Below are 144,179 nucleotides of genomic sequence, written 5' to 3' on the forward strand. Positions count from 1 at the left end.
CTAACCTGCACAGCTCTAGTGTGTGTTCCACTCATTGATCGATATACCAACATGTGAAATACTTAACACGACAATGGCTGCATAAACATGTTAAGGACTTTCATACATTTGAGCATCATTGTCCACCTATTGTAGTCTGCCACTGATCTTTCTCCAAGGTTTTGGACATGCATACCATGACTAATCTATATCTAGCTGGACTACATTGCTGCATCTCCACTCCTTTTTTTTTCACCAAATGCATCACTTTCCCTCTGAAGGCATTTGGTATGCTTTCCTTTATTGGTCAGAGTATTGAGTACAGGAGTTGGGAGGTCATGTTGTGGGTGTACAGGACATTGGTTAGGCCACTGTTGGAATATTGCATGCAATTCTGGTCTCCTCATTGGAAGGATGTTGTGAAACTTGAAAGGGTTCAGAAAAGACTTGACCAAGGATGTTGCCAGGGTTGGAGGATCTGAGCTACAGGGAGAAGCTGAACAGGTGGGGGCTGGTTTTTTTTTTCCTCTGGTGTGTCCGAGGCTGAGGAGTGACCTTTTTTAGAGGCTTACAAAATTTTAAGGGGCGTGGATAGGGTAAATAGCTTCCTTTTTTGGGGTGGGTGAGTCCAGAACTAGAGGGAATAGATTTAGGGTGAGGGCAAAGATGAGACATGGGGGGCAACTTTTTTCATGCAGAGGGTGGTGTGAGTGTCACCACCTAGCCCCTATTTCTCAGCTCCCTTTTTCCACCCCCACCCACCCCACCCCACTGAGTTCCTCAGAAGGGTTTAGCCTGAAATGTCAACTCTCCTCCGATGCTGCCTGGCCTGCTGTACCTCTTCCAGCAGCATGCTTTATCAACTCAGAGGATCTGAAGATGCAATTTGGTGGATTTGTAACTAGGGTAATTAGGAGCAAATTACTGCAGATGTTGGAGATCACAGCAGGTCAGACAGCATTTAAGGAGAGAGCGTAAGCTAATGTTTCAAGTCTTAGTGATTCCTCAGCTGTAAGTCATGTCTGCTCTAAATGTTAGCATGTGTTCTTTCCATGGCTACTGCCTGACATGCTGTGGTCCAAAAACTGTTGTACATATCTGATTCTGATAGCAAATTTTTGTTTTTGTTTTTTTGTAAGTTGCTGACCCTGCCAGTGATGCCTACATCAAATGGGCTTTTTTAACATTTTTCTTTCACTCTGACTAAAGGTTGACCAACAGTTAGTCTCTTTGGATGCCTTCCTGTAGGAAAACCTAAATCAAAGACACACAGTTGCCACTCATCTTGAACAAAGTTTATAACACAATTCTGCTTAATCCAGTTATTGATTGATGTGCTAATTGCACCCCAAGTTACCAGTTAAGCAACAAGCTGCTTAATTTAGCATGTTCTGAATTTGTTTGCCAAATGAGGTTTGCTTTGTCTACATGCCTCTGAACTGAGGCTGCCTTCTGTGTACCATCCAACAGCTCCAGCTGATGCATGTTAACAAATGGGATGAATCCTGAATCCAATATCCCACCTTTAAGTCATTTTGAGACCTTCATTAGTATGAGTCTGTGTAGGATTTGAGCCTTTGAGTTAAAAAGTAATTTCCTTTTTATCGGGAAGGGGACCCATTTTCTCATGGGAAACATCTACAATTTGGGCCAGGTACTGGATATTGAAGTGGAAGTGTAGGGCACTGAAATAAGCTAGTTTAGAGGATTGATTATTGTGGTTAGACCACAACTGGAGAGCTGAACATAAAATAGGAATAGGTTAGGTCATACAGCCCCTGTGCTGGCTTTGCCATAGATGCTTATTCAGCCAACTGTAAAACTAGGGACTTGAGGAGAATTTTAAATAAAGTGAGGAGAATGGATCAAAGCTTGAAAGGTTTGGTAAGTCAGTAGGGTAGGACAATGAGGGCCCATACAAGAGTACATTATCATGGGTGACTTTAATCTTTATGCAGATGTGGAAAATCAAAATGGCAGAGGTAGCCATTAGGAAGAATTCATGGGGTGTATTCAGGGCAGGTTCCTAGAAAATTATGCTATGGGTCTAAATAGGTTAGATTCCCTGCAGTGTGGAAACAGGCCCTTCACCCAAGCAAGTCCACACCAACCCTCCAAAGAGTAACCCACTCAAACACATTTCCCTCTGACTAATGTACCTAACACTGGGTAATTTTTAGCATGGCCAGTTCACCTGACCTGCACATCTTTGGACTGGGGGGGAAACCAGAGCACCCAGAGGGGACCCATGTGGACAGAAGGGCAACTATGTGGAGTTTGCACAAAGGTTGGAATCAAACCCAGGTCCCTGGCATTGGGGTAGCAGTGCTAACCACAGCCCAATCCCTATGGGGTGGCAATCTTGGCTCTAGTAATATGCTGTGAAAATAACTTTAAAAGTAAAACACTAGGAAATAGTGGTCATAACATGGTAGAATTTACCATTCAGTTTGAGGGAGAATAGAGTCAGAAGCAACTTTGCTAAATTTAAGCAAGGGTAGTTACACTGGGAAAAGAGTGGAGTTTAATCCTTTCTGTTAATGGACTGTGGCAGACATTGAGGAAAATAGTTCATAGAGTTGCTGTGAACTAAGGAAGGGAATAAACCAACTGATTAACCAACCCTAGTGTCCAGTTGAAAGGAAAATGAATGTGGCAAAGATAGGTGATCAAACAGAATTAGGAAACATTTGAAAATCAAATGAAAATCTGAGGGAGAATGTCAACTTTGAGCTACCAAGTAATGTTTAAAAAGGATAGGAAGAGCTTCTGAAATTACATGAGAAAGAACAGAGACCAAAGTGAACACAGGCCCAATAGGGGGTGAGACTTTATTCATTCATGAGGCATCACTAGGGAAATAATGGAGAACTGGAAGAAAAAAATGAAAACTCCATAAAACCTGGTGTTCTGTCACCAAATCGCACTTTATTCCCATGTATAGTGCTTGACACAGGTTGGCTTCCTCGGAGCAAGCTGAGTGAACAGAACCTCTAGCACTTCTGGGTTTTTAAAATTGCCCCTATGCTACCATCTCAGTGTGTGTGTGTGACAATGAAGGGCACAAGGTGTAGAAATCTTTATTCAATTTCCACCACCAGAAAGAAAGGGAACATCCAAGCAGTGAACACTTCTGGTTGTTTTTCCTTTTTTCTTTCCTTCACTCCACAGATTCCAGTTCTCCAGTGAACAGACCCTCTGACACTCCTGTTCTCTGTTTTGTTTTCTTTGTACCAATGTATGTGTGCAAGTTGAGACACTGTGAAAACGCTTCTGTCAGCTTTGGCTTCCCTGATTGGGGCTGAACCTGGTCCCGTCGGGGAATTCCTATTTTGGCTGACCTTTTAGTAATCACTGCCATCCCCCCACCAACAGTCTGGGAATGTAGGTTTGCTCTTTGCTGCCTTTGCTGGAATCCTTTTGCACTGGGTCTGGTTCCTCAGACTCACCCTGGATTCTGGTGGCATATGCTGGGCCATAGCCCCTGTTTTGTACCCTGTAGTGTGCAGGTTAAATGGGATAGGGTGGGAAGCTGGGTCTGGCTGGTCTGTTCTTTGGAGTATTGATACGGACTGGCCTCTTTCCACACCCTAGGGATTCTAGGCAAAAAAAACTTTTTTGAGGCAATGGGTATTGAGGATAAAAGGGAACTGGCGTACATTTGACGTGACACCTTATCAAATGTTTATTGTGGAAAATATGTACTTATCACATAGGAGATTGGTTGTCTGATAATGAAGCAGAGAAGGTACAAAAGGATGTTTAAAGGTTGGCATTATGCCAGTGAAATGGCATAGAAATCCATGCTGGGACCTCCATTGTGTGCAACTTACACAAAGGGTTGAAGGGTTATGTGCTACAATTGCCAATTTGCTGGTAACACAAAAATAGGAAAGTAAATTTTTGAAGCGGATAGATGGATATGGATAGATTGTACTTCATTTGCCACATCTTTACCCACTCAATATGGGAAAGTGTGAAGTAGTTGACTTTGACAGGAAGAATGGAAACAAAGCATATTATTGAAATGGTGAGAGATTGTAGCACTCTGAGCTAGAGTCAGAGGAATCTTGATATGATTCATGTACGAGGATAAGTTTAGTGCATGCAGTGCAATGAATAATTTGAAAATTTACTAGAATATTTAAAATTTACAGTGAGGGTTTGAATACAAAAATAGGGAAATTATACTTCAGTTATACACTGCACTAGTGAGACCACAGTGGGAGTGCACAGTATTGGTGACTGAAGTAATGATACAAAGACCCTTTATTCACTAGTGCAAAGTATTCTGGCTGTGGCCAGCCAGTTCAGAGTCAGTCCACACCTGAGGGCATTCTGATATCCTGGTTAATCTTTTTTTATCAGTGAATATTTTATTTCCACATACATCAATGCAGTCTATCTCAGGGGCTCCCAGTCTCTTCAGGTTGATGTCCTGGTTTTATCTTCTAAATCTCCTGGTTATATTTTTTCTTCCCCCACCCCACCAACTATCGCCTGCCAGCAGTAGTGCTTATGTTTTCCCAGCACCCATCTCATGTGTGTGCGTGCAGATGTAGGACACCGGACGACGACAACAACAAGTACGTGACTCATCTCGATTTCACCACCGCCAGCAAGAAAGAAACACCAGCGTGGCAGTGACAAGCAGTGCCCTCTCATCAGAGGGCTGTCCTGGTTCTATTGTCAGCCGAGACTTTCCTGACTGGTCCAGGTTGATAACTGCACTCAAAAATCTCATAGTTAATAAGGTCAACTTGGTCCCAATCACTACACTCACTCCATTGAAAGAAAACTCTGCATAGATTAGAGGTAGTTGAATGTAGGTTTACCAGACTAATGCTTAGAATTGCGATGTTGTATTATGAAGATGGGCTGGGCATGCATTGGAGTTTAGCAGTATTGAAATATAAGATCCTAAGGATCCTGACAAGGGTGGATATGGAGAGGATATTTCCTGTTAGATGCAAGTTGACAATTAAAAATCAGAGCACTCCATTATAAAACAGAAAGGATTTACAAGGATGTTTCCAGGGTTTAAGCTACAGGGAGAGGCTGAATAGGCTGGGGCTGTTTTCCCTGGAGTGTCGGAGACGGAGGGGTGACTTTATAGAGATTTATAAAATCATGAGGGGTGCGGATAGGGCAAATAGACAAGGTCTTTTCCCAAGGAGAGGGGAGTCCAAACTCTAAGGCATAGGTTTAGGGTGAGGGGGGAACAATTTAAAAGGGACCTAAGGGGCAACCTTTTCACACACAGGGTGGTGCGGGTATGGAATGAGCTGCCAGAGGAAGTGGTGAAGGCTGGTACAATTATGGCATTCAAAAAGCATCTGGATGGGTATATGAATAGATCGGGTTGAGCGGGGTATGGTCCAAATGCTGGCAAATGAGACTAGATTAGTTTAGGATGTTTGGTCGGCATGGACAAGTTGGACCGGAGAGTCTGTTTCCGTTCTGTACAGCTCTATGACTCAAACTCAGGAGGTCATTGATCTTTGGAATTCTCTTCCTGAGAAGGTAGTGGAAGTGATGTCCTTGAATATTTTAACGATAAGGAGGGATAGATTCTTGCTAAGGATGAAAAGTTATTGGGGAGAAGATGGGAATGTGGATTTGCGGTTACAGTCAGATCACCACTGATTGAATGGAGGAGCAAGACTCGGGGGGGGGGGAGGGAGGAGGAGGAGGAGGGGGAGAGAGGAGGAGGAGGAGGGGGGAGAGAGGAGGAGGAGGGGGGAGAGAGGAGGAGGAGGGGGGAGAGAGGAGGAGGAGGAGGAGGAGGGGGGGGAGAGAGGAGGGGGGGAGAGAGGAGGAGGAGGGAGGGGGGGAGAGAGGAGGAGGAGGAGGGGGGGAGAGAGGAGGAGGAGGAGGGGGGGAGAGAGGAGGAGGAGGAGGGGGGAGAGAGGAGGAGGAGGGGGGAGAGGAGGAGGAGGAGGAGGAGGAGGGGGGGGAGAGAGGAGGAGGGGAGAGAGGAGGAGGAGGAGGGGGGGAGGGAGGAGGAGGAGGAGGGGGGGAGAGAGGAGGAGGAGGAGGAGGGAGAGAGGAGGAGGAGGGGGGGGAGAGAGGAGGAGGAGGAGGAGGGGGGGGAGAGAGGAGGAGGAGGAGGAGGGGGGGGAGAGAGGAGAGGAGGAGGGGGGGAGAGAGGAGGAGGAGGAGGAGGAGGAGGAGGAGGAGGGGGGGGAGAGAGGAGGGGGGGAGAGAGGAGGAGGAGGGGGGGAGAGAGGAGGGGGAGGGGGAGGGGGGGGAGAGAGGAGGAGGAGGGGGAGGGGGAGGGGGGGAGAGAGGAGGATGTGAGGTTAATGGTATACTCCAAATCCAAATCCAAATCCATGTGTTCACTTGCATACTGATATGTCCAAAAGGCCACTTTCTACACTGGCACAAGTTAATATTTTAGTAACTTCATGTTTGCCTCAAATGTGCCATCCTGGTGCATTTCCTTTTCCAAGTTACATTAATCCCTCAAACCTACTTACCTCCCTGAAAGACCATTGATCCTGGCTGCAATGAGATGTGATTAGATTAGAGTTCCCTACACTGTGGTAACATGCCCTTTGGCTCAACATGTCCACACCGACCCTCCGAAGAGTAACCCACTCTCTGACTAATGCACCTAACACTATGGGCAATTCGCCTGACCTGCACTTCTTTAGATTGTTTGAGGAAACCCAAACAGACTCCGGGAGAATGTGCAAACACCACACAGACAATTACCCAAGGCTGGCATTGAACTTGGGTGTGTGAACCTGGCGCTGTGAGGCATCCGTGCTAACCACTGAGCACCATGCCTCCTCCCAGTGTCCTAGGATCCTCTCTGACGTCTCCATTCCCCTAAACTTGCATACACCAATATAATCATACCCATGCTCACTAGCTTTGGGGAATAGCTTGGAACCCAGAATAAAATCATAGAATCCCTACAGTGTGGAAACAGGCCATTCAGCCCATCAAGTTTGCACTAACCCTTCGAGGATCATCCCACCCCCCCTACCCTAGCCCTATAGCCCTGCACTTCGCATGGCCAATCCACCTAATGCACACAACACCGGACACTATGGGGTAATTTAGCATGGCCAACCTGCACATCTTTGGAATGGACAGATTTTACAGTCCTCTGAGTATCCGCTCTTCAATTTATCTTTAGTGCTTGAAATTTTAACAAACATAACTTTGGCCAGCAATTCTGCTGCAGAATGTTCTACACCTGTTCAACCATGTCCTTTCCCTGAAACCAGGGGAGCAGCACACCATGCTAAACTTGTACTTGTCAATCCAACAGAGGGGGAAAAACCTGTTTGAAAGAAAAGACTGCAATACTTGGGGGGAAAGAAAACAAACTAATCATATTGGACCTTCGCTTGCAAGCATACAAGACACGTTGATCCAGTATCTAGTCACCACTTGCCTTTTCTCGGTTCTTGCTGGGAATTTGGTTGCCCCATGTTGCTATGGATTTGCTTTAGATGGCAACTCTTGCCCTCTGATACGTTGTCACTCTCAGCTGTAGTCAGTGCAGGTCAGGAATCCTTTGTCGAGAAACCTCAGGAACAACCCGCTTTCAGATAAAGGGTATTTTGGACTTTTGGGTCCACTACAGTCCTTCCAAATCCACTGGGCCGTTTGGAAACCAATTTAGTTCAGCTTGAACAGACCTTTAGACACTGTGAGTCTGGCTATAGCGTCATGTAGCATGGAAGCAGGCCCTTCGGTCCTGATGAAGGGCTCCTGCCCGAAATGTCGTTTTCCCTGCTCCTCAGATGCTGCCTGACCTGCTGTGCTTTTCCAGCACCATTCTAATCTTGACCCTTCGTTCCAACCCGTCCATGCTGACCAGATCTCTCAAACTAAACTAGTCCTGATGTGGAGGTTTGTTTAATATATCATTTCAGTTGCATGACATTGTAATCATTTGCTATAAATTCTGTGTCTTATGATCTTACCCTCCACAACCACTGGATGAAGGAGCAGCACTCCAAAAGCTAGTGGTTCCAAATAAACCTGTTGGACTCTAACCAGATGTTGTGTGATTTTTAACTAGTCCCATTTGCCTGCTTTCAGCACATACCTCTCTAAACCTTTCCTATTGATGTACCTGTCTTTTATATGTTATAACTGTACCTGCATCTACCACTTTCTCTGGCAGTTCTATTCCACATATGAACCATGCTCAGTGGAGAAAAACTTGGCTTAACTCAAATGGACACAAGAGTGAAGTTGTTTTTCAAATTGCATGGATTAAGTATGTCTACAGGTCTGCTTCTGAAAAGACCTTTGGGTGTTAGGTTTACCAACATGTACTAAAATGGATTTGTCAGTGCGTCACTCTTGAAGTTACACAGTGGGTTCTCACTTGTTTCCTCCTCTGTTACTGCCAGAGCACCACCTAGTTGGGACTTGATATCCAGGAAACTTTCTGTCATGTGTATATTCAGCTGCCTCTCAAGCTCAGACACTCTGAGACTGAGCAACTGAAGGTACCTCCTCAACATGGATTTTGTGATAGATCTCCGTAACAGGGCATGTGAGGTGGAAAGATTGAAAACAAGACTCATTGAAGTCCAATACTGATGAATTCTTCTAATTAATGTTCTCCCAAGTGATTTACTTTGAACAGAATGTGAAGACCAGGTCAATTTAGCACATGGACAAAACATTGACACAAATAGATTCCCTGGGAGGTTTTAGAAGAGGTCAGGATATATATTTGAAAGAGATAGAGCGCTGGAGAATGGGACTAGCTGAGTAGGTCTTTCAGGAGACAGTGCAGACACATTTGGGGCGAATGGCCTCCTCTGCAAATTCTATGATACCATAAAATGCAATGTGAAGAATGTGAGGTGGGATGGATTTACCAGAAGTGGATTTGTCAGAATTATTCATCAATTTGTAGCAAAATGCCCAAGAGCAAAATTAAAACTAAATTCATTTTGTGATAGTTGGCCAGAAATGAAGCATATCTGTGAGGTGAATCGGTCTGCGTTCAGAACTAGTTCTGCCAGATCTGACTAACTTACTCCTCTGTCACTCACACCCTTCACTGAAGTTAGCCAACATTTCAACATAAACCTTTACACGATAGGATTAGACGTGATTTTCGAATGATGTAGGTGTGATGCACCACATAATAATTGAATTTGTAGATTACTATAATTATCTCAGCTTCATCTTAAGCCATTGCATCAAGGTACTAGTAAACTAAAAACATGATATCCCAAATCTGAGCAGAATTGTTCAGCTAGCATAATCATTTGTGTATGCGGTCCACTCTCAGTTTATGAAGGTGGTTTATATTGTACCTTGAACAATTTACAAGGAGTGTTTAGAATGATAAAAATTCAAAAAAGTATCTCACAGAAATGCAATCACGTAAAAGAAAATGACTGAGTCATAGAAAATGTTTAAGAATTGGGCTTTAAGGGGAATCTTAGAAAAGATGAGAATCTTTCAAAGTAGGGTAAGATTTTAAAATGAATTCTAAAGCAGAAGGTGTAGAGGCTTGTGTAATATTACAGCTTAATTCCAGGCCTCACAGACCTACACCTTTTAAGACATGACATTTGACATACATGTTATGTCTGTGTAAAGGGGTCAGTGTAATCTGGAGAAAGTGAGGACTACAGCTGCTGGAGATCAGAGTTGAGAATTGTGGTGCTGGAAAAGCACAGCAGGTCAGGTAGCATCCGAGGAGCAGGAGAGTTGACATAATCCCTTCATCAATGTAGTCAGTTGATTATGTGTCAAGGTGTAGTGTACAATGACATCGATAAGGACAGACCCAGACAATGTGTGTGATGTTTAGCCTTGTAACTAGTTATTATTGTAAATAAACGTCAAGATATCTAACTCAACAGAATCTGACTATCTGTAGGACGTACTGGCACTGGAGTGTGTCCAGCGGAGATTCACACGGATGATCCTGGAATGGTAGGTCTAACATATGAGGAACAGCTGAGGATCCTGGGATTGTATTCATTGGAGTTTAGAAGATTAAGGGGCGATCTAATAGAAACTTACAAGATAATACATGGCTTGGAGAGGGTGGACGCTAGGAAATTGTTTCCGTTAGGCGAGGAGACTAGGACCCGTGGACACAGCCTTAGAATTAGAGGGGGTAAATTCAGAACAGAAATGCGGAGACATTTCTTCAGCCAGAGAGTGGTGGGCCTGTGGAACTCATTGCCTCAGAGTGCAGTGGAGGCCGGGACGCTAAATGTCTTCAAGGCAGAAATTGATAAATTCTTGATGTCACAAGGAATTAAGGGCCACGGGGAGAATGTGGGTAAGTGGAGTTGAAATGCCCATCAGCCATGATTGAATGGTGGAGTGGACTCGATGGGCCAAATGGCCTTACTTCCGCTCCTATGTCTTATGGTCGTATTGTCTTATTATGTCATATGAGCTAATGTATATAGAAAACCATAAATGGCATTGGATGGTAGAGTTCTTGTGGGACTGCAACTAAAATCCACATTGTCTAAACAGAAAAGGGATTCCCCATTAACTTCTTAAACGCTATTGAAATTTGCATGACACTTTAGTTACATTACATCGTGTTCCCAACAGAAGTGTAGTCTTACATTTAAAGTTCCAAACACTTCGTGGATTTAGCATTAACACTCTATCTCACCAAAGTGAATCTCCCAGTGTCCTTTAAGAAAAAGCCCACTTATTCAATCTACTAAAAATATGTGAATGGATTCCCAGGAACAAGGTACCTTCAGATGATTCCTTGTCCTTTTAGTCTCAAGTTTCACACCCATGAACTGCTGGCCTGACCTCAATAGCATTCTCCATGGTTGTTAATGTGAAAATAGCCCTTTATCGTTGTGTCCTTGATGTAGCAGCATCTGTTGTGGGTCTTCTTCACCACATATTTTTGTCTGGTTGACTCTGAGAGTGTGTGGGTCCATGTGAGCCAAGGTCAGCTTCCCTCTCCCTTGTGTTAGTCTGTGAAAACCTCCACTTTACTTTCAATATGTTTTGAGCTGGGCCCCAGTCCTAGTGGTCAAAGCCAGACAGATTTAGAATGAGGTGCTACTTGATTTTACTTTGAATTAAAGGTGACATTTTAAAAATAACCATCTGATAAAGGCTGACCTTCTTAAGGATGTATCAATTGCACAAATTAGTTCAACTCCAGCAAGTTAACTCCAGCAAGATAAACAAGAGACAATGGCATCCGCTACTATTAATCCAGAGACCCTAGTAATGTGCTGGAGAAACTTAGTTCAATTAATGTGGGAGTTGGAGTTTAATGACGATGACCATGTAACTGGTATTGATTGTTGGAAAAGCCCATCTGGTTCATTAATGTCCTTCAAGGAAGGAATCCTTACATGATCTGGCCTACATGTGACTCCAGACCCACAGCAATGTGGTTGACTTTCAACTGCCCTTTGGGCAATTAGGAATGGACAATATATGTTGGCCTAGCCAGAGACCAGTACATCCCTTGATTGAATTTTTAAAAATTGACATCTCAGGCAATCAATGTAGCCGCCTGGAAAAATATCTTTCCTGGATCCATAGGTTCAGAAACAAAGTCCTATTCCAGTCCGCTGGTCTGCTGGTCCTCAATGCTTCGAAGTTTGCTAAGAATTCCCTAGGATTGAGGGCCAAGTTGTATCCATAGCTCCCTGGGCAAAGGTCCAATGTACTAATGTCCATTAGGCTGGGATCAAACATTCCCAGTCTGCTTCCCACTTTCCCTAGCTACGGTAATGAATCCTTCCTAAACATAGCTAAAGAAGGGATATTTAATGGAACCTACCCATTTGATTGTAGTCACTGGTCTCCCAGTGCGTCACATAGGAGGAAGTTATGTTAATCCTGCATTAAGTTCTGTCCATAGAATCCCTACAGTGTAGAAAGAGTCCATTCAGCCCATCGAGTCTGCACCAATCCTCCGAAGACCATCCCACATTGTCATAAAATTAGAAAGCATAAAATAAATTGTTAAAAATAAATTAAATGTAATCAAGACTGAGATAGATTTTTCATCAGTATGTGAGTCAAGATTTATGTTTTCAATTTGAAATAACTTGCTGTCACATTGTATGCTTGATATAGAATGGATATTATATGTAGAACATTAATTAGCTTAGTTGGCTGGACAGCTGGTTTATGATGCAAAGTAATATCAACAGCATAGGTTCAATTCCCATACTGGTGTGGTGGCCCCCAAGTTAAACCAGCAGCAATCATCTTTCTCAATGAGAGAGTGGGACTACAGTGACTTTACCTTGTTGTGAATATTGAGAGTATCACAACTCTGTTGAATAAAATACTGTCTGGAGACAAGTTGAATTTAGTTGTACCGTGAAGACATTTTTTAATACACTTATTCAAATTTCACAAGTGCACTTTGGGAAAACAAATTATTTCTCAGTAGGTTACAGATGTTGAGATCCAAAGCGATCAACATTAAGAAATCGACTGGTTAATGCAATTGCCAGCCTTAGGTCAAACATTTGAGATCAGTCATTTGTGGAAACAAATTAGGGAAACAAATTAGGGAAACAAAGTCACATCAGTGCTAATGTGATATTTGTCTCAAAATTTGAACACTGACCACACCCTTCAAATGGTATTTAATTTAATACAAAGACTTGAAAGAACAGAGTTAAAATCACACAACATCAGGTTTTAGTCCAACAGGTTTATTTGGAAGCACTAACTTTCCGAGCACAGCTCCTTCATCAGGTGGGTGTGGAACTCTACAACCTGGTGTTGGTTGATTTTTAACTTTGTCCGCCCCAGTCCAACATCGGCTCCTCCACATCTTGAAAGAACAGGTAAGTGGTAGTTTTAATATTTTCTGCCCTTGACTTAGATCCAACCATTGCTGACTTTGCTCTTGGATTCAGCAAGTGGCCTATCATCAAAGTGGCGTAAGGGCAATTTTCATTTCTAAGTCATTACGGATCATTCAAAAGAAGTCTAGGCTGCAAGCAAAGCACATACACAGCATGAAGAGATTGAAAACCTGCCAGACAGGAATGACCAGTCTTATTTCCTTCTGCCGGATTACTCACACTTTGGCTCATTCTCACTATCTCAGTGACTGGTCCCACTTTATATCCAAAACAAATGAAATCGGAAATCAGAAATAAAAAGGGGAAGAGATGGAGAAACTCAGCAGGCATGAATGGCATCTGTTTATTGGGTGGCACGGTGACTCAGTGGTTAGCACTGCTGCCTCACAGTGGCAGGAACCTGAGTTCAATTCCCACCTCAGGCGACTGTCTGTGTGGAGTTTGCATATGCTGGGGTCAACATGGGTCCCCGTGTCTGCATGGGTTTCCTGTGGGTACTCTGGTTTCCTTCCACAATCCAAAGACATGCAGGTCAGGTGAATTGGCCATGCTAAATTGCCCATGGTGTTGGATGCATTAGTCAGGGGGTAAGTATAGGGAAGGGGAATGGGTCTGGGTGGGTTGCCCTTCGTAGGGTCGGTGTTGACTCGTTGGGCTGAAAGGCCTATTTCCGCACTGTAGGGGATCTAATCTATTCTGTGAAGAGAGAAACAGAGCTAACGTTAATTTTGAGTCCAATGTAATTCTTCTTCAGAGCCTCTTAAAGTTGGCACCTGAAGACTGAGGCCTTTGACCTTAGTTAGGTGTGGTAGAGGCAGCAGCAAGGCAGTGGTGAGCATAGATGGACATCCTTTCAGCTATATCTTTTCATTTTTTCCTCTAAAACCATTGAAATGGCATTGTATTGTGGTGATAAATGAAAGCTTTTCACTGTATTTCACACTGTAAAATAAACCACATCAAATCTCAGGCCTCACATTTCATAGAATCCCTACACTGCAGATTAGAGGCCATTCAACCCATCGCATCTGCACCAACTCCCCAAACAGCACCCCACTCAGACCCACTGCCCACAACCTATCCCTGCGGGATTTCCCATTGCTAACCCACCCAACCTGGACATCCCTGGACACAACAGACAATTTATCCTGGCCGATCTACCTAAACTGCGCATCTTTGGACTGTGGGAGGAAACCGGAGCACCCGTAGGAAAGCAACGCAGACGCAGAGAGAATGTACAAACTCTATTCAGACAGTTGCCCAAGGCTGGAATCAGAGCTGGGTCCCTGGCACTGTGAGGCAGCAGTGTTTACCCCCGAGCCACCGTGTAGGAGACAGTCCTGTGCTCATTGTCTAGTTAAGGATTAATGAGGCTCCAGAGCAGCCCAGGGAGAGGGATTAGAAGGATAGCAGCCCCAGAGGCTTTTGCACTTTCACCTTAGAAGAGGGATTGCGAGGGCACCTCCACTCTGAGGAGCCCCCCAAATGACTTCACTAATACAATCATCTAAATAAAGCAGCCAACTCTCCACAGGACAGCCTGGAGGGAATTTGTTTATATAAAGTGTGGTTTAGATCTGGAATGCCCTGCCTGAAAGGCAAGGTAAAGTTGGCAAAGTCCCATCCGACCATGGAGACCTTAGAGACGGAACACATGACTGGCTGTGGGGCAACCTGAGGACTCAGGGGAGCAGAGAGGTTGCAAAGGAGAGTCCTTCATGGTAACTGCAGGCAGTGTGTGTGTGTTTGGGGGCCTTACATTGTGGTACAGACCAGTTGTCTAACCAACTAAGCTAGTGTGGCAAATTTCATCAGTGCTTTCGGAAGGGAACTGAACCATTTTTTGGACAGAATTGGTAGACAGGTCTAAGGAGGAAAAGGCAGGGGAAAAGAATGAGGTGATTATTGGTTTTTACAGAGAACCCACAGCCAGGGGCAGGGACAGAAATTATAGGCCTGCCTGCTACTCCTGGCCTGTGCTTCACATCTTCCCTGACCTCAGCATGTGACCCACAGCCTCTAATCTGAATGTGACCCCACTCCTAACGCCAACATGTAACTCCACCCCCTAATCCAGCATATGACCCACAGCCTCTAATCCGGGCATGTGACCCCACCCCCTGACCCCAGCATGTGACCCATACCCCCTGACCCCAGCATGTGACCCACAGCCTCTAATCTGAGCATGTGACCCCACACCTAATGCCAACATGTAACTCCACCTCCTAACCCCAACATATGACCCATAGCCTCTAATCCGAGTTTGACACCCCACCCCTAACCCCAGCATGTGGCCCCACCCCTAACCCCAGCATGTAACCCACCCCCTGATCCCAGCATGTGACCTCATCCCCTAAAGCCAACATGTAGTTCCACCCCCTGACCCCAGCATGTGACCCCACACCTAACCCTAGCATGTGACCCTCACCCCCTGACCCCAGCATGCGACCCACACCCCCAACCCCAACATGTGACCCCATCCCCTAAACCTAGCATGTGACCCTCACCCCCTGACCCCAGCATGTAACTCCACTGTCTGACCCCAGCATGTGACCCCACCCTCTGACCCCAGCATGTGATCCCACCCCTAACCCCAGCATGCGACCCACCCCCCCAACCCCAGCATGTGACTCACAACCCCTAAACCCAGCATGTAACCCCTGACCCCTGCATTTTACTCCACTCCTGACCCCAACATGTGACCCCAATGCCTGACCCCAGCATGTAACTCCACCTCTGGCCCCAGCATGCGACCCTACCCTCTAACCTGAGCACTTTTGTGCTCCCCTTCCCCCACAGCCCATTCCACCTAAGCACAGCGGAACCCCCTCCCCATTAACCCCATGCCCATGCTATCAGGGCCGACGTGCTCCCTGACCTGTGCCCTCTCTGCAACAACATGACCGGGCCAATAGCCTCCCTCTGAGCTGTGACCACCCCAACATAGAGTCATAGAGATGTACAGCATGGAAACAGACCCTTCCGTCCGACTCGTCTATGCCGACCAGATATCCCAACACAACCTAGTCCCACCTGCCAGCACCCGGCCCAAATCCCTCTAAACCCTTCCTATTCATGTACCCATCCAGATGCCTTTTAAATGTTGCAATTGTACTAAGCTCCATCACTTCTTTTGGCAGCTCATCCCATACACGTACCACCCTCTGTGTGAAAAGGTTATCCCTTAGGTCTCTTTTATATCTTTCCCCTCTCACCCTAAACCTATGCCTCTGGACTCCCCCACTCCAGGGAAAAGACTTTGTCTATTTATCCTATCCATGCCCCTCATGATTTTATAAACCTCTATAAGGTCACCCCTCAGCCTCCGACTCTCCAGGGAAAACAGCCCCAGCCTATTCAGCCTCTGCTTATAACTCAAACCTTCCAACCCTGGCAAAATCCTTGCAAATCTTTTCTGAATCCTTTCAAGTTTCACAACATCCTTCAGATAGGAAGGAGACCAGAATTGCATGCAATATTGAAAAATTTGGCATAACCAATGTCCTGTACAGTCGCAGCAACATGACCTCCCAACTCTTATACTCAATGCTCTGTCCAATAAAAGAAAGCATACCAAATGCCTTCTTCACTATCCTAACTACCTGTGACTATTTTCAAGAAACCATGAACCTGCATGTTACCTTTCATTATTCTGAGCTGACCAATACAGTACTGCCGTTAAGTCAAAATCCTGAAACTTCTCTCGCAGCACTGAGGAGCTGCTGAATTGAACAAGTGCCAGCTATACAAGGAGGATCTATCATTAACAGCTCAAAAGCAAGTAGACATTGCCAGTGAATATCAACCATGCTCTATGACTCTATAAACGTCAAGAACAAATAAAATGAGAATAGCAACTGCAAATTCTTCTTGCACAAAAGCACCGCAATTTGAACAATAGTTAACTTTGATGCAGAAGGCAGTTGTGTTGTGCAATAACACTGAATCATAGACCAAAACTAAATAAGAGTCCCACAGAAAATGCCTGAAATATTTAACGTCAAGGAGATGAGAATGATCTCATCCATCCGGACATCACTTTGTTAAAGTTTCAATGTAGCCAATACAGGGCATTCTGTTGACTGAATGGCTAAAGACAGTCTGAGTTTTGAAGAAAGATCACTGGACTGAGAACATTAATCTTGTCTTCTCTCCACAGATGCTGCCACACCTGCTAGAGTTTCTCCAGTAATGCCACTTCTTGTAGCATGTTATTCAAAAGGAATACTTAACCTTCTCCCACGTGTGACAGACAAAAGACAGAGTTGACTCAAAATCTTAATTAAATAAATCCTTCTTTATTTAACTCTTTAAGTACCAAAACTCAATTTAGAACATACATCTGTTGCAATATATACTTCTAACTTCATCTAATATAATTTCAATTTTAACTCATGTCATTTCACCTCACTTTAACTTACTTCAACTTAATTCTCATTTAACTCTAACCCTGTAAGTTTGGTTTGAAACAAATACGATTCCGATTCGAGTGAAGTGACCAACTTTCCCCTCGGTGTAGACCTTGCCTCGTGGTTCCTTGTCTGCTCTGAGGGTAACGTGCTTCTCAAATGTGGTGTCAGAGGCTCACCCCTGAAAATCCTTTGCTCTGCTAACTTCTATCACAAAATGGGATAATTCGTCTAGAACATTCTCTGGCACTCGAACAACAAATTGACCAAAACCTGATCACAATGATCGTTCCTGGCCAATGGGGTTTACCGGTAAACAACTCCCAGATGTTAGTCAGGTAGGCAGAAGTGGGTTACAGTCAGGATTAGAGTGATGCTGGAAAAGACAGCAGCATCCAAGGAGCAAGAAAATCCACATTTCAGGCAAAAGCCCTTCATCACGAATTTGGCCTAATCAAGAGCCGCAACATGACCTCGAAACTCCTATGCTCAATGCTCTGTCCAATAAAGGAAAGCATACCAAATGCCTTCTCCACTATCCTATCTACCTGTGACTATTTTCAAGGAACCACGAACCAGCATGTTACCTTTCATTATCCTGAGCTGGCCAGTACAGTGCTATTCCTTCACTGTCATCGAGTCAAAACCCTGAAACGTCCTCTCATTCCTGATGAAGGGCTTTTGCCCGAAACGTCAAGTTTCCTGCTCCTCGGATGCTGCCTGACCTGCTGTGCTTTTCCAGCACCACTCTAATCTTGGTCTCAAGTCGTTAGTACCAAGTCGTAAACTGCCACATTCCTTACTCCATATAAGGTAATAGGAGTGCCAGGCTGTCTAGCAGACCCCCCCTATGACACCTCCTTTATTTGGTCAACTCATCAAACAGCAGGTCAGAGTTTACATGACAAGTCACAACACAGCCTGGTTACAGATTTAACCAAGGTCAGAGTTTAAACTAGCTTGACCGAACTTCCCAGCATGCTCTATTGTAGCTCTTAACCAGCCTCGTAGCCATTTCTGCTACGCTTCACCTGAGCAAAATCTAAAGACAGTACCTGACTGAGTTAACCACACACACTGATGAATCCAACAGCTAATCATCAGAATTGACATTAACTTAAAATACTGTATGGGGTGGGTGAAGGGCAAAGAGTTAACGATGACATTCGACAGCAGCATGGGACAATAGATTGTATAGGGTGGGCAAAGGGCTGCAATGATACTCAACAAGCTGCATGACTTTGAATAACATTTCTTTACAGGCTGAAGACAGCAGCTGCAGCTTGTTTTTCTGTAGACCATCTGTACTAGCCAGCATCTGTTTGTATCTGTTTGTTACACGTTATAAGAGAGAGAGAGCTTTGTTTCGAGGACAGAACTTAACCTTGGACCTGGATTGCAAACGGTGCCCAGAGCAAACCTAAACCCCCAGATCAACAGTTGATCGAGGGCTCTCCGACAGATAGAACCAAGTCAGGCCTGTTGCTTTTTCTCCTTTCTTTTCCATTTATTACTCATTATTATCATTATCATTCATTATTATTATTTAATAAACATCCATATTTAAGCAAGTTGCTGTTGTTGAGTCTTCTCTTAACTATATTTAACCGAATCCGAAAATAACCTCTTGGATACACCCTGTGATTCAAGACATATACTATGGACCTTTTGGTGAGGAATTCAAAAAGCCTTGAATATTATAAAGTTAAAAATCACCCAACGCCAGGTTATAGTCAAACAGGTTTAATTGGAAGCACTAGATTTCGCAGCGGTGCTCCTTCATCGGGGGTTGCAACTAGTGCTTCCAATTAAACCTGTTGGACTATAACCTGGTGGCATGTGCTTTTTAACTTTGTACACCCCAGTCCAACACCGGCACCTCCAAATTGTGAATGTTATAGTGTATTTCCCAAACGGATCGGCAAAACAACTGGTTGATAGAAAGGTGATTTGGAAAAATTGCTTGCCTGCCATTTTTTAGGAAAATGTCATCTTTTCAAAGTGATCAAGCGATGCAAGGTTGTCAAATTGGAGAATGTTTTGTTCTACCCCTTAGAGAAACAACTGAATACTGTAGAAACTAACTCTGCTGACAGGCTACACTTTCACTGGCACTGGATTGACACATTCTGCCTGAAGCAGAACTAACCTTTTTACTCATTTCACTCAGGTGTATAATAAGATTCTCTGCAACTTCAAAATATAACAAAGACATACAAGCAATCTGAATCGATTAACCAAGTTAAAACCACTTGGGTGTAAAGAAACTTTATGAAAAACAGAAACAAGTCACATAGTCCTGAGGGTTTCAGCAGATATTGTAATAGAGAATAAAGTTCTTTTTGAAGTGTAATAAATTAAACACTGACAAATGCGACAGCTGATATTTGCATTATTGTGGAAGCCATTTTCTGGGCTATAGCTTCCCTCCTGGTTAAGGGACCATTTTGCTGGAGGGCCCCTCATCTAGAAGAATAGGACTCGGCATGTAGTTGTAAGAGGCTGTCTCATGCATAGCTTAGGTCCTCCCTCACTGTGATGTATTGCTGGTGTGTGTAGCCTCATTGCTCAGAGGTGCCTCCTCTTGTCAATTAGCTTCTCTCTCTCTCTCTCTCTCTCTCTATGATATATTGCCAATGTGCATTGTTCTTCTAATTAAGGGCGTCTGTCCTGCATTTATCATGGATCTCTGTAAACAGCATGTGAGGTGATAAATTTCAATCCTGCTTACTTGTAGAATGTGTAGCATCTTTTAGGCCTGACTCTGAGAGCTGACCCCCTGATTTGGTGCCTCCTCGGACTATCCTGACACTTTGTAATTAACGGTCAGCCTGTGTTTCAGCCCATATCTTACTTTCTATATAATCTTGTAGCTTTCTGCTGTACTTCAGACTCCTACCGAGCCACTGTCAGAATGGAGGATCCTCAGCACCACTACTCGTCGTGTACTCCCTTGCTTTGCTCATCCATTCCAAAATGTATAATTTGATGCATGGGTCATGTATATTTCCTGATTAATGGAACAAATGTGAAAATATGAGACACTTTTATGAAGGAAAGGTGTTCTTATGGGTTTTTAATTTTGGAAACATTGACATTTAATCATAAAGACCAGAGTTACAACAACCCACAGCCTTCTTCCTTCACAGTTAAAAATCACACAACACCAGGTTATCGTCCAAAAGGTTTATTTGAAAGCACTAGCTTCAGAGCGCTGCTCCTTCATCAGGTAACTAGTGAGGCAGGGTCCTTCTAGAGAGAAGAGACCCACCCTTGTCAATCTTTTCTGATACATTTTCTAGGATGCACTTTGTGTTCAGAGCACCTCCATAAGGGTGTACCTTTTGCCTCCAGGCAGTATTGCTCCCCTTCAGTCTAGACCAGCAGGAGATTGTGTGCCTGGGGCAGTCAATTCTTGTCCTCCTTTGGGTTGAATTTGCTATGGCAGCTTTAAGAGCAACTTGTGAATTTGCCATTAATCCTGGATTGATCTGTACCTTAATGGCTGAATGAAACAAAATGAATCGGCAGTCCATTTTACATCCAATCAGTCTGTTTTCCATTGATAATCAGACTGAATGTAAAAAGAGTGAACTATGCGCTACAATCCATTCCCAAAGCTCTTGATTTCCAAAGTCCAAACATATGATTATGGACGAGGAAGGCCATTTGGTCCATCCAGAAAGATACTAAAGACCTTTACATTGTGGACAAAGGGGTAACATGGTGGTACAGTGGTTAGCACAGCTGCCTCACAGTCCCAGGGACCTGGGTTTGATTCCAGCCTCGGGAGACTGTAAATGTGGAGTTTGCACATTCTCCCCGTGTCCATGTAGGTTTCCTCCAGGTGCTCCGGTTTCCTCCCACAGTCCAAAGATGTGCAGGTCAGGGTGAATTGACCATGCTAAATTGCCCATACTGTTCAGGGATGTGTAGGTTAGGTGCATTAGTCAGGGGTAAATATAGGGTAGGGAGCATGGGTCTGAGTGGGTTACTCTTTTGAGGGCCAGTATGGACCTGTTGCGCTGAAGGGCCTGTTTCCACACTGTAGGGAATGATTAAGGTGTTAACAGTACCTTTATTAATAACTGCTGACCATAGGCAAAAGGAGCTATATCATAATGAGGTAGATCCAATACAGCTCCAGCAATGTATACCCTCACTATTTATGTTTTAATAAACATTCCTGTATCTGAGTGCAGGTTTCATTGCTGCATTTAATTGATCCATGTGGCACTTTGTTCTCAACCACCTTGAGGCAGACATTACCTCTTCAAAGTGATTTACCCTTATTGTCACAAAGCTGGTCCCTTTTTTTCCAGAAGCTGTTCCTTTTCTCAAGGACACTGCGTCCTTGGGTTTTTTTCTCAGAGGGATCATAAACAGACCGGGCTCCGAAACGGCTGGGCTTGGTACAGAGATGAAAGGCCTTTTTGTTTATATGTAAATAGATGAGTCTTTAGGCCAAAGCTTTTATGTTTTTAAAAGTAACCTGTACAAGTCAAGGGGGCATGGCCAACTCTCTAGCTGAGTAGTTCAGTCCAGAACTAGTTAGAGAGTTCAGCAGTGGACAATGTGAAGAAAGGCTGCTAAACTCTCTCTCCTTCTGCCCTTCTAACTTCGACCTGTAAGCCTCTGTTTCATTTTTACTGTGTTTAAGGGGTTTGCTTATTGGGACTGTTGTGTACATTCGGAACAGCATAATTAAGTCTGGTTTGGATAGACTGAGTTCTTTATTCTGTTCTTTGTGTTTCATTATATAATTTTGTGAATACATTTTTGTATGTTTTAAAACCTGCTAGTCAACCTAGCTAACTTACTCTGGGTAATTTTCACTGTTACACTTACTGAGACAAATTGCAAAGTTATGGTCTGGGCTGCCTGCTTAAGAATATATGAACTGGTCTGGCCTAGTCCATAACATTATCCATTATTGGTTTGAGGAATTCTCCCTTTCCCCTGTTGTATTCAATGCAGTTAAAGCTACTCAACAGAAGGAATGGTAGGGACAGTCTGGGGGACCACAATGAAGGCTGGACTGGCAGCGTTTGCCATAAACAGCTCACAACTTTGCCAGTCAGAGTTAATGGGGCTAAGTTTTCAATTTGCTAAAAGGTGGGAAGAAATATGCCCAGTGTAGAAACCATCACATCATCCTTCCCATTGCTTAGGACCAGGTGGAAAACTGAAAATATAACATTTAGAATGGAGATCCAGGAGTAATGACAATAAAAAGTCCATTTGCACCCATTGAACTCTGGAGCGAAGGCCAAAGGTTGCAATTTACCCATTTCGATTGGCTGAAGGAACTATGATTTTCATTGGCATTTAACACAGTCCACATTAAAATAGGAACCAAACTGAGATTAGTGAAGCTTGCTTAGACAACATCTAGCCAAGACCTAAAGTGGTATCAAACACACAAAGAAATCCACTTACAGTAATAGAGATGTACAGCACAGAAACAGACCCTTTGGTCCAACATGTCCATAAAATCCCAACAGTGTGGAAACAGGGCCTGAGGACCAACAGGTCCACACTGACCCTTTGAAGAGTAACCCACCCAGACTCATTCCCTCCAGACTAATACACCTAACCTACACATCCCTGAACACTATGGTCAATTTAGCACAGCCAATTCACCTAAACTACGCATTTTTGGATTGTGGGAGAAAACTGGAGCACCAAGAGGAAACCCACATAGACACAGGGAGAGTATGAAAACTCCACACAGTCGCCCAAGGTGGGAATTGAACCCTGGTCTGTGGGGGCAACAGTGCTAACCACTGAGCCACCGTGCTGACCAGATATCCTAACCTAATCTAGTTCCATTTGCTAGCACTTGGCCATATTCCTTTCAGAGAAAGTGAGGACTGCAGATGCTGGAGAACAGAATTCCTGATGAAAGGCTTTTGCCTGAAACATCAATCCTCCTGAACCTTGGATGATGCCTGACCTGCTGTGCTTTACCAGCACCACACTCTTGACCCATATCCCTTTAAACCCTTCCTATTCCTATACCCATCCAGATACCTTTTAGATGCTGTAATTGTACCAGCAACCACCACTTCCTCTGGCAGCTCATTCCATACACGCACCACCCTCTGCATGAAAAGGTTGCCCCTTAGGTCCCTTTTACTTGTTGGATGCAGGTAAACAAATAAGTCAAAGGCTCTATCATGAAGGAATTCCTTTCCCTCATGACTATGTGAAATGATTATCCATAAATGTCAGCAGTTTAGATTGTAAGAAATATTTATTTAATAGTAACGCTTACAAAAAAATACATTATGTCAGAAAAATATCTCTCCTTAGTTGTACGTTTGTTTTCAATAAAGCATGTTATAATTAATCTTCTGAATTAAAGGTCTTACATTTAAAAAATGGCACATTTTCATCATGCTTAGCAGTGCTTGGAACAGTATGAATAAGTGAAAGTCACCATATATATTGTCCTTCAGAGCGGCTCCCTTAGCAAATACCTGTTTTTTGTATTGTTTTTTCCATAATTTCGTTCATGTTAATACAGGGATATTAGTAGAAAAAGCAGCAGATGTTGTGACAATTTCAATATTCTCATGTTTTATTGCCAATCACATTACTTTCCACAAACTTCGAAGGGTGGTACACATCCACAAAGGTCTTTTTGTACTGTTGAGATAGTTACCACAGGCTGTGCCCTGATGGAAGCACTGTGTTTAATCAGTAGCTAGGTTTTCGGAGGGTGAGCCTTGCCGACAACAGGATGACAAAGGGTTGCATGTTTGGAAATTTTCAAACAGGATGTCCCACCAAACTTGAGCTACACTCAGCAAAGTTAATTCTAGCTGGCTCCATCCAGTTCAACTTCAAGACTGGTTTCCAACAGTTGTGGCCAGTTCTATTCTGAGCCTGGCAGGGGAGTCGTTCTGTTAAATGCAGGGTTCATGCAACTGAAATCATTAAGGAGTCAAATATCTTTCGGTCACTGACCCGATGTAAATTTTGTCAACTTGTACACCAGAAGATGATGGCTTAATGTGAATTTCGTAACAAGAAACAATTGGTGTTATCCAGAAATCCAAAGAAGCTTAGATGTTCAGGTGAACCCTGAGCACGGTGATTTCAAATGAAGACAGCCTAGAATTCTTTTCATGATCAATACAGAGGCACGTATTAAATTGGAATTACATACCCTGTCTAATCTGAAACATATTTCCATTGATTATATATACATATACACACCCATTTCCCACATCAAAATTAAACATTCTCATCCCTGAATGGCCACTGGTCTTAATAGCTTTACAGTGACTCAAAACAATACATAACAATATGAACAAAAATATTCTTAAATATCAGCACAATCAAATGCACAAAGTAAATACTCATTATAAAACACAACGCAATTTGTGATGCCTTTTGTTACAAACTGACAGCACTGAGAATTGAGTGTGCCTCATATCATTGGCTCACACATACAGGAAACTAGGGCCTTGCAACTGAAATGGAGCATTAGCGATTGGCACAATCGTCTGAGCTTCATTGTTGACCAACTGATGCCCGCGCAAGATGGACAATCCCAGATGGATGCACTGAGCAATCTCAGTCCACGATGTCTTCACAAAAAATGGCTCATGCAAAAATCTCGGCCTTTTTGTAAATAATTCCACGGAGTCTCTGTCCCATCGTTGTGGCTCACTGAAAAATTCAAATGAGTGTTGCGTGGAATAAATGGCCATCTTCACAAGTGGCTAAACAGAGTGCAGGGAGGAATGAGCGTGCTGTTTGGGACTGCTGTAGCCCCGACCACTAAATCCACTTTCTTCACAAACAGCTTGGTTCAAACAACTTCCTCTCTGATGAGGCCATTTCTGGGGCTTTAGCTTTCTTCTGCGCGCCTACTTGGAAAATAAAACAGCAATGCCTGGGGACATTGGGATAACAATAGCAGCTGTGTCATGTGCAAATATACATTTTCAGAGTATTGGGGTTGGTTGGCATTTCAGCTGTCCTTTTATCAGAATTGTGTTGGAGGACACAACGATTACCTGTGACACAGATCCACTCATTTTCAGTGGAACCAGGGATCTTTTTACTCCTAATACTCCCAAAGACTGCAGCTTGGAAATCATCTGCAAGTGAGGGAGAATTCCACCTCTCGTGAAAACCATTTCAGCTTGACGTATGCAGCTACAAGCCTTCTACTGCTGTATTTGTCCCATCAGCATCTTAAACTCTACACCAATGAACCACCCAGCATATTATTCATTGGCCTCCAGTTACAGTGCTAAGCAAAAGGAACTCTTTTTAAATATGACTACAACTTCACCGAGTACGAGTTATCTTTACTTACATTAATAATATAACAACTGAGGTGAATTAAAGCTTCCCAGTACAAAGCCAGGTTTCTCAAAGTCTCGTGGATCCATCAGAAACATTGTTCACACTGACTCCACTTTTGGCCAGAGAAACACAAAGGAAGTCATTATTTGCTAGGAGGGAGGAGCGGGGATGGTGGCTGGAGGGGGGAATCTTCAAAATAAACTCACATTTAACACTTAAAGACTAAACTACCAACACAAAGGGATATTGACTGGACAGACTCTGCCCTTACAGCCTCATTAAGCATACACTTTCCACTGTGGCGAATGTGTCCACTAGTTGCCAGGGAAACCACCCACTTCGAGAAGGCAGCCATTTTAAGAGTAATTCTGAAGCAGCATGACAGCACACGTGTTTGACAGTTCATGTGTGGCATTGATTTTGTGAGATAATCATTGTTATCAACAGCGTTCATATGTGTTCTTCATAATCCATGTCAGTTAACTTCTCTTGACACAAAGTCCATGTTGTATCGCGCCTTGACATCCCATCGTCACTGGAAGTTGTACGATCGACCCTAATGTGAGACAAATGAATCATTGTTACACCTTTCAATCTGTGTGCAGTTCCGGTCACCGCACTCTATTGAAGCATATGATCGCACTGGAGAAGGTGCAGAGGATATTCCTCAGGATGTAACCTGGGATGGAAAGTCTCAGTTATGCCAGGATAGACTGGGTTCATTTTCCCTGGAGCACAGGAGCCTGAGGGTGGATCTGATCGAGGTATACTAAGACAGGCATAGACACAGTAGATCGTGAGAATCCTTTCCCCATGGCGGACATGTGGAAGACCAGAGGGCATATGTTTAAGGCAAGGTGCGAACGGTTTAAAAGAAATTCCTTTTTCACTCAGAAGGTGGCAGAAACGTGGAAGGCACTGCCTGAGAGGGTGGTAAAAGCAGGTACTCTCGCAATCCAGGTCATCATAGGCTATGGACCAAGTGCAGGCAAATGGGATGAGTGCAATTTGCTGCTTGTTGGTCAGCATACACATGGTGGGCTGAAGGGCCTGCTTCTGTACTGTATGACTCTATGTTGAAACCATAAGCTACAGATCGGCTGACAATCTTTTCTACGCAAAGTTAGCAGGATCGATCTCACCAGCTGAGCGAGACCAAGTTAATTCCGAAGGCAAGGAGATGGATTGAGAGATTACTCAGCTGCCCCCATTTGGTCTTAAGCAGGGTGGGGGACTAGTCCCTACAAGCATGCCCTGTATATTAGAATCTTTTAACACAGGAGGCTGTTCAGCCTGTCCTATGCATGCTAGTTTTTAGAAGGTGAAATCCTGCTCTTTCGCTGTTGTTCTGCGATTTTACCTCTCCAAGTATATTATTGAATCTGCTCCCACTACCCATCCAAATGACTTCCACACAGTGAGTTTGCATTTTCTTTCATTCATTGATAAATATTCCCAAAATGCGTGGGTAATCTCTTTGCTACATGGTCCTGACAATTTGGACTGGAATTGAGTCACTTCAATGAATAAGTATTGGAAAGTGTTGATGCTTAAAGCTGAGCCAATAGAAAGCAGCTCCCAAGATGGCTCCCATCTACACAATGGCTAGTAGAAATCTGTAAAGAGAAATTTGCATTCTAGACTTAAGGGAGAACCAGAAGGTTTGGGCTAGAGTTGACACTTACACCAAACATTGGAAGTTTCATATCCAAATCATCAGGGCCTTCCAGTCTGAATGCGTTTGCCACTTTGGAACAAAATCCAGTCTTAACAAACTGCAAGAGACAAGGAAAAGACATGGTCAATTTCGATGCTCAGTATTGCAGAGCCTGCTAAGATAGCTGTGTGTACCTCGAGATCGAGGTCCCAAGCAAATGGTTTTATGGACTTACCAGAACAACGAGGATTGGGATTGCAATGATAGCCAACAGACACATCACAATGATCGCAATAGCAAATCCTGGGAAGGGTCTGCCAGGAGGTGGCTGGTTTACTGTGGTGGTTGAGGCAGAGGTGGTCATGGGTGCAGTGGTGGTGGTAGCACCTGTGAACAGAAAAGAGTTATGTTCAATATACCTGAGTGATTTAACAGATTCCAATCTCTCAGATTAATGTATGTGGGCTTCTAACATCACAAGTAGTATTGTCTGCTTTGCATTTCCACTCAAAAGTCTATTTAAAACAAGTCACCAAGATGCCTCCAAATGAACATGTCTCCCCTTTTAAACAATAACTGATGTATATTCATTGCCGATTCGAGGGATATACTGCACCTGTCATGATCTTCGGCCTGAATAGCAGCCGATAATTGGCTAAGATATAGGAAACAGTGGGGAGGCACAGATGGAAATATCTCAGCGACATTGGCTCCCAATTAAGCAAATAGCTTGAGTTTAGACTTCTCATCCTGGTTTCCAAATCCCTTCAATGCTTCACTGCTTCCTAATGCTGGAATTCTCTCCAGCTTCAGCACCTCTCTGTCTCATTTCCTTCCTTTAGGAAAATAGAAACAGGAGTAGGCCATTCAGCCCATTGATCTATATCACAACCGATCAATTGCTCAATGTCATATTTCCCCTGTATCTCCAAACTTCTGCTCATCATACCACTGCAGGTGACTTAGTATCGTATCTGCTTTATAATGCTCCTCTGAGACACATTCACTTGTTTTTGATTAGATTAGATTCCCTACAGAATGTAAACAGGCCCTTCAGCCCAACAAGTCCTACCCAGACCCATTCCCCTACCCTACAATTGCCCCTGACTAATGCACCTTAACACTATGGGCAATTCAGCATGGTCAATTAACGAAACCTGCACATCTTTGGACTGTGGAAGGAAACTGGAGCACCCGGAGGAAACCCATGCAGACACAGGGAGAATGTGCAAGTTCCCCACAGACAGTCACCTGAGGCTGGAATCGAACCCATGTGGTACCAGTGCTAACCACTGAGCGCTATACAGATACAATTCTTTTTCTGACACATTCCACAGTAGACTTAACACGTTCTAGGCCATTGGCCTGATCCACGTCTCAGGCTGTGTTTGCTTTTCCCAGTTGAGAAAAGAATGAGTGCAAAATTGCATGGACCATGATGAAGCAAACTGGCCCCAGTACCGGTTTGGCCAGTGCGGGTGGCACAGTCTGCCAGATGACTGCCCATGCCATGACAGTACACTTCAACTCAGTGACGGCACGCCTCACACCAAGGAACTGCGAGTATGTACTGGTTGGGTCACAGGTCAAGCACTCATACACATCCCGGGTCTTTCTGCCCCTTTAAGAGCACTGGAGAGGACCCTCCAACCACACAGGATCAATGTCGATTTCACCAGTTTCCTCATCTCCCCTATCCCCACCTCATCCACATCCAACCTTCCAACCTGTCGCCGACCTCTTGAACTGTCCTCCCTGTCCATCTTCCCTTCCACCTAGCCGCTCCACCCTCCGGTCCGACCTATCACCATCACCCCCCATCTTCATCGACTTATCACCTTCCCAGCTACCTCCCCCCAGCCCCACCGCCCCCATTTATCTCTCAGCCTCCCTCCACCACCCCCTCATTCCTGATGAAAAGCTTATGCTGGAAACATCGACTCTTCTGCTCCTCGAATACTGCCTGACCAGCTGTGCTTTTCCAGCACCACACATTTCGATTCTGATCTCCAGCATCTGCAGTCCTCACTTTCTCCCACTAGAGAGGGTAGTCAATCCTTGTTTTCTGATCATAAAGATACTCTATTAAATATCATTTACAAAGAAAAGAAGGTGGCACCTTCATATGTAACCTACCTGTAAGGGAGTTGGTGTCCAAGCTTAAATTAGCACTGCTGAATGTGGCAGTATTATCGACAAGTTGCTGGATAACATCAGACCGCTGAGTTGTATTAATAAGGAATATTGCTTGGCTATTAGCCACAACAGATCCATCGCTGTACAGTTATAAAGAGAAAGAAAGCTGTTAACAATGTAGTTAAATACAGAATGCAACAAGAATAATTAGATTGAAAACACAATTTGCTCCCCTTATCAATTTAAACTGCTTGTTTGACTTTCCCACAGAATCCTTACAGTGTGGAAACAGGCCATTTGGCCCATCAAGACCACACGAACCCTTTGATAAGCATCCCACCCGCCACCTACTGTATCCTTGTCACCCTTACAGCTAAGCCACTGGCTGACATATTCCTGGACAGTATGGGACAATTGCCAATCCACCTAACCTGCACATCTTTGGACTGTGGGAGGAAACCAGAGCACCCGGAAAGAACCCATGCAGTCATGGGGAGAATGTGCAAACTCCAGGCAGTCAGTCAATGGGGGGATTGAACCCAGGTCCCTGGCACTATACAGGAGCAGTACTAACCACTGAGCTACCATTCCACCCCTTAACCAAGAGTGAAAACATGCAAACTTCTTTCATCTGTGCAACGACTAAGAAAAGTAATGCCACACATAGTCTTACTCCAGCCTGGAAAGGCAGATGGATCAATTTCATTGAATGCTCCAAATAATTAGTTCTGGCAGACACAGATAATACCGATAACAAGAAAAGGATCTCACTCTTGTCCAAAATATTCAGCATTTTCTTTCTTTTCAAGAGATGAGTAAGATTGGTCCTTACCTAAATCCGTCAATTATAACTTCAATGAAGTTTGGATTGTTTTGAAAGATACTGTTCATCTACAACACAAAAAGACAAGAATGAGTGTATTTAAAGAGGGCAACGCAGAGGTTTGAAGGACATGAATCCCTCCCTTCAAATCCAAAACAATCTTTCGCCCCACATGGAGAGCTCTGTATGAGGGGAGCGCCATCTAGACAATTTGGCAATAGGAGTCAAGCTTACACAACACTATCTATGTGAATGTCATTGATAGAAAACACACATGGGGCTCACAATGGAACATGTCAAGATGTTGGTGAGGCCACATTTGGTGTACTGAGTGCAGTGTATATCCTACTATAGAAATGACATTATTAAACTAGAAAGAGTGCAGAAAGGATTTACTAGGATGCTACCTGGAGTAGAAGATTAGATTAGATTTTCTACAGTGTGGAAATAGGCCCTTCGGCCTAACAAGTCCACACCACCCCTCTGAAGAGAAACCCACCCAAACCCATTCCCCAACCCTATATTTACCCCTGACTAACGCACCTAACACTGTGAGCAATTTAGTATGGCCAATCCACCTGACCTACACATCTTTGGATTATGAGCAGAAACCAGAGCACCAGGAGGAAACCCACACAGACACAGGGAGAATGTGCAAACTCCACACAGACAGGTGGGAATTGAACCTAGGACCCTGGTGCTGTGAGGCAGCAGTGCTAACCACTGAGCCACTGTGCCACCCATGCTGTTTGAGTTTTAAGGGAAAGTTAGATAGGCTGGGACATTTTAGCCTGGAGCATAGGACACTGAGGGGAGATCTTATGGAAGTCTATAAAATGATGAGAGGCATATGTAAGGTCGATAGCCAACAGCTCTTCCCCATGGTAAGGGAGTCTAAAACTAGAGGGAGTAGGTTTTTATGGGGAGACGGAAGAGATACATGAGGGTCTGGGGGTCCACGGTTTCACACAGAGTGGTTGGTATCTGGAGCAGGCTGCCAGAGATAGTGATGGACGTGAGTACAATTTTGCCATTTAGCAAACATTTGGACGGGTTCATGGATGGGATAGGTACGGAGGGATATAGACCAAGCACAGGCAAATAGGACTAGATTAATTGTGAAAACTGGACGTCATGGACAAGTTGGGCCGAAGGGCCTGCTTCTATGCTGTAGACCTCTACGATACGCTAACTCTTGTGGAGGAGGCCAGAACCGCATCAAGAGGTTAAATACTTAAATACTCCTGCGATTCATGACGTCTACAAAATCTTGAAGGGTATAGAAAGGGTGGTAGAAATAAGCTTTTTCCCAGGTTGAGGGATTCAATAATGAGAGGTCATGCATTCAAGATGAGAGGTGAAAAGTTTAAGAGGGATACATGCCACAGAGGGTGGTAGGTGCCTGGAACACGTTTCCAGCAGAGGTAGTAGAGGCAGGCACGGTATAGTCATTTAAGGTCCGTCTGGCCAGATGCATGGGTAGGTGGGGGAGCAGAGGGATACATATGCTTAGGAATTGGGTGACAGGTTTAGACAGTGGATTTGGATCGGCTCAGGCTTGGAGGGCCGAAGGGCCTGTTCCTGGGCTGGAAATCTTCTTTGTTCTTTGTTCATTCCAACATTATCCTTGAATAAAGGAAAAGGGAACACTTCAATGGTGGATGGTGGGATTCGACTGGCAGAGGGCACCAGGCCTGGCTTTTCTAGTCCTAGGCTTTGACCATCCCCGGCCTGAACTCTTAGTGTATGCCCCTGCTGCTTCAAGCCTTTCACCGAGAGGACCCGCAAAGCGGAGCTCACACAATGGGGAGAGCCAGTTCTCTGTTGGTGCCAGAAATTTGTAATATCACACGTACAGACAATGATAAGAGAGTGCAGTATTGCTCCTGATGACCCACTGCTGAAGTCATGTAGGACCTCCCACCATTTTCTATCTTGTCTAAAACAGCAAGGTGCCTGCTCAGAAAGCCTTAAAAGTTGCTCGTGGTACTGTGGCTCCAATGGGAGTTAGCAACTGGCCCTTAACAGGCCAAGACGCAATTATAATGCTGGTGGGCAAACAACAAATTACATGGGAACAATGTAATACATAAAAATCCTGACTATCTCAACACTGTGCCTGGGTGAGGATTAAATGGAGGCCTGCTTTAGCATTGCATTTGTAAACCAACAAATCTCTTAGAGTCAAAACGTGTGTTGATGGAAAAGCACAGCCAGTCAGGCAGCATCCGAGGGGCAGGAGAGTCGACATTTTGGGCATAAGCTCTTTGTCAGACATACCTGATGAACAGCTTATGCTCGAAACGTTGACTCTCCTGCTCCTCAGATGCTGTGCATTTCCAGCATTGCCCTTTTTGACTCTGACCTCCAGTATCGACATAGAGATTGGCACTTGAACCAGAACTCGATTATATTGTTGGTGCAGTCACCCTTAACATTCTCTGGTTCTGTTTCTTTGTAATAAACTGCCATAATTAATCTCTGCACCAAAGCACAGCTGGAAAAATGACAATATTATTACTGTTCAAATAACACTCAATGTTTGAAAATACATTTCATCTTCGCAGTGTCCTGGTCTGAACTGATAACTTACCACATTTGTCACTGTGGTGCTGAGGTCTTTGAATTCAGCACCTGATCTGTTGTTCAGAGCATCTTCGAAATTTCGATTTGTAAACCGAAGATCCAGCGGGAACGATTGAAAGGAAATCATGTCACCTGACGAAAGAAAGAATACCGTACATCAGTTTGGAGATCACACTTCCAGCTCAACCTCTTCCCAGAGAACAAAAATGGTCTTTAATATTCGCAAAATTGTGAATGCAAACAGGAAAAGCGTTTGGGTGTGTGGAAATCGTCGTGACAGAAGCAAAATGCTCTAGCTTTCACAGTGTCTGCTGGCGAGTTAAATGAGCGGTGGATACCAACCACATTGCAAAAATCCTATTTCCTGTTCTGAAAGTGGAATATAGCCCTGCAACTAACCTACTATGTTCTGAAAATTAAATTATACCTCAGCTTATACAGATGATTAAATTACCTGTGACATATTTTTAGGAAACATGGTGGACAGAGGTGCACAAGAGAATATTCAGAAACATACTCCACAGCACTACCTTAAGGCATGAGGCTGCACCTACCTCGTGACTGTTGACATGTGAGGATTGAATAGTGCTTGTTGACATAGCAATTTACATTGAGAGAGACATTAATAGAGAAATGCAACCATAGACTGGGACAAGACAAAGTGGAGTGTGTAAAGGAAATACATGCGAGATTTAATACGTCCTCACACTGATCTTGTTAAAATCAAAGATTCAATTTTTTTGTGTTAAAAGATTACTTTTAATCATTCTATGATCAAAATGTCCCAAGGTGCTTTGCAGTCATGTCATGTAAAATAGATGGTAGGGTAGGTGAGGTCAAGAAATAGGGTTTATGGGATATTTCAAGGGAGGAAAGAGAGGTAGAGAATGAGGAAATTCCATTAGCCCAGAAAACATTCAATTTTTTTTTCAGGTCTTTTGGTTGTTTTGGTCTCCTTATGTAACAACAGTCTCTAGACTTTAAAAACATTTGCTTTTGCAGATGAAGCAGACTAAGGAGTTTCTGAGTCACATGGTGATGTGCTGGACATCAAGACAAGACACGTTCACACAAACAGGCACTCACCATTTACTTGCACAGTGGATCTGATGATATCTAAACCCGAAATGTTAACATTGTTAATGATCAGGTCTCGCAGGAATGGTCGGTCTTCTAGTTTGGTCGTGTTGATCTGGATGAATGCAGTCACCTGTACCTTTGAGGAAGCGTTGCTGGAATAAAAGCAGAAATGTGATAGGCTGCTTGGTTACTAGGCGGATTCCCGCTCGCTCAGTCATTTTGGTGAGATCCACCCTCTTCAAATCAGCCAGCATCAAGACTGGAATCCTGAGGACCCTGGCACCTGTGAAATGCTTTTTCTACATCTCAGGGAAGCATTTTTATCTCCGTGACATGTAATTAGTGTAGTGCTTTGTTTTTTGCATAGCATATCCATTAGTGTAAAACATGCTTTTGGTTCCGTAGCCTGACTTACAATATGAATAGCTCATATGCACCTTTGCCTAAAATCGATATCTTGGTGCAGGATTTATACTTGCGGCTTATTTGGCAGCAGTTTAAACTTGGAATTCATTGAATCCCTACAGCACAGAAAGAGGCCAATCAGCCCATTGATTCTGCACCCCCACTCCAAACAGCATCCCACCCAGACCCTTACCCTATCCCTATTCCAATGGCTTATCCACCTAGTCTGCACATCCCTGGACACCGTGGAGCAATTTACCATGGCCAGTCCACCAAACCCACACAACGTTACACTGTGCCAGGAAACGCACACAGATATGGGAAGAGCAAGCAAATCTTACACAGGCAGTCACCCAAGGCTGGAATTGAACCCAAGCCCCTGGCACAGTGAGGCTGAATGGGTGCTTTTTCAGTAAAACGTCCTGTGGCATTATTGCTAAGAAATGGAAGGAGGTTCTCGCCAATTGTTTTCGCCAATATATACAACAAATACACGAGCCAGTCATCATCATAGTTTTAATTCTTTTCTTTCCCAATCAAGCTGTTCAGAGATACCGTCACTTTCCCAATGAAGGGCTCATGCCCAAAACATCAATTCTCCTGCACCTCAGATGCTGCCTGACCTGCTGTGCTTTTCCAGCAACGCACTCTCCACAGCGATATCATCACAGTAGGTGGGACTTTGAGCCCAAGGTTTTGGGTCCAAGGTTAGGGAAATTATCACCGTGCCACAAGGCAGCCCAGCCATCATTGCATTTTGATTTTATTCTTTAACCTAGTTTTCTGAACAACCTGCTCAGAGATGTTATTTGCACACCTCTGGAGCAGGGTCTTCAGGTCCAGTCATAGGGACATTACCACCGAACCACAGGAGAGTCCAGTCATCATCATATTGTGGCTTGGCCCCTAATTTGCCGCTTGGCTGATGAAGAGTTTATGTTTGAAGCGGTGATTCTCCTTCTCCTCAGATGCTGCCTGACTGGCTGTGCTTTTCCAGCACCACATTCTCAACTCTGATCTCCAGTGTCTGTAGTCCTCACTTTGATTACATAAGACTCTAGGTCTGCCCAGTGACATGAATGAATTAAACCTGCACTCTACATCCTAACTGAATTAATCAATTCCGAACTTGCCATTGAAACACTGGGATGTCATCAGGGTGGGCGACTTCAAGATATTTCTTACTTCCTTATGACCTTATAATCAATTGGAGTGATTTCCCTTCCTCATTTGGAAGTTCTAAGATTAGTTGTTCAACTTTGACTGGAATTTGTTTATTTAAACACCTTCAGGCGATTTTAATGAGCCTGACGATGTGATTTAGACTCCTATGTTGCTGATGGGCGTTGAATACTGAAGCACAAATATTCACTGCAACTTTAGCCTCTAACAGCTACAAATCACTGACAGATACATCATTGGCAGCCTTCGAAAGCTTGAAATAAAAACAGGATGAAAGTGGACATACCTGAACACAACACGAGAATTAGGCAGCACCTCTGGGGAAAATCCTGAACTGAGAACATTTTCGAGCTGTTTGACAGAAAGAGAAACCCAGTGAGCAAGACTGTATGCTTAATCGCGACTCTTTGAGATTTTCAAATTGTATTCACAACTTGTTGCTACATACCCAGGAGACGACCTCATCTCGCAGGCTTGTAAAGTCACTGGAAGTATTGCTGGTGAGTGAATCAGTGAAAGTCACGTTTTCTATCACAAACGAAATATTCAGAGAAACTGGCTCCAAATTGTTCACAGTGATACCTGAATAAAAAGCAGATAATCGGTATGAAAACACAGTCAGCTGACAGTGTAGATCATGAAACATTACAGTTTCTGTGTTCCAGGCGGAGTCTCTGGGAATTCTGATCGGGAATCTGTAGACAGCAATCTGCAGATTCCAGTTTTCCAGCAATGGATTCTGAAATGCAGGAAGGTTCTAAGACAACGTGACATGTGATTTCTCAATATACAACCTCCAATTTGGAGACCCCCCCCTCTGCTGTGTGCACTTATTAATTCAACCCTTCCACTCCCATCAGCTTCATGACTACCAGTGGGTTGGGATTTGGTTAGGGGATTGGCACAGGCTGGTGAATAAGGTGACTGGGTGATTGGAGCAAATTCTGCTCCAGAGGACACAGTGCAGCAGAGAGAAGGCAACAGAGCTGGTCCCAAAATACAGAATGAGGTTCTGATAAAACAGAGTTGTAACCCAAATGGGGAAGGCGAACAAAGGTGACGATGATTGCAAACTGCCAAACTCATGGAGCCATAATTTTCCTTTGAAATTAGAGAATGGAAAGCAGGAATGCTGAAATTGGGATTGATTTATCCAACAACCCCTGCAGAAAGCCAGGAGCAAAGTGTCAGAGAATAGCAAATCCCTACCAAAGGAGAACACAAAAAGTAGAACAAAGAACAATACAGCACAGGAACAGGCCATTTGGCCCTCCAAGCCAGCGCTGTCATATTTTGCCTTTCCATACCAAAACTGTTTTCACTTACAACATCCATATCCCTCTATTCCCTTCCTATTCATGTACTTATTCCGATTCTTCTTCAGTGCTGCTGTTGTGTCTGTTTCCACCACTTCCTCTGGCACTCACCACCCACTGTGTGAAAGATTTGCCTCGTACATCTCTTTTAAACCTCCCCCATACCTTGCACCTTGAACCTGTACCCCCTAGTTTGGTAGTAAACACTCATGTTTAGTTTGTTGGAAAGATTTTAACACCTTTTTTTCAAGCAATGAGGATTGATTTCATTTTGAAAAGTGAATATTAAACACTTTAATACATGATCAAAACACAGGAAATGTGCTTTTGTAACACTATAGAGCCAGTCATTCTGCCATTCACTACAGGCCAAGATTTACTCACTAGATGAACCTCCTCACACTCTACAACTACAGGCAGTCATTGCTGGTATTGGGATTGGAAAAAGACTCCCCTCAGGACAGAATTAATTACAGAGCATTGAACGACCTTACCCTGCCACCTGGCTGGTCATAGAGTGTGCTAATGACACAAAGTTAGGCAGCATTGCAGACAGTGTGATGAGAGCATGAAATTAGGAAGGGATATTAATAGACTAAGTGGTGGACAAAATCGTGGCAGACACAGTATAATATAAAAGTATGAGTTATCCATTTTGGACTAAAACAGGATAGATCAAGGTACTTTCTAGATGGTCTGATGTTAAAAACAATGGATGCCCAAAGGGACTCAGGGATTCAGGTGCATAGATCTTTAAAATGTTATGAATTGGTGCAGAAAATGATCAATTACTAGAAGACTAGCCTTTACATCTGGAGGACTGGGATACAAGGATGCAGAAGGTATGCTGCAGTTATACAAAAGCCACTTGAAGTACAGTAAGCAGATTTGGTATCACACCCTAGGAAGGATAGATTGGCATTGGACGGAGAACAATGTAGGTTTACAAGAATGATATTTGGACTTCATGGGTTAAGTTATGAGGAGAGATTATACAAATTTTATTTAGACTTTGGAAGGTTGAGCGGTGATCTGATCAAATATTGACAGGAAAACTCAGGGTAGATAATGATAAACTATATCCTCTGATTGGGGATTCCATAACGCAGGGCATTGTGTGAGAGGAAGGACCAGATCATTCAGGAGAGATGCTAAGAAACACCCTCTACACACAAAGAGTGGTAGGGGTTTAGAATTGTCTTCCATAATTGGCAGTGAATGCTGGATCAGTTGTTAATTTTAAATCTGAGATCAACAATTGTTAAGCAAATGTGTTGAGAGATAAGGGCCAAAGGCAGGTGTGTGGAGTTAAGCTACAGATCAGCCAAGATCTCATTGAATGATGGAACAGACTCAAGGGGCTGAATGGCATTTTCGTGTTCCTACCCAGGATTGAGCCGAGCTTCTTAAGTACCATTTGGGCCCAGACCTATATTTCACAACATGCTGCCCACTTTGTGAAATTTAATACTTACTGCCAGAGCGGATGCTTGTGGTAATAATCGTAAGGTTCCCTAACGTTTGGTTGTTCTCCGCTGCATTTGCCAATACTTTCACTGCTTCTGAACTTGATAGTGGTGTGGCATTAGTGTCATATTCCAGTTGACCCACTGATTCAATGGATCCACTCCTGAAATACAATAAATCATATCAATCCTTTTATTAGGTTCAGCAAAATAGCTTTTCAATTTCACATGTCAGATCACTATTTGATTTGTATTGTCGCATACAGAGCTTCTAAACAACAAGCACTTCTGAATAACCAATCTTGATTTATTTTTTTTGTAACAAATTGGCACTTTATTCCCACTGACTCCTAATGTAAGGCACTGAGGTGTGATCCCCCTTTCAGTGCTGCTCAGATAAGTGGCTGAGTGTGCAGATTGATGAATTACAGGATTAAATGTTGATCAAAGTGTTATTAGATTAGATTACTTACAGTGTGGAAACAGGCCCTTCGGCCCAACAAGTCCACACTGACCCGCCGAAGCGGAACCCACCCATACCCCTAACCTAATACTACGGGCAATTTAACATGGCCAATTCACCTGACTCGCACATCTTTTGGACTGTGGGAGGGAAACCGGAACACCCGGAGGAAACCCACGCAGACATGGGGAGAACGTGCAAACTCCACACAGTCAGTCGCCTGAGGTGGGAATTGAACCCGGGTCTCTGGCGCTGTGAGACAGCAGTGCCACCATGCCGCCCACAACTCTTATTTATACTCCCACCTTCTACTTTCAGAATTCAGGTTAGACTGTTGCTTTTTCATTTGAATAACCCTTTGTGACTTCCCCCAGCTGGAGAGGTACCACATCTTTGCAACATCCTTTGTGATAATTCACGAGTGAGTGCTCTATACTCTCAACGGAGTGGGAACTTTTTATTGGTACCGGTACAGCTCATGTTCATTCAGATTGCTGCTGCTGAAATTCTTTGATTCCCTTTTAAACACAGGAGAATGTGATGCCAACACAGACCGGAAGATGCAGACGAAGGCTATTCAGCCCATTGACTTGGCTTATGGCCCATTCAATTTTTTTGTTTTATTCCCTGTGTGCACTGCTAGCTAGGCCAGCATTTATTACTCAGTGTCAACCACAACGCTGTGGATCTGGAGTCACATGTAGGCCAGACCAGGTAAGGACAGCAAAAAGAACAGAAATTGCTGGAAAAGCTCTGCAGGTCTGAAAGCATCTGTGAACAGAAATGAGCGTTATCAAGGGTCCTATCCTCGGAACTGTTCTGAGTTCTCAGGAAGGGTCACTTGACGTAAAATGCTGACTCTCATTTCTATAATTAGCTGCTTCCAGGCCTGCAGAGCTTCTCCAACAATTTCTGTTTTTGTTTCTGATTTACAGAATCCATAGTCTTTTCAGTTTTAATCAGGTAAGGACAGCGTAAAGAAAATTTGTGAACCAGATGGATATCTACGACATTCAGCAGTGGCCACATGGTCACTACTGGGCTGGTGTTTTAATTGATTTAATTAATTCCTCAATATTTTAGACTTGGAAGTGCCGGTGTTATACTAGGGTGGACAAAGTCAAAAATCACTCAACACCAGTTCATAGTCCAACAGGTTTATTTGGAAGCATTGGCTTTCAAATAAACCTGTTGGACGTTAATCTGATAGTGTGTGATTTTTTTAACTCAATATTTTAGGGAATTGTGGATTACTAGTCCAATGACATTATCATGCTTGCCCAGATCGTCTGGGTTAGTCAGCTGATCCTGCCCTTATTAATAAGGGACGTAGAGTACAAAAACCAAGGAAGTGATGTCGAACTTGCATAGAATAGTTGTTCAACTTCAGCTGGAGTATTGTGTCTTGCTGTGGGTGCCATATTATGTGAACAATGTGAGTACATCGCAGACAGTGCAGAAGTGAGTTATTAGCAATGTTCTGGGTAAAAGAAACGCCAGGCACGAGGATCAATTGAAGAAAGTGGAACCGTTTCCCTTGGAGGGAAGATGGCTGAGAGGAGGTCTAATTGTGTTTTCCAAGACCATGAGCGAGTAGTTAGGGGTAAAGCTGTTACCGCTTGTAAAAGGCACATGAATGAGAGGGTCTAGCCTTCACATGATGTGTGATTGAAGCAAGAGCAAAGTGAGAGTATGTTAGAGTAAGGAGTGCACTGTCTGGAGTGTGGGAAAGGCAGGGCCAATTGAGGCATTGGAGCATTTGGGTAGGTAGGGAGATGGGCTAAAGTAAGGAGACCCCACACCAGCCAAAGGCAGTCAGTGCAGACACGATGGCCTGACTGGCCTCCTTCTGAGGCACAATAATTCTCTGATCCTGAGACGCTGCTACACCACCATCTCCCAACATAATATTATAATGAAATTAAGAGTGCAGAAGGCATTTACAAGGATGTTGCCAGGACTCAAGGAAGTGAGTTATCGGGAGAGGTTGGACAAGCTAGGACTTTTTTCTTCAGAGCATAGGAGACTAAGGGGGGACTTCATAGAGATGTAGAAGATCAGGAGAGGCACGGATTGGGTGAATGCACTCAGTCTTTTCCCCAGGATTGGGGAATCAAGGACTAGAGGGCATCAGTTTAAGGTTAGAGGGGAAAGAATGAAGGGAACCTGAGTGGCAATTTTTTTCCACACAGAGGGTGGTATGGAATGAGCTGCCAGCAGAAGTGGTTGAGGCAGGTACATAAAAACAATATTTAAAAAGCATTTGAACAAATACATGGACAGGAAAGGTTTAGAAGGATATGGGCCAAGTGTAGGGCTATGGGGTCAGAGCGGATTGACATTTAGGTTGGCATGACCAGTTTGTGCCAAAGAGCCTGTGTCTGTGTTGGTGGACACTATGATTCTATGATTCTATATCCACTGTCCTGGCAACAGTTTCAAAGTCATGGACTAACTCTGAGAGGTTAGTTTTCTCCAAATTGCATCAGGGGTTGCAAATTAAAAACAAAAGCTATTAACAAGCTCATTACCAAACCGTGACCACTGCCTGATTAGACTGAGCCCACTGCCTACCTGAACCTTAAGACACGGTATCCTCGAAAACCAGTAGGTGCAATCACACGGTATAACACTGTAAGCTTTAAAAGAAAGAAACATTTTAGGATCCAGTTTGAATAATTTTCATAAGTAATCACTGATAACAGAATATTGAATATTTATCACTTCAGTTGTGGTTCAACAAGTAGTGTATTTGAATCACAGAACCCCTACAGTGTGGAAACAGGCCCTTCGGCCCAACAAGTCCACACCGATCCTCCGAAGAGTAATCCACCCAGAACCATTCCCCGACCCTATTATTCTACATTTACCCCTGACTAACGCACCTAACCTACACCTCCCTGAACACTATGGGCAATTTAGCATGGCCAATCCATCTAACCTATAGATCTTTGGACTTCCTGAACTGAAATGCTATTGCTTGAAGTCTCTCTTCAAAGACTTGAGCACAAAATTCTCAGCCATCTTCCCTCCAAGGGAAATGGTTCCAATTTCTTCAATAGATCCTTGTGCCTGGCATTTTTCATACTCGGAACGTTTCTAGTAACTCACTTTTGCACTCTCTGTGACGCACTGACATTGTTTATATAATGTGACACCCACAGCTAGATACAATACTCCAGCTGAGGTTGAACAACTATTCTGTATAAGTTCAACATCATTTCCTTGGTTTTTGTACTCTACGTCTCGATTAATAAAGCCAGGATCACCCGACTAACCCAGAAGATCTGGGCATACATGGTGATGTCATTGGACCAGTAATTCACAATTCCCTAAAATATTGAGGAATTCAATAAAAACCTCAGTTAAAAAGACAAATTCTCAATAGTGACCACGTTATTGGCTGAGGTAGAATGTGAAGAAATTCTCCTCCCCCCCCATCCCTGAGAGTGAAGGCAGTCGCTCAAAAGCTAAAATAAAACACAGGTCAGGACGAACCATCAGCAGATAAAGTGCCAAGTACAGGAGTTGGGATATCATGCTGCGGTTGTACAGAACATTGGTGAGATCTCCTGTGGAGTACTGAGTCCAGTCCTGGTTGCCTTGCTATAGGAAGGAGATTATTAAGCTGGAGAAGGTTCTGAAATCATTAACCAGGATGTTGCCATGAAAAGAGGGTTTGAGTTATAAAAATAGACTGGAAAAGCTGGGACATTTTCATTGTAGCCGTAGGAGGTTGAGGGGTGACCTTATTGAGGTTTATAAAATCACAAGGGACACAGAAAAGATGAATGACAAAGCTCACTTCCCCAGAGTGGGGGGAGTTCAAAACCAGGGAGCACAGTTTTAAGATGAGGGGAGAAAGATTTTAAAAAGACATGAGGGCAATGTTTTACACCGAGACTGGTTTGTGTGTGGAATGAAATGCCAGAGGAAGAGGTGGTTATGGGTATAACTGAGTCCTGAAGCAGGGTTAATACCCACAACATTGACATTTCCACCTCCTGATGCTGCTGGATTTCTTTGTTCTTCCAGCCTCCAGTTTGTCTACACTGGCCATACCAGCATTTATTGCCCATTCCTAGTATTTCCTAGAGATCAGTTGAGGGTCAACACATTGCTGTGGGTCTGGAGTCAAATCAGGTAAGGATGGTTTCCTTTTGTAAAAGGCGCTAATGAACCAGATGGGTTTTTCCCCAACAGTCGTTTTGCAATCATCATATACCCTTAATGCCAGATCTTTATGGAATTCACCATGTTATCTCCCATGGTGGCATTTGAACCCAGTCCCCCAGGACATTAGGAGAAAGTGAGGACTGCTGATGCTGGAAATCAGAGCTAGAAAATGTGTTGCCGGAAAAGCACAGCAGATCAGGCAGCATCCAAGGAGCAGGAGAATCGACGTTTCGGGCATAAGCCCTTCTTCAGGAATGAGAAAGGTGTGCCAAGCAGGCTAAGATAAAAGGTAGGGAGGAGGGACTTGGGGGAGGGGTGTTGGGAATGCGATAGGTGGAAGGAGGTTAAGGTGAGGGTGATAGGCCGGAGAGGGGGTGGGGGCGGAGAGGTCAGGAAGAAGATTGCAGTTCAAGAAGGCGGTGCTGAGTCCAAGGGTTGGGACTGAGGTGAGGTGGGGGGAGGGGAAATGGGGAAGCTGGAGAAATCTGCATTCATCCCTTGTGGTTGGAGGGTTCCTAGGCGGACGATGAGGCGCTCTTCCTCCAGGCATCGTGTTGCCATGGTCTGGCGATGGAGGAGGCCAAGGACCTGCATGTCCTTGGCGGAGTGGGAGGGGGAGTTAAAGTAACATTACCTGGGTCACTGGATTAACAGTCTAGCCATCACCTCTTGTCCTCCATTGTCTGCTTACCCTTGAGCCAAGCTTAAGCAGTGCAACAAAAATTGCTGTTGGGTTACAGTTCCTGACACACTGTGGAGTTAGGGCTCACATTTTATGTCAAAGCCAGGTACCCAAACCAGAATGGAAAATTCTGCCTGTTAACTTTGATTTTCACTTCACAGACGTAGCCCTGCCTAGTATTTCTAGCATTCTCAGATTTTATTTCAGATATCCTGAAGATGCAAAACATATTCCCCTCAGACTTTGATTCACTGAATCATTTGAGTCTGCTGATATTAAATGAGTCATCAAGGAATCATCTACGTAGAAGCAAATTCAGTATTATCAAAATGGCAAGATAAAGGGAAAAAAATTTCCGTTCCATTAACTGCAAAATTATACTGCTGAAATTTTCCATTTAAGGATAGGATCTATGCTAAATCTGCACCAGTGTAGATATACACTTTGTAGATCTTTACAAAACATTTTTAAACACTCAATATTATGTACAAGTAGAGAAGCAGGAAAAAACAAACTTACTTGACGTTCTACACTGTCTCTAAGACTCTGAAACACAGGTGAATTACTATTAGATAATGCTGGTGTAAAAATTCCATTGAGACCCACGGTCACAGGTGTCACAAGAACAGCTGGTATTACATTGGCTGTTGTTGTTGGTGCTGGTGTTACATTGGCTGTTGTCGATGCTTGTGTTGTATTGGCTGTTGTCGATGCTTCTGTTACATTGACTGTTGTCGATGCTTGTGTTGTATTGTCTGTTGTCAATGCTTCTGTTACATTGACTGTTGTCGATGCTTGTGTTGTATTGGTTGTTGTCGATGCTTCTGTTACATTGGCTGTTGTCGATGCTTGTGTTGTATTGGCTGTTGTCGATGCTTCTGTTACATTGACTGCTGCTGTTGATGCTTGTGTTGTATTGGCTGTTGTCAATGCTTCTGTTACATTGACTGTTGTTGTCAATGCTTCTGTTACATTGGCTGTTGTTGATGCTTGTGTTGTATTGGCTGTTGTCAATGCTTCTGTTACATTGACTGCTGCTGTTGATGCTTGTGTTATATTGGCTGTTGTCAATGCTTCTGTTACATTGACTGCTGTTGTTGATGCTTGTGTTGTATTGGCTGTTGTCAATGCTTCTGTTACATTGACTGCTGTTGTTGATGCTTGTGTTGTATTGGCTGTTGTCAATGCTTCTGTTACATTGACTGCTGTTGTTGATGCTTGTGTTGTATTGGCTGTTGTCAATGCTTCTGTTACATTGACTGTTGTTGATGCTTGTGTTGTGTTGGCTGTTGTCAATGCTTCTGTTACATTGACTGCTGTTGTTGATGCTTGTGTTGTATTGGCTGTTGTCAATGCTTCTGTTACATTGACTGCTGCTGTTGATGCTTGTGTTGTATTGGCTGTTGTCGATGCTTCTGTTACATTGACTGCTGCTGTTGATGCTTGTGTTGTATTGGCTGTTGTCAATGCTTCTGTTACATTGACTGTTGTTGTCAATGCTTCTGTTACATTGGCTGTTGTTGATGCTTGTGTTGTATTGGCTGTTGTCAATGCTTCTGTTACATTGACTGCTGCTGTTGATGCTTGTGTTATATTGGCTGTTGTCAATGCTTCTGTTACATTGACTGCTGTTGTTGATGCTTGTGTTGTATTGGCTGTTGTCAATGCTTCTGTTACATTGACTGCTGTTGTTGATGCTTGTGTTGTATTGGCTGTTGTCAATGCTTCTGTTACATTGACTGCTGTTGTTGATGCTTGTGTTGTATTGGCTGTTGTCAATGCTTCTGTTACATTGACTGTTGTTGATGCTTGTGTTGTGTTGGCTGTTGTCAATGCTTCTGTTACATTGACTGCTGTTGTTGATGCTTGTGTTGTATTGGCTGTTGTCAATGCTTCTGTTACATTGACTGCTGCTGTTGATGCTTGTGTTGTATTGGCTGTTGTCGATGCTTCTGTTACATTGACTGCTGCTGTTGATGCTTGTGTTGTATTGGCTGTTGTCAATGCTTCTGTTACATTGACTGCTGTTGTTGATGCTTGTGTTGTATTGGCTGTTGTCAATGCTTCTGTTACATTGACTGTTGTTGTCAATGCTTCTGTTACATTGGCTGTTGTTGATGCTTGTGTTGTATTGGCTGTTGTCAATGCTTCTGTTACATTGACTGCTGTTGTCGATGCTTGTGTTGTATTGGCTGTTGTCAATGCTTCTGTTACATTGACTGCTGCTGTTGATGCTTGTGTTGTATTGGCTGTTGTCGATGTTTCTGTTACATTGACTGCTGTTGTCGATGCTTGTGTTGTATTGGCTGTTGTCGATGCTTCTGTTACATTGACTGCTGCTGTTGATGCTTGTGTTGTATTGGCTGTTGTTGATGCTTCTGTTACATTGACTGTTGTTGATGCTTGTGTTGTATTGGCTGTTGTCGATGCTTCTGTTACATTGGCTGTTGTTGATGCTTGTGTTGTATTGGCTGTTGTCGATGCTTCTGTTACATTGGCTGTTGTTGATGCTTGTGTTACATTGGCTGTTGTTGATGCTTCTGTTACATTGGCTGTTGTTGATGCTTGTGTTGTATTGGCTGTTGTCGATGCTTCTGTTACATTGGCTGTTGTCGATGCTTCTGTTACATTGGCTGTTGTCGATGCTTCTGTTACATTGGCTGTTGTCGATGCTTGTGTTACATTGACTGTTGTCGATGCTTCTGTTACATTGACTGTTGTTGATGCTTGTGTTGTATTGGCTGTTGTCGATGCTTCTGTTACATTGGCTATTGTCGATGCTTGTGTTGTATTGGCTGTTGTCGATGTTTCTGTTACATTGGCTGTTGTTGATGCTTGTGTTGTATTGGCTGTTGTTGATGCTTCTGTTACATTGGCTGTTGTCGATGCTTGTGTTGTATTGGCTGTTGTCGATGCTTGTGTTGCATTGGCCGTTGTTGGAGATTCAGATGTAGTTGACACTGTGCTTCTGCTTGTGGGTGTTGATGTTCTGGTGGTGGTCATTGCTGGGATGGTGGTCGCTAAGAACGGAAAGAGTATTGTTTATGTTCCTGAACAATTTTAATGTATTCCGTTCTCTCTGGTTAATATAGTTGAAATGAGATATCTCAAGAAAAAATGATCAACAGTGCATTTTCCCCAACATTGAATTAAAATATCCTATTACGATATTACAGAATAACTTACATTCTCCTTTTAATGATGTCTGAGACTCACTGTCCATTTGACAGGCATAACATAACTGGCAAAACCTTCAACCTGATCTCATATGATTAAATGAATAAGATAATTATGCCCCTGGGCCATTAAAGTTCACTAAGAAACAATAGAGCATGAGAGGACATGAATTTTTCTTCATCTGAAGTGTGCAACGTCTTTGTGCAGGAACAGTAAAAGATATATTCTATGTCATAACATGCAATATTTTAATAACATTGCAAATATTCTGAATATCCTCCTGCTCCAAACTATTGAGAACATCCGATTTCAAATATTTGTATTTGAATTATGGAATTAAAACTAAAGTCGCAGAATGGTGGAGAAGTTTGAGATTCTAAGGAGAAACCGAGATTGTCACATGGTTAACTGTGCCTAGCACCACTAGCTAAGATACTGTACTCAATATTATTATGATGGAATTAGTTTATGGAGATCCCTCTCTTTGTCTAAAAAACTTAACTCCATTTGGATAAGGTGCTCATAGCTTCTCTCTATCCCTTCAGATAGAAGATCACACAGCATTATTTGGAAGGACTCTGAGGTAGTTCTCAATGGGTCCTAGCCAACATCCACCCTTCAAACAACACTTGAAGTAAATTATTCAACTATTTACCTCCTTGTTTGTGGGAGCTTGATGTGCCTAAATAGGCTGTACATGAACTTCAGGTTGACAGTTATGGCTCATTCGTCTCAAGGGTCTCCAGTTAAACAACGCTTTCGCTTTAGAATTCTTGTACTCATTTTTGATTTTGACCGGGGTTTCACCCCTTACAAGATCTGTAGCCTTTTCCAGTTGCAGAAGACTCTGACATACCTGGGCTCATTTAACTGTGGCCTCCGCACCACCCTTTATCATTACCTGCTGTCCTTTCAGTCACTGTGGAATTCCATTTCTAAACCTCACTGCCTTTTTAGCCCCACTTTCCTCCATTTGGTTCCTCCATTAAAAACTAGATCTTTGATCAGCTTTTTAGCCATCTGCCTTTTGTGATTTAACGTTAACCATTGTTCAACAATCTTCATTTCTATTTCCTTTTAGTACCTTAAAGGGACTATATAAATAGATGCTTTTGGTGTACAAACTACAAAGGGATTGTTTGGCTGGATTTATAACTCTCACAATTTTCCATTGTCAAAAAGGAACAGAAACAAAATTGCACGGGTCGTAATGAAAACTGACCTCTGTACGGGGATTGGGCAGGGAAGGAGGCACAGTCTCCATTTGTTCCATGCAGCACACCTTCACGGTGTTCAAGCAAACCATTCCAAAGTGGTACCATTGGCTCATAGAGTCTTGGAGTTGCACAGCGTGGAAAGAGGCCCTTTGGTCCAACTCATCCATGCTGACCAGACATCCTAAATTAATCTAGTCCCATTAACCAACATTTGGCCCATAATTGTGAACTCTTCCTATTCATATGCCCATCCAGATGCCTTTTAAACATTGTTATTGTACCTCCCCCCGCCACTTCCTCTGACAGCTCGTAACATATTTTTCTCACCCTCTGTGTGAAAAAGTTGCCCCTAAGGTCCCTTTCATATCTTTCCCCTCTCACCCTAAACCTATGCCCTCTAGTTCTGGACTCCCCAACCCCAGGGTAAAGACCTTGTCTATTTATCCTATCCATGCCCCTCATGATTTTATAAACCTCTATAAGGTCACCCCGCAGTCCCCGATGCTCCAGGGAAAACAGCCCCAGCCTATTCAGCTTCTCTCTATAGCTCAAACCCTCCAACCCTGGCAACATGCTTGAAAATCTTTTCTGTTCCCTTTCGAGTTTCACAACATTAATTCCTATAGCAGGGAGATCAGAATTGCATGCAGTATTCCAAAAGTGGCCTAACTAATGTCCTGTACAGCCGCAATATGACATCTTAACTCTTATACTCAACGTTCGGACCAATAAAGGCAAGCATACCAAATGCCTTATTCGCTATCCTGTCTCCCTTCGACTCCACGTTCAAGGACTGTCTTTGTTGCACTCTCTTTGTTCAGCAACACTCCCCAGGACTTTACCACATCAAGATACAACCGAGGGGGTGGGGGTGGGGGGGAGGTCCGTGGGTGACAGATTTATAACCTGTACCCATCAACTTGGCATGTCTGTGGCAGTTTTGAGTTAGTCACTCCTTACTTATTCACCATTAAGATTCACAGTTAAACACTACAAACAAAGAGGAGGTGTTATGGTTATGGATAACATACTTGTGCCCATAAGGAAGTTGATGTCCAAGCTGAAACCATCATTCACGAATGCTTGACTGTTATCAATAATTGTTTGGGTAACAGTTGATTGCTTTGTTGTTTCAAAACTGAATATTGTTGTTACATCTGCTATAGTAGATCCGTTCCTAGATTGTTGTAAAGAGAAACAAAAAATAAAGTTTGGGAAAAGGTTAAATACAGTGGACTCACTGTAGCCTGAAAACACAGATGCATCAAATCCATTGTGTGCACCCACGAACTGGTTCTGGTACTCATAGGTGCTACCAATAATAGGAAAGGGACCTTACCCTTACCGATAATACAGAGATATGTTTAGCATTTTCTTTATTTTCAAGTGATTGGTACTTACCTAAATCCATTGATTACGACCTCAATGAAGTTCGGATTATTTCCAAAGACACTGTTCATCTACAGCACAAGAAGGCAAGAATAAATGTGTTTAAAGGGGGCCATGCAGTGGTCTCTGTGTCAGGTTCTAAGGACATGAATCGCTCCCGACATACCCAAAACAACCTCTCGCTCCAGATGGAGAGCTCTGTATGAGGGGAGTGTCATCTGGGCAACCCGGCAAAAGGAGTCAAGTTGCATGACACTTCCATTGTGCGGGATGGGACCATTCACGATAGCAGATTCGCCGCCAATGACTAGCCACTGCCCTTTGACCACCGAGGATGCTTAGCCACCGCCCATTGGCCACTGAAGATGATTCACCACCGCAAATAAGGTTAAAATGTTAGAGAACAAGCATATCTAAACTATATAAAATTGTCGTTATATTGGTTAAGGTAGTGTTTGCGTTGTTTCAGTAATAACTTATTTTCGTTACAGGAGAGTTTTTTTTAAGCTTGTATTTTTTTTCCATTTACCCTCAAGTCTTCAAAATGGAAAAAGCAATTATTAGTAAATGTGAAAATAAGCAGTTTTACCACGATGGTTTTATATATGTTTTTGATAAACTGTCCAAGAGTGATTCAAGTATTAAGTTTTGGCGATGTGAACATTCTTATTGTGTTCTTATAGTGTTCTTATTAACGAATGTATAGCTGATGTCCCTCAGTCACTCCTAGCATCTTTACCAATGACAAGCAGCATGAAGAAAATAATTTGACGGTAAAGGAATGATAGGAGACTCAGACGATAGAATACAAAAAAATTGTTCTTGAATACGGTGAAAGAGACTGTTGGAATATCTTAGAGGAATAGCGCATAACTATCAAATGAACTAAAATTTCATTGTTTAATATTAATGTGAGACTTTACTGCCATTATAAAGATTTTAAAAATATATTTCCTTTTTCTGGTTAAAGTTTGTAACTCACTTTTATATATAAACTAATAAAATGATACTTATTTTACCTCTTTTTTTTAATCTATATGTCGTATGTAGTTGTATAAATAAAGGGGACTGAGAAGTATGAAAGAGCAGGCGGGAGGGAAAACAATCAGTACATTTATATATGTTTACGGTGGAGAATACTCTCCAGAGGTCAAATGACCCCAGTGGAGAAACACTGGTGGAGAACTGGCGGTGGCTAATCATCGGTGGAGAATCTGCCATGGTGAATCATCACCAACCCCCATTGTGAATGTTACAGATCGAAAATGCACACAGGGCTCACCACGGAACGTGTCAACTCTAGTGGAAGTATTCGGAATCACATCAATAACGTCTCCAAATGGCCATTTAAACACTCCCGTTCCTGTGATCCATTCCAACTTGATCCATGAATGGAGGGACAGGAACACTGAATGGTGGGTGGTGGGCTTCCACTGGGAAAAGGCCATTAGGCCAGGATGTTGTAATCCTGAGGTTTGATCATCCCAGGCTCGAACTCCTAGTGGTTGTCTCTGCTGCTTCAAGCCTTATACCAACAGGACTCATAAAGCTGAGCAAACCCAGTGTGGTGAGCCACCTCTCAGCGGTGGTGACAAGCCAGTGCTCCTGTATTTACAGAGTACAAATGAGTGTTTCAGAGCCTTTGTGCTTGGCAATGACACATTCAGACCAAGTGCACCTCTCGTTAACTTGTGAAGCTGTTTTCTACCCAAGCACTTTCATGGACCAAGAATTGCTTGGAGCTTTCTCAGAAAGGTGTTTGCGCTGAATAAGGCTCTGATAGATCTTGGTAAGTGCCCCTAACAGAATATCACCACCACAATAACGGTAATGCATGGGGACCAACAACAAATGGTGTGTGCTCAGTTTAACATGTTAAAGCTTCTAACTATATCAGCACTCCTTGGTAGAGGGCAAAAGCTTTAGTATTGTGTCTGTAAATCAATCATTCTATTCTCTCCATGCAAATGTGTGTAGGCTATAAGCTGTGGTAATGAAACACTGCAGCTAAGCATGGCTGGAAATCTGAGAATATTATTTTTGCCAGTTTTAGAAAATTCCTTTTATATTTGCACATCATCCAAGTCTGCGTGGAAGACTTACCACATTTGTCACTCTGGAGCTGAGTTCAATGAACTGAGGACTTGATCTATTGTTCAGCTCAATTGTGAAGGTAGTAGTTTCAAATCGTAGTGCCACTGGAATACGGTCGACTTCAAGACCCTGACCTGAGGAAGGAAAGACCATGATAGATCACGTCTAAATGTACATTTACATAGCACATAGAACAGGACAGCACAGGAATGGGCCCTTCGGTCCACATAGTTGTGCTAAATGCGATGCCATATTAAACTAGTCCCTTCTATCTGCCCTTGGTCCCCATCCATTTGTTGCATATTCATGTCCTTATCTAAATGCCCCTATTGTACCTCCATCCACCACCACCCCTGGCAGCATATTCCAGATTCCTACCACTCTCTGCACAGAAAACTTGCCCCTCACATTTCCTTTGAACTTGCCCCCTCTCACCTTAAATGCATGCTCCCTAGGTTTAGACATTTCAACTCTGGAAAAAAGTTTCTGACCGTCAACCCTATCTATGCATCTCATAATGTTATAGATTTCTGTCAGGTCTCCCCTCAGCCTCCGCTCCTCCAGAGGAAAGTAACCTGAGTTTTTCTGAGTTTTCCTGAAGAAGGGGTGATGCCCGAAATGTCGATTCTCCTGTTCCTTGGATGCTGCCTGACCTGCTGCGCTTTTCCAGCAACACATTTTCAGCTCTGATCTCCAACATTTGCAGTCCTCACTTTCTCCTCCTGAGTTTTTCTAACCTCTCCTTATGGCTCATATGCTCTGGGTCGCACGGTGACTCAGTGGTTAGCACTGCTGCCTCACAGTATCAGGGTCCCAAGTTTGATTCCAGCCTCGGGCGAATCTCTGTGTGGAGTTTGCACATTCTCCCCGTGTCTGCTTGGGTTTCCTCCGGGTGCTCCGGTTTCCTCCCACAGTCCAAAGATGTGCAGGTTAGGTGGATTGGCCACGGGAAATTGCCCATAGTGTTAGGTGCATTAGTCAGAGGGAAGTGGGTCTGGGTGGGTTGGTCTTTGGAGGGTCGGTGTGGACTGGTTGGGCTGAAGGGCCTGTTTCCACACTGTAGGGAATCTAATCTCTAATCCAGGCAGCATCCTGGTAAACCTTTTCTGCACCCTCTCCAAAGCCTCCATATAATGTGATGACCAGAACTGCATGCAATATTCTGGGTGTGGCCTAACCAAAGTCTTACAAAGCTACATTTACATCTCAACTTCTTTTCAGACAGCACATTGTCACCTATGTATTTAATTGTGTTCCCAACACAGGCGAGGGGGCCAGCACCACGCGAAGTAGGTGCTTTAAGCTGTGCAGATACACTCATCCATTTTATGTATGTAATGCATGCACTTGGACTGTAGGGATAGCTTAGTTCAGTTGACTGCATGACTGGATTGTGATGCAGTGTGAGACCAACAGCGTTGGTTCTATTCCTGTAGTGACTGAGGTTGCAGACTAGCACATTCCAAGGTCCAGGACTACGTGTTGAGGGACGCGCTGAAGCTTGGGGCAGCTGCCGCCAAGGCACGGTGGGGAAAGACCACTGTGTAACATCTGACTGCCTAAAGAAGAACAGGGGGTCCGTGCAGTCATTTGGGCTCTGCTGACGCCTCAGCTTAAAAATGTAATCGTACAGACCTGTAAATAGGAATGATTACTCTGTTTTGGTATGCAAACAAATGGAATGTTTACATATGTATTGCATGTCCAACTGTACAGACCATTAAAGTATTTTATGAATAAAGGATATTTTTGAAATAAAAAAAAGTCTGAGGTTATTGTGAAGGACTCCCTTTCTCAGCCTTGCTCTTTGCCTGAGGTGTGATGACCCTCTGGTTAAACTCACTGCTGTTTGTCTGTCTTTCTAATGAGAGATCAGCCCCAACATTCTTCAGGGACTAGGGTGATTACACTGGAAGATCTTTGATTAAAATATGGGATGCAAAAAAGATCTGTCAATTTGGGATGTTCATCAAATAAAGCCCACATTTAATCCTTCTCTGCTTCCTCAGAATACAAGTAAACTAATTCTTCCATCACTGCTGCTCCCACATGTATTAAGCACAGCCATTGGGATGTTTGTAAAATTGGGAGATGGGAGAAACTGGGTTTGCCATACTGCTCATATGTTTCCCCATCATCCTGACAAACATTACAACCAAGAGTGAAAATTACGCCAAAATGACTAACCAACACACAGACTGGTCTCTCAGTGAGAGCTCAAGGGGCAAACAGTACTGGGCAATATTCTAACATCTAGTGGTCTTGGAAATTTCCATCCAATGTGAACCTCCCTTCCGTTCTTTCAATATAGGGCGACATTTAAGGCAAATTCGTTTGCCACAGTGTAGCAGTGGGTTTGATTTCTCTGTGTGGAGGCATAAAGGTGAGGTGAATGTGTAAAGTGTCTTATAGTCCATGAGGAATCAATGGCTACATTTTGGCTGCTCCCGTCCATTTTCAGTGCAATCCAGACGCAGCATTGCCACTCGTCATTCACTGTTCCACCAAGTGGAATGCAGCCTGTATTAGATTAGATTCCCGACAGTATGGAAACAGGCCACTTGACCCAACAAGTCCACACTGACCCTCCGACGAGTAACCTACCCCAGACCCACTTCCCTCTGACTAATTCACCTAGCACTATGGGCAATTCAGCATGGCCAGTCCACCTAACCTGCACATCTTTGGATTGTGGGAGGAAACCTGGGAGAACGTGCAAACTCCACACAGTCGCCTGAGGCTGGAATCGAACCCGAGACCCTGGTGCTGTGAGACAGCAATGCTAACCACTGTGCCACCGTGCCACCACGGTAAAAGGCCATGGCATATTGAAATGCAAATATTAATTGACGCTTCAAGGCAGTTCTGCTTGTCCTTAACTTTTCTCAAATATCAAAATACTCATCTTTATTTGCAAAGTTCAACTGTTCAATACAAACAGGAAGAGCATTTGGGTACGTGGAAATCATCCTGACTGATGATTAGGCGTTCACCGTACACACTGTGAAGAGTTAAATGGCTGGTGAATACTAATAATGACGAGGAGGTGCTGGAGCTGGAATGGGGTGTCTGAAGTTAAAAATCAAACAATGCCGGGTTATAGTCCAACAGTTTATTTGAAGGTACTTTCAAATAAACTGAGGAGAAAGTGAGGACGGCAGATGCTAGAGAATCAGAGTCAAGATTAGAGTGGTGCTGGAAAAGCACAGCAGGTCAGGCAGCATCAAAAGAGCAGGAAACAGTTGAAAACAGAGAGGTCAAGGGCGGGTAATAGACCGGCATGGGGTATCCAGGTGGATGGGGTGGGCGAAGGGGTCCTCAGAGGGTGGGTGGGAGTCTTGATGAAAAAAGTAAGCTTGGAGGCGGAGGCGGCGGAAGAAGTGTTTGATGTCACAACGCGTATTGAATTTGTTGATGTGTGGACGATGGGGGATGAAGGTAAGGCCTTTGCTGAGGACTGATCATTCACCCTCAGTGAGGGAGAGGTCTGGGGGGTAGTGAAAACTCGGCAGGGCTGGTGAAGGACTTTTGCCTGAAACGTCGATTTTCCTACTCCTCGGATGCTGCCTACCGGCTGTGTTTTTCCAGTACCACTCTAATCTTGACTCTGCAGAACAATAATGCCTGGACTTCAAGCCAGTTTATCGTCTTTGTAGATGAAGCACATTGAGTCATTTCTTGATGCTAGGCATAAAGACAAGACACGTTCACACAAACAGGCACTCACCGTTTACTTGAACAGTGGATCTGATGATATCAAAACCTGAAATGTTAACATTATTAATGATCAGATCTCTCAGGAATGGTCGGTCTTCTAGTTTCGTCGTGTTGATCTGGACGTGTACAGCCACCTTTACCTTTGAGGAAGCATTGCTGGAAAAAGAACAGAAACATGATAGGCTGCTTGGTTGCTGGGCGGAATCCTGCTCAATAAGTCGCTTGGTCTCCCTTCTCCCACTCACAATGTTTCATTCAGTTAGCGCCTGGATCAGATGTCTGTAAAACATTCATTCAAAGCTGGAATGCCATTGACTGCACAGAATGCTTCAGTCGGACATCGGCTCAGCCCTGTCCTATCAAAGTAGCCACTGATTCATTAGAAAGATGGCTGGTGTCCAGGTTTACTTGACAAAACATAGAACATAGAACATAGAACCTTACAGCACAGTACAGGCCCTTCGGCCCTCGATATTGCACCAACCTGTCATACCAATCTGAAGCCCATCTAACCTACACTATTCCATTTATGTCCATATGCTTGTCCAATGACAAATTAAATGTACTTAAAGTTGGCGAATCTACTACCGTTGCAGGCAAAGCATTCCATACCCTTACTACTCTCTGAGTAAAGAAACTACCTCTGACATCTGTCCTATATCTATTACCCCTCAATTTAAAGCTATGTCCCCTCGTGCTCACCATCACCATACTTGGAAAAAGGCACTCCCTGTCCACCCTATCTAACACTCTGATTATCTTATATGTCACTAACACCAAGGGACGGCAATCAAGGGCTTCAGCTAACATCTGAGACCTGATTTGGGAGGAAATACTAAAGACTACAGTCAGGAAAAGAATCAATTAAGAACTCAACATTAAAGCGGGATGGTTACTGATCTGAAAAATAAATCATGAGAGCTGGACAATTAGCTCAAGCAACTGTGAAGAAAATTAATGAAATGAGGAATGTTTTCTTCATGTAGATGGGCAAATTTTAACCTCCTGGTGACACTGGAAGATGGGAGAAATTGGGTTTGCAGTACTGCTCTTGTGTTTCCCCATTATCCTGACAATCATTACGGCCAAGAGTGAAAATTACGCCAAGACGACTAACCAACACACAGACTGGTCTCTCCGTGACAGCTCAAGGGGCAAACGTTACTGGGCAATATTCTAACGTCTAGTGGTCTTGGAAATTTCCATCCAATGTGAACCTCCCTTCCGTTCTTTCAATACAGGGCGACATTTAAGGCAAATTCGTTTGCCACAGTGCAGCAGTGGGTTCGGTCGCTCTGTGTGGAGGCATGAAGGTGAGGTGAATGTGTAAACTGTCAGATAGTCCATGAGGAATCAATGGGTACAAAGATAGGTGAGTGAAGCACTTCTGGGGGAAAGAACAACCATGACTTCTTATGACCCTGCAATCAACTGGAGTGATTTCCCTTCCTCATTTGAAAGTTCTGAGATCAGTTGTTCAACTTTGACTGGAATTTGTTTATTCAAACACCTTCGGGAGATTGTACTGAGCCTGACGATGTGACTTAGACTCCTATGTTGCTGATGGGCGTTGAATACTGAAGCACAAATATTCACTGCAACTTTAGCCTCTAACAGCTACAAATCACTGACAGATACATCATTGGCAGCCTTCGAAAGCTTGAAATAAAAACAGGATGAAAGTGGACATACCTGAACACAACACGAGAATTAGGCAGCACCTCTGGGGAAAATCCTGAACTGAGAACATTTTCGAGCTGTTTGACAGAAAGAGAAACCCAGTGAGCAAGACTGTATGCTTAATCGCGACTCTTTGAGATTTTCAAATTGTATTCACAACTTGTTGCTACATACCCAGGAGACGACCTCATCTCGCAGGCTTGTAAAGTCACTGGAAGTATTGCTGGTGAGTGAATCAGTGAAAGTCACGTTTTCTATCACAAACGAAATATTCAGAGAAACTGGCTCCAAATTGTTCACAGTGATACCTGAATAAAAAGCAGATAATCGGTATGAAAACACAGTCAGCTGACAGTGTAGATCATGAAACATTACAGTTTCTGTGTTCCAGGCGGAGTCTCTGGGAATTCTGATCGGGAATCTGTAGACAGCAATCTGCAGATTCCAGTTTTCCAGCGACGGATTCTGAAATGCAGGAAGGTTCTAAGACAACGTGACATGTGATTTCTCAATATACAACCTCCAATTTGGAGACCCCCCCCTCTGCTGTGTGCACTTATTAATTCAACCCTTCCACTCCCATCAGCTTCATGACTACCAGTGGGTTGGGATTTGGTTAGGGGATTGGCACAGGCTGGTGAATAAGGTGACTGGGTGATTGGAGCAAATTCTGCTCCAGAGGACACAGTGCAGCAGAGAGAAGGCAACAGAGCTGGTCCCAAAATACAGAATGAGGTTCTGATAAGATGCAGCTGACCCCCGATAGGGAAGGTGAAACAAGGAGGTTAACCGTGCGTAAGAACACCACGCTCTGTGCGTACACAATGTTGCAACTCTGCCTTGACGGTCTGCATTGTCTGCAAACTGCAAGAACCTGCCATGGGTTTCCTGTAATATGAGTCTCATGTCTTCAAATAGTTTTTCTATTTGAGTGAATTAATTCACAGAGTTAACCAATTCCTGCTAAATAACTGATCACTAAACATTAACTTGACAACAACAGAATTAGAAAGCCCAAAGTATCTCTCTTTTCCATTTAAACTACAGGATGCCGCTGTTTGGGATTTATCAAACCATCATTCCTGCAGAATGCCAGGAACTAGATGTCAAAAGAGCTACAAATCCCTACAAGCCACCATTTTGATGACCACTGAAAGAGCATTGATATACACGGAATGTTGTCCAAATAGAACCTCTGCTCCCGGACTACAGGCTGGGATAAAATTAGAAGAGATTTTAACACTGTATTAGCAATTTATTTTGAAAAATAAATATTAGACACTTTAATATATTACCTAAACATTGTGGAAGGCTACTTTGGTAATGCAGGAATTGGCCATTCTACCATACACTAAATGCCAATGTTTACAGGCCAAATGAACCTCCTCACACTCTCCTTTATAACTCCAGGGAAAGCTATTGATTGCATTGGTCGGCATGTTGGAAAATCTCCCGCCAGGAATCTAATCATTACAGCATATGGAAAGACTCCACCCTATTGCCTGACCTGTCGCAGAATTGCAGCTCCACACATTCTGTGTTACATTTGTTGGCATCACTGGCGGGATCAGTATTCTTTGCCCATCCCAAGTAGCCATCTTGAAGATGGTAGGTGACCGCACCCCCCTTCATGAACTGTGGCAGTCTGTGGGCTGTACAGGCATCCACAGCAAAGTTAGAGAGGGAGTGCCATGATTTTGACCTGGCGACACTGAAGGAATGGCGATATACTTCCAAGTCCGGCACTGAACAATTGCAGCGTGCTGCTGTGCAGAGGGACCTGGGTGTCCTTGTGCATGAATCACAAAAAAAATGGTTTGCAGGTACAGCAGCTAATTAATTCAGCAAATTGCGAGAGGGATGGAGTTTAAAAGCAGGGAGGTTATGCTGCAGCTGTACAGGGTGCTGGTGAGGCCACCCCTGGACTACTGTGTACAGTTTTGGTCTCCTGATATGAGAAAGGATCTATTGGCTGGAGGGGATGTAGAAGAGGTTCATTACATTGATTCTGGAGCTTGGCTTATGAGGAAGGATTGAGTAGGCTGGGACTATACTCATTGGAATTTAGAAAAATGAGTAGAAACCATAAAATGATGAAGGGAATAGATGAGATAGAATCAAGGAGTTGTTTCCAATGGTGGGTGAAACTAGAACCAGGGAGCAGGCCTCAAAATAAGGGGGAGCAGATTTTGGACTGAGTAGAGTAGGAACTTCTTCACCCAAAGGGTTGTGAATCTGTGGAGTTCCCTGCCCAGTGAAGGAGTTGAGGCTTCCTCATTGAATTTTTTTTAAGGCAAAGACAGATTTTTGAACAGTAAAGGAATTAAGGGTTATGATGAGCGGGCAGGTCAGTGGAGCTGTGTTTATGGAAAGACAGCCATGATCTTATTGAATGGTGGAACAGGCTCGATGGGCCAGATGGCCTACTCCTGCCCCTAGTTCTTATGCGTGCAGCTTGGAAAGGATCATGCAGATGGCATTGAGCTTCACAAGTTGAGGCAAGACCAACAATATAAAATGTCATACATTTTTCACAACATCTAATACTTACTTTCAGACTGGATGGATTCCTGAATGACTGAAAGGTTCCCTAAATTCGTGCTATTATTCACTTCGTTTGCCAACACTTTTACTGTTTCTGAAGGAGATAGTGGTTGAGTGTCTTCTTCAAAAAGCAAGCTACTGTTTACAGCAATGGATCCCTCACTGAAAAAGGAATAAATTAGACATACCGTGTTAGTAGATTCCTTGACGTCAGTCTGTGATTTCACATTTCGGTGTATGTTAGGGACTGTGTTGTTGTGTGAGAGAGCAGAACGTTAAAAGGCAAGGCCAAGTCAGAATTTGAATGGCCTACCTGTTTTGTATCAATCTTTCAACCAACCCTCTCCTGCAGTATCTCTAATTAAATATGATCCACCTCCTGCATGTTCAATGAGGATAGTGGAAAGGTTGATTAGTAAAATAGGCTAATAAACTGTGCAATTTAAGAGTCGGTTTTTGAATACAGTGGTAATGCACACTGCACATTATGTTACTGCTGCTTGTACTCCCAGCTTCCAATTTTGAGAATTTGCCATTTCAACATTATGTTTCTGGACAATCCTTCATTTAATAGATTCAAGGAGAAATAAAATGTATAACATCACCAGGGTTGCACATTGGCAGTACTACCTCACAGCACACGCCATCCGGGTTCAATTCCAGCCATGAGTGACTGTCTATCTGACGTTTGCATCTTCTCCTTGAACCTGCTCTGGTTTCCTTCCATACTCCAAAGACATGCAGGTTAGGTGGACCAGCCATGCTGTGCAGCCCTGTAGTGTGCAGGCTAGATGGGTTAACTATGGTAAATGTGAGTTTACAAGGACAGGGTGGGATTGCACTTTGGAGAGTTGGAGCTGACTCAATGGACCAAATGGACCATCTGAACTATGTCATGAAAAATCCATGTGAGGATGCATTTTAAAATGAGCAAGTTGCAACGTTGGACATTAACACACTTTCTATTCACGAGATTTGTCTCTGCAGTCACAAGTTGTGTTCATTTGTGGCCAAAGTTTCTTACAGGCCAGCATTCCCCGCTCAATTTTATGTTAGCAGCTGTTCCTAACCGTGTGGCTGCAGGTGAGCTCTCTATTTCTCAAAATCCTGTCATTAGGTTGTTGGTAAATGAACTGAGTTGTTGCAATGAGTTCTGCGATGTCTGGTCAATCACATCTCAAAACTGAAGAGATTCGAGCTTTATCTTGTTTAATTCTGCAGCTTGCTTGAAAGAGTCCCCAGTTCCAGTTACACCATTCTGGTCCCATACTGGTCTCTTTTCCGCATGACAAGCTTCTCCAAATCTTGCTGTTCAATGCTCTCCCGTTAAACCATGCATAACGTTAGTTCCAAGCTCTAACACTGAACTCTATATATGCATACACAGCACGACAAGAAAACTATTCATCAATTAATCATGACCAAGGTTGTTAAATTGAGCCCATTTCCTACCTGAAACTGTTGACCTTTGCTCGAATAAGATTAAGCAGCGTTCTTCGGTATATATTCTCGAGCTTCAAAGGAAAGAAATACATTAGGATCTGGTTGGAATTGTTTTATAATTCATCAGTCAAATTAACTGCTTTAATGGCTGTTTAAATACACTCAACCTTTAGTCGCGAACCAGAGATTTTAAACTCCGGTTTCACTCAGGGGAACGTGAGTGTAAAACATATGACAAATGTTGCGTTGCCGATGGAGGTGCTTTATTTTGGAGGGAATTGTTCAGCTGATCAGATAATCCACACTTTTCAAGTCTTAGGTGAGCAATAAAAGTTGTCGGGAATGCAGGGAGAATTCCCCTTTTCTATAATGAATGTTCAGGTTCATTCCATTAATGTCAATGAGGAGGCCAGATGCAGTTTAACATCTCGCTTGCTAGAGCTTCTGACAGTGCACCACTTCCACAACATTGCATTGAAATGTCACACTGTGGATAATGAAATCAAAAAGTCACAACCAAAAAAAAAAGCAGAGTGTTGGGAGCATCTGTGAAGAAAGCAGTAAAGTAAACCTTTCAAGCCGATAACCCTTTATCGGAGTCTGTTAGGAGAGAAGAGCTAACCTTCTTCAAAGGGACCATTCCTGGAAGAGATGCTGCCATGAATAACACAATGGCCCTAACACAGACTCCAGATACCAAGGAAAAACTAATAACTGAATGGACCACCATTGTATTTTGGCAGAAAGATCTTAGATTTTTTTTTTATCCACTGCCCCTTGCTAACAGCTGACACCCAGGCTTCAGTGAGTCCCACAGCATGTAGTCCTGGAGTTTGGGATGTGCCAGTCTGCAACACTCGGTTGAGGTCAACTCTTATGTTTGTTTCCATTGCTGGATTCCTCCTGTCTCCGGAGGACCCCCAAGCACCTCCATCAGAACAGCAGCATTCGTTCGGGATTTTACATCCTCTCGAAAACGGCAATCGAAACAAGAAGTGCTGGAAAAACTCAGCAGGCCAGGTGATTTTTGGGAAGAGAGACTGATATGGTAGGACATCCACTGGGAAAATTTAAGGACTTTGGACTTGATATCTGGGTGGGAATTGAGGTGGTGCAGCTTGGAAATTCTTCCCTCTGTGTTCTTTCCCCTGTCACTTCCCTCACCCCCAGCTCTCTGGTCATGAACTTGTTAGTTCCAGTTGAAATGAAAAACCAATTAAGGCTATTATTTAGAAGCTGCCTGGACTGCTTCTGAGTGACAAAGCACCAGCTATACAAAAGGGATTGTTTAACATATTGCGAGTTTGCTTATTGAAGCTCAGACACATTGTTGAAGAACTTTGGAAAATCACTTCAGGGCTGTGGTGTGCTCAGCTGCGTACAGGACCCTCAAAGTGAGGCTGAACCAGATGAAACACACATCATTCTCTTCCTAGTGATTGAGACAAAGGGAGCACATGTGGCACAGTGTATAGTGTCCTAATTCTGAGCCTGAAGCTCCAGTTTTGTCACCCAGTCCATGAGTTGATGGCTACAGAAAGAGCATCTATATGAGGGTGGGTCAACCTGACAATCACCCCAGCACACTTCTGGCAGAGTTTAAGAAAGGCGGTGGACAGTTCTCTTGGTCAGGCATACTGGCTGTGAATGGGACCATTTCTAGCTGCATGCTCTGGGTGGCACGGTGGCTCAGTGGTTAGCACTGCAGCCTCACAGCACCAGGATCCTGGGTTCGATTCCCGCCTATCTGTGTGGAGTTTGCACATCCTCCCTGTGTTTGCGTGGGTTTCCTCCGGGTGCTCCGGTTTCCTCCCACAGTCCAAAGATGTGCAGGTTAGGTGGTTTGGCCAGACTAAATTGCCCACAGTGTTAGGTGCGTTAGTCAGGGGTAAATTTAGGGTCAGGGAATGGGCTTGGGTGGGCTTCTCTTCAGAGGGGCGGTGTGGACTTGTTGGGCCCAAGGGCCTGTTTCCACACTGTAGAGAATCGAATCTAAGCCTGGCAATGTGTGCCAGGAGGAATCCAGCAATGGAAACAATGGGGCAACATGGTAACTCAGTGGTTAGCACTGCTGGCTCGATTCCAGCCTCGGGTGAGTGTCTGTGTGGAGTTTGCACATTCTCCCCCTGTCTGCATGGGTTTCCTCTACAATCTAAAGATGTGCAGGTTAGGTAAATTGGTCATGGTGTTCAGGAATGTGAGGGTTAGGTGCACTAGTCAGGGGCAAGTATAGGGTAGGGGAATGGGTCTGGGTGGGTTATGCTTTGGAGGGTCAGTGTGGACTTGTTGGGCCGAAGGGCCTGTTTCCATACTGTGGGGATTCTATTATGCTATGAAACAGATGTAAAAGTTGCCCTCGACTGAGTGTTGCAGACTGGCACATTGCAAGCTCCAGACTATGTGCTGAGGGATGCACTGAACCTTGGGGAAGCTGTTGGCAAGGGGGAATGGGGAAAAGAAACGACATTTAAGATCTTTTTGCCAAAGTACAATAGTGGTCCATTCAGTTATTAGACCCTCTCAGATATACGTAAATATTATCCAAGTTCAAAGACTGGACAGAACTGCTTCAGTAACTGTGTATGCACCTGAAGCTTTTAATGAATAAAGTATATTTATGCAATAATTTTTAAAAAAGGCAGTGCGGTGGCTTTCCTATATCCAGTAGAGACAAAAAATGATGTATGTGAATGAAATGTAAACAGCCACCGCACAAAGTGGGTAAAGCTCCCCTTCCCATCGTGACTGGCAGGAGGTGGCTGCCTTTAATGTCTGATATATGAAACGTGCTGGGACACAGAATTCTCTGCAGCTGAATTGAACCAGCACACTCAGGGACATAGGAGAGTGATAAAATTCTGCAGACACAGGCAGTGGCATAAACATGGCAATACAACAATTTTGTTTGCTATACCTACAAAGGTTTGCAAGCTGAAAATCTCCATTTGAGAAAGGTAAGATACAATATATTAAAACTTTTATGATACTGAGTAGGTGTTAGGGACCATAATTGGAACAGCCAACATAAAAAGAGGTTTTCAAAGAACAAGACTTACCAAAGTTTGTAGACGAACTGCAAGTTTGATGAACTCATCAGAATTAGGATCGCTTAAACCTGGTGTAAACGTTTGAGCTAAACGGAACGACAAAGGAGTCACTGGACCGGTTACTGGTGCCACTGTACTGGTTGGAGGAGTTGTGATTGAAGTAGTTGCTGAGAATGTTGTTTCAGTTGTTGTACCAGTGGTTGTGGTAGTTGGTTCTGGTGTTGTTTCTGCGGTGGTCGTTGGTTCTGGTGTTGTTGTTCCTGCGGTGGTAGTTGGTTCTGGTGTTGTTGTTCCTGCGGTGGTAGTTGGTTCTGGTGTTGTTGTTCCTGCGGTGGTAGTTGGTTCTGGTGTTGTTGTTCCTGCAGTGGTAGACTGTTCTGATGTTGTTGTTCCTGCGGTGGTAGTTGGTTCTGGTGTTGTTGTTCCTGCGGTGGTAGTTGGTTCTGGTGTTGTTGTTCCTGTGGTGGTAGTTGGTTCTGATGCTGTTGTTCCTGCGGTGGTAGTTGGTTCTGGTGTTGTTGTTCCTGTGGTGGTAGTTGGTTCTGGTGTTGTTGTTCCTGCGGTGGTAGTTGGTTCTGGTGTTGTTGTTCCTGCGGTGGTAGTTGGTTCTGGTGTTGTTGTTCCTGCAGTGGTAGACTGTTCTGATGTTGTTGTTCCTGCGGTGGTAGTTGGTTCTGGTGTTGTTGTTCCTGCGGTGGTAGTTGGTTCTGATGTTGTTGTTCCTGCGGTGGTAGTTGGTTCTGGTGTTGTTGTTCCTGCGGTGGTAGTCAGTTCTGATGCTGTTGTTCCTGCGGTGGTAGTTGGTTCTGGTGTTGTTGTTCCTGCGGTGGTAGATGGTTCTGGTGTTGTTGTTCCTGTGGTGGTAGTTGGTTCTGATGCTGTTGTTCCTGCGGTGGTCGATGGTTCTGGTTTTGTTGTTCCTGTGGTGGTAGTTGGTTCTGGTGTTGTTGTTCCTGCAGTGGTAGTTGGTTCTGATGCTGTTGTTCCTGCGGTGGTAGTCGGTTCTGGTGTTGTTGTTCCTGCGGTGGTAGATGGTTCTGGTGTTGTTGTTCCTGCGGTGGTAGTTGGTTCTGGTGTTGTTGTTCCTGCGGTGGTAGTCGGTTCTGATGCTGTTCCTGCGGTGGTAGTTGGTTCTGGTGCTGTTGTTCCTGCGGTGGTAGTTGGTTCTGATGCTGTTGTTCCTGCGGTGGTAGTTGGTTCTGGTGTTGTTGTTCCTGCGGTGGTAGTTAGTTCTGGTGCTGTTGTTCCTGCGGTGGTCGATGGTTCTGATGCTGTTGTTCCTGCGGTGGTAGTTGGTTCTGATGCTGTTGTTGCTGCGGTGGTCGATGGTTCTGGTGTTGTTGTTCCTGCGGTGGTAGTTGGTTCTGATGTTGTTGTTCCTGTGGTGGTAGTTGGTTCTGGTGTTGTTGTTCCTGCAGTGGTCGATGGTTCTGATGTTGTTGTTCCTGCGGTGGTAGTTGGTTCTGATGCTGTTGTTCCTGCGGAGGTCGTTGGTTCTGGTGTTGTTGTTCCTGCGGTGGTAGTTGGTTCTGATGTTGTTGTTCCTGCGGTGGTTGATGGTTCTGGTGTTGTTGTTCCTGCGGTGGTAGTTGGTTCTGGTGTTGTTGTTCCTGTGGTGGTAGTTGGTTCTGGTGTTGTTGTTCCTGTGGTGGTCGTTGGTTCTGGTGTTGTTGTTCCTGCGGTGGTAGATGGTTCTGGTGTTGTTGTTCCTGTGGTGGTAGTTGGTTCTGGTGTTGTTGTTCCTGCGGTGGTAGTTGGTTCTGGTGTTGTTGTTCCTGCGGTGGTAGTTTGTTCTGGTGTTGTTGTTCCTGCGGTGGTAGTTTGTTCTGGTGTTGTTGCTCCTGCGGTGGTAGTTGGTTCTGGTGTTGTTGTTCCTGCGGTGGTAGTTGGTTCTAGTGTGGTTGTTCCTGCGGTGGTAGTTGGTTCTGGTGTTGTTGTTCCTGCGGTGGTAGTCTGTTCTGATGTTGTTGTTCCTGCGGTGGTAGTTTGTTCTGGTGTTGTTGTTCCTGCGGTGGTAGTTTGTTCTGGTGTTGTTGTTCCTGCGGTGGTAGTTGGTTCTAGTGTGGTTGTTCCTGCGGTGGTAGTCTGTTCTGATGTTGTTGTTCCTGCGGTGGTAGTCTGTTCTGATGTTGTTGTTCCTGCAGTGGTAGACTGTTCTGATGCTGTTGTTCCTGCGGTGGTAGTTTGTTCGGGTGTTGTTGTTCCTGCGGTGGTCGATGGTTCTGGTGTTGCTGTTCCTGCGGTGGTAGTTGGTTCTGGTGTTGTTGTTCCTGTGGTGGTAGTTGGTTCTGGTGTTGTTGTTCCTGTGGTGGTCGTTGGTTCTGGTGTTGTTGTTCCTGCGGTGGTAGTTGGTTCTGGTGTTGTTGTTCCTGTGGTGGTAGTTGGTTCTGGTGTTGTTGTTCCTGTGGTGGTAGTTGGTTCTGGTGTTGTTGTTCCTGTGGTGGTAGTTGGTTCTGGTGTTGTTGTTCCTGCGGTGGTAGTTGGTTCTGGTGTTGTTGTTCCTGCGGTGGTAGTTGGTTCTGGTGTTGTTGTTCCTGTGGTGGTAGTTGGTTCTGGTGTTGTTGTTCCTGCGGTGGTAGTTGGTTCTGGTGTTGTTGTTCCTGTGGTGGTAGTTGGTTCTGGTGTTGTTGTTCCTGCGGTGGTAGTTGGTTCTGATGCTGTTGTTCCTGCAGTGGTCGATGGTTCTGGTGTTGTTGTTGCTGCGGTGGTCGATGGTTCTGCTGCTGTTGTTCCTGCGGTGGTAGTTGGTTCTGGTGTTGTTGTTCCTGCAGTGGTCGATGGTTCTGGTGTTGTTGTTGCTGCGGTGGTCGATGGTTCTGCTGCTGTTGTTCCTGCGGTGGTAGTTGGTTCTGGTGTTGTTGTTCCTGCGGTGGTAGTTGGTTCTGATGCTGTTGTTCCTGCAGTGGTCGATGGTTCTGGTGTTGTTGTTCCTGCGGTGGTAGTCGGTTCTGGTGTTGTTGTTGCTGCGGTGGTCGATGGTTCTGATGCTGTTGTTCCTGCGGTGGTAGTTGGTTCTGGTGTTGTTGTTCCTGCGGTGGTAGTCGGTTCTGGTGTTGTTGTTGCTGCGGTGGTCGATGGTTCTGGTGTTGTTGTTCCTGCGGTGGTAGTTGGTTCTGGTGTTGTTGTTCCTGCGGTGGTAGTTGGTTCTGGTGTTGTTGTTCCTGCGGTGGTAGTTGGTTCTGATGCTATTGTTCCTGCGGTGGTAGTTGGTTCTGGTGTTGTTGTTCCTGTGGTGGTAGTTGGTTCTGATGCTGTTGTTCCTGCAGTGGTCGATGGTTCTGGTGTTGTTGTTCCTGTGGTGGTAGTTGGTTCTGATGCTGTTGTTCCTGCGGTGGTCGATGGTTCTGGTGTTGTTGTTCCTGCGGTGGTCGATGGTTCTGGTGTTGTTGTTCCTGCAGTGGTCGATGGTTCTGGTGTTGTTGTTCCTGCAGTGGTCGATGGTTCTGGTGTTGTTGTTCCTGTGGTGGTAGTTGGTTCTGGTGTTGTTGTTCCTGCGGAGGTCGATGGTTCTGGTGTTGTTGTTCCTGCAGTGGTCGATGGTTCTGGTGTTGTTGTTCCTGCAGTGGTCGATGGTTCTGGTGTTGTTGTTCCTGTGGTGGTAGTTGGTTCTGGTGTTGTTGTTCCTGCGGTGGTAGTTGGTTCTGGTGTTGTTGTTCCTGCGGTGGTCGATGGTTCTGGTGTTGTTGTTCCTGCAGTGGTCGATGGTTCTGGTGTTGTTGTTCCTGCAGTGGTCGATGGTTCTGGTGTTGTTGTTCCTGCGGTGGTAGTTGGTTCTGGTGTTGTTGTTCCTGCGGTGGTAGTTGGTTCTGATGCTGTTGTTCCTGCGGTGGTCGATGGTTCTGGTGTTGTTGTTCCTGCGGTGGTCGATGGTTCTGGTGTTGTTGTTCCTGCAGAGGTCGTTGGTTCTGGAGTTGCTGTTCCTGCGGTGGTAGTTGGTTCTGATGTTGTTGTTCCTGCGGAGGTCGTTGGTTCTGGAGTTGCTGTTCCTGCGGTGGTAGTCGGTTCTGATGCTGTTGTTCCTGCGGTGGTAGTTGGTTCTGATGTTGTTGTTCTTGCGGTGGTAGTCACTTCTGATGCTGTTGTTCCTGCGGTGGTTGATGGTTCTGGTGTTGTTGTTCCTGCGGTGGTAGTTGGTTCTGGTGTTGTTGTTCCTGCGGTGGTCGATGGTTCTGGTGTTGTTGTTCCTGCAGTGGTCGATGGTTCTGGTGTTGTTGTTCCTGTGGTGGTAGTTGGTTCTGATGCTGTTGTTCCTGCGGTGGTAGTTGGTTCTGGTGTTGTTGTTCCTGCGGTGGTCGATGGTTCTGGTGTTGTTGTTCCTGCAGTGGTCGATGGTTCTGGTGTTGTTGTTCCTGTGGTGGTAGTTGGTTCTGGTGTTGTTGTTCCTGCGGTGGTAGTCGGTTCTGGTGTTGTTGTTCCTGCGGTGGTAGATGGTTCTGGTGTTGTTGTTCCTGCAGTGGTAGTTGGTTCTGGTGTTGTTGTTCCTGCGGTGGTAGTTGGTTCTGGTGTTGTTGTTCCTGCGGTGGTAGTTGGTTCTGGTGTTGTTGTTCCTGCAGTGGTAGACTGTTCTGATGTTGTTGTTCCTGTGGTGGTAGTTGGTTCTGGTGTTGTTGTTCCTGCAGTGTTAGTTGGTTCTGGTGTTGTTGTTCCTGCGGTGGTAGTTGGTTCTGGTGTTGTTGTTCCTGCGGTGGTAGTCGGTTCTGATGTTGTTGTTCCTGCGGTGGTAGTTGGTTCTGGTGTTGTTGTTCCTGCGGTGGTAGTTGGTTCTGATGCTGTTGTTCTTGCGGTGGTAGTTGGTTCTGGTGTTGTTGTTCCTGCGGTGGTAGTCGGTTCTGGTGTTGTTGTTCCTGCGGTGGTAGTCGGTTCTGATGCTGTTGTTCCTGCGGTGGTAGTCGGTTCTGATGTTGTTGTTCCTGCGGTGGTAGTTGGTTCTGATGCTGTTCCTGCGGTGGTCGATGGTTCTGATGCTGTTGTTCCTGCGGTGGTAGTCGGTTCTGATGTTGTTGTTCCTGCGGTGGTAGTCGGTTCTGATGTTGTTGTTCCTGCGGTAGTAGTTGGTTCTGATGTTGTTGTTCCTGTGGTGGTAGTCGGTTCTGATGCTGTTCCTGCGGTGGTAGTTGGTTCTGGTGTTGTTGTTCCTGCGGTGGTAGTCGGTTCTGATGTTGTTGTTCCTGCGGTGGTTGTTGGTTCTGGTTTTGTTGTTCCTGTGGTGGCAGTTGGTTCTGGTGTTGTTGTTCCTGCGGTGGTCGTTGGTTCTGATGTTGTTGCTCCTGCAGTGGTCGTTGGTTCTGATGTTGTTGAGGCATTTGTAAGAATGGCACCTATTGGAAAACAGTTTTGCACACACTTATTAGTTCTGCCGTGCCTGAGTGTTCTACATATGCTTCCAATATCTGGGCGTGTTTTTATTCTTCCAGTTGACAAAAGGCCCAATGCAGTTGTGCTTTCTCCCCTTACACATCCCCCTTCACCCCCACCACCACCCCAGGCCTGTAGCCAAAGATGTCTGCTGTCAGGTATTTTGTTGACCTTTTGAATGAACTGTTGGGTGGGCCAATATGGACAGATTTCTAAGTTTAGCAACCCACTCCCATGATATGCCTGAGAAGGAAGTCGTTGCCGAAATAAGCTTGAAGGTTTGTGCAAGTCCCGTTGAAGAGAAAGACTTTGGATTTATTATGTGTTGATGTCAACAGGAAAATGTGACCTTCAATTTTGGAACCTCAAACTTTAAAGTGTTTATTCAATGTGGGCAGGTACCAATGGCAAGCGGCTTGGATAATCTTGGTGTTGTTGTTCCTGTGGTGGTAACCCTGAGGGATTGGCAGCTGCTGCTAGATAGCCTTTGTTCATTATAGGGAGGATGTCTATTTCAACCAAAACATGGCCAGATATTTTGATGGAAATCAAGTACAGGGAAATTTTCAAGCATCTTACCTTAGGCATAAGGTGACTTTAAAATATTCTAGCCCAAAATTCCACTGATGCTGCTGGTGAGACTGATATCAAGTTGCGTGGCTTGAAAGCCTTTTGGTTCAGGCCTTAGCTCCTTTAAGCACACAGGCCTGGGGCCTAGTCTGCTTAGGCCCCAAGTCTATGTGTTTCAAAAGCTTAAGGCCTTGACTGCACTTTGGGCTCCAATCAGTGTCGGTTGGCAGCGTGCAGTGGGAATGTCACTGAGGTAGCAATCCAGATCCCCAGGCCAATGCTTTTGGGATATGGGTTCGATTCCCACCCTGACAGATGGTGAACCCTGAACTCTTTAATAAGTTCTGAAATGAAACTCATGGCAACCACTAACAATTGTTGCAAAAATCCACCTGGTTCTCTCATGTCCTTCAGGGCAGGTGATGTGGCTTACATGTGACTTGAGGCTCACAGCAACGTGGCTGACTCTTAACAGCCCTCTGAACAATTCGGGATGAGGCAATAAAAGCTGGCCTCGCCAATGAATGGAACAAAAACCTATATTTTGGTTCTGCTCAGGTGAGCGTGCATTGTTCTGTCAGTCAGGCCTACAGCCAGAAGTTTGGTTTATGTTTCACTGTGAAACCACAGTCCTGAGGAGAAGCTCCAACTCTTCCTTATACCCCTCCTCCTCTTTCTTCCACCTACCTGTGATTCTCAAAGTTGGGCCTCGCCGTCCTTTACGTTGGGGTTCCTGCATTTCCCATGGTCAATCCACCCTAACCTGTCCATCTCTGGACTCTGGGAGCAAGCCTGGGCACCCGGAGGAAACCCTCACAGACAGTCGCCCGAGGCTGGAATTGAACCCAGGTCACTGGTGGCAGTAGCGCTAACCCCTGAGACATTGTGTCATCCCAACTCTTATTTGCATTGAAATCACAGACCACAGAATCTGCTTGTTTTGCATTAGTGATATTTTTAACATGATTCAGATCAGTTTTCTTACTTGTGACAAGCGCCAGGAGGATTGGTGTCAGCAGACCCATCTTCGTGTCCTTGGGCGACACGTGGAAATTCTAAAGTAGAACAAAAACATCACCATTTTAATTTCTGCACACTTGTATCGTCCATTAATTTCACCCTACTGTTACTTACAGAGTAAGGACTCACAGGGAAGGAGTCATCTGGTTTAGAGTTAAGTGGGCCGGGAATCACATGGCAGCCAGACCAGGTATGGAAGGCAGATCTCCTTCCCTAAAGGGAAATCAGTGAAGCAGACACATTTTGGCAAATACAGTTTTGTCACTGAGGCAAGCTTTCGATTTCTGGCTAGAATTCAAATTCCACCAACCTCTGGTGGGATTTGAGCCCAGGCCCCGAAAACATTAACCCGAGCTGAGTGATAGTTGACACTAACTATCCGAGTTACCACGCAGGCCCGTGTCCAGCATCGGAGGACCGGTCCACAGAAGAAATAGAGAAATTTGCCCCTTCCAGCTTTACCTAGAGCTCTTTGAATGTTGGCCTTAAAAAACGATACACCAATCGGAAAAGGTAGCCCAGAACTAAACCATAGCAGTTAACATCAAGAGAATCTGAATTTGTTCTACCATTCTGTAGAAATTGTAGCCACACCTCAATTGGCCTTCGCTCAACATCCCTTGACGCCAGTGAGACATGGAACTGAAGGCGGCATGTAAGTTGGGCATCTTCTATCAACGTTGCCAACAGAAGACCCTAGATGTCACTGGGAGGCATGTCACCCCCAAATGAAGAAGTGCCACATCAGACTGGTCAGAAGCCCTTACATATAGCCCTTGCGGCTATGACTGAGACCGACAGGTCCTCTGCTTTCTGGATATTGCGGGCAGCAATGGAATGGGAACCACTGAATGGGGAAAGGAGAGGGAAACTTGGTGGGGGTACATTTAGATTAGATTCCCTCCAGTGTGGAAACAGGCCCTTCGGCCCAACAAGTCCACACCGACTCTCCAAAGAGCAGCCCCCCCAGACCCATTCCCCTACATTTTCCCCTTCACCTAACACTATGGGCAATTTAGCATAGCCAATTCACCTAACCTGCTCATTTTTGGACTGTGGGAGAAAACTGGAGCACCCGGAGGAAACCCACACAGACACGGGGAGAATGTGCAAATTCCACACAGATAGCTGCCTGAGGTGGGAATTGAACCCAGGTCCCTGGTGCTGTGAGGCAGCAGTGCTGACCACTGAGCCAACACGCCAGGCCTTATGAGTGGAAGACTACTTAGGCTGGAGCGACTGAGATTCCGATGGCCCGGGGATGGTGGTGGAGTCTTACAGTTTATTGTTCCTCTCACCGTGCATGAGTCAAAATCTAAATCTTGACATTCTTAATAAGTAAGAATCTGTCCATCTCACCACTGAATATTACAATTCAATCAGTATCCACAATGTTTTGGAATCTGCCTTTTGGATTTCCATTCCTTGCAGCTTGGAAGAAATTAAGAATTCCTTGAATTCCCAAATTGAAATTTCAGAATATGTCCACTCTGGATTCCTTTGCTGAAGCTTCCTCAAGAGTTCAAACAATTTGATTTCTTTATCAGACTTGCTTTCACCAAACAATTAACCTCCCTGCAGAAGGGGTGATGGTAGGGGTATTGCTTTGCTTGACTTGGAAACAAAGTTTATCGGGGTGGGCTTGTGAGGACAAGTCCCCGAATAACATTGCATGCCTACAGTCAGGCACAGTCCCATGGGGAATCCTTGATTAGAGGTCAGACTGTTCACTGCAGGAAACTAAGGAAAGCTGACAGGGAAACTGTCACTCATCCTGCAAGGTGTCATGCATTCCATCCCAGGACGAGGTTAGGATCAAGTATCTGTTCTTATCAGGACAGGTTGCGAGTCATCAGAGCTAGTGAAGAGATCATCGCTGGATCGTGATTGGACGTTGGAGGATCGTTTGGTTGTGCTGACCTGGTGGATCTTCATGCTGGCTTTGGCCTAACGCCAATTCAGGGACCAGCTAACCTCAGAGCTATGGCCTCGACAGCTGCCCGCCGCCCTGGGCAGGGGGTTCGAAACACAGTCAGGGTGACTGTGTAGAAGATTGAGGATCATACACCACTCGACCGCACCCTGTTTATTAAGAAGGTACTGTTGGGATACTGTGGGTTCGCTGCTGTGGACGTGTACTGCCTGCAGGATTTCCCTGGGGCAGGCTACTTCGATGTGACCTTCAGAAGCGTGAAGCAGTGCGAACAGCTCCTAAAGGTCTTCAAGGAGAAGGAAGGGGAGCCGCTGTTTTCCATCTTGTCAGCGACCCCATTGTGTGTGCTTCCTGCACAGAGGAATCGGGTTGTTACAATCCATATGTACAACCCCTACGTTCCAGCGGCTGATGTCCTGACCTTCCTGGGAAGGTACGTCCAAGTTGAGGGAGAAGCCACTGATGTGATCGACCCCTTTGGGATCTGGACCAGTAAGCGGCAGGTCAGGGTAACTCTGAGGGCCGATGATAGTGGGAACATCCTCCACCCACCCTCGAGCTTCGCAATTGGAGGGAGCAGAGGCTACCTGACATATGCAGGGCAGCCGAAAGTGTGCTGAACCTGTGGGAAGTCGGGACACGTGGCGGTGGATTGCAAAGTGACCATCTACAGGAACTGCAAACAGGAGGGTCACTTGACTAAGGACTGTCAGGAAGCAAAGAGCTGCAACCTGTGCGGAGAGGCGGGCCACATGTATAAGACCTGCCCAAGACAGGGGGCCCCCACTTACGCACAGATGGCGGGAGGTGGCAATGTGAGCCGTGGACCCCCAAAGACCAGTAAGGTCCACCCGGACAGCAGGGAAACAGAGTCTGGTGGCACCCAGAAAGAAGAACAGGCTGGAGTGGAGGAGGCAGCAGCCAGCGGAGAGACACAGCAGCTGATCCTAGCTCTAGCCAGGCAGATGGAAGAAATGGAGGAGGAGGTAATCAAGCAGGCGGAGGAGTGGATACCTGTTAAAAACAGGAAGAGGAAATCTTGCCAGGCTCCCAAAGCCTCCCAGCAAAAGGGTAAAAAACAGCTGCACGAGGGAGGGACGGCCAGCTCTTCAGAGGGGGAAGATGGACGCAAAGAAGGCCATCACCACCAAAAGAAGAGACAGAGCGCCGTCGGTAAAGAGGAGGGCATTTCCTCCCAACCAGGAAACAACGGACCCCCCGAAGTCCACCCTCCACCCAGTGAGAACCAGGAGGTACCCACTGCCCCACAACTACAGGCAACCGAGAGCTGTGATCCTCTGACAGTCCCATTGTCAGACACAGAACTGGACAGTGAGGACCCTTGCCTTGGCTCAATGACACCAGAGCGGGTAAATGACCCCAGTGAGGAGCTGGATAGCTACCTCAGCCCAGCGAAGGTCCAGCAGTTCGTGCTTACCTTGGGGATGTAGACAGCCACCCCAGAGACAGGACAGTCAAATGGACAATGGTAACTCCATAAACCGGGGGTTAAAGAAGTTTCATTTGTTTTCATATAACAGGGGACCCACTCAGTAGGTGGGTTCCGCTGAAGCCACAGCCAAATACCAAGAGACTGGATAGTTAATAAAGGTAACTGTTAATAGGATAACTGTAAATTTGATTAATTCAATCTGTTCTTTGTTATGTTAAGACATGCAATGTATATAACAATGAACAACATGGAAAATTGTACAAGTACCAGAGATTTATTTACATGAATAAAGTATATTTTGAAATAAAAAAAAAGTCATGCATTCCATCGACTCCCTGCAGAAGGATGGCTCCTGTAAATTTCCCCAATAAAAAGGTTTTTGATGCACAGACAGAAATCAACATGTACTGCCAGTATCAAATTCCAGCTGGTATAATTTGTCTCCCATCTGTTTCATGCCTCAGTTTTAGCAACTTTATGCAAAAACGCAAAATTGAACGGGAGGGAGGAAAATTGCCTAGCTCAACTCCTCCAACCCAGAAGATTCTACAAGGTCCAACTTGCCCGATTAGAGTCCTAGAGCTGTACAGCACGAAAACAGACCCTTCGGTCCAACTCGTCCATGCCAACCCAATATCCTAATTTGGTCCCATTTGCCAGCATTTGGCCCATATCACTCCAATCCCTTCCTATTCGGATACCCATCCAGGTGCCTTTTAAATGCTGTAATTGTACCAGCCTCCACCACTTCCTCTGGAAGCTCATTCCATACACGTACCACCCTCCGTGTGAAAACGTTGCCCGTTAGGTCCCTTTTAAATCTTTTCCCTCTCACCCTAAACCTATGCCCTCTAGTTCTGGACTCCCCTACCCCAGGGAAAAGACCTTGGCTATTCACTCTACCCATGCCCCTCATGATTTCACTCCTCAGCCTCTGACGTTCCAGGGAAAACAGCCCCAGCCTATTCAGCCTCTCCCTATAGCTCAAACCCTCTAACCCTAGCAGTGTTCTTGTCAGTCTCTTCTGAACCCTGTCAAGTTTCACCACATCTTTATAGCAGAGAGAGCAGAATTGAACGCAGTATTCCAAAAGTGGCCTAACCAATGTCCTGTACAGCCACAACGTGACCTCCCAACTCCAATAATCAGTGGACTGAATAATAAAGGCAAGCCTATCAAACGCCTTCTTATATTTTATTTGTAAATGTGGCTTTGCAACGCACACACTGAGCTTCATTCCCAGTGACAGTGGGGAAATGGCAAATTGAGGTTGTTAACTGAATCAGAATGACACAGAAATTGATGAATCTTCAATATGGAAAGTCTTTTAAAAACACATTTTCTTTGCGTAAACAATGAATGAGGAACATGTGGCAATTGTTCATTTCATTAGCATAACCCAAAAGTGACACCCTAGATTTCAAAACGAGCATAATCTCAATGTGCTAATTGTTCTGGCTTGTCGAGCAGGTTTTTCACTGTCTATATACGTCGGAGCAAGGCAAACAGAAAATGCTAGAGATTGCAAAATCTGTGGGGAGGAACAGAATGCTGGTTCTGCTTTTAGTTTGGGTTTCCAGTATCTGCAGCAGAAACGGCTCCCACATGAATTCTTCCCTCTTCTTCTCTTTTTGTACCCTCTTTTTGCCAAATGCATTCTATAGGTCAGTAAACAGGCTTCTCTCAGCCTTGTTCTGGATCACACCCTGTGGGAATGAGTGACAGTTTCCCCGTTCCTTAGTCTCCTACAGTGAACAGGCTGACCTCGATTCGAGGCTTCCCTTCGGGAGTCAAACATGTGGTGCTGGAAAAGCACAGTAGGTCAGAGGGCATCCAAGGAGCAGGAAAGTCGATATTTCGGGCATAAGCCCTTCATCTGAAATGCAGGCGTATGCCAGAAATGTTGACGCTCGTGGTCCTCAGATGCTGCCTGACCTGCTGTGCTTTTCCAGCGCCACACTTTTTGACTCTGCCTCTCCAGCATCTGCAGTCCTCACTTGCTCTCAGTCCTTGCTTCCCCATGGGAGTGTAACTGACCCCTGCAGAAACGCAATGCTATTTGGGGGATTGTACACAGCATTCCACTTGAGCTGGTGTTGGCCCATTGTCCCTGTGCTTGGTGACACACCCTTGCTGCCTATGCAGGAATGCTATAGAGTCATAGAGTCGCACAGCATGGAAACAGACCCTTCGGCCCAACTCATCCATGCTGACCAGGTTTCCTAAACTGAAGTAGTCCCATTTGCCTGCGTTTGGCCCATATCTCTCTAAACCTTTTCTATCCGTGTGCCTGTCCAAACTTCTTTTTAATGTTTTACAGGTCGTTCTGCCCCTCACACGTTTCGTCAACGCGAATTTGTTGTAAGGCAATTGATGAATTGAGGACACTGTTTCTAAAGCGGGAACTTCTGAAACATGTTTTGGCCGTAAGGTGATTACATCCCCAACACTTTAAGCGATTTTATAAAGCGTGATTTTCTGTAACATGGGATTGCACACGATCACAACCATTGCATTATAGAAGAACAATCTGTAATTGTACCCACCTCTACCACTTCCTGTGGAGCCTCATTCCATATATACATCACCCTCTGTGTGAAAAAGTTGCCCCTCGTGACTCGTTCCCCTCTCACCTTAAACTTATGCCCTCTAGTTTTGGAGTCCCCTAACCTGGGGAAAACACCTTGGTTATTCACCTTATTTATGCCCCTCGTTTTTTTTATAAACCTCCTTAAAGTCACCCTTCAGTCTCCAATGCTTCAGGGGAAAAAAAAGTCCCAAACTATCCAGCTTCTCCTTATAACTCAAACCCTCCAGTCTTGTCAACATCCTTGTAAATCTTTTTTGGCACCCTTTCCAGTTTTGATAACTTTATGAAACTCTCGTTCTTGCGTCATGGGACTTCCCCTCACTATTTCTGCAGTCTTACAGCTATCCGAGAGAGAGTCGTAGAGTCATACAGCACATAAGAGATCCTTCGGCCCACTGAGTTTGTGCTGATCTATCTACACGAATCCTACATTCCAGTAAATGGCACCAGCCTCTAGTGTTGAGGTCTCTGTACCACTTCAATCCTGGCCTCTTGTTTCCAAACCATCACAGTCCTTCACCTCAATGGCTGTGCACTGGCTGCCTCGACAAGCAGTCTGGAATTCACTCACTACAAACCTCTTTCCCCCATTAGACCATAAGTAATAAGCACGGAATTTGGCCATTAGGCCCATCGAGTCTGCTCTGCCATTCGATCATGGCTGTTACATTTCTCAAGCCCATTCTCCTGCCTTCTCTCTAAAACCCTAGATCCCCTTACTGGTCAAGAATCTATCTATCTCTGTCTTAAAGGCACTCAATGACTTGGCCTCGACAGCCCTCTGCAGCATTGAGTTCCACGGATTCACCACCTTCTGGCGGAAGAAATTCCTCTTCATCTCAGTTCTAAAGGACTCTCCCCTTCACTCTGAGGATGTACCTTTGGGACTTAGTCTCTGTTAGTTGTGGAAACATCATCTTCATGTCCACTCTGTCCAGGCCTCTCAGTATCCTGTAAGCTTTAATGAAACCGCCTCCTCATCCCGAACTCCATCAAGCACATGCCTTTCTCTGTAAAGCACTTTCTGGAATCTACATAGAGTCATAGAGATGTACAGCATGGATCCAGACCCTTCGGTCCAACCCATCCATGCTGACCAGATATGCCAACCCAAACTGGTCCCACCTGCAGCACCCGGCCCATATCCCTCCAAACCCTTCCTATTCATATACCCATCCAAATGCCTTTTAAATGTTGCAATTGTACCAGCCTCCACTACATCCTCTGGCATCTTTGAACACATTTCCTGATGTGGCTCAACAGGGATAGATATAAATAACAAGTTGATCCACTGCACCAGTTTTACTGCCTGCATGAGATTTGCTTGAGCCCACATGAGGTGTATCTGTATGTTAGTAAATGGTGCTGGCAAACTGACACTTCCCCTTATTTACCTGTGACTGTCTCTTCCTATCTGTTTACATTAAGACCAGGGAGTTAACTGATAACTGTCCACCTTCCTTCAACATACCACTGACTGCTGAACCTACTTGGATGCTGCCTGAACTGCTGTGCTCTTCCAGCACCACTAATCCAGAATCTGGTTTCCAGCATCTGCAGTCGTTGTTTTTGCCTTTTTTAAACTTCTGGTAAGGCAGGATACTTCTCCAAAGGCCAAACAGACACATAACAGCGATTTTAACACTAACTAACCCTAACCCATTTTCTGCCAAAAGGAACATCAATGTTTTTTCTCCCTTTAAACTGAATGCTTAGCTTATTTTCAGTATCACCCGAGTCCCCATTCATAGCGTGAGAATGAATGGATTGACAATTTACAAGGAGACGCAGGGTTTCAGGCAGTCCTACTCTCATCATTGATGCAGGCAAAACCAATTCAATCCCACAACAGCAATCTGACCTGGGATCTAAGTGATAAAGAGGGAGTTGGCCTCTTTTAGCCTCAAGGTCATTGGAACATTACTGCTCTGTTAATCTCTCAGTAAAGCTGAGAAAACAGAATTAAGTGAGGTGAGGCATTTTTTTTCTCTGAAATTCATACAGAGAATCTAAACGTTTACTTATGGCAAAATGTCCTCATGTCTGCTGAAATCCTATGATTATTTTGGAAACAGACTATTCAGTGGACTAGGTCTTCATTAATTAAGTAACTCTATTTTGAGTTCAGTGCTACTTACTGCAGTCTGATGTACTTACAAATTCTTTGGTTAGCACACAAAATGAGCCTTTTCATACATCTCAGCACATGTGACGAGAATAAATCAAATGAAATCACCTCCTAGGTGAGCCCACATTCGTTATTATGAGAGTAAACGAAATTCGAAAGCTTACTGCTTTAGAAATTCAAATTATTTTCTCCGAGTGGCAAGCATACACTATAATGCAACACCGAATCCACTCATTTTCAGCTTTACAAAGACACAACCCACCTAACCTCAGATAGCACCTGCTTCCAGGTTTGCATTGAAGCTTTACGCTGGGAATACACAATCAAGCCATTAAATAACCACACCAAGAATACAATGACAAATCAACTGCAGTCCACACAGACACAATACACAGAATTAAATTCTAATAATCAATCATTATTACTGACCATTTATCCTGAGGATAAGTAAAACAATATTTAGTTGACAAAGAACCAGAATTTATTTCAATTTATCCATTGCAAAGAATCTTTCCAGAAGATATCTTTTTCTTTAAAAATATCAATGATGAAATAAACAAAAATGCCTCTTACCTCAATTAGTTTAATCCTTCCCAGCCTTCCAATTCAGGCTAATGAAAACCTACTTATGAAAGTTAGGAGTGAATCCCCACAGCTACCTCTCCAAATGATACCTGTTCCTTTGCAGAGATGGGCTATTATTTGCAGTGGGCTGTCTAACAAACAGGTATATGAGGATTGTCGGTGTCATGTTACAGGTTTCATGACGTTGTCCCTTTTGTCTTTCTCATTTGGATCTTCTAGACAGAGGGCTAAGTAAGACCGATGGAATGCTTGTGAAACTGGTCCCACCACTCCTTGACGTGGACTGACTGCATTTTTTCTGGACTGTTCAATCCCTTTAAAAAAGTCACTTGCCCGGATGCCTCACTCATGTCTCCATCAGAATGTAGGTGGTTTCTCAGGTTCCATTTAGCACAGCCTCTAGAGGATGTATGGATCAGCTAATAACCTTCCAATGGCTTATCTCTCCACTCAAGGCAATTGGAATACTGTCTTTTTCCCCTGATGCTTAGTTTGTTGGCTTATTCCCAATACCATGCGCTTAATCCAACAATTATTAGATTAGATTCCCTACAGTGTGGAAACAGGCCCTTTGGCCCAACCCGTCCACGCCGATCCTCCGAAGAGTAACCCACCCAGACCCATTTCCCTCTGACTAATGCACCTAACACCACGGGCAATTTAGAATTGCCAATTCACCTGACCTGCACATCTTTGGACTCTGGGAGGAAACCAGAGCACCCGGAGGAAACCCACGCAGACACGGGGAGAATGTGCAAACTCCACACAGACAGTCGCCCGAGGCTGGAATCAAACCTGGGTCCCTGGTGCTGTGAGGCAGCAGTGCTAACCGCTGAGCTAACCTGCCACCCATTAAAAGCAACAAGTGTGAGAAACATTCAAGCAAGAGTTGTGGAGAAAGTTGAGCTAACACTTACTTTGACCAAAGAGCTCTCATGACCTGATAACTAGTTCCAGTATCCACACAGGCTACTTGATGCTCTTTCCTGTTAGCACTTCAGATTCACAACATTTTGCCTTTTGTACAAAGTGACTTGTTAAATGCAACAAAGAAAATAGCAGCCACTTTGCTCACTACAAGCTCCCGGTGACAGTGAGGTGACAAGAGCAATATTCAGGACTGTAAGGACTTCAAGAAAGACTGTTCTACTGTGATTGGGTTCTGAGAGAGGACTTGGAAAAGATCGCAAGAGCCTTCTCAAATTGACAAACATGGTCTTGAATTTTAATGACTAGCTATGCAAAGCTCGCAACTTCAAATCTACTACAGGTTGCATGGTTTTCCTCTGGCTGCTCCGGTTTCCTCCAACAGTCCAAAATGGTGCAGGTTAGGTGAATTGGCCATGCTAATAATTGCCCATAATGTTCAAGAATGTGTAGGTTCAGTGCATCAGATGGAGGAAATGTAGAGTAATAGGGTAGGGGAATAGGTCCGGGCAGGATACTCTGAGTGTCAATGTGGACTTGTTGGGCCAAATGGCCTGTTTGCACACTTGTAAGGATTCTAGAGAGCACCATCTCTAAGTAGTTGCGATCTTATATTAATTCCCAATGTTAATGTAGATGCGATAATCCACATATTAATATCAAACCTTTAGCAACGGCTATTCATCTGTTTTAATGATGTTGGTTCAGGTTTAAATATTGGAGGACACTAGCGAGATCTTCCCTTCCTGTACTGGACAGTGCCATGAGGTCTTTTATTACACTTGACAAAACTGATAATGCCTTGGTTTTATCTGAAAGAAGGTGTCTCTGACAGTACAGATCGTTCTGGCATAATGCGTGTTTTGTTAACACAAATTCGCAATAACGCGACTGATGAATTGGGAACACCATTTCTAAAGCGCGAGGTTTTAAAGCATGCATTGCTTATAATGTGATTCCGGACCCATTGGTTGAAATGGTGCTACTATTACATGATGTTCTTATAACACGGGATTGCATGGAACAGATCTACAATGTTACAGCCTGTACTGCATTGGAATGTCAGCCTGGTGTCTGGGCTCAAGTCTGCTGGAATAAGATTTGACCTTAGGTCCTTTGGATTTAGCAGGTACGAGTATATCCATCCAGACACTCTCACATTCTAAGCAGCTATCAAAAATGCCTCGCTGAGTACACAATTCAGACTGAGGATGCTGAGATTTGATGCAAAGGCAGGATATGAATGGGGTCAAAGTGCGAAAACATAAAAACTATCCAGCCGCGGGCGACTGTGTGAAGTTTGCACATTCTCCCTGTGTCTGGGTGGGTTTCCTCTGGGTTTTCCTCCAGCAGTGTAAAGATGTGCAGGTTAGGGTGGATTGACCATGATAAATTGTCCTATTGTGTCCAGGGATGTGCAGGATAGTTGGGTTAGCCATCGGATACGCAAGGATACGGTGTGGAGTAGGTCTAGGTGAAATACTCTTCAGAGGGTTGGTGTGGAGTCAATGGGCAGAATAGCCTGCTTCCACACTGTAGGGATTCTATAAATTTATTAATTAAGGAACAAGCATAGACCATTCACCCTTCCAGCCTGCTTTGAAATTCTATATCATCATCTATCTCAATGCCATATTCCTGCTCTCTTCACATATCGCCTGATACTTCACATAGAGTATAAAGTCATACAGCATAGAAACAGACCCTTCGGTCCATACTGAAAACAATCCCAAACTAAACTAGTCCCACCTGCCTACTCCTGGCCCATATCTCTCTAAATCCATGTACTTATCCAAATTTTAAACGTTGTGGCTGTGCCTGCATCTATCATTACCTCAGGAAGTTCAGTCCGTATGTGACCCAATCTCTTGTGTAAAAGATTTGTCCCCATGTCTTTTTTAAATCTCTCTCCTCTCACCTTAAAAATGCGCTCCTTAATCTTGAAATCCCTCATCCTAGGGAAAAGATACCTACCATTAAATCTATCTATATCCCTCATGATTTTATAAATCTCCACAAGGTCACCTCTGAATCTCCTATAAAGGACATCCCAGCCTATCCAGACAAAAAATTAACTCTTGCTTGAAAATATTCAGTGAATTGGCCTCCATAGCTTTGTGTGGTTCACAGATTTGCTACCCTTTGAATGAAGAAACCTTTCCATATCTCAGTCATAAATGGTTCACCCTGTATCCTGAAACTGAGTTACCTGGTTCAACCACAGAAAATATCTTCCCTGCATCCAGTTTGTTCAGCCTGTTCGAATTTTGCATGCTTCAATCAGATCTTCTTTAAACTCTAGTGAACCAGGGTAATCCTGCCAACCCATGAATCAGAGCCGAAAAGTGTGGCGCTGGAAAAGCACAGCAGGTCAGGCAGCATCCGAGGAGCAGGAGAGTGAACGTTTCAAGCATAAGCCCTTCATTAGGAATGTGGGGGTGGGGAAGGGGGCTGAGAGATAAATAGGAGGAGAAGGGGCTGAGGGGAAGGTAGCTTGGAAGGTGATAGGTAGATGCAGGTGCTGGTGATAGAGTCATAGAGATGTACAGAATGGAAACAGACCCTTTGGTCCAACCTGTCCATGGCGACCAGATATTCCAACCCAATCTAGTCCCACGAGGGGAGGGTGCAGCAGATGGGTGGGCAGGAAGATGGACAGGTAGGTCAGTTCAAGAGGTTCGGGCCCAGTTGGAGGGTTGGATCTGAGATAGATTGGGGGGAGGGGAGATGAGGAAACTGGTGAAATTGACGTTGATGGCATAATGGTTGGAGGGTCCCAAGGCAGAAGATGATGTGTTCTTCCACCAGCTGCTGGGTGGCTATGATTTGGCGGTAGAGGAGGCCCAGGACTTGTATGTCCTTGGTGGAGTGGGAGGGGGTGTTGAAGTGGTCAGCCACAGGGCAGTCGGGTTGTTTAGTGTGTGTCCCAGAGATGTTCTCTGAAACGTTCAGCAAGTTTGAACCTCTATGGCAAATATATCTTTTGTTGGTGGAAAACTACATGCAACACTCCAGATGTGGTCTCACCAAAGCCCTGCAGTAAGATGTCCCGACTTCTGACCTCAAAATTTCTTGCAATGAAAATTATAATTAGACAAGGCATCAGTTGGACTACACTTGGAAGACCGTGAACACTCTTAGTCCCCTTATCTAAGGTCCCTTTTAAATCTTTCCTCTCTTAACTAGAGGGTATAGGTTTAAGATGAGAGGGGAAAGATTAAAAAGGGGTCAACTTTTTCACGCAGAGGATGATGCATGTAGGGAATGAGCTGCCCGAGGAAGTGGTGGAGGCTGGTACAATTACAACATTTAAACGTTATCTGGCTGGGAATCCAAAAGGAAGGGTTAAGGGGGATATGAACCAAATACAGGGTGACTCCTGTACCTGCGGAATCGATTTCCGTGTTTCACTTACTTGTTGTTTACGGCGGCTGGAACATAAGGAACATTCCGGAACTGGGGACCAGGATGCTGCCAGGGAGATACATTTTCCATTGAAATGAATGGGTTTGCTCCTATCCACAGGTTTGGGGTTCCGCAGTAGATCCTGGAACATATCCCCCACCGGTACAGGGGGACTACTGCACTTGCAAGTGAGACTAGATCAATTTAGGATATGCGGTCAGCATGGACAAGACAGACTGAAGGGTCTGTTGCTGTGCTGCACTCCTCTACGATTCTATAACTCGATCTCTGACTTCGCCCAGTTGTTGACTTGTATCTGGTACTGTTGTGGTTGTTAATGCGCCCACCTGTTCAACAAATTTGCAACTCCTTGTTCAGGTAGTGCCTCTGGGAAATGGAACGAGGTATCTGCTGGAGCTCTCTGTTCTCCCAGAGCATAAGACTGTAAGACATAGGAGCTGAAAATGGCCGTTGATCTGACAATCCTCACCTCCACTTCCCTGCCTATTCCCTATAACCCTTGATTTTCTCATGGATTAAAAATATGTGTATCTCAGTCTTAAATGTACATAACAACCTCGATCTACAACCCCCTGCTCGAAAGAATTCCGCCTGCCTCTAAGAAATTCCTCCTCATTTCTATCCTGATTGGGAGAGCCCTGATGCTGAGATTATGTCTTCTGGTCCCTGACTCTCCCACAAGAGGGAAACACCCTGTCATCCCCCTCAGAGTCCGATCCATTTGAAAAAGGTAAACTAAAGCAGTATTTTACATCAAACTCTAAGCGTGAGAGAGTGGTACAAAGATAAGGAAAGGCAAAGTTGCTATGGCCCCACTCTCTCGTTAGACTGATGGTGAGTTTAATTGCAGGTGAGAGTCAAGAAGATGGGACCTTCATGGTAACCTCAGCCAGTGCGGGAATTGAACATGCGTAGCATTACAAACTAAGCTAAGTATATGGATAAAAACAGAGAAAAGATGCATTCTAGACTGACAGCAGGAAGTTGTTTTTCTTGCTAAGTATACCAAAGGAAAAAACCCAAAAAATGATTGGTAATGAAACAAAGAACTTTTGGAAAAGATGAAGCAATAATAACCTTCCTTATCTGTAGTTACCTCATGCTGGACATTTTATTGATCTGAGTATTAGATCGGCAAGCTTTTATAAGAAATACTGAGTGATAGAGGACGTTATTGCATCCTCGTTTTAATCTGCTCCTTCTCTACTGGTCTCCATGCTCTCTCACACCCGGATTTACATGTTAGGATATCCATCAATGTGATTTGTGAGACAAATTTGCATTGCAGTTCACTGAGGGAGTCTGAGTTTCTGTGGCAGTGTGCCTATTCTTACCTGCGTTTTGCAGCTGAGATCTATTGATAGCGAAGTAGAGGCTTCAACCCTTTTTCCATCACATAACTCACTCTCGTTCTTACAGCCTGCAATTGGCACGTTCTGTTGCTTGATACCCATGACAGCTTGCCCACATAATGACTGCGTCTTCCTTAGCCATCGAGGTGGGACTCAAAACCAGAGCTTCACACTCAGAGGCAGAGACATTATCAGCTGAGTGAAAAGATCTCCTCATGCATTGGGTAGAACTGGTCAAAAGCTAACAAAGGGTAGTAGCAATAATCATAAATATTACAACAACGTTTGAGTTGCTAGTAGGCGGAACTGTATTCCAATCTGGTCACAGTTTACATTGTAAATCGAACCTGAATGCCTTGTTTGCTAATCCACTTATTCAGAAACTATTGTTTATTATTATAAGTGCTGTGCTCATCGACAAAGGTATGTCTAACATTTATTCAATAGTTACATGTTCTCAATTGTTCAGTTTACACAAGTCACTGTCAAGCTGGTTTTAAGATATGCCAGCCTCATATCTTACAAATCTATTCCTTAATTAATTATCTTCTTAAGAGAAGTCCACATAGTTGACAGTTGAAGAGTGTGGTGTGGAAAAGCATAGCCAGTCAGGCAGCATCCGAGGAGCAGGAGAATCGACGTTTCAAGCATGGCATTCCTGATGAAGAGCTTATGCTTGAAACATCCAACTGTCCTGCTCCTCTGATACTGCCTGACCTTGCAGTACTCATCCAGCATCCCACTCTTCAACACTGATCACCAGCATCTGCAGCCCTCACTCTCTCCACATAGTTGACACCTCAGTACAGCAGCTTCTGAACAAGAGGATTTCCAGCCAGTAACCTGGAATTCCCTCCTTGAGGGCATTGTGGGTGAACCCAGGAGCAGAAGGAGGCCATTCAGCCCATCAAATCTGATCCACCATCCAATTAGATCAAGGCTGACATAATTCTCCCTCAAGAACCCTTGATTCTCCTTACTGATTAAAAATCCTTTTGGCGGCACAATTTTACAGTTTTATGGCCCTGATTAATTAGGGCATAGGGAGCATTGAGGAAGGGTGGACTGCAGCAGTTCAAGAAGGCAGCTCACCCCCCACCTTCTCAAGGGGAAACTAGGGACAGGCAATAAATACTGGGCCCAGCCAGCAACACCCATATCCCACAAAACGAATTTTTTAAAAAACTTGTGCCTTCGATATTACAAAACATCTTGAGGAGCACCATGTGGATATTAGTACAGAGTGACAAAGGTTCACTCAGAAAAGGTCAGCTCTGAGGAATGGAAAGGGAGAAAGATAGACAGAGTGAGAGAGAGAGATCAAGGGATTTTGGCAAAGGATTTTTCAGAGCTTAGAGCAAACACAGGGTCAGGAATGTTGGTAGAAAGTTAATTGGGGAATTCCAAGAGGCAAGTTTTGAATGAGTGCCAAAATCTCAGTGGTTTATAGGAGTGGTTACTGAGATAAGGAGGGGGTGGGACACAAAACAACCTAAATAAAAAATGAAGAATTGATGGACCAGGCGACTGTATTGGTTAGCAATTATTTGGATGTGGTGAAGGTCAAAAGGAGTTTGTGGCATTCTTGACTCTGAATGATGACCATAACTGGTTTTTTGCATGAACAGAAAACTAACTCAGAGACAGCACAGCAGAAATTAGGAGTCATGTTCAAAATGGCTTGAAGCACTGAAGAAAGTTAGATTCTGGTCTGAACGTTAGAGCATAAGAACCAGGAGCAGGAGCATCCCATCTGGCCCATCGAGCCAGATCCACCATTCAATAAGATCATGGCTGGTCTTTCCCTGGACTGACCCGCCCGCTCATCATACCCCTTAATTCCTGTACTGTTCAAAATCTATCTTTTGCCTTAAAAACATCCAGAGAGGTTACCTCAACTGCTTCACTGGGCAGGGAATTCGCAAACCTCTGGGTGAAGAAGTTCCTCCTCAACTCAGTCCTAGATCTGCTCCCTCTTATTTTGAGGCACGCTCCCTAGTTTTAGTTTCACCCGCCAATGGAAACAATCTCCCTGATTCTATCTCATCTATTCCCTTCATAAATGTATATGGTTCTGTAAGATTCTTCTAAATTTCAATGAGTATAGTCCCAGTCGACTCAATCTCCCCTCAATTCTGGAATCAACCTGGTGAACCTCCTCTGCATACACTCCAGTGCCAGTACATCCTTTCGCAAGTAAGGAGACCAAAATTGCATGCAGTATTCCAGGTGTGGCCTCACCGACACCCTATATACATGCAGCATCACTTCCCTGTTTTAAACTCCATGCCTGTAGTAATGAAGGACAGTATTCCATGAAGTTTTGCAATCAGAGAGAATGTTCACAAGATGAAAACGTTGGAGGGAGAGAATTCTGTTGTGTGCAATAGAATTGTAGCAAACAGGACAGCAGGATTCAATATTTCAGTGTTGCTCTTACTGTACTACCTCCCTCTGTTCTACAGACTTCAGTGGCTGGGGTTAATCTCTTAAAGATTCACTCGCACTGTTTGCATAGAGTAAGCAGAAAAAAATGTAACAGCTAAAATGAGGAGCAAATGATACTATTTAGACTAAGGAACTGGAAAAGGTTCCTTAAATGGGATAGGACCATTCATGGAGGAATTGGGAGATGAAGGGAAAGGATCCGAAATTAGATCATAAGGCACAGGAGCAGAAGGAGGCCATTCAGCCCATCAAATCTGCTCCACCATCCAATTAGATCAAGGCTGACGTAATTCTCCCTCAAGAACCCTTGATTCCCCTTACTGATTAAAAATCCGTTTGTCAGCACAATTTTACAGTTTTATGGCCCTGATTAATTAGGGCATAGGGAGCATTGAGGAAGGGTGGAGTTGATGATTCAGTTACTCTGAATAAGTGGGTACAAATGCCACTCCTGAAATTTGAAGGCATACAGATGATTGCTTATCGAAAAGTCATCATGACAACAGGCACTGAGTTGAGATGATTGAAGCAAAATAAAATCATTGTAATTATAATTCAAGCCAATTATAGAGAATTAAAATAAATTACAAGACAATTGCACAAGTGTAAATATATAAGTATACAATTTGCACAATAATTATTAAAGGTCTACTGTGCCCAGAACTAACATTCTATGCAGTGCCACATTGTCAAAGGTGGCTGAGGGAACATGCTAATACTAAAGACAACGCAAACTCCAGTCTACTCAGGCATAAAAGAACTTTATTTCTTATATGACAGCGAGACGTTAAAAGACTCTCCCCATTACTAATCATTGCAAGACAACGTCTGGCCCCACTTAGGATTCAACTTTTTAAATGGCGCTTGCCAAGCCTGTGGATTAAAGAAACACCCTGTTTGCCTTGCCCAATATAAAGGTAATAAACGAACAGGAGGCTGGAAGAACACAGCAAGCCAGGCAGCATCAAGAGGTGAAGAAGTTGACATTTCAGGTGTAACCCTTCTTCAGGACTGGAATGGGTGTGGGGGGAGCTGCAGATAGAGGAGGTCGAGGGGGCAGGGTGGTGAAGTGGGGATAGGTTAAGACAGTTAGAGGGTACGACCTGGTTGGTCAATGTGAAGAATGGATCCAGTTGATGGCAGGGAGCAGTGGAAGGGTTGGGGAGGGGCTGGGAAGGGAGTCTGGCTTGCTATGTTTTTTCAGCCTCCTGCCTGTCTATTTTGGATTCCAGCATCTGCAAAATCTTTGTCTCTAACATAAAGGTAAAGCTGCCCTAGTCCCACAGGACCATAGGGCTGCTCTCTCATTAAAGAGAGAGAGAGCCAACTGAGTTTAACCTGAGGGTCACTACAACACACAGTGAAGTTAAACAGCAGCTAAATCTAGTTAGATCTGAGGGAAAGTAATTGGATTAGATTCCCTACAGTGCAAAAACAGGTCCTTCAGCCCAACCTGACCCTCCAAAGAGTAACCCACCATTTTCCTCTGACTAATGCATCTAGCACAATGGGCAATTTAGCATGGCCAATTCACCTAACCTGCATATCTTTAGACTGTGAGAGGAAACCCATGCAAACACAGGGAGAATATACAAACTCCACACAGCCCAAGGTTGGATTCAAACCTGGGACCCTAGTGCTGTGAGGCATCAGTGCTAACCACTGAGCCACCTAATCTGAGGGTGCAGAGTATTGCGAGGCAGGGTGGAAAACCGAGCAAGTCAGAACAATATTTCATGGCAATAACACATTTCTCGACAATAGACTGGAAATTAATTCTCTTCTATCAGCAGATGTCTCCTTGTCTCATCATTGCTCAGTATTGTAAGTCAGACATTAACCCATTCATGTTTAAAAAAACAAAGGAAGCGATCCAATAGCAAGTCCTGCATTTACATAGCACCTTCCACAAGGATGGTTTCCCCATTAACAACTCGACAGTGAGGTCCTGAGTGAATCTTCTAGATATTTTTAATCAACCTGTTAAGAACACAACCCTTGAACTCATTACTGATTAAAAATATGTCCACCTCCTCCCTAAATTTACTCCAAGTCCCAGCATCCATGCTCTCTGGGGTTGTGAATTCCTCAGGTTCTTCAACCTTTGAGAGAAGTAATTTCTCCCCTGTTTGAAATTTTCTATAAACTTTTCACTGTACTCATTTGAATGCATGTGACATTAAAACTAGTTCAGTACCCCCTTATCTGAAAAGGGCAAGCACTGTTCTAGATTTCTTCACATCTTTCTACATCTGACTTGGTCAATCTCCTTTAGCATCTTATAAACCTTAACATTCAGATATATGACTAGGGGGGTAGGACTTGAACTCTTGAACATTGTCTCTGCATCAAAAGCCCCTCATACTGTCCATTTTCACCGTTACATTGTCTTCAATCAAGTTAGTGAATGTTCTGAAATATCATCTCTGCCCTCATTCAGTATCAATGCAGACAACAAATTAATCAGATATTTTCTAAACATCTACCTGCCTTTTATTGGTGCGCCCCAAAGCCAACTTAATGTTTCTGATTTGTCTGTAACTCCAAAGCACCTGTCCACTGTTATACTGCGTTCACAATTTGAAAGCGGCCTCTTCATCTTATCAGTAAATTTCTCTCGCTCTCTCAATCGCTTAATGCTTTCTGAGTACACCCCATCACGAATAATCAATACCATTTGTAGCAAATTAAATATGTGGACTCGTTTACATACAACCGAGTTCAACTCCCACCTGCTCCAAAATAATAACATCTCTGAACAGGTTTGATTGGAAAACATCTATATGTAACTGCCTTGCTGACTAATTCGTTGACACAAGCTCAGTTGTTAAAAATAAAAAAAAAGTAAAGCTCGGTGTGTCTCACTGTATCAATGTTGCAAATACAATTACATCCATCAAATACAATACCTCTCCAAATAATGTTCAGTCCTTATTCCCGTGTGCGAGACTGAGCTCATTGATCTGACGCCAATATTTGAACACTATCCCTTAGGAGTGTCAAATTTCCAGTGACGTTTCTTTGTTCACGTATCTGTGGTTATGATTTGTTTGAATTGTGTTTGAGAATTTTTACAATGCATTACATTGATTCATCTCTCCATCTATGCCTTGTCGTGCAATTTCATTCACTTATTCAATTTATCAATGCATTTCTTATAGAGCAAATTCAAGCTCTCTTCTCAGGTGAAACAAACTCATTTCCTTGCAGGCTTGAAGGCTGTATCCATTTCTAAGGAAGGTGCACTGGCGACTCGTAGCAAATTTCAAGGCGTTGTCGACGCAAAGACACAATGTATGCTGTCAAACTGGAAAGACATTGCCTAACCTCAGTCCTCGCTCACAATCAATCATTTACCCACCCTCCCAAATGTCTACATTCACGCGCGGATGCGTGGAAACAGTACAACTACACACGTCTTTATTTTTCCAAAGTTTCGAGGTCCACCAATATGTAAACACAACAGAAGAATGTCCCAAATGCGCAAGTGGAATTGGCTACGTACAAACCTTTGCTTAACTACAGAGTCATAAACTCTGGGGCTAAATATATCCGACTTGCCAACGATGGAGACTTTAAGCAGCGAGATTTTATCAGCCATGATCTTCTGGAATGGTAGTGCAGGCTCGAAGGCACAATCAATATCTCCTTTTGTTGTTTATGGTGTGCTAATCGCCTGTTATATTTCCCACATTGCAGCAGGGCCCACACTTCAGAAAGTTATTTACAGACTGCAATGAACTTTGAGATGTTGGGTGGTCATGAAAGGCTTTCTTTTATTTCTTAAACTGGCAAATATCAGCCAGCTACCTCGAAAGACAGTGGACGATATGCTCACCTTCAAATTTTCTTGTTTTGCCAAACCTTGCTTTCGGAGGAGTTCGACTGTCACTAAGACGAATCAAACCTGTGAAAAATAATAAAGAACTGTAGATGCTGAAACTACAACAGGAATTGCTGGAGAAACTCAGCGGGTCTGGCAGCATCTGTGTCGATAAAACAGACTTAACGTTTTGGAGTCCAGGACTGAAAAAGGGTCGCTGGACTCAAAACATTAGCTCTTTCAAAAATACCTTTTCCCTTTTAATGATTTTGGGTAAGATAATCGATTCCTGGCACCACGTTCCTTACAGCTGTATGGTTTGTTTCGGGAGTCTTAGAGGTGTACAGCAGGGAAACAGACTCTTCAGTCCAACCAGATATCTTAAATCAGTTGAGAACTGTTTATCCAAATTTAACTCCATTTGCCACTCTGCAGCCCATTGGCCCATCTGGTCAATGTCACGTTGTACTTTATCTTTTAAACTTTTCGATTCTGACAGAAATACAGATTGATGTACTCAGAAGGATGTACCTAGAGTCATAGGGCAACGTCGAGGGCCAAAAGGCCTGTACTGTGCTGTAATGTTCTATGTTCGTAGAATCATAGAGCTGTCCAACACGGAAATAGACCCTTCAGTCCAACTCATCCATGCTGACCAGATATCCAAAATTAATCTAGTCCTACTTGCCAGCATTTAGCCCATATCCCTCTAAACCCTTCCTATTCATGTACCCATCCAGATACCTTTTAAATGTTGTAATTGTACCCACCTCCACCACTTCCTCTGGCAGCTCATTCCATACCCGTACCCCCCTCTGCGTGAAAAGGTTGCCCCTTAGGTCCCTTTTAAATCTCTCCCCCCTCACCCTTAACTTATGCCCTCTGGTTTTGGACATCCCCATCTCAGGGAAAAGGATTCTGAGGAAGGGTCACTCAACCCGAAACATTCACTCTGAATTCTCGCCACAGATGCTGTCAGACCTGCTGAGCTTTTCCAGCAATCTCTGTTTTTGTTTAAGGGAAAAGGACACTGGCTATTTACCCAATCTATGCCCCTCATGATTTCATAAACTTCTATAAGGTCACCCCTCAGCCTCTGACGCTCCAGGGAAAACTGTCCCAGCCTATTCAGCGTCTTCTTATAGCTCAAACCCTCCAAACCAGGCAACATCCTTGAAAATCTTTGCTGTACCCTTTCAAGTTTTGCAACATTCTTCCGATAGGAAGGAGACCAGAACTGAGCACACTATTCTAATAGTGGGCTAACCAACATCCTACACAGCTGCAACATGACCACCCAACTTCTGTACTCAATGCACTGCAATTACATGCAGAGAATCTTGTGCTTCTGTTATTTATAATTATATAAATAGAATTATATTTATAATTTCTAATTTGTGTATTTATGAATTATGACTCTGGAATTCTTATTTAAGCTTTGGTTTGAAGCCACACACACAGGGAGAAAAAGAGGACTGCAGATGCTGGAGATAAGAGTCGAAAAGTGCAGTACTGGAAAAGCACAGCAGGTCAGGCAGCAGCCAAGGAGCAAGAGAGTTGACGTTTCAAGCATAAGTCCTTCATCAGGAATGAGGAGAGGGTTTATGCTCTAAACGTCGACTTTTCTGCTCCCCGGATGCTGCCTGACCTGCAGTATTTTTCCAGCACCACACTTTTTGACAGCCACAAACACAGGCCATCCTTACATACTGCTACATTACCAGGCGGTGCTTGCTTATAGATGATACATAGTGGACAATCTCAGGTCTGCTTTTACTGTTTCAAAAAATCTTGCAATGGTGCACATTAAGAAAAATAGGAATTCTCCCAGACTCAGCCAATGCTCATCTCTGAACAAAAGCAGACTGGCTTGATGGTTCCACCTCAAACACAACCTGAAAGTTAGACATGGGTATAGATCCAATTTTGCCCCATTTTGCCCTTGCGCCCAAGTGTTGGGCTAACAGGGATTCCATAAGCTCAGTTGGTTACAGTGTGGTGCAGAATAACACCAACAACAGCATGGGTTCAACCCCTATCCTGGCTATTGTCATCCAACAAGACCTGTCCATTTGCCTTCCCTTTCATTTCATATCAAGGGAATCCCCGTCAGGCTATACATACGGCGACCTGAGAGGGAACATTTACACACAGAGGGTGAAGAATATATATGTGAACTGCCAAAGGGAGTGGTAGACTCAGGTACATTTGCAACTGTTAAAAGGGATTTGAATAGACACATGGATAGGAAAGGCTTAGAGGGATATGAGCCAAGCAGGATTAGTTTAGGAAACTTGGTCAGCATGGACAAGTTAGACCAAAGGGTCTGTTTCTGTGCTGCATGAATCTGTAACCAAATGCCTCTGTCTAATGGAGAAAGATCTCCTGGTGCATCTTGGACCTTGCTTAATGTAGCAGTATCCTTGCAGTCTTGTTCAAACTCAAAATCGATATAAATCAGTGTAAACAATCAAGCTCTAAGGCAAATCAGCATGTCTTATTTAACAAATAACATGTCTTATTTAACATATTGAGCCCATATCCACCCTTATCCAGTGCAGTGTGGTTAGTGCCTGTAATCAGGAAATCATTTCAGTTGCAGCCTGATTTATCTTTATGCAACAAAGTAAAAGTTAAGAGAAACCAAAAAGATAAAGGAGCTCTCCAATTGTTTTTATTTAGAAAGACATATATTAAATCGTAATTAACTGGCCAGAAAAATCCCACTGCGCCTGAAAATCCCAGTCGGAATATTGAAATACTTTCGGAGAGTAGCGGCCAATTTATTCATTCACAGCATGTTGGCATCGCTGGATGCACCAGTATTTATTGGCCGTCCAATTGCCCAGAGGCAATTAAGCGTCAACCACATTTGCTGTGGGTCTGGAGACATGTGTCAGCCAGACCAGGTAAGGATGGCAGTTTCCATCGCTCAAGGGCAATCGTGAACCAGTTAGGTTTTTTACCCCTGACAATCGATTCATGGTCATCATTATACTCTTAATTCAAGATTTCTATTAAATTCAGGTCCCCAGAACATTAGCTGAGCCTCTGGATTAATAGTCTGAGGATAATACCACTTGGGCATCTCCTGTCCTTGACATTTGATTAATCAAGGAGATTATAGCCCACAGTTCTGAGACCTTTATATCATGTCATTGGTTTGTATCTCTTAGCACAACAAGGAGGCTAATAAAATTCAGTATGTCCATTAAGACTCATCATTTTTTATAGATGCGCCATAGAAATCAGTCTATCCGGGTGTATCACGGTTTGCTATGGGTCTGCCCAGGACTGTAAGAGACTGGAGAGAGTTGTGAGCACAGCCCAGTCCATCACGCAAACCAACCTTCCACCCATTGACTCCATCTACACTTCTCGCTGCCTCAGAAAGGCAGCCAACTTCAGTGGTTAGCGCTTCTGCCTCACTGTGCCTGGGATCTGGGTTCGATTGCAGCCTCAGGTGACTGTCTGTGTGGAGTTTGCACAGTCTCCCTGTGTCTGCATGGGCTTCCTCCGGGTGCTCCGGTTTCCTCCCACAATCCAAAGATGTGCAGGTTAGGTGAATTGGCCATGCTAAATTGCCCACAGTAATCAGGGATGTGTTGGTTAGGTGCATTAGTCAGGGGTAAAATATAGGGGAATGGGTTGGATGGTTTGCTCTTCAGAGGGTCGGTGTGGACTTAGTGGACCGAAGGGCCTGTTTCCACACTGTAGGGAATCTATGATCAAAGACTCCTCCCACCTCAGTTATAACCTCTCCTGTCAGACGGAAGATACAAAAGCCTAAAACACATGTACCAATAGATTCAAGAACACTTTCTTCCCTGCTGTTGTTAGATTTCTGAATGGACTGCTCAAATTTTAAATCTAATGTTGATCCTGCTCTCTGTGCACCTTCTCTGTAGCCTGAACATTGTATTCCTTGCTCTGTTCTATTACACTAATGCACTTTGTATGGTAAGATCTGCCTGCACTGCACACAAAACAAAACTTTTCACTGCACCCAGGTACATGTGACAATAATAAATCAACTCATATCAAATGCAGTAGTAACCCCAGTAGTAGCAAATCCCTCCAATGTTCTTTGTAAGATCCTGCAACATGCAGAATAATTGTGCTGTCTGCCTGACTATGACAGCAGCTCCCACACATAGCAATCTGCTTGTAGAATGCACCTGAGAGATGTGAGGAGTTTAGAAGTACAGGAATTTCTGCAGTGGAGTAACCATTCTCAGAACGGAATTGCTAAAAATGTTCTGAAGGTAGTTTATGAAAAATACATCAGAGAGGAAAAAAACTGAGCAGAGTTCACCTTGATTTGCTGTTTCGTAAAAAAGGATCTCAACAAAATACAGGGAATAAAAACATCGCTATGGATTACAGACCATAGAATTGTAAAAATGGACATAATTTTGGGAAGTCAGAGTCTTCAAGATTTAATATTATATTATTATATTATATTGTATTATATTATTATTATATTTTAATATAATAAAACTGCCAAATGATGACATAGCTATAAGCAATTGAGCCCTTGTGGGGACTGTGAGGCTAGCATGGCTCAGCTTTTAAGGTGTGTAATGTTAAATTTGTAACTTTATTTCTTTATTTTTCTATTTTATAAGGAGTGTAATGTTGAACTCCTAAATTTATATTTTTTTCTATTCTGTACCTAAGATTTTAGTACTTTTGTGCCAAAGGTTGTGCTGGGAATGGTTACTCTGTACACTTTTCACTGTACTCCTGTATCCCTTTAGGTGAGTACACATGACAATAAAACCTAATTCTAGTCCTAAAGAATTTCTCCAACAGGTCTTCAGAAGAGGAAGATAAGTCTGACTAGTTTCTCACATTCCACCCTTTGGAACCTTCAGGACATCTAGAATTCTGCTGCCAATGTCCCAACTCACCCTGTTTCCACTGACTGACCGTTCCTGTCCTCGCTGATCTAGATTGGCTCACATTTCAGCAGTATCTCGGTTTTGAAATTTGCATTCCTATTTTCAAATTGCTCCATTGTCTGCTGACCCTCTTTTTGCACATCCCCGGTATTAATCGCTCCATTTTTAGCGGACACACCTTCAGCTATCAGGGCTCTAAGTTCTGAAAGTCCAACCCTAAACCTCTCTAACTCTCTGTCGTGTTTTGGATGCTCGGCGAGTCTACCTTATTGAGCACCCTTCTGCTCTAACATCTTCCTGTGTGACCTAGCATCAGACTGGTCTTTGTTAATTCATATTTGAAATGCCCCCGTGAAGAACCTTGAAATAACTCCACAAAGGCCACTATCCTACAGTCACTAAGTCACCCTTCATTTACACATGAACAGGCCTTAACTATACTGCCCCATACAAAGTCAGGTACAGAGTATCAATATCTCTGACACTCAACCTTTTTATATGTTAGAGATAGGTAATGCAGATGCTGGAGATTAGAGTGGTGCTGGAAAAGCACAGCAGGTCAGGCAGCATCCGAGGAGCAGGATAATCGACATTTTGGGGAAAAGCCCTTCATCAGGAATGAGGCAGGGAGCCTCGGGGGTGGAGAGATAAACAACTATTTATCTCTCCACCCTTAAGGCTCCCAGCCTCATTCCTGATGAAGGGCTTTTGCCCAAAAGGTCAATTACCCTGCTCCTTGGATGCTGCCTGACCTGTTGTGCTTTTCCAGCACCACTCTAATCTTGACTTTTTATATGTCAGCCAGGGCTCCCTGACAGGATCAGATAAATAGCCCCAATCAGGGAACTCATATTCTATGAGGTCCAGCTGGCTGACCTCATTACAATCACTACAAACCTTGTGATAGAAAAATAGAAATTGCTGGAAAAGCTCAGCAGGTCCCACGGTATTTGTGGAGAGAAATCAGAGTTAACATTTCAGGTCAAGTGACCCTTCCTCAGAACTGGAGAAAGGGTCACGCCATCCAAAATGTTAACTCTGATTTCTCTCCACACATGCTGCCAGATCTGCTGAGCTTTTCCAGCAATTTCTATTTTTTTTCTCCGATTGACAGAATCCACAGTTCTTTTAGTTTTTGTAAACCTTGTGAGGTTTTGCCGGCTGTACTGCATAAATACAGGTTGTTGTTGGATACTGCAGAGCCGTTAAAACCATAAAGCTTAAATCTAACATGAAAGACCCTTTGCAACTGCTAGCGGGAGAACAGATACATACAAAATTCTTCGAGGACTAGACTGAGTAGACGTGGAAAGATGTTGTGGGAGAGTCTCGGACCAGAGGTTATAAACTCAGAGTCATTAAGATTGAGATTAGGAGGCATTTCTCTTCCCAGAGGGCAGGGAATCTGTGACAGTTCATTAGGTATTTTCAAGACTGAGATGGGGAGATTTCTGCTCAGTAAGGGAATGGTTTGTTAAGGGGAAAGGCAGGAAAGTGGAGGTGAGGATCATCAGGTTCGCCAAGATTCCATCATACGGCAGAACAGACTCAATGGGCTGAATGTCCTGCTTCTGATCCTACATTTTCTGGTTTTCTGGGGAAGGCCTTTGTGAAGGAGGGCCACAGTGAGTCAAAAAAATGATCAAAAAGTCAGACCATGAGAAAAGATAACCACAGATCGGGAGATAAACACAACACAGAAAAGAAAAATCATTTGCTGATACAACAGTGAAGGAGGAGCCAGGGAAGAAACAAAAGTTTAAGAATTGGAAATGACAGTAATGGTGAGCACCCCTTAAGTTAATGTTCTGAATGATTAGAATTAGAATTAGTTTTCATTGTCACGTGCACTCAAGTACAGTGATACAGGAGTACAAAATCTTACGTAAATGTAGAAAAATAAAGGAATAAGTTAAAATTTCAGCACTACAGCTCAGTGTAAAGTAGTCAATAAGGAATAAATTAAATGTTATGATTTACAGTCCTTCTTTAGCCATGGGTCTGCATTGCTTTCCACTGAGCTTCCCACATAATGGCTCAATCTCTCCTCCCCCCACACTGGACCCGATGTCTCTCTCCCCGCAATGGGCTTGATCTCTCTCTCCCTGCACTGGGCTCAATCTCTCTCTACCCCCGCACTGGGCTCGATGTCTCTCTCCCCGCACTGGGCTTGATCTCCCTCGCCCTGCACTGGGCTCAATCTCTCTCTCTCCCTGCACTGGACTTGATCTCCCTCTCCCTGCATTGGGCTCAATCTCTCTCTCTCCCTGCACTGGACTTGATGTCTCTCTCCCCACACTGGGCTCAATCTCTCTCTCTCTCCCCTGTAACGGGCTTGATCTTTCCTTCCCCACACTGGGCTTGCTCTCTCTCTCTCTCTGCACTTGGCTCGATCTCTCTCTCCCCACACTGGACTCAATCTCTCTCTCCCCCCGCACAGGGCTCAATCTGTCTCTCCACCCCGCACTGGGCTCGATCTCTCTCTCTCTCCGCACTGGGCACGATCTCTCTCTCTCTCCCTGCACTGGGCTCGATCTCTCTCTCTCTCCCTGCACTGGGCTCGATCTCTCTCTCTCTCCCTGCACTGGCTTGATCTCTTGATCTCTCTACCCCCCACTCCGCCAACCCCCACAATGGGCTCGATTTCTCTCTCCCCGCACTGACTTGATCTTTCTCTCTCCTCACGTTGGGCTGGATCTCTCTCTCCACACACTGACTCTATCTCACTCTCCCTGCTCTGGGCTCAATCTCACTCTCCCCACACTGGGCTCGATCTCACTCTCCCTGCCCCTGGGCCCGATCTCTCTGTTCCTGCGCTGGGCCCAATCTCTCTCTCACTCTCTCGTCACACTGGGCTTGATCTCTCTCTCCACACACTGACTCTATCTCACTCTCCCTGCACTGGGCCCAATCTCTCTGTTCCTGCGCTGGGCCCAATCTCTCTCTCACTCTCTCCTCACACTGGGCTTGATCTCTCTCTCCACACACTGACTCTATCTCACTCTCCCTGCACTGGGCTCAATCTCTCTGTTCCTGCGCTGGGCCCGATCTCTCTATCACTCTCTCCCCACACTAGGCTCGATCTCTCTCTTTCCCTGCATTGGCCTCTATCTCTCTCTCCCCGCACTGACTCAATCTCTCTCTTTCCCCACAATGACTCGATCTTTCTCTCTCCCCACGCTGGGCTCGATCTCACTCTCCCCACACTGGGCACGATCTCTCTCTCCCCGCACTGGGCTTGATCTCTCTCTCCCCGCACTGGGCTCGATCTCTCTCTCCCCACACTGACTCAATCTCTCTCTCCCCACACTGGGCGCGATCTCTCTCTCCCCGCACTGGGCTCGATCTCTCTCTCCCTGCGCTGGGCCCAATCTCTCTCGCTCTCACCCCACACTGGGCTTGATTCTTCTCTCCCCACACTGGGCTCGATCTCTCTTTCTCCCTGCACTGACTCGATCTCTCTCTCCCCGGACTGAGCTCAACCTTTCTCTCTCCCCGTGGTGGGCTTCATCTCTCTCTCTCTCACTGCACTGGGCTCGATATCTCTCTCCCTGCGCTGAGCCTGATCTCTATCTCTCCCCACACTGGGCTTGATCTCTATCTCTCCCCACACTGGGCTTGCTCTCTCTCTCTCTCTGCACTTGGCTCGATCTCTCTCTCCCCACACTGGACTCAATCTCTCTCTCCCCCCGCACAGGGCTCAATCTGTCTCTCCACCCCGCACTGGGCTCGACCTCTCTCTCTCTCCGCACTGGGCACGATCTCTCTCTCTCTCCACACTGGGCACGATCTCTCTCTCTCTCCCTGCACTGGGCTCGATCTCTCTCTCTCCCTGCACTGGGCTCGATCTCTCTCTCTCTCCCTGCACTGGCTTGATCTCTTGATCTCTCTACCCCCCACTCCGCCAACCCCCACAATGGGCTCGATTTCTCTCTCCCCGCACTGACTTGATCTTTCTCTCTCCTCACGTTGGGCTGGATCTCTCTCTCCACACACTGACTCTATCTCACTCTCCCTGCTCTGGGCTCAATCTCACTCTCCCCACACTGGGCTCGATCTCACTCTCCCTGCCCCTGGGCCCGATCTCTCTGTTCCTGCGCTGGGCCCAATCTCTCTCTCACTCTCTCGTCACACTGGGCTTGATCTCTCTCTCCACACACTGACTCTATCTCACTCTCCCTGCACTGGGCCCAATCTCTCTGTTCCTGCGCTGGGCCCAATCTCTCTCTCACTCTCTCCTCACACTGGGCTTGATCTCTCTCTCCACACACTGACTCTATCTCACTCTCCCTGCACTGGGCTCAATCTCTCTGTTCCTGCGCTGGACCCGATCTCTCTATCACTCTCTCCCCACACTAGGCTCGATCTCTCTCTTTCCCCGCATTGGCCTCTATCTCTCTCTCCCCGCACTGACTCAATCTCTCTCTTTCCCCACAATGACTCGATCTTTCTCTCTCCCCACGCTGGGCTCGATCTCACTCTCCCCACACTGGGCACGATCTCTCTCTCCCCGCACTGGGTTAAATCTCTCTCTTTTCCTGCACTGCGCTCTATCTCTGTCTCCCCGCGCTGGGCCCGACTTCTCTCTCCCCAGACTGGGCTCGATCTCTCCCTCCCCACACTGGGGTCAATCTCTTTTCCCATGCTAGGTTCGATCTTTCTCTCCCTGCACTGGGCCCGATCTCTCTCTTTCTTCGCGCTGGGCTCAATCCATCTTCCTGTGCTGGGCTCAATTCTCTCTCTCACCCCGCACTGGGCTCGATTTCTCTCTGCCCGGCCTGGCCCCTGTCTCTCTCTCTCCCTCCCTGCACTGGGCTCAATCTCTCTCCTCCGCTGGGTTTGATCTCTCAATCTTTGTGCCTTGCTGCTGCCACCTCATGCTGACCTCTGCCCAGGTTCACCAGTCACAGGCTGCCAGAGTCTAGCTCTGGTGCCCCTCCGGCACCCAGCCACTTCTACGATGCCAGTGTTCTCTCTGGGCACACCTCTGCCTCGCAGCCGAATGCCAAAGGCCCCGCTCTGAGACCCCCAGCTATTGCTGTTGCCTCCGCTGCCTCCGCGACTGAGCTCCCTCCAGGTAGTAAGCGTCTCCCTATCATTCAAACCATCATGACCCAGTGATGTCCTTGTCAATATCCTCTGCAAACTTTCATGTCGGCTTAGTGGTTAGCACTGCTGTCTCATAGCACTAGGGTCCCAGGTTCGATTCCAGCCTTGGGTGACTGTCTATGTGGAGTTTGCACATTCTCCCAGTGTCTGCGTGGGTTTCCTCCGGGTGCTCTGGTTTCCTCCCACAGTCCAAAGATGTGTGGGTCAGGTGAATTGGCCATGCTAAATTGCCCTTAGTGTTAGGTGCATTAGCCAGAGGGAAAGGGGTCTGGGCGGGTTACTCTTCGGAGGGTTGGTATGGACTGGTTGGGCCGAAGGGCCTGTTTCCACACTGTAGGGAATCGAATCTAATCTAATCATGAGCAGTGTAACATTTAGAGAAAAACAATAACAGAGGGAATCCCTCCAAGAAACTCTCCAATATTGCCACTGAGCTGATTACTGGGAAAATTCAGGCTCTTGAGTATTATATTAATTCTGGTTTGTGAGAGGCAGAGAGATGGTCAAGCAGTGGAGACAGGGTAGAAATGTGGCTCAGCATCGGTTTCAGATACATGCAACATAAGGAAGGATTAGAGACATTTGTGGTATGATCATATAGAGGGAAATGGATAGTAGATGGTAAAGAGAGGCTTAATCTAAAATATTAGCTTCAATAACAACTGGTCTTTATTTAATACCTTTAGTGTACCATAATGTACTTCACAGGAGTAATGTTAAAGTTTAGTGTTGTAGAACAGGGAGACCTAAGAGTTCAGATACATAATTCTTTGAAGTTTGCAACACAGGGTCGATAAGAAGACAGCATGCTTGCCTTCACCGCACAGACCTTTGTGTATCTGAGTTGGAATGTCATGTTGAGATTGTAAAGGTTTGTGAGGCCTCTTCTGGAGTACTGTGTCCAGTTCTGCTCAGGAAGGATATTAGGCTGGGACTTTTTTCACAGGAGCGAAGGAGGTTGAGATTGAGGTTTACAAAATAATGAGGGGTATAGATAAAATGAATGGCAGGTCTCTTTTCCCTAGTTGGGGGGGATTCTAAGACTAAATGGTATATTTTTAAGGTGAGAGGAGAAAAATTTAAAAATCACACAAAGGGCAATTGTTTTACATAGAGGGTGATTCGAGTGGGGAATGAACTCCCAGGAAGTGGTAGATGCAACATTTAAAAGACATTCGGTTAAGTACATGAATAAGAAAGACTTGGAAGGATGTTGGCCAAGGAGGGGTTAGTTTAGTTTGGGATTATGGTCATCATGGATTGGTTGGACAGAAAAGTTCATTTCCATGCTGTATGACTCAATGATGCTATGACTCTCTAAATATTGATTGAAGCTACATAAGGTGATATTAGACAGTTCAAAGCTTTATCCAAAAGGTGGCTTTTAAGGACTTGCATGAAGGAAGGGTCAGAGAGGTGTAATAAAACTGCTTACAGCATAAGGCGCCATGGTGTCTCAGTGGTTAGCATTATTGCCTCACAGCACCAGGGACCCAGGATCGATTCTAGCCTTGGGTGACCTCCTGAGTGGAGTTTGCACATTTTCCCTGTGTCTGCGTGGATTTCATTGCGTGCTCCGGTTTCCTCCCACAATCTGAAGTTGTGCAGTTTCGGGTGAATAGGCTCATAGTGTCCAAGGATGTGTAGGCTAGGTGCATGAGTCAAGGGCAAATGTAAGGGAATGGGTCTGGGTGGGTTACACATCTGCGGGGTGGTGTGGACTTGTTGGGCCAAATGGCCTGTTTCGACACTGTAGGGATTCTAATTCTTAGGGTGTCACAGATGGAAACATGATCACCAGTAGCAGAGTGATGAAGACTGAAGATGCATCAGAGGCCAGAATTGCAAGAGGGCCATTTAGACAGAATGGATTGCAAGGGTCAAAATCATGAATTCTAAATAAGTGTGAGAATTTTGCAATAGGGAATGTTGTTTCCACACTTCAGTGAATACCAGGCTCAGATAACCCAATCTCTCCTGGTATAGCAAACTTGTCATCCTAATCAGTCTTGGGAATCTTCACGGCACTCCATGTGTAGCAGGTGTATCTTTTCTTAAGTAAGGAAACCAAAACTGTACTCAATTCATTGGGGTCCCTCCAAGGGCCCTGTGCAACACCAATAAAACGCCCTTGCTCCTGTATTCAAACCCTCATACAATGAAGACCAAGAGTCCATTTACCATCTTAAAACATGCTGCACCTGCATGCTTGCTTTCAATGAACGATGCACAAGGACACCTTTGTATATCAATATTCTCAAACTATCCCCATTTAAATAACACTCTGCCATCCTGTTTTTAAAAATAAATTCATACTGTATCCGTCACCTATTTGCACACTCAGAGATCATTTCTAAATTGCTTTGAAACCTCTTTAACAATAATTTCAATTCCCCATCTTGAGAATCTCTTGGCTTTTTATTGGAGCCTTCATTCAACGAAGTTAACTTTCACAGCTTCTTAGAAAACCTGCAGGATTTTAACTGAACACTCCTGTTTGGAGACTATGAAAGTAAATTCCTTGCGCTGAAATAACCTCTTTCTTAACAATTCTAAATGATCTCCCTAATTGTTTAACACATACAGATTCATCCACAACCTTTGCGAAATCTCCCGAACTGAAAATGAAAGACTTTTTGTTCCCCACGTTGTGAAAGCTTTCCTCTAATCAAAAGAGAAACAAATCAATCTCTTACCTTCCAAATGGAAAACCAAATGCATAACTGTATACTTTCTCCATTGACAAACTCTCCCAATGAAAAGAAGATCCCGTTACACATCAGGGAATTCTTTCACTCTTACTGTTTCTAAAATAAATCACCATGGCTACGTAACAAGTTATTCATCGAACCCCTCCAGACACACAGACAAAAACCCACATGTCACTAGCTAAATTCCAGCTGTAAAATAAATCATATTCAAATACAAATAAATCACACAGCTGTTTCACACTGTCCCACAAAGAAGAATAAAGATTTATTTTTAAGAGGCAGTTACATTACATATCAGAAATATTTTAATATTACTTCTGTGACAAATGAACAGTAATAATATTCAAAGTTTGGTAGAAGATTTGTAGCTCGGGTGCTCGTTGTTGTGGTTCTGTTCGCCGAGCTGGGAATTTGTCTTGCAAACGTTTCGTCCCCTGTCTAGGTGACATCCTCAGTGCTTGGGAGCCTCCTGTGAAGCGCTTCTGTGCTGTTTTCTCCAGTATTTATTGTGGCCTGTCTCTGCCGCTTCCGGTTGTCAGTTCGAGCTGTCCACTGCAGTGGCCGGTATATTGGGTCCAGGTCGATGTGTTTGTTGAGACAACGGGAGAGACAACGGAACGAGGACATGCCGCAACCCAAAGGACTAGCCACACTACCATACATCAGGAGCATTTCTGAACTGACAGCCAGACTACTGCGACCACTAGGACTCATAACAGCACACAAACCAACAGCCACGCTCAGACAACAACTCACCAGAACAAAGGACCCGATACCCAACATGAGCAAAACCAATGTAGTGTACAAAATCCCATGCAAGGACTGCAGAAAACACTACATCGGACAAACAGGAAGACAGTTAACGATCCGTATACACGAACACCAACTAGCCACGAAACGACACGACCAGCTATCCTTAGTAGCCACACACACAGATGACAAGCAACATGAATTCGACTGGGACAACACTACCATTATAGGGCAAACCAAACAGAGAACAGCCAGGGAATTCCTAGAGGCATGGCACTCATCCACAGACTCTATCAACAAACACATCGACCTGGACCCAATATACCGGCCACTGCAGTGGACAGCTCGAACTGACAACCGGAAGCGGCAGAGACAGGCCACTATAGATACCAGAGAAAACAGCACAGAAGCGCTTCACAGGAGGCTCCCAAGCACTGAGGATGTCACCTAGACAGGGGACGAAATGTTTGCAAGACAAATTCCCAGCTCGGCGAACAGAACCACAACAAGTAATAATATATTGATCCTAAACATAAAATGAGTCACGAGTTATGAGTTTTACATAGGTCCATGAACAGCACATCACCCAGTCTCTATCAAATGTGCTCTTGATTAAAACTGTTAAAGAGGAAGGTGATGGCCTACGAGTATTATCACTGCAATGTTAATCTAGAGATCCAAGTAATGTCTGGGGACCTGGATTCAAATCCTGCCACGGCAGATGGTGGAATCTAAATTCTTGAAATATCTGGAATTAGGAGTCTAACGATGAGCATGAATCGATTGTTGGAAAAACCCATCTGGTTCATCAATGCCCTTTAGGGAAGGAAACTGCTATCCTTACATGTTCTGGTCTACCTGTGACTCTAGACCCACTGACTGTTAACTGTCCTTTTGGCAATTAGGGATGGGCAATAAGTATTGGCCTAGCCAATGATAGCCACCTCCTGTAAATGAATTTAAAAAAGGTAACATTTACTCAAAATGATGTAGAGCCACCCCAAGGCTCATTGTGTCCTTTTCCACTCTAGATTTATTTTTCTGATGTGTTTTGTTGAAAATAAATGATTGGCCATTTGATCCCCATCTCATTATCATGCAGTGAAGCAGCTCCACAGCAAAGTCACTGGCATCAAGAGGCAGATGGAATGACCTCACATAACATGCAACGCTGTGTTATCAGCACAATTTTGAAAGGCACTTTTACATTCTTTTACCCATTCTCAATTTTCTGCCTGTATTCAACAAATTGATTGAACGTGCAACAGCAACAGTGCTATAGTTCAGAATAAACTTGCAATAGAATCCAGTCATCGTGACATAATACAGTATTTCATGTTTCACCATAAGCATGGAAGATCCAATGTAGCTACAGTGTGGTCCAAATAAATCATCTTTGTATTGACTAATTCACTCTTAGCCAGATTTATAACCAAGTTGACTTTTAGCAGCCAGTTGAGTCAAATGGTGTAAATGCTCTTCCCAGGTTTCGTCAAAACCAATCAAATCATCAGTCTAAGCAAGTTACAGAGTCCTTCAATGATTTTCTTGGTTAATCATTGAGATATTGTTCGTTCCAAACAGCATGACTTTCCACTGCCAAAGCCCATCCAGTCTTACAAAAGCCAATATTTCCCCATTTCTATCAGTCAACAGATCTTTTTAGCATATTGATTTTTGTGACTAATTATGCATGTCCAATTCAATCAATGCCGTCCTTCAGTCTTTGAATCGAATAGAAGTTCACTTTTGTTTCTGTGTAGGCATTGTCATAATCAGTACAAAATCTTGGTGAGTCATGCGGTTTCTGCCCTGTTACAATTGGTTAATCCCAGTTTGAATGATTCCATTCCATAATGTCATTGTCCATTATCCACGGTGAGCTGAATCTCACTGGTTAGAGATAGTTAATGATGTTACCTCCCCCACATTACCAGCATGTAAAGTCAAAACTATTTCTCCAGCCTATCCTCACAAACTGATTTATAATTCTGTAAGTCTACCTAAAGCCAATGTAAAACATAATGCTACCTAATCTTTTAAGCACCTCTGTGTTTTCCAATCCGTTTATTGGATGGTTAACTTTCAGTTTCTGATTCATTCTCCATTTGATCTGATATATCTAGCTCATGCCTTACTATGGTCAATAAGTGCCCTTTCATTCTGTCTGTCATCACTGTCATTACAGTTTTATAACATGGCACTTTCGCTCTCTCTCCTGCCTGGAGTACTCACAACATAATTTATTTGATTGAGTTTCATTTTGAGTCATACAGCACGGTAACAGACCCTTCGGTCGAACCAGTTCATGCCAACCATAATCCCAAACTAAACTAGTTTGCCTCCTCCTGGCCCATGTCCCTCCAAACCTTTCCTATTCATGTATTTGATAAGTTTTGATTTAATACATTCCAGTCAAACCTACTTTTAATGGTTCATCAGAGAGAGATAACTACATTAACACTCCATCAACAACCTTTCAAACTTTGGACTTTCTATCTGCCCTAGTTTTCATTGTTGAGTACCTTTCAAATGCATTTGAGCCAGTTCACAGGTTGGGTCAGTTTCTCTCTGGACTGTCATTTCTGAACTGTGGTTTATCAACTGAAGATAATTGATCGTCTCACTTCATACCTATTTATTAGTTCAAAAGGACTAAATCAATAGAATCATTTGTATTGTCCCTACAGGCTCATTGAAACAAACAGCTAGGGAGGTCGAGTGGTTAGCACTGCTGTCTCACAGCACCAGGGACCTGGGTTCGATCCCATCCTTAGGCGACTGTCTGGGTGGAGTTTGCACAATCTCCCCATGTCTGCATTGGTTTCCTCCGGGTGCTCCAGTTTCTTCAAAGATGAAAAGTTAAAAATCACACAACATCAGGTTAGAGTCCAACAGGTTTGTTTTCGGAGCGCTGCTCCTTCATCAGGTGGTTGTGGAGTATAAGATCATAAGACACAGAATTTATAGCTAAAGTTTATAGTGTGATGTAACTGAAATTATATATTAAAAAAGACCTGGATTGTTTATCAAGTCTCTCATCTTTTAGAATGACCATGTTGGTTTCAGTTCTTTCACAAGTAAATTGCAAAACATTTTTTAAAAGTTACATTCTCAAGTGAACTTTAACAATTGGTGTCATGTCGACCCAGATAATGCAATGAAAGTGTGAACTTCTCTCTGTGAGGATGTCTGTGCCACAATGGTAGACTGATTCTAATCTAAAAAATGGATTTACAGAATCTTACATGGATTCATGCAGCATTTGAGCAAAATAAAATGTAATTCTGCAAGTACAAATTCACCCCCACAAACTTATATGTGTACGTGTGTGCGTGTGAGAGAGTGTGTGTGTGTGTGTGTGTGTGTGTGTGGCGGGGGAATTATGAGTGTCTGTGAGAGATTATGTATATGTGTGGATGTGTGAGTGTAAGGGGGTATAAGTCAGAGATGATGTGTGTGGGAGTGTATGTATGAACATATGAGAGAGGGTCTGCATGTGTGTGTGTCTGTAAGAGAGTGTGTGAAGGAGTGTGAAGGAGTGCGTGTTTGTGTGTGTGTGCGTGTGTGTATAGTGCAATGGGGTCACCTGTAGTGTGACATGAGCCATCCCCTTAGGTACTGAACTAGACATGAGTCTCAGCTCGGCCGGCCACTTTACGTTGCTGCCTTGGAGAACGTTCACCCGAAGGTCAGGTGTCGAATGCCCCATACCCCTGACTGGGAGAGAACATTCCTGTCTGTTGATTGTTGTACGGTGTCCATTCATCCACTGCCGTAGCCTCTGCTTGGTCTCGCCAATGTACCATGCCTCAGGGCATCCTGCCTGGAGCATATGAGATAGATAACATTGGTTAAGTCGTGTCTACCGTGACACGGTTGCATGGTATTGTCCTGAAAGCTTGACAGTTTGCTACAAACAATCCAAAGATGTGCAGGTTAGGGTGGATTGGCCATGCTAAGTTGCCCATAGTGTTCAGGGATGTGCCAGGGGTAAATGTAGTGTAATTGGGTAGAGGAATGAGTTGGTGTGGACTTGTTGGATTGAAGGGCCTGTTTCCACAGTGTAGGGATTCTATGATTATCCCAATGGTTAGGTCGTTCTTGACAATCAACTCTCAACACATTCCTCAAAATTCAAAGCTATCTTTCCAATGCATCTTGAGACTTCAAACTCGCACACCTCTTGATCGCTCAACGAGGAGGCAGAATAGACTCGATGGGCTAAACCGCCTCCTTCTGTGCCACAAATGACCATATGACCATCCTCACCCAGAAATATGTTGTGGTTCCTTCATTGACCGTGAGCTAACATCCTGGCACTTTCCCCTTAACAGCACTGTCGGTGCACCTTGATGAGATAGGCCACAACAGGTCGACAATGTGGCTCACCAGCCCCTCCCCAAATGTTGGCCTTGTCAGCAATGTCTACATCCCATGAATATTCATTAAAAAAAGTGCTCCTGCTGCAACATGCAATTGGTTCTTTGATGAACTAATCCTATTCATGTGTTGCATGTCCAATCAAGTTTTTGATCACTGCATCTGCAATTAAGAACTTCTGGATATCAATCTTAAATGTGTGTTTTGATCTAATCACAGAATCATTCTAAAGTAGCTCAGGAAGAGACCATTTGGCCCACCATGCCTGTGCTGGCTAAGTGGTCAAACTATCCAATTAACATCCTTTCCTCCAATTTGGAATGGTATTTCTTTCTCATTGCCTTCCGATTTAACATGGCAAATCTTCTGGTCTTAGGTTAGGCCATACATTTACATATATCTCCCTGATCGCCTGTTAAACATCAGCTTTCACACATTTATCCCGGTGACTAAGGTTAGGAGTTAACCTTGCCAATCTTCACCTCCCACGGATATATACATTGCATTTTTTAGCAATTACACTGCCAGCTAAATATACTCTAACATTTCCTGTTGTGAGCTCTCAGCATTTGTACCTATGACCAAGTTATCTTCCATCTCTTGGGCCACATATCCAACCAAGGATGCTATAGCAGTTTTCTTAGTGTTCCAAAGACAGCCTCTTTATTTCCAATGACCTCCATGTTACAAACCTGAATTTCTTGTCCATCAATCTTCATCTGGTCTTTTGCAAACTGTCCATATTAGACTTCAATGTCACTGAATTCCTACAGTGTGGAAGCAAACCATTTGGCCCAACGAGTCCACACATCGACTCTCCAAAGAGCATCCCACTCACACCCACCCCTCTAACCTATCCCTGTAACGCTGCGTTTCCCATGGCTAACCTGTACATCTTTGGACTGTGGGAGGAAATCCACACAGACACACAGAGAATGTGCAAACTCCACACAGATTGTCACCCAAAGGTGGAATTGAACCAGAGTCTCTGGCGCTATAAGGCAGCAGTGCTAAATGTTGAGCCACCATGCTACCTCTCTCTCTCTCTCTCTCTCTCTCTCTCTCTCTCTCTCTCTCTCTCTCTCTCTGAAGGTCAGAAATGTTATCACACACCTCTGGAGTGCATGGGTCTTGATCCTGGAATCCCTGGTTAAGAGGTAGGGACACTACCACTGTGCCATAAGTAAGACCATAAGACCATAAGACATAGGAGCAGAAATTAGACTATTCAGCCCATCAAGTCTGCTCCACCATTCAATCATATCTGATATGTTTCTCAACCACACTCTCCTGCTTTCTCGCTGTAACCCTTAATCCCCTTGATATTCAAGAACCTATCTATCTCAGTTTTTAATATACTCAATGACCTGACCTCCACAGCCTGCGGTGGCAGTGAATTCCATAGATTCCTCACTCTCTGTCTGAAGACGTTTCTCCTTATCTCCATTCTAAAAGGTCTTCCCTTTGCTCTAAGGCTGTGCCCTCGGGTCCTCGTCTCTCCTACCAATGGAAACACCTTCCCAACATCCACACTGTCCAGGCCGTTCAGTATTCTGTGAGTTTCAATTAGCACCTGACTTTCTGTAGTATGGGCAGAACCCAGGGCAACGGTGGTTTATCAATGCGAATAACCTGGTCCCCAAGAGGTCATGTACAGTACTTGAGACGGGGCTGGGGCCATTGTGTTTGGGTTGGGAGCCAAGATGGGGGGATTGCAGGCTGGGATTTCTGTCCACAGCCCTGAGCTTGTTTAACTTCCTGAAGGCTAGTACAATTGCAATATTTAAAAGGCATCCGGATGGGTATCTGAATAGGAAGGATTTGGAGGGATATGGGCCAGGCGCTGGCAGGTGGGACTAGATTAGGTTGGGATATCTGGTCAGCATGGACCGAAGGATCTGTTTCCGTGCTATGACTCCATGACTCTATCACCATCTTCACTATCTACGTGATAACTGTATCAGATAACGTGAGATAAGGTGTGTTAACATTTCAACAATCCAAGGTGTCTGCCTTGGAAAAGAAAAGTCAACCTGTTCATTGGTGCTATGGTACATCACTGGAGCAAGTAGGGCTTGAACTTAGGCCTCCTGGCTGAAAGGCAGGGACACTGCCACTGCACCACAAGAGCTCCTGCTAGCTGGTTAAATATTTTGAATGAATGATTTTACTGTCACATGTATTTTACACTGAGAAAAACAGTGAAAAGCTTTCCCACTGTTATCGTGATCGGGTGTCATTTTGAATAGCTTACGAATAAGAAAAAAATAGAAAGATATAGATGAAGGAGAGTCCATCAGCCTTGAGCCTCACTTGCTATTTATGGTAAAAGTGATAACACAGTAACTTCCAGGTTTTTATTTGTTTTATTTGATAATAGCAGCAAGAGTAAGCTGTTAACTCCTTGGAAAAAGTGAGGACTACAGATGCTGGAGATCAGAGTCGAGAGTGTGATGCTGGAAAAGCATGACAGGTCAGGCAGCGTCCGAGGCCCCATTCCCGATGAAGGGCTTTTGCCCGAAACGTTGACTCTCCTGCTCCTTGGAGAAGAGAGTCTCCTGACCTGCTGTGCTTTTCCAGCACCAAACCCTCGACACTGTTCACTCCTTGGAGCCTGTTCTGCTGCTCAGACCAAATTACATTTTAATCGTTCACAGTAATACATGAACAAATCTGGTTTAAGTATTCTGATTTGTACAGGGGCACCAACTGACAAGAGATGTAATCTGAGCTTTGCACACTTAGACCTGTGCGCCTGCAACCACAACACAGCGAGTGGTCAGGGACTGCAGTGCACTGTCTGAGTGTGTGGGAGCCACAGGTTCAATTGAGACATCCAGAGAGTGGTTTCAAGTTGTTTTTATTTTGGATTACAGGGATAAGGCAGGTAAATAGCATGAAGTGAGCTGGTCATCTGTAGATGCGATGGGCTAACTGTCCTCCTTCTGTACTCCAACAATTCTTCAATTGTGCATTATCCAACTATTCAGTAATTGTGGGGTAACACTAATGAGTCCAGTTACATCAGAACTGGGGAGTCTTGTCTTCTGCCCATTGTGTGCCTCCCACAAATTGACCACAAAAGCAGGATAACTGTATTCCAGAGGCAGTGAATATAAAACAAACAGGGCAGGACTGATACAGTTAATGGTAGGATCTAGGGTCGTGTTACTGAATAAGAGAGACCGAGGGGTTCAGGACATAATTCTTTGACATTTGCATCACACATAGATAGGATGGTGAAGAAGGCGTTTAGCACACTTGCCTTCATTGCTCAGATCTTTGAGTATCGGAGTTGAGGCGTCATGTTGAGATTGTACAGAATGTTGGTGAGGCCTCTTCTGGAATACTGTGTCCAGTTCTGTTCTCCCTGTTGTAGGAAGGATATTATTAAATCAGAAGGTTCGGAAGAGATTTACTAGGATGTTGCCAGGAATGGAGGGTTGAGTTATAAGGAGAGGCTGGATAGGCTGGGACTGTTTTCACTGGAGTGAATGACCTTATAGAGGTTTATAAAATTGTGAGGGGCATTGATGAAATGAATGGTAGGTGAATTTTCCCTCAGGTGGGAGATTTCAAGACCAGGGGTATATTTTTAAGGAGGGAGGAGAAAGATTTAGAAAAGAAGGAAGGAGCAACTTTTTTATATGGGGAATGGTTCGTGTGTGGAATTAACTTTTTGAGGAAGTGGTGGATGTAGGCACAGTTACACAATTTAAATGACATTTTCAATAAGTTCATAAATAAGAAATGTTTGGAGGGATATGGGCCAAGCACAGGCAGGCTGGAGTTGTTTAGTTTGGGATTATAGTCAGCATGGACTATTTGGACCGAAGGGTCTGTTTCCGTGCTGTATGACTCTGCGAGTCTATGTCAAGTAATGGCTTTGTTCCAGACACATAAATGAAACATCAAATCTTGCCCATAATGATACAAAAATAACAACCTTTTTTTTTATTCATAGAATCATGGAACCCTTACAGTGCAAAAAGAGGCTATTCAGCCCATTAAAAAGCATCCCATTTGGAACCATCTCCCACCCCAACCCCATAACTCCACATTTACCATGGCTAATCCACCGAACCTGCACATCTTTCTCCATAGATTATCTCATCAGACTTAAAAGCAGTTGAGCCAAAGTTCAGATCAATGTTACCCATCTTCCTTCCCCTGCCGAACACTGAGATAGAGTCAGCTCATCGCTGTGTTAGGCTTGCAGGCCTCCCCATGAAGTTGGGTATCCTTTAGCTTTCAGTGTCTTTGCCATGGGATGTGGGCACTGCCAGAGAGGGCAGCACTCCTTGCCCATCCCTAACTGTCTGAATTAGAATGTTTTCTTGTACCCTGGTGGGATGTGAACCTACAACTCCAGAGTATTCGCTTGCACCCTTGCTGATTACTAGTCTAATGACACTGACACAATATCACCAGTCCGCAACAAAAGGAAGAGGAACATTGTTTTGCAAATGTGGAGTCATGCAGCTCATGAACTCAACACACCTCTCCTGGCTTCTGATCTTTGCAAACACAGAATCCCTGCAATGTGGAAGCAGGCCATTCAGCTCATCGAGACCACACTGACCCACCCCATCCCTGTCTCTCCCATGGTTAAGCCACCAACCCTGGACACTATGGGGCAATTTAGCATTGCTAATCCACCTAAACTGCAGATCTTTGGATAGCGGGAGGAAACCCATGCAGACACAGGGAGAACACACAAACTCCTCAGAGACAGTCGCCCAAAGCTGGAATTGAACCTGGGTCCCTGGCACTGTGAAGCAGCAGTGCTAACCACTCTGTCACTATGCCACCCCTACATCACAGCCCCACAAAGACCTGCCCACTCTGCTAGAGCCCACCTTCCATATCGATGCCCCATATGAAGAAGTCCATGAGCAAGCTCCCACAGAAGACACGCCTTTTGGACAAAGGAATGAGAAATATGGGAAATCAGAAACACATCTTTGTGACAGACTCCAAGTGTTGAATACGCTGGGAATTCAGGTCCACACTGAGGCTGGGAGTTTGAGTCTACGCTGAGGCCGGGAGTTCGTGTCTACGCTGAGGCTAAGTGCTCGAATCCACACTGAGGCCAGGAGTTCGAGTCCACGCTGAGGCCGGGAGTTCAAGTCCACGCTGAGGCCGGGAGTTCAAGTCCACGTTGAGGCCGGGAGTTCAATTCCACGCTGAGGCCGGGAGTTCAAGTCCACGCTGAGGCCGGGAGTTCAATTCCACGCTGAGGCCGGGAGTTCAAGTCCACGCTGAGGCCGGGAGTTCAAGTCCACGCTGAGGCCGGGAGTTCAAGTCCACGCTGAGGCCGGGAGTTCAAGTCCACGTTGAGGCCGAGAGTTCAAGTCAACGCTGAGGCTGGGAGTTCAAGTCCACGTTGAGGCCGGGAGTTCAAGTCCACGCTGAGGCCGGGAATTCAAGTCCATGCTGAGGCCGGGAGTTCACGTCCACGCTGAGGCCGGGAGTTCAAGTCCACGTTGAGGCCGAGAGTTCAAGTCAACGCTGAGGCCGGGAGTTCAAGTCCATGTTGAGGCTGGGAGTTCAAGTCCACGTTGAGGCCGGGAGTTCAAGTCAACGCTGAGGCCGGAAGTTCAAGTCCACACTGAGGCCGGGAGTTCGAGTCCACGATGAGGCCGGGAGTTCGAGTCCACGCTGAGGTTTAATCCCTGCACTTGCTGAGGTGAGTACGTGGAACTCTCCTCAGCTCTCCCCTCAACTGAAGTGTGGTAACCTTCAGATTAAACCACCACCAGCAATCTACCGGTCTCTCGCTAAAAGAAGAGCAGTCAGAGAGAACTATTACAGTGACAAAATCCCTTTCAAACAGCAACATGACCCACAAACATCGACTGTTCACTGCCTCCTCACGTCAAACCAGAAAAGAAAGCTGACCTTGCTTGTATCATGACTACAGTTCAAGAGCTCAAATCACCAATAGACATATTGAACTTTTAATTAAAACACGTGTGTGTTTTATTTTAAATGAGGATGTGCAGCCAATAAATGATTGAAAAACACAATTTAGTAACTGTCTGGAAGGCCTGGTAGGTTATTCCTTCGCCTTGAGGGAAATCATGCAATGTCAAACCCGTTGGTTGTCAAGGAAGCTTCAAAGAGAAGGACATCACAGAGAAAAAAGATCTGCAATCTGATCTGTGATTTCCGTGAGTTATTTTAGACTATTAACATTATGAGGGAAAAGACAACAGTCAGATCATGAGGCACTTCTATAGTTTCCCATTGAAGAATAAACAAAAAGGGTTAAAAACCAGCTTCAACCATGGTCTGTCTGTGTTAGTGGATGGAGATGTGTCTATGAGCAGTATAGAGTCGAGAGTATGGTGCTGGAAAAGCACAGCAGACCAGACAGCATCTGAGGAGCAGGAGAATCGACGTTTTGGGCAAAAGCCCTTCATCCGGAACGAGGCTTCCTGATGAAGGGTTTTTGCCCGAAATGTCAGTTCTCCTGCTCCTCGGATGCTGTCTGAGCTGCTGCACTTTTCCAGCATGATACTCTTGACTCTGATCTCCAGCATCTGCAGTCCTCACTTTCTCCTATGAGGAGTACAGTTGAGAAAATCCCTAATCAAGCCATAAGTCATAGAGCGGCACAGCATGGAATCAGACCCTTCAGTCCAACTTTCCACGCCGAGCAGATATCCTAACCTAATCTAATCCCATTTGTCAGCATCCAAGTCTCCCTCCAAGGCCTTCCTATTCATATACCCATCCAGATGCCTTTCAAATAGTGTAATTGTACCAGCCTCCACCACTTCCTCTGGAAGCTCATTCCACACATGCCAATAGAAAGAAATGAAGTCTCGCTCCATCTTTTCTCTCTCTATCTCTCTGTCTCTCTCCCTGTCTCTGTCTCTCTCTTTCTCTCTGTTTGTCTCTCTGTGTTTTTCTCTCTTTCTCTGTCTCTTTCTCTCTGTTTCTTTCTCTGTCTGCTTTTCGCTGTTTTTTTCTCTCTGTCTCTCTCTGTCTCTCTCTCTCTCCTTGTCTGTCATTGTCTCTGTCTCTGTCTCTATCTCCGTCTCTATCTCTGTCTCTCTCTTTCTCTCTCTATGCCTTTGCTGAAAACCAGAAAGCAAGTGAAACCAAAGTAAACAGGAGAAAATTACTTCAGCTGACTTGCAAAGCTCAACATCTCAAAATCAACAGCTTGCCCACAAACATGCAAGTCAGCCTAATAGCCACATTATCCCATCACCTGTTCTTCATGGAGACAGATCCAGGAATCGTTTTTTAAAATTGTGTCTATTTTTGGACTCCACATCTTAATTCTAATCTGTGTTTGCTTTTGTTGTTGAAATTGCTGGAAACATTCAGCAGACCTGGCAGCATCTGTGGAGAGAAATCAGAGTTGGGGGTGGCACAGTGGCTCAGTGGTTAGCACTGCTGCCTTACAGCACCAGGGACCTGGGTTCGATTCCAGCCTTGGGCGACTGTCTGTGTGGAGTTTGCACAGTCTCCCTGTGTCTGCGTGGGTTTCCTCCAGGTGTGCCGGTTTCCTCCCACAATCCAAAGATGTGCGGGCCAGGTGAATTGGCCGTGCTAAGTTGCCCATAATGTTAGGTGCATTAATCAGAGGGAAATGGTGGGTTACTCTTCGGAGGGTCGGTGTGACTTGTTGGGCTGAAGGGCCTGTTATCACACTGTAGGGAATCTTATCTAACCTTAATGTTTCAGGTCCAATGACCCTGTTTCTCTCTCTCCACAGACTGGCTGAGTTTTTCCAGCATTTTCTGATTTTGTTTCTGTACTGATTGGAACGAGACTATCCAGGTGGATCTCAGTGATCTAACCTGGTCCAATTAGGGAGTCCAGACTGTCAGATATAAACAGGGTTCTCAGAGATGTTCCTCGCTCGAGGGGCTGGCTATGAGCTGGCTGGTCAGAGTGCATGTACTGTGCACGTAGAAATAAAGGGTGACTTTGTGACAGGATATCAGCCTCCATGGAGTTATTTCAGTTGCTGATTTCCAGCATTTAGTCAGAGAATCATAGAGGTGTACAGCATGGAATCAGACCCTTCAGTCCAAACTGTCCATGCTGACCCAATCTCGTCCCACCTGCCAGCACCCAGCCCATATCCTTCCAAACCCTTCCTATTCATATACCCATCCAAATGCCTCTTAAATGTTGCAATTGTACCAGCCTCCACCACATCCTCTGGCAGCTCATTCCATACACGTACCACCCTCTGTGTGAAAAGGTTGCCTCTTAGGTCTCTTTTATATCTTTTCCCATCTCACCCTAAACCTATGCCCTCTAGTTCTGGACTCCCCGAGCCCAGGGAAAAGACTTTATCTTATCCATGCCCCTCATAATTTTGTAAACCTCTATAAGGTCACCCCTCAGCCTCCGACGCTCCAGGGAAAACAGCCCCAGCCTGTTCAGCCTCTCCCTGTAGCTCAGATCCTCCAACCCCGGCAACATCCTTGTAAATCTTTTCTGAATCCTTTCAAGTTTCACAACATCTTTCCGATAGGAAGGAGACCAGAATTGCACGCAATATTCCAACAGTGGCCTAACCAATGTCCTGTACAGCCGCAACATGACCTCCCAACTCCTGTACTCAATACTCTGAAGGAAAGCATACCAAACGCCTTCTCACTATCCTATCCACCTGCGACTCCACTTTCAAGGAGCTATGAACCTGCACTCCAAGGTCTCTTTGTTCAGCAACACTCCCTAGGACATTACCATTAAGTGTATAAGTCCTGCTAAGATTTGCTTTCCCAAAATGCAGTACCTCGCATTTATCTGAATTAAACTCCATCTGCCACTTCTCAGCCCATTGGCCCATCTGATCAAGATCCTGTTGTAATCTGAGGTAACCCTCTTCGCTGTCCACTACACCTCCAATTTTGGTGTCATCTGCAAACTTATGTACCTCTTATGCTCACATCCAAATCATTTATGTAAATGACAAAAAGTAGAGGGCCCAGCACCGATCCTTGTGGCACTCCACTGGTCACAGGCCCCCAGTCTGAAAAACAACCCTCCACCACCACCCTCTGTCTTCTATCTTTGAGCCAGTTCTGTATCCAAATGGCTAGTTCTCCCTGTATTCCATGAGATCTAACCTTGCTAATCAGTCTCCCATGGGGAACCTTGTTGAACGCCTTACTGAAGTCCATATAGATCACATCTACTGCCCTGCCCTCATCAATCTTCTTTGTTACATCAAAAAACTCAATCAAGTTTGTAAGACATGATTTCCCACGCACAAAGCCATGTTTACTATCCCTAATCAGTCCTTGCCTTTCCAAATACATGTACATCCTGTCCCTTAGGATTCCCTCCAACAACTTGCCCACCACCGAGGTCAGGCTCACTGGTCTATAGTTCCCTTGGCTTGTCCTTACCTCCCTTCTTAAACAGTGGCACCACGTTTGCCAACCTCCAATCTTCCGGCATCACACCTGTGATCATCGATGATGCAAATATCTCAGCAAGATGCCCAGCAATCACTTCTCTAGCTTCCCACAGAGTTCTGGGGTACACCTGATCAGGTCCTGGGGACTTATCCACTTTTAACCATTTCAAAGCATCCAGCACTTCCTCCTCTGTAATCTGGACATTTTGCAAGATGTCACCATCTATTTCCCTACAGTCTATATCTTCCACATCCTTTTCCACAGTAAATACTGATGCAAAATACTCATTTAGTATCTCCCCCATTTTCTGTGGCTCCACACAAAGGCCACCTTGCTGATCCTTGAGGGGCCCTATTCTCTCCCTAGTTACCCTTTTGTCCTTAATATATTTGTAAAACCTCTTTGGATTCTCCTTAATTCTATTTGCCAAAGCTCTCTCATGTCCCCATTTTGCCATCCTGATTTCCCTCTTAAGTATACTCCTACTTTCTTTATACTCTAAGGATTCACTCGATCTATCCTGTCTATACCTGGCATATGCTTCCTTCTGTTTCTTAACCAAACCCTTAAATTCTTAGTCATCCTGCATTCCCTATACCTACCAGCCTTCCCTTTCACCCTGACAGGAATATACTTTCTCTGGATTCTTGTTATCTCATTTCTGAAATCTTCCCATTTTCCAGCTGACCCTTTACCTGCGAATATCTGCCTCCAATCAGCTTTTGAAAGTTCTTGCCTAATACCGTCAAAATTGGCCTTTCTCCAATTTAGAACTTCAACTTTTAGATCTGGTCTATCCTTTTCCATCACTATTTTAAAACGAATAGAATTATGGTCACTGGCTCTAAAGTGCTCCCCCACTGACACCTCAGTCACCTGCCCTGCCTTATTTCCCAAGAGTAGGTCAAGTTTTACACCTTCTCTAGTAGGTATATCCACATACTGAATCAGAAATTTGTCTTGTACACACTTGAGAAATTCCTCTTCATCTAAACCATTGGCAGTCCCAGTCGATGTTTGGAAAGTTAAAATCCCCTACCATAACTACCCTATTATTCTTACAGATAGCTGAGATCTCCTTACAAGTTTGTTTCTCAATTTCCCTCTGACTATTAGGAGGTCTATAATACAATCCCAATAAGGTGATCATCCCTTTCTTATTTCTCAGTTCCACCCAAATAACTTCCCTGGATGTATTTCCGGGAATATCCTCCCTTAGCACAGCTGTAATGCTATCTCTTATCAAAAATGCCAGTCCCCCTCCTCTTTTGCCTCCCTTTCTATCCTTCCTGTAGCATTTGTATCTTGGAACTTTCAGCTGCCAGTCCTGCCCATCCCTGAGCCATGTTTCCGTAATTACTATGATATCCCAGTCCCATGTTCCTAACCATGCCCTGAGTTCATCTGCCTTCCCTGTTAGGCCCCTTGCATTGAAATAAATGCAGTTTAACTTATTAGTCTTACTTTGTCCCTGCCTGCCCTGACTGTTTGACTCACTTCTGTTCTCAGCTGTACCCGTCTCAGATCGATCTCTTTCCTCACTATCCCCCTGGGTCCCACCCCCCCACCTTACTAGTTTAAATCCTCCCAAGCAGTTCTAGCAAATTCCCCTGCCAGTATATTCGTCCCCTTCCAATTTAGGTGCAATCCGTTCTTCTTGTACAGGTCACTTCTACCCCAAAAGAGATTCCAATGATCCAAAAATGTGAATCCTTCTCCCACATACCAGCTCCTCAGCCATGCATTCATCTGCTCTATCCTCCTATTCCTGCCCTCACTAGCTCGTAGCACTGGGAGTAATCCAGATATTACTACCCTTGAGGACCTCCTTTTTAAAATTCTGCCTAACTCTCTGTAATCTCCCTTCAGAGTCTCAACCTTTTCCCTTCCAATGTCGTTGGTTCCAATGTGGACAATGACCTCTTGCTGGCCCCTCTCCCCCTTGAGAACATTCTGCACTCTCGCTGAGACATCCTTGATCCTGGCACCAGGGAAACAACACACCATTCTGCTTTTTCTCTGCTGGCCACAGAAATGTCTGTCTGTACCTCTGACTACAGAATCCCCTAACACAATTGATCTCTTGGAAGCCGACGTACCCCTCGTTGCATTACAGCCAGCCTCAATACCAGAAACTTGGCTGTTCGTGCTACGTTCCCCTGAGAATCCATCACACTTTCCAAAACAGCATACCTGTTTGAAATGGGTATACCCACAAAAGACTCCTGCCCTCGGTGCCTACTTCTCTTACCCTTCCTGGAGTTAACCCATCTATGTGACTGTATCTGAGACTTTCCCCCCTTCCTATAACTGCCATCCATCACATACTGTTGCTGTTGCAAATTCCTCATCGCTTCTATTTGTCTCTCCAACCGATCCACTCGATCTGATAAGATTTGCATCCAACAGCATTTATGGCAGATAAAATCCACAGTAACACTTAAACTCTCTTTAAACTCCCACATCTGACAAGTAGTACATATCACTGCAAAGGCCGTTTTGCTCCTTCACAATCTACACACCCAGAAAATAACACCGTCTTATTCCTCTACAAACACTGCCCCAGGTTAAATTAATAGCTATGTCTTATATTTTAAGTTTAATCAAGAGACTTATCTCCAAAAACATATAATCAAGAAAGAATCCACTATACTCACTACTGCAGCCTTTCTCTTGGACAGACTTAAAACAATGATTAACTTATCTGATTCTGTGCTGTGAACTTCGCCCTACAGTTCCTCCAAGATTAGTTGTGAATTTCATTGTATATTAATTTTCCCAGATGCACTCCGATGTCCAGCGATATACGAATTCAAACAGCGAAGGCGGTAACTGTGCAAGTTCTCGTTCTCTCTCTCGTTCTCGTTTGTTCATTCATTTGTTTTCTCTCTCTCTCTCTCTCTCTCTCTCTCTCTCTCTCTCTCTCTCTCTCTCTCCTGCACTGACCTCACCATGTGCTTCCTTTGTCTGCTCTTCTCCCTTTTAAAGTGCTGTTGTTCTGACTTTTTTTTTCCAAAGTTCCAAAACAATGCAACAGCATTTTAAACAGTAACTGCTGCTCCTGGAATTCGAGGAAGTCCTCTCCAACACCTAAAATACATCAAACAAAGGAACAGGTCTTACAACCAGAAATTTTTCCCATCCTCCATCTTGGATTACCCAGAATCCTATTTTTGAGATTTTTGTTTTTTCTCCTCATCACAGAAAATGTGCCCTTTCTTGCAAAATGCTTATTGACACAAAAATTTTACGCTATTGCCTTCCTGAATTCCCTCTTGATCTTTATCTCCTTATGTAAAGTGCATTCGGAAAATTAATAACTGTGAACATGCTGATGGGTGCTATTGAATCCCTCTGCCCCAGATATAGGTGCCATCAAGATACAATGAACTGTGAATTAGTTTCTCATAAAGAAGTTAGATGTGATAGGGAACCTGTCGCATGGGTGTATTGTAAAATCAGTAACTGGTTCGTGTGATGCCAAGATCTATTATTTAATCAAGCACATCTATGCACAAATCAGAGTGAAACATCTTATCAAACAATGAAATGCCTTGAGGTGTGGCAGTTTAATGATTATGTTGTAGATTGGAGGATTAGAATGATGAAACTTACATCCAAATGTCACCTGGAGAATTTAAATGCAGTTCATTCAATGAAATCAAGATTTGCCTCTCTGCAGTGAGGAAAGAGGCCATTTAGCCCATTGAGTCTACACTGACCGTCTCCAGAGCTTTGAACCTAGACCCACTCTCCTACCCCATTCCTGCAACCCTGCGTTTCTCATGGCTAATACACATGCATTGCACATCCTTGGATACAATGGGGTAATTTAACATGGCCAATCCACCTAACCTGCACATCCCTGAACACAGTGGGTAATTTAACATGGCCAATCCACCTAATCTGCACATCCCTGAACACAGTGGGTAATTTAACATGGCCAATCCACCTAACCTGCATGTCCTTGGATACAATGGGGTAATTTAACATGGCCAATCCACCTAACCTGCACATCCCTGAACACAGTGGGTAATTTAACATGGCCAATCCACCTAACCTGCATGTCCTTGGATACAATGGGGTAATTTAACATGGCCAATCCACCTAACCTGCACATCCCTGAACACAGTGGGTAATTTAACATGGCCAATCCACCTAACCTGCACATCCCTGGACACTATGAGTAATTTAACATGGCCAATCCACCTAACCTGCACATCTCTGAACACAGTGGGTAATTTAACATGGCCAATCCACCTGACCTGCACACCCCCAGACACTATGGGTAATTTAACATGGCCAGTCCACCTAACCTGCATGTCCCTGGACACTATGGGTAATTTAACATGGCCAATCCACCTAACCTGCACATCCCTGGACACTATGAGTAATTTAACATGGCCAATCCACCTAACCTGCACATCCCTGAACACAGTGGGTAATTTAACATGGCCAATCCACCTAACCTGCATGTCCCTGGACACTATGGGTAATTTAACATGGCCAATCCACCTAACCTGCATGTCCCTGGACACTATGGGCAATTTAACATGGCCAATCCACCTAACCTGCATGTACCTGGACACTATGGGTAATTTAACATGGCCAATCCACCTAACCTGCACATCCCCGGACACTATGGGCAATTTAACATGGCCAATCCACCTAATCTGTACATCTTTAGAGGAAGCCCACACAGACACAGGGAGAATATGCAAACCCCACACAGACAGTTACCAAGGCTAGAATTGAACCCAGGTACCTGGCGCTGTGAGGCCACAATGCTAACCACTGAGCCACCGTGTAACCCAGAAGCAATAAGCATCTGTCGGCAATAGTGAACATGAGCTTACTGGACATGTGTAAATCTTAGAAAATGTACCACTTAGCTAGCTTGACAGGGAAACTGTCATCCTTACCTGTTTGGGGCTTTGTGTGACTCCAGACCCACAGCAATGCCTGCCCACCCCCCCGGGCAATAATTGCTGCCCTGACCAGCGACGCCCACATCCTGTGAATGAACAAAGGGAAAAAACCACACGTTATGTGACTCTGGACCTATAGCAATGTTGCTGCCCCTAAAAAGGCCATGCAACATCAAAGTTGTGAAAAGTGAAAGCAAAATACTGCAGATGCTGAAAATCGTAGACAAACACAGAATCTGCTGGAGAAACTCCACAGGTCTGGCAGCAACTATGGGACTGTCAGTTCCGAAGAAGGGTCAAAATGTTAGTGTTGTTCCTCTCATCACTGATGCTGTCAGTCCTGCTGAGTTTCTCTAGCATTCTCTGTATTTGTCAATGAGAAACACGCATTTGATTTTAATAACTGCAAATCTGTGTTGGGCATAAGAAGGAATCAGCAATGCTTACTTCAAAGATTAAAAACAAGGAATTAATTTTGATATTTCAACCATTTACTTCCTCATGCTTACGCCAATGAGCATCTATAGTGCATTAACGTCACACTGAACCCATGCATGGACACAGTAGGGTTTTATTTTGGGATTAAGGTCAAGGGAAAAACAACAACACTTGCATATAGATGTGGATGAGTAAACTATGGGTGATGAGAGGAATTTAGGTGGAAATTAAATGGCACATGGGACTGGAAATCAGAAATTTGAAATATGTTATGGCTTTTTCCAAGGAATTTGGAAAGAGAATTAGGAATGTAAGTTGTTGAATCAAAGAATTGTCAAGACAAAAGAGCTCAGGAGAAATATCAATAGACAATGAGCCCTCAGGAACAAAATTCCTAAATGAAAACTTTTCGTGAAAAGAGTTGCAAGTTTTTTTAAACTACTTCCTTCCCCAATGACTAGTGTTCACTATTTGCTCCCTTCTGAAAGAAAATGGTCTCTAATGGATATTATAGTCTAGCCACCTAGGCCCCAGGCTTTGGAGTTTCCCTTTCTAGATCATCCACCTCTTAGCTGCTTTGAGTTCCTCCTTAAAAACCTTTTCTTTGACCAAGCTTTCGAGCTCTTCATCTTGTCTCTTTTCCTTCACCTCACAAGTTGTCTGCAAAGCCACTTTGTCTAAAGCAACCTGTTAGCATTATCAACACCCTGTCAACTCAGAGATAGACAGGCAGGAGGCTGGAAGAACACAGCAAGCCAGGCAGCAACAGGAGGTGGAGAAGTCGACATTTCGGGTGTAACTCTTCTTCAGTCCTGAAGAAAGGTTACCAGCTGAAATGTTGACTTCTCCACCTCCTGATGCTGCCTGGCTTGCTGTGTTCTTCCAGCCTCCTGCCTGTCCATTTTGGATTCCAGCATTTGCAGTTATTTTTAATCTATGTTAACTCAGGGAGCCAGGAAGTCTCACTTGGCTTCACTTTGGCATCAGGCTAGGCCCGAACACTCGATCCATGCTCAGTCATTTGAATCTGTGTTGATAGTGTGATAAACAGGCGATAGTGAATAGGCTACACATCCACCCACTTTTATTTCCATTGAAGTCAGAGCGACAGGTCAGATTGCTTCAGCTTTCTGTTGGACAGTGTGTCTAGATTTCTGTGCTCAGGTTTGCAGATTAAGACTTCTCTATTACCTCCTGCTTTAGGGCGGCAAAAGTAGTACCAATGGAGCTTTGGTTAACAAAGCTCAAAAAGTGGGCTTGGCAAAGAGGACCCTTATTGAGACAATTTTATCATTTGAAAGAATACTTCTATTAATGACAGAGGAACCAATCTGCCATGAATGCACAGTAGTCACATGAAGCACACATGCTGAGCTTCATATTGCACACCAGTCATAACTAAGACTTCCTGCAGTGGGTTAAGAACACCTTATAAATCAAGCCTTCATATACGAGAAGACTTGCTATTTATTGTCCTTCATCAAAATTAAAGTCAACTTAAAAAGCTGGAAGGTTCTGCTCTTACCCGACATTGTTATCAAACCCCTGAGTTTGTTTTTCTCATTGTTCACTGTTACACTTATATTTATGTTACACTTATAAATTCTTAAGCTACAGTATTGTAGTAAGAACTCCGAAGTTGCAGACACCCCATTGAGTCATATAGGCCTATGGCACAAAGAAAGGGCTCTCCATCCATTGATTTATATAAATGATTTGGATGTGAACATAGGAGGTATGGTTAATAAATTTGCAGATGACACCAAAATTGGAGGGGTAGTGGACAGCGAAGAAAGTTACCTCTGAGTACAATGGGACTTTGATCAGATGGACCAATAGGCCGAGGAGTTTAGTCTAGATAAATGTGAGGTTCTACATTTTGATAAGGCAAATCAGGGCAGGAGTTAATGGGAAGGTCCTGAGGAGTGTTGCCAAATAAAGAGACCTTGGGGTGCAGGTTTATTGTTCTTTGAATGTGGAGTCACATGCAGACAGAGTAGTGAAGCAGGCATTTGGTACACTTGCCTTTATTAGTCAGAGCATTGAGCACAGGTGTTGGGAGGTCATGTTGTGACTGTGCAGAATGTTGGTTAGGCCACTTTTGGAATACTGAATTCAGTTTTATTCTCCCTGCTATAGGAAAGATGCTGTTAAACTTGAAAGCATCCAGAGATTATTTACAAGAATGTTGCCAGGGTTGGAGGGTTTGAGCTATAGAGAGAGAGGGTGAACAGGCTGAGGCTGTTTTCACAAGAGCATTGGAGGCTGAGGGGTGACTTTATAGACATTTATAAAATCATGAGGGGCATGGATTGGGTGAATAGACAAGGTGTTTTCCCCAAGGTAGGGGAATTCAAAACTAGAGGGCCTAGGTTTAAGGTGAGAGAGGAAAAGTATAAAAGGGACCGAAGAGATAACATACTCATGCAAAGGGTAGTGTGTGTTTGGAAAGAACTGCCAGAGGAAGTGCTGGAGGCTGATACAATTACAACTGTTCAAAGGCATCTGGATGGGTGCATGAATAGAAAGGGTTTAGAGGGATATGGGCCAAATGCTGACAAATGGCTTTAGATTAAGTGAGAATATCTGGTCAGCATAGATGGGTTAGACTGAAGAGTCTGTTTCTGTGCTCTGCATCTCAGTGACTGTGATTCTATAAGTCGATGCTGGACCAGAACAAGCATCACGATTCCCTATTAGGTCCCATGGTAGCCACACTTAATGTCAACTTGTTGTTAGACATTAGTGAATCCTAAATCCTGGATTTGGGTGTTTAATTTAAAAGGGGTTGTTTCATTATTTGAGGAAATACATTTGGAATGGAACAAGTGACTGACCAACATTCTTCAGTCAGAATGTATGATATGGGTAATCATTGGTTAAGTGGCTGAAGATGGTAACAAAATCTGTCCGGATGTGTAATGGACCACTTACTCCCTACAACTTGTTTCCAACTACCTGGAGGGTGAATGTCTATGCCTTTGATGTGTGTTAAGAATAACGAATGAATCAAATTACGTGGTTAGATAAACATCAGGAAATGCTCAGTTCAGCAAAACAAAGCTAGTTAGCAAATACCTGAGACTAAAAATGTGACGATAATGTTGCTCTTTCAGTTGGTTTCAGGCAGTTGCACACAGCATTAAACATGTTCGCAATCAGGTTTGGGAAAATGTCAAAAGAAATATGAGTGTAAGTTGCTGAGCAGTAAACACCACTGAAAGGAATATTTACCTCTTGCACACGTTAGGGCCAAGACACAAGGCAAGACACCAAACTTTGAGGGGGAACACAGTTTAGGCAGCATTAAAAGAGATTGCTGATTGGCTGGACTGCGGGTCCATGGAGATACAGCAGGATCTGCTATCTGTCAATCTGACTGACATCAGAGCTGGTGAGTAAAATCTGATTATTCATGTGTTGCCATGGGAAATGCAGCAAGGAACAGTAGTTTACATAACCCTTTTCTCAATGAAGAAGTTGCCATGTATGAACAAATAAATTTGCCGACACAGAACACAGTCCAGTGTGTGAACATATGGAGCCCCCAGCACTTAAGCTTGTGAGCCCATCTGATAACCTTCACTTGGTTTCCAGTGTAATTCGTAGCACCATGTGGATTATTTAGCAAGTATGGTCCAATAGCAGAATGATATCTAAAGCTGGAATCTATGCTCTGGGTTTTGCAAGCATGAACTGTTGGCACACTGCCCACTGTGGACAATCAGAGAGATGTTGTTTGATCCAGTCTACCAGTCTTTGAGATACACAGTCTGCCATCTGTGTAAACCACATTACTCCTTTATAGAGTAGACAGAGTGTCCTTCTGAGTTGATGAAAGTATCATGACATTGAAGACTACTGCTCATGTATGCTGCAAAGGCAGTAATCTGAGGCAGCTAGTGATGAGTGCAAGATGGCTTTAGACCTAGGAGTGCAGTATATAGTTCCTTGAAAGTGGTGTCACATACAGACAGGCTGGTGAAGAAGGCATTTGCCACTCCTGCCTTCATTGGTCAGAGCATTGAGTGTCGGAGTTGGGACATAATGTTACAGCTGTACAAGACATTTGGTGAGGCCACTTTCAAAATACTGTGGACAATTTTGGCTGCCCTGCTACAGGAAGGATATTGTGAAACTAGAAAGGGTACTGAAAAGTGTTTACAAAGGATTTTGCTGGGATTGGAGGGTTTGAGATACAAGGATGGACTGGGACTTTTATCCCTGGAGTGTCAGAGGCTGAGGGGTGGCCTCATAGTGGTTTATAAAATCATGAGGAGCATAGATACGGTGAATAGCCCATGATCTCTTTCCCAGGGTAGAGGAGTCCAAAACTAGGTTTAAGATGAGAGGAGAAAGATTTAAAAGGGACCTAAGGGGGCAACCTTTTCATGCAGAGGGTGGTGCGTGTGTGGAATGAGCTGCCAGAGGAAGTGGTCAAGATGGGTACAATTATAACATTTAAATACTGGAGAGGTACATGGATAGGAATGGTTTAGAGGGATGTGGACTAAATGCTGGCAAATGGGACTAGATTAATTTAGGATATCTGGTCGGTGTGGATGAGTTGGACCAAAGGATCTGGTTCTGTGCTGAATGACTCTATGACACTACGTGTGCCTGAAGGGATTACACACGATATTAAAACAGAGTCCACCTTTACATTGCTGAGGGAATTGGATCAATAGTTGAAGAAAAATTTAAAAGAAGAGAAATGGATTTCAATTACATTGCTTTGATGTCAGCCATATCCCAGTTGGTGGCGTGAGTGTTGCTCTGTGGTTATTAGTTTGTGGACTCTCTCCAGGTTTCTAACCACCACTCTGGGCCAACACACCAGCAATGCTGAAATATTGATGCATTGTCAGAGGTGCTATCTTTTCATACAAAACATTAAATCAGCATTTCCCAGACTATATTCCAAAATGATCCTGTTTTAACATGACCCCAGATGACAACAAAAGCAATAAAGCAGTACAATAACATTCCATATATAATGTTCAACATTGCTGGTATTTTGGCCCAGAGTGGTCATTAGATGTCTGGAGAGAATCTACAAACTAACAGCCACAGAACAAAACTCACACCATCAACTGGGATATAGACAGGCAGGAGGCTGGAAGAACACAGCAAGCCAGGCAGCATCAGGAGGGGGAGAAGTTGACGTTTAGGTGTAACCCTTCCTCAGGACTGGAATATGGCTGATTTCAAAGCAATGTAATGTTGGAACCCAGGTCATTCCAGATTGCCAGGGTCATTCTCAGACCAACTGCAGTTCAGCAGCACAGGCATCACCACTAGGTTTGTGATCAGCGTCAGACTCAGTGAAGTGACCACAGGCAGGAGCCTGCAACCTGGAGTAAGAGACAAACAGGACAAGGGCAGGGGCTGGGTGTTGGTGTTGGGCTTAGAGGAGATGGAATGTCTCCTTCTACCCTGAGGTCCATGTTTTGCAATCACTTTGGAGCAAAGAAGCATCACGGTCTGCTTCAACGTGAAAAGGTGCCCTCATTTTCACTTCCTGTGTTGCCCGAACAACATCACCATGAAAGGCAAAATATTTGTTCATATTTGAGGGACTTTCTTCATTTGACAACCGGGAAAGGACTGCAATTCCCAGGTATTTCTCAGGCCCCTATTCCAGTGACTCTCCCACCCACCATGGCCACAACAGGGTTTGTGTGGCCCACAGTTTGGGAACCAACGTGTTAAAGCAAGACCCCCTCAGGTGAATAAAGAGGACTCAGGTCCCCAGAACATTAGCAACAGAAATTGCAGCAGGTCTGGCAGTATCTGTGAGGAGAAATCAGGGTTCATGTTTCGGGTCAAGTGAGACCCAAAACGTTAACTCTGATTTCTCTCTGCACGGATGCTGCCAGACCTACTGAGCTTTTCCAGCAATTTCTGATTTTGTTTCTGATATACAGCATCCGCAGTGGTTTTATTTCCCTAGAACATTACCTGAGTCTCTGGATTAACAGTCAATGATATTGTTGCTAGGCTGTCAACTCCCCTTTTACAGTTAACACTCGTCTGTGCTATGACTGTGACGAAATTCCTAAGATCAAAACCACTTTGGCCCATTTGAAAAGGACCTAAGTGAGGGACTGAAATGAGAACTTATGCAAAATTGAACAAGATTGTCTTTCTGGAAAAGGAAGGAATTGGGGTTCGAGTTCTCCTAAGTAAAAGACTGACAGGTGGAAAGAGTTGGAGATTGCAGACAGATACACTGGGCCAGGAGGGCTAGGTTCAAGTCTCATCTTCTTCAAAGTTGTTTTGTAACATCTAGAAAATAAGTCAATACGTTTGCGTTGCCATCTTTAGAATGAAATATTAAACCAAGCTCCCATCATCCTGTCAGGTACAAATCCCATGATACTATGTAGCTAATTGCTTGAGTTCGCCCTATATCTATCTCTTACAAACAGGTATTATTTTCCTCTGAAACACAGGAAAACTCAGCAAGATTCAGATTTCTATCCTACTTTTTTAATCTTAATACTTTACAGCAAAAGTAATACTTTTGAAGTGTTGCCATTGTTGTGTGAAAACTTGCTCTTGCACTTCCCACAATTCCACAGTGGCTACATTTTAACAAATTCTCCACTGGTTGCAAAGCACATTGGGACAGCCTGAGGATGTGGAAGGCACTATAAAAATGCATCGCTTTCTTTTTTTAAAAAAAATTCATTCAGAGGATGAGGGTGCCACTGTCATTTATTGCCCATCCTTGTGGGCCAGTTGGCACTTTCAATATCCTGATGAAGGTCTATTCCTGAAACATCGACTCTTCTGCTCCTCAGATGTTGCCTGACCTGTTGTGCCTTTTCCAGCGCCGTGCTTTATCGATTCTGACTCCCCAGCATCTGCAGTCTTTACTACCTCCTATTTGTTATATCACAACAGTGGCCGGTCTAAAAGGTACTTTCTCGGCTGCAAAACACATTGGGAGTGGAATTCTAAGCTCATGAGTGGCGCTATATAAATGCATATCTTTTTTTTTTCTTTTCACTCTTCTCTATTCATTCGCTGTTTGAAGCCAAAATAGGAAAAACACATCAAAGAATATTAATCGGGCCTGTTTGATGTGGTTAACGTGTGGGAGTTGATTAAACGTCACTGTGCTATTTAGACTGGTTACTCGCTGTCTAGCTACAGTCCATGTCTCTCTTGCTTGAAGCTCCACGAGGGATTTGACAGAGTCCGGAGAGGATACGGTGAAAATGCAGTGGAATGTGGCACAGTTGCTGCAGGAATGAGACAAGCTAGACTCGGCAGCTCTGACAGTATTTGTGTGGAGTGAGAAACAGAGATGTCATTTCCAGCTAACAGCTTTACATCAGAAGTGTTCTTGTTGGACCACATGCTTAAAGGCATTTAGGTAAACCCAGATTATGGCAGCGAAGGAATGATACTCCTTAGTCATGCAACGGTTTTCCGATCAAGCCTGCAGCTAATGAACAGCAAATTTATTTTAATTCCTTAAGAACCAGTGACGTGAACAGTGGTTAGACATAACTGATGTTGATTCAACCATTTCTTGTCAAATGGGACTAACCTGTTAAACGACCAAATATGACATTGCAAAAGACGTACTTTTGCCACACCTTGGTTGAGCTTCAGATTACTTGATAGATGCAGATAGTTTCAAGTTGGTCATACCTCTCCACACACCTCAAGCCGTGCCCCTTCTCAGTTGATGTGTTGTCACAAATTCTTGCTTCAAATGAGGGAAAGAGAAGTACAGCACAGGAATAGGTCCTTTGGCCCTCCATACCTGTGCCGATCATCATGCCTTAACTAAGGGTAGCATGGTGGCTCCGTGGTTAGCCCTGCTGCCTCACAGTGCCAGGGACCTGGGTTCAATCCCAGCCTCGGGTGACAGTCTGCGTGGAGTTTGCACGTTCTCCCTGTGTCTGTGTGGGTTTCCTCCCACAATCCAAAGACATGCAGGTCAGGTGAATTGGCCATGCTAAATTGCCCATAGTGTCAGGTGGCATTAGTCATGGGTAAGTATAGGGTAGGGGAATGAATTGCTCTTTGGAGGGTTGGTGTGGACTTGTTGGGCCAAAGGGCCTGTTTCCATTCTGTAGGTAATCTAATCTAAACGAGAAAACAAACCTTCTGCTGTTATTCCGTCCGTCTCCCTCTACTCCCTCCCTGTTCATGGAACCATCCAGATGCCTCTTTAATGTCATCAAAGTGCCTACTTATACCAGCTTTTCTGGCAGTGCGTTCCAGGCCCCTACCCCTCTCTGTGTGAAAACTTCTCTCTCACATTTCCCTTAAACTTCCCCCCTCTCACCTTGAACCCTGTGCCCCCTTGTCATTGAATCGTCAACCCTAGGAAAAAGAGAGAGAAAAACAAAGTCAGCATTTCACGTTCACTGACCCTTCGGGAAGGGTGGCATTTACGCTGATGTTGGAGTGGGGGGATGGTGAACAGAGTACATGGAGATGGAGAGAGAGAGGAGAAACAAAGAGATTGCTGATGGCAAGCCGAAGGTCCGATAAATACGAGATCGGATGATAAGGAGAGTTTTTATCACTCTCTCAGCCTAATATCAGCTATCTCTGTGTTTGTTTTTTATTTCAGATTGCTAACTTCCTCTGTGATTTTTTCTGCTTGGGTATAGTTGCCTTTATTGGTCAGTGCATTGAGAATAGGAGTTGGGAGGTCATGTTGCGGATACAGAGCATTGGTTAGGCCACTTTTGGAACATGGTGTGCAATTCTGGTCTCTGAACTACAGGAAGGATGTTTTTAGACTTGAAAAGGTGCAGAAATGATTTGCAAGGATGTTTCCAGATTTGGAGGGATTTTGAGCTATTGGGAGAGACTGAATAGGCTGGGGATATTTTCCCTGGAGCGTCAGAGGCTGAGGGGTGACCTTATAGGGGTTTATAGAATCATGAAGGGCATGGATAGGGTGAACAATCGGGTCTTTTTCCCCATGTAGGGGAGTCCAAAACTAGAGGGCATAGGTTTAAGCTGAGATTGGAAAGATATTAAAGGGATCTAAGGGGCAACTTTTTCACACAGAGGGTGGGGCATGTATGGAATGAACTGTCAGAGGAAGTGGTGGAGGATAGTACAATAACAACATTTGAAAGGCATCTGGATGGGTATATGAATAGGAAGGATTTAGAGGGATAGGGGCTAAATGTTGGCAAATGGGACGAGATTAATTCAGGATATCAGGTCGGCAGTGATGTGTTGGACAGAAGGGTTCATTTCAAAAATGTATAACTCTATGATTCGAATTGAGGGTGACTCTTTCTGTAATGGCCACTATGGTCTAACATCTTCTCATTGTTCAATTTTGGACCGTTATATTTAGAAAGCTTTCAAAAGCTGTAAATGTTCATTTTGCTTCAGCAACAGGAAAATCAACGAAGGAAAAACCAAACAGAATCTGTATTCAGTTCATTGACATGAACAGTGAAGTGGACAGCCACTGGGGGAAGGGGTGGGTGGGCACGGTGGCTGGCACTGCTGCCTCACAGCACTAGGGACCTGGGTTCAATTCCACCCTTGGGTGACTGTCTGTGTGGAGTTTGCATATTCTCCCCGTGTCTGCATGGGTTTCCTCCCAGAGTCCAGGAAGGTGCAGGTTAGGTGGATTCACCATGGGAAATGCAGGGTTATGGGATGGGTTTGGGTGGGGTGCTCTCAGAAAGGTCAGTGTGGACTCAATGGTCTGCTTCCACACTGTATGGATTCTATGAGATACTCCTCCAGAGAATGGGAGTTGGTGGACTTCAACAGGAAGGATGGTGGACAGTCTCTCACCTGGCCTAAGACAGAAAAACCTTATTCCAAGGACTGCAGAATAAGTCAAGTTTTTAGATTACTTACAGTGTGGAAACAGGCCCTTCGGCCCAACAAGTCCACACCGCCCCACCGAAGCGCAACCCACCCATACCCCTACATCTACCCCTTACCTAACACTATGAGCAATTTAGCATAGCCAATTCACCTGACCTGCACATCTTTGGACTGTGGGAGGAAACCGGAGCACCCGGAGGAAACCCACGCAGACACAGGGAGAATGTGCAAACTCCACATAGTCAGTCGCCTGAGGCGGGAATTGAACCCGGGTCTCTGGCGCTGTGAGGCAGCAGTGCTAACCACTGTGCCACTGTGCCGCCCACTGCAAGTCTCACAACGACTTGCATGATAGCTGCTACCTTGTCCTCCCATCTCCAGGAGAGGCCGTATTGCATACAAGAAGGGCTGGTTGACAAGCTCTTACAGTTCAGGCTGAGAGGACATCAGCTTCATGTTCTTGGATCGCCGTTGTGAATGGTGGCCTGCAAGTGCCACCTTCAAGATCGTCTGCGATCTCTCTGCTCATAGAAGTGCCCTGAGATCTTTCAAGGGCACCAAAAATAATTGGGGGAGCCTTGATTTAGGATATCACTCAAAAGACTCCAAAAAAAGAAGTCTCTCATTCCTGCATTCTGGTGTCAACGTTTATTATTTCTATTCAAGCTCTATTGATGACAGTAGCCTGTAATTGATAGTTGGGTTTAGAGGTACATACTTGTGATGTTTGTTTCCGTGTATAAAACCTAACAAGTGTGCAAAGATTGGCTCCTGTTCCACCCTTCACCCTCTGGCCTTTCTAACATGCATCAGTAAATGATTAATTGAAGGCATGTCATGTGATAAGTATAGGGAGGATCAGGTGACTCTGAACCACTGCTTTTGAAAGCTTTCTTCAGTGGAGTATTATTTGCTTTTTGTCTCGATCTGGTCCAATTGTTAGGAAATGATTCTGATAATTAGTTAATAATTCTACCCTCACCATATCATGAAGCTGCAAGGGGATGGAGGGTAAACTGGATGAGCCTTGATCTTTTTCCTCTAGTACCTCTTAAACTCTTATGATTCTTTGGTATACAACATTCAATGAAGTGCTGGATTGTGCACTAGATATTAAACCAATTCCCCTTTAAGCCTTATTTCCTGTTTAAGTGGCTGTAAATAATTCCTCAGGTCTTGCAGTTTAAATTAATAATTGATAGTATCTCTGGCTCAGTCACTATTTATTGCCCGTCTCTAATTACCCTTGAGAAGTTGGTGGTGATTAGCCTTCTTAAACACGCGGTGCAGCGATAATCGTAGGGAGGGATTTTCAGGAATCTGGCTGTGTTTTCCATTGAAACTCCGAAGATGCTCTTTGTCAATAGGTTTTGGGAAGCTCGGAGGTTTGAGTTTGGAGCTGCAGAACTCACAGCTTGGACCTGTTCTTGTAGCCACACTGGTTGGTTGAGTTAAGTTTTTCGTCAACAGTGACCCCCAGGACGTTTAATGCTTTGGGATTCTGTGATGGCTATGTATGACGATGCTGTCACTTCCAGAAGGCTACTGTATGTACTTAAGTAATAGTTGATCTCATGTTAACGTCAACCCCCTATCATTGGCCAAATAACCTGGACTTTTCCATATATCTCATGTAAAGGTCGACCCTAGTTCTTCACAGATAACAGATTGACGTCTATGAGTCAGTGTGCCGGCCTTCATGCCCCGCTCCAGCTTTCCAGTCTGCCCGTTGTTCCACTCCACTCCCGGTCCTCCAGTCCGCTGGCTGTTGTGTTCCACTTTGGGTTTTCAGAATTACTATTATTTGTTTTTTTCCCTCGTTTAGAGATCAGTTGGGCTTCTGCTAATGATACGGTATGAATTTTGACGTGTATGAATTTCAGGCCCTCAAAAGTAGCATCCATGCAATAGTCAAACCCATAAATTTAACCTTAAAGTGTAGTCAAAAAAAATTTGACTGTTACTCGAGTATATAAGGTGTTTTGTTTTTTTTTTGTAATAGGGTTGTAAAGGCAGAGGCGTTGAAGTGGCTACGGGAGCCGGCCTAGGTCAACAATCAAAGGAAGCCTTTAGGCTTGTTTTAAAATGGTCATAACAATGGAAAGGAAGTGACCATTTCTCATAGACCAGGCTTTCCAGTATTTTTCTAGATGTAACAGTCAGAAGCTGTTTGAGTCCCAGAAGAGTTGGAGCCTTGGTAAAATGATTCCTCGCTGCTACTTTCTCTGAAATCTCTTTTGATGTTGTTTCCCCCTGGATTGGAGAATTGCCTGTAAGAATCTGCGTCTTTTTGCCAAGGGGTGTGCTTGTGGGATGTTACTATATTGGAACAGTTAATTAGTTAGGGTACTGTATCCTTTCTTCAGTTGAAGTTTTCCAATAGTTAAGTTATTCTAAATTCCTCTTTCTTTTGTTTGTATTTTAACTATAGTGTTTAAATAAATTGCACTTCACTTGATGGCAAGTTGTTTGACCAGTTGCATCACACCTGGAACACAGCACCTCACATCTATTCTTTAACATAAGAAAAAGTTAGGGTCTTCAAATATTTTGAGGAACTCTGGTCTGGTCCATAACACTATGTTGTTGAATGGCAAAGGGAGATGTTTGGATTTTGTCTTATTGGATATGATCATTGCTTGGAGATTTTGCAGGATGAATATTACCTCTCAGTCCAACCCTGAATGTTGATTCCCACATTCCTGATGAAGGGCATATGCCCAAAACGTCAACTCTCCTGCCCCTTGGGTGTTGCCTGATCTGTTGTGCTTTTCCAGCGCCGCAGTTTTTGACTCTGCTGCATGTGGAACTGAGCAGTTGCAGACAGCACTCAAAACTTGTGTAATCATCAATGAAGATACCTTTTACGACCTTATGATGGAGGGAAAGGTGTTGATGAAGCAGCTGAAGATAATTGAGCTGAGGACACCACCCTGAGGAACTCTGGGGGCTCTGTGGCACAGAGGTAGTGTCCTTACCTCTGGACTGAGAGGCCCGAATTCAAGCGCTGGCTGCTCCAGATGTGTGTAAAAATATCTCTGAACAAGCTGATTGGAAAAATAGGTTAATTTTTAAAAGAACCTGAGGAACTCTTGCAGAGATGTCCTGGAACTGAGATGACTGATCCCCAATAACCATCTTCCTAGTGCCTGTCATGAAACCAAACAAAGGGTTGTGTTAATGTAAGTTTTTTTTTACTTGTTGTATGAGATACTTTGGTTCTCTCAGCCAATAATCTTCAGGAATATAGAAACATGGGGAGGCCATTTAGCCCCTCAAGATTTTTCTACCATTCATAGTCGAGAGTGTGGTGCTGGAAAAGCACAGCATCCGAGGAGCAGCACAGTCGATGTTTTGGGCAAAAGCCTCATTCCTGTTGAAGGGCTTGCGCCTGAAATGTCAATTCTCCTGCTCCTCAGATGCTGCCTGACCTGCTGTGCTTTTCCAGCACCACACTCTCAACTCTGATCTCCAGTATCTGCAGTCCTCACTTTCTCCTTTTCTATCATTCTGTTTGTTCATTGATAACATGCATCTTAATTCCCCGTTTGCATTTTGTCTTTGTATTCACTCACGGGATCTAGGCATCTAGGGAGGCAAAGGCCTGGTGGTATTACCACTGGACTATTAATCCAGAAACTCAGCTAATGCTCTGAGGACCCGGCTCAGATCCTGCCATGGCAGATGATAGAATTGGAATTCAATAAAGAATCTGGAAGTAAGAGTCTAATGGTGACCATGAAACCACTATCGATTGTTGGAAAAAACCCATCTGTCTCACTAAAGTCCTTCAGGGAAGGAAATCTGCCATCCTTACCAGGTCTGGCCCACATGTGACTCCAGACCCACAACAATGTTGCTGACTCTTAACAGCCCTCTGGACAATTAAGGATGGGCCATTTCCCTATTCCCTTACCTAGGTATGTAGGAAATAAGAGCAAGTGTGCGCCATTCTGCCCCTTGAGCCTGCTCTTTCAATCTTCTATCTCAACACCATCTTCTTAAATTAGCTCATTATCCTTTGTTATCTCTAACAGTAGAAATCTATCAGCCTCTGATTTGAATATAGTCAAGAATGGAGCCTCTGCACCAAAGAATTCCAAAGATTCACCCTCCATGGAGTGAAGATGTACATCCCTATCTCAGTCCTAGTTGTTCTACTCTATATTAGACCATAAGACATAGAACAGAAGTTTGACCATTCAGCCCATTGAATCTGCTCCACCATTCAATCATGACTGATAAGTTTGTTAACCCCATCCTCCTGTTTTCCCCCCATAACCCTTGATCCCCATGATATTCAAGAACCTATCTATCTCAGTCTTACATATAATCAGTGACCAGGCCTCCACAGCCTTCTGTGACAATGAATTCCATAGATTCACTACTCTCTGGCCGAAGAAGTTTCTCCTTATCTCCATTCTAAAAGGTCTTCCTTTTAAGGCTGTGCCCTCGGGTCCTAGTCTCTCCTACCAATGGAAACATTTTCTGTGACTGTCCCTAATTCTACAGCACACACACCCTCACCCACAGCAAGGGAAAGCATCCTTCCTACATCTACCCTGTCGAATCCTATAAGCGTTTTGTCTGCTTTAATGAAGTCATCATCCATTACTACAAACTCGAGAGAACACAGGCAACATTCTTCATAATCTCTCCTCACATGGCACTCCCACTATCCCAGGATGCCATTCCTATGGGCGGCATGGTGGCTCAGTGGTTAGCACTGCTACCTCACAGTGCCAGGGACCTGGGTTCAATTCCTGGCTTGGGCAACTGTCTGTGTGGAGTTTGCACATTCTCCTTGTGTCTGCGTGGGTTTCCTCTGGGTGCTCCAGTTTCCTTCCACAGTCCAAAAGATGTGCAGGTTAGGGTGATAGGCCATGCAAGATTGTCCATAGTGTTAGGTGCATTACTCAAGGGTAAATATAGGGAAATGGGCCTGGGTGGATTATTCTTTGGAGGTTCAGTGTGAACTTGTTGGGCCTAAGAGCCCGTTTCCATACTGTAGGTAATCTACCTCAGTTTTGAAAAGTAATTATTTGGTTGGACGTCTCTCTAGAATATTTTGAGATCTTAAAAGACACCACACGAATGCAAGTATGCCAGGATGCTGTGAATCCACACCCATAGTGAGACAGTCACAACTGAGTTGGCCTGGCCATGTACCCGACACACTCATCAAAGCAAATCCTCCATATAGAGCTTCAGTCTGGGGTGTTCCCTCATGGTGGTCAAAGGATGTGAAACAAGGACATGATGAAGACTTCACTTTGAAACCTGGAAGAATTTAGGCTTCCCAATTCCTTATAGAACCACGAGCGTTCCCAGCAAACATCCCAGATGATCCTCATTACCTCAAAGTACAAACAAAAGACCCCCTTTGGGTTAATAGAAGCCTATCGACCTTAGTATTTTGATTTTCAACTGACTCCCACCGCTACCCATCTTCCATTGCCAACCCAACTTCTCCAGTTTTTAAATGGGAAGAAGTGGTGCCGCTGTTTAAGAAGGGCAGTAAAGACAAGCCAGGGAATTATAGACCAGTGAGCCTGACCTCAGTGGTGGGCAAGTTGTTGGAGGGAATCCTGAGGGACAGGATGTACATGTATTTGGAAAGGCAAGGACTGATTAGAGATAGTAAACATGGCTTTGTGCGTGGGAAATCATGTCTCACAAACTTGATTGAGTTTTTTGAAGAAGTAACAAAGAAGATTGATGAGGGCAGAGCAGTAGATGTGATCTATATGGACTTCAGTAAGGCGTTCAACAAGATTCCCAATGGGAGACTGATTAGCAAGGTTAGATCTCATGGAATACAGGGTGAACTAGCCATTTGGATACAAAACTGACTCAAAGGTAGAAGACAGAGGGTGGTGGTGGAGGGTTGTTTTTCAGACTGGAGGCCTGTGACCAGTGGAGTGCCACAAGGATCGGTGCTGGGCCCTCTACTTTTTGTCATTTACATAAATGATTTGTATGCGAGCATAAGAGGTACAGTTAGTAAGTTTGCAGATGACACCAAAATTGGAGGTGTAGTGGACAGCGAAGAGGGTTACCTCCGATTACAACAGGATCTGGACCAGATGGGCCAGTGGGCTGAGAAATGGCAGATGGAGTTTAATTCAGATAAATGCAAGGTGCTGCATTTTGGGAAAGCAAATCTTAGCAGGACTTATACACTTAATGGTAAGGTCCTAGGCAGTGTTGCTGAACAAAGAGACCTTGGAGTGCAAGTTCATCGCTCCTTGAAAGTGGAATCGCAGGTAGATAGGATAGTGAAGAAGGCGTTTGGTATGCTTTCCTTTATTGGTCAGAGTATTGAGTACAGGAGTCAGGAGGTCATGTTGCGGCTGTACAGGACATTGGTTAGACCACTGTTGGAATATTGCGTGCAATTCTGGTCTCCTTCCTATCGGAAAGATGTTGTGAAACTTGAAAGGATTCAGAAAAGATTTACAAGGATGTTGCCAGGGTTGGAGTGCTTCCAAATGAACCTGTTGGACTGTAACCTGGTGTTTTATTTTTGTCGACCCCAGTCCAAAACCAGGTCCTCCACATTATTCCTTCAGGGAAACCATTTGCAGCTTCTCCAAGTTATCCTCCTGACTGAAATTCATCACCTCAGAACCATTCTCGGAACCAAGCTCTTTCGGGTTCTCTCCGATGTTAACATCCTTCCTAAAGTGTCCAGCTGGGGTAAAACAGGCACTTTATACAAATTCAGCACAGTCTCATACTTCACTCTTGTACGAGAGTGTGGTGCTGGAAAAGCATTGCCGGTCAGGCAGCATCCAAGGAGCAGGAGAGTTGACATTTCGGGCACAAGCCCTTCATCAGGAATGTACTCCATGCTCCTATTAAAGCTGAGGGGATCAATTGACTAAACACCAACAGCACCAGGTCAATCTCACACTGACTCAGTTAATTAAAGACAGGGCCTTGTACACTGCTGTAGAACAGAGAGATCCAGGCGTACAGGTACATAACTCTTTGAAGTTTGCGTCACAGGTAATAAGGGTGGTTTCCAGAGGAAGTGAGTAAAAAATAAACAGGGCCAGGACTGATACAATTAATGCAGCAGGGTCTTGGGTAATGTCATAGAATAGAGAGACCTGGGGGTTCAGTGCATAATATTTTGAAGTTTGCATCACATGTAGATGGGATGATAAAGAAGGTGTTTAGCACACTTGCCTTCATTGCTCAGACCTTTGAATGTAAGAGTTGGGATGTCACATTGAGATTGATGATGAGACCTCTTCTGGAGCTCTGTGTCTGGCTCTGGTCGCCCTGTTATACGAAGGATATTATTAAATTGGAGAGGGTTCAGAAAAGATTTCCCTGGATGCTGCGGGATTGGGGGTTCATTATAGGAGTTTTTTTGAAATATTAGGATAGGCTGGAAGTTTTTTACTGGCATGTAAGAGGTTGAGGGGTAGCTTCATGGAGGTAATGAAATCATGAGGGGTATAGATAAAGTGAATGGCAAGGAGGGTGGGGGGTTTCAACACCATCGGGAAGAAGATCGCAGGTCAAGAAGGCGGTGCTGAGTCTGAGGGTTGGGACTGAGATAAGGTGGGGGGAGGGGAAATGAGGAAGCTGGAGAAATCTGCATTCATCCTGTGTGGTTGGAGGGTTCCTAAGCACAAGGAATGAATGCAGATTTCTCTAGCTTCCTCATTTCCGCCTTCTTGACCTGCAATCTTCTTCCCGACCTCTCCAACCCACCCCCTCTCCAGCCTATCACCCTCACCTTAACCTCCTTTCACCTATCGCATTCCCAATGTCCCTCCTCCCTACCTTTTATCTTAGCCTGAAGAAGGGCTTATGCTTTCCTCATTCCTGAAGAAGGGCTTATGCCCGAAATGTCGATTCTCCTGCTCCTTGGATGCTGCCTGACCTGCTGCGCTTGGTCTCCTCCATGCTGGGCTTGATCTCCTCCATGCTGGGCTTGATGTCCTCCATGCTGAACTTGATCTTCTCCATGCTGGGCTTGATCTCCTCCATGCTGAACTTGATCTTCTCCATGCTGGGCTTGATCTCCTCCATGCTGGGCTTGGTCTCCTCCATGCTGGGCTTGGTCTCCTCCATACTGGGCTTGATCTCCTCCATGCTGGGCTTGGTCTCCTCCATGCTGGGCTTGATCTCCTCCATACTGGGCTTGATCTCCTCCATGCTGGGCTTGGTCTCCTCCATGCTGGGCTTGGTCTCCTCCATGCTGGGCTTGATCTCCTCCATGCTGAACTTGATCTCCTCCATGCTGGGCTTGATCTCCTCCATGCTGAACTTGATCTCCTCCATGCTGAACTTGATCTCCTCCATGCTGGGCTTGATCTCCTCCATGCTGAACTTGATCTCCTCCATGCTGAACTTGATCTCCTCCATGCTGGGCTTGGTCTCCTCTGTTTTGGGCTCGGTCTCCCATTATATGTTGCTGTCATCTCTGCTTCTACCACCTCCCCTTAGACACAAAACAACTGCAGATGCTGGATTGACAAACAACACCTCATCTTCCATCTGGGCAGCCTACAGCCCAGAGGACTCAATATTGAGTTCTCCAATTTCAAATAACCTCCCTCCCCATCCCCTTCCCAGCCTCTCCCCCTCCCTTCCATTCCTCTCATCAACCTTTCCTTCCAGCTACCAACCGGATTCACTCCTCCCCCTCTGCCTGTCTGCACCTGTGCCCACTTCCGCACCCTGTTCCCCCACCCCCTTTATCTGCAGCTCCCCATATACCCAACCCCCAGTCCTGAAGGGTTACATCCAAAATGTTGACTTCACCATCTCCTGATGTTGCCTGGCTTGCTGTGTTCTACAATCTCCCCTGGCAGTGTGTTCCAAGCACCTCGCACCCGCTGTGTGAAAACATGCTTTGTATATCTCCTCTCACCTTAAACCTACTCCCCCTAATATTTGACAGTTATATACTGGGCAAAAGATTCTTGACTTTCCACCATATCCAATCCTCTCATAATTTTATAAACTTCTATCAAGTCACCCGTCAGCCTTCGATACTCTAATCCAAGTTCGTCCAACCTCTTGTTCTGGCTAATACACTCCAATCCAGGCAATATCCTGGCAAACCTCTTACATACCCTCTCCAAAGCCTCCATATCCTTTCCCTGAACTGCACTCAGTATTCCCAATGTGGCCTAATTGATGATGGGGCGCCATATTCCATTTCGATGTGTGGGTCCTATTGCACAAAATGACTGGGACAAATCCAGGCCACTCAGCCCGTAGTGTCTGTGCTTGCTGGAAACTGAGCAGTTTGACCCGACCTTCCACCTCTTCCTCGGTAGTTTACATTTCAGTGTACACCCAAGTACTTGGCAATACATGGAGGGATTCTACCTCTAGCACCTTTCCAGGTACTCATTTCCAAATGCTCACCATGCAGTGGGTGAAATCATTTTTACTTTTTTTGTAGCATCCACACAGTGTGGAAACAGGCCATTCGGCCCAATAAGTCCACACCAACCCTCCAAAGAGCATTCCACCCAGACCCTTACCCCTGTAACCCTGCATTTCCTATGGCTAACCCACCTAGTATGCATATCCCCGGACACAATGGATCAATTTAGCATGGTCAATCCACCTAACTGTACATCTTTGGAGCAAGGAGGAAATCCTTTGGAAAGAGCAAGCAGTTTGGAACTTTAAACACAAGACCACATTTCTCTTGACAGTGTGGTGTAATGTATAGATGAGGTGTGGGGTTTTCAGGTGCGATAATTAGTTAATGGGGAATATATTTTCCATAGGTTATTAGTTATCTATTTGGTCATAGGATCACTGAATTATAGAACTTTACAGTATAGAAAGAGGTCATCCAGCCCCATGTATATCTACAGGCTCTGAAAGAGCTACCCAACTAGTCCCATTCTCCAGCCCTATCTCTTAACTCTCTAAATTCTTATGTCTATATTATATCACAATTTGGAGATGCCAGTGTTGGACTGGGGTGTACAAAGTTAAAAATCACACAACACCAGGTTATAGTCCAACAGGTTTAATTGGAAACACTAGCTTTCGGAGCGCTGCTCCATCACCAGGTGGACCACCTGATCAACCACCTGATGAAGGAGCAGCGCTCCGAAAGCTAGTGCTTCCAATTAAACCTGCTGGACTATAACCTGGTGTTGTGTGATTTTTAACTTTGTATCACAATGACCTGTAAAATCAAACTTGCAATCTTGAAGATGTTAGTCACTGTTCAATCTTCTTAACTTGAGCAGGGAATAAACACTTGTCAAGTTCCTTTTATCATTATTAATTTCAGCTTGATTAATATTGTTAAAGT

The 144,179-nt window shown here is 44.4% G+C and overlaps 1 protein-coding gene across 2 annotated transcripts; it reads right to left on the reverse strand.

Annotated features, from left to right (window-relative positions):
• Positions 1–23,446: 23,446 nt before the first annotated feature.
• LOC140458466 (uncharacterized) lies at positions 23,447–90,798 on the reverse strand. 2 transcript variants are annotated; one of them, XM_072553091.1, is made up of 23 exons: positions 90,511–90,798; positions 70,725–70,794; positions 63,824–69,132; positions 60,777–60,838; positions 59,332–59,486; positions 56,955–57,088; positions 56,793–56,857; positions 55,111–55,256; positions 51,393–51,517; positions 49,302–49,360; positions 48,932–49,077; positions 44,026–46,526; positions 41,223–41,287; positions 38,195–38,349; positions 35,852–35,985; positions 35,690–35,754; positions 33,823–33,968; positions 32,744–32,868; positions 30,160–30,218; positions 29,328–29,467; positions 27,427–27,578; positions 27,220–27,309; positions 23,447–26,090 (listed from the first exon to the last, which is right to left on the reverse strand). In XM_072553091.1, exons 2-23 carry the CDS (start codon positions 70,762–70,764, stop codon positions 26,067–26,069), a joined length of 9,897 nt encoding a protein of 3,298 aa, XP_072409192.1. In that variant the 5' UTR covers positions 70,765–70,794; positions 90,511–90,798; the 3' UTR covers positions 23,447–26,066. The 2 variants fall into 2 exon arrangements, with proteins under 2 accessions (XP_072409192.1, XP_072409191.1); XM_072553090.1 differs by lacking the exon at positions 90,511–90,798 and adding an exon at positions 79,437–79,574.
• Positions 90,799–144,179: the final 53,381 nt, after the last annotated feature.

The sequence above is a fragment of the Chiloscyllium punctatum genome, chromosome 33, assembly GCF_047496795.1.
Source record: "Chiloscyllium punctatum isolate Juve2018m chromosome 33, sChiPun1.3, whole genome shotgun sequence".
Classification (NCBI taxonomy): domain Eukaryota; kingdom Metazoa; phylum Chordata; class Chondrichthyes; order Orectolobiformes; family Hemiscylliidae; genus Chiloscyllium; species Chiloscyllium punctatum.

Excerpts from the sequence above, each read along its gene's own strand:
- LOC140458466 (XM_072553091.1), bottom strand. The coding sequence starts at position 70,764 with ATGGGTCTGCTGACACCAATCCTCCTGGCGCTTGTCACAA. Across the intron at positions 55,257-56,792 it reads AATTCTCGTGTTGTGTTCAG|CAATGCTTCCTCAAAGGTAA; the intron begins GTATGTCCACTT and ends TTCTTTTTCCAG. Across the intron at positions 46,527-48,931 it reads CAACTTCCTTATGGGCACAA|CGACCACCATCCCAGCAATG; the intron begins GTATGTTATCCA and ends TTCCGTTCTTAG.